Raw genomic sequence first — 129,947 nt, 5'->3', positions numbered from 1 at the left:
TTCCTTCCTTCCTTCCTTCCTTCCTTCCTTCCTTCCTTCCTTCCTTCGTTCCTTCCTTCTTTTCCTTTCTTTCTTTCTTTGTTTCTTTCTCTCTTTCTTTCTTTCCTTTTTATGTACAGAGTACTGCTCTGTCGCCAGAGTACTGTGGCGCCATCTTGGTTCACTGTGACCTCTGTCTCCTGTGACCTCTGCCTCCCGGGTTTAAGTGATTTTCCTGCCTCAGCCTCCTGAGCACCTGGGACTACAGGTGCATGCCACTACACCTCGCTATTTTTTGTGTTTTTTAGTAGAGACGGGGTTTCACCATGTTGACCAGGATAGTCTTGATCTTCTGACTTCAAGATCCGCCCCCTGGTATAAAAGGGTGATACTTTTTTATTATTTAATCCCAAAGTGCTGGGATTATAGGCGTGAGCCACCTTGCCTGGCCCACTCTGACACATTTCTATTGGATTACTCTTTAAGTAACTTCTTCAGAAGAAACATGGGTGGTATGTAATCTTCATCTTTACATGCCCAAACCTGACTCCCTTTTACAATCACACGTCAAACATAGTTTGGCTGGGAAGAGATTTCTAGAATTCCCACAGAATTTGGTCAGTGTTGTTCTCAATACATAGTCCTTTGTTTTTGTTTGGAAGTGTATGGAACTTTCTCTTCATCATCGATTCCGGAATTTGACCATGACATGTTTTGTTGGCTGTCTTCTTCAGTATTCCTACCTAGTGTTTGGTGGGTCCTTTTGATACCAAGATCTAGGTCTTTCTGTAGCAAAAGAAAATTTTATTTTATTATTTTTTCCATTATGGCTTCTCTTCCAAGCGAAATTATTGTCTAATGAAACTCACTGAAGTGGCTGACTCTCTTAGGTGGCGCCTCATGTCTCATATCTTGGTCTTAAAATGTCTATTTCTTTGGTTTACATTTTTGGAGAATTTTTAAAAGTTATTTGTACATTGAGTTTCAGAAGTATTCATTTTGCTATTCAGTGCCCCCATTGAAGTTGCTTTGATGTACTTCAGAATTCTTTTCCTGACAGATATTCTCCATGTGCATAGCAAATTGCATTTTGAATGTAAAATCTTCAGAGAAATAAATAAGGCTGAAAACTAGGAATTTTTGAAAGTTTCCTCATGTTTTCTGCAGTATTCCCAATGTCTTTATGTTTTTCTATTTCCAAAGGTTCTTCAAATGGGTTTACCTGTCCTATTGCAATAGACTTGTTCACTGTAGAATTTTATAGGAGCTCCTGGAGTTGTCTTCAAGTTAGTGCACGTTGCACTATATCTGGACAATATTCATTGACTTTCTAACAAAAGGGTGGTTTTTCTTAGGTCCTGGTGAAAGTAGTTTTCTTCTCTATTGTAGTTTCATTTTGCTTATTTCCTTCTCTACATTTTTTATAAATACATTGAAACTTCATAGTTTTACTTTTACTATGTAGGTATATTAAGTTCACACCTTTTTTTTTTTTTTTAAAGACTGAATCTCACTCTGTTGCCCAGGCTGGAGTGCAGTGGCACAGTCTCGGAAATGAACAAAGCCTCCGAGAAATATGGGATTATGTGAGAAGACCTAATCTACGTTTGATAGGTGTATCTGAATGTGACGGAGAGAATGAATCCAAGCTGGAAAACACTCTTCAGGATATTATCCAGGAGAACGTCCCCAACCTAGCAAGGCAGGCCAACATTCAAGTCCAGGAAATACAGAGACCACCACAACAATATTCCTCAAGAAGAGCAACCCCAAGGCACATAATCATCAGATTCACCAGGGTTGAAATGAAGGAAAAAATGCTAAGCGCAGCCAGAGAGAAAGGTGGGGTTACCCACAAAAGGAAGCCCATCAGACTCACAGCAGATCTCTCAGCAGAAACCCTACAAGCCAGAAGAGAGTGGGGGCCAGTATTCAACATCCTTAAAGAAAAGAACTTTCAACCTAGAATTTCATATACAGCCAAAGTAAGCTTCATAAGTGAAGGAGAAATAAAATCCTTTATGAACAAGCAATTGCCCAGAGATTTCATTACCACCAGGCCTGCTTTACAAGAGCACCTGAAAGAAGCACTAAACATAGAAAGGAACAACCAGTACCAGCCACTCCAAAAACATACCAAATGGTAAAGAGCATCAACACAATGAAGAAACTGCATCAACTAACGGGCAAAACAACCAGCTAGCATCAAAATATCGGGATAAAATTCACACATAACAATATTAACCTTAAATGTAAATGGGCTAAATGACCCAATCAAAAGACACAGACTGGCAAATTGGATATAAAGTAAAACCTCATTGATGTGCTGTATCCAGGAAACCCATCTCACATGCAAGGATACACATAGGCTCAAAATAAAGAGATGGAGTAAGATCTACCAAGAAAATGGAGAGCAAAAAAAAGTAGGAGTTGCAATCCTAGTCTCTGATAAAATAGACTTTAAACCAACAAAGGTCAAAAGAAACAAAGAAGGGCATTACATAATGGTAAAATGATCAATGCAACAAGAAGAGCTAACGATCCTAAATATATACGTGCCCAACACAGGAGCACCCAGATACATAAGGCAAGTTCTTAATGACCTACAAAGAGACTTAGACTCCCACACAATAACAGTGGGAGACTTTAACACTCCACTGTCAATATTAGTCAGATCAATGGGACAGAAAATTAACAAGGATATCCAGGACTTGAACTCAGACCTGGACCAAGCAAACCTAATAGACATTTACAGAACTCTCCACCCCAAATCCACAGAATATACATTCTTCTCAGCACCACATCACACCTACTCTAAAATTGACCACATAATCACAACAGTCTCTCAGAGCACAGTGCAATCAAATTAGAACTCAGAATTCAGAAACTAACTCAGAATCGCACAACTTCACAGAAACTGAACAACTGGCTTTTAAATGTTGACTGGATAAACAATGAAATGAAGGCAGAAATAAAGATGTTCTTCGAAACCAACCAGAGCAAAGACACAACGTACCAGAATCTCTGGGACACATTTAAAGCAGTGTGTAGAGGAAAATTTATAGCAATAAATGCCCACATCAGAAGCAAGGAAAGATCTAAAACAGACACCCTATGGTCAACATTGAAAAAGCCAGAGGAGCAAGATAAAAAAAAAAAACTCAAAAGCTAGCAGAAGACAAGAAATAACTAAGATTAGAGCAGAACTGAAGGAGGCAGACACACACACACACACACACACACACACACACAAAAAAAAAAAAAACCCTTCAAAAAATCAATAAATCCAGGAGCTGGTTTTTTGAAAAGATCAACAAAATAGACCACTAGCAAGATTAATAAAAAAGAAAAGAGAGAAAAATCAAATAGATGCAATAAAAAACGATAAAGGGGATATCACCACAGATTCCACAGAAATACAAACCACCATCAGAGATTACTACAAACAACTCTATGTACAGAAACCAATAAACCTGGAAGAAATGGATAAATTCATGGACACTTCCAGCCTTCCAATCCTAAACCAGGAAAAAGTCAAAACCCTGAATAGACCAATAACAAAGGCTGAAATTGAGGCAGCAATTAATAGCCTACCACCCAAAAAAAGCCCAAGTCCAGATGGGTACACAGCCGAATTCTACCACACATACAAAGAGGAGCTGTTACCACTCCTTCTGAAACTATTCCAAACAATCCAAAAACAGGGAATCCTCCCCAAAGCATTTTATGAGACCAACATCATCCTGATACCAAAACTCAGCAAAGACTCAACAAGAAAAGAAATCTTCAGGCCAATATCCATGATGAACATAGATGCAAAAATCTTCAATAAAATACTGGCAAACCGATGCAACAGCACATCAAAAAGCTTACCCATCACAATCAAGTAGACTTCATCCCAGGGATGCAATGCTGGTTCAACACACGCAAGTCTACAAATGTAATTCACCACATAAACAGAACCAAAGACAAAAACCACATGATTATCTCAATAGATGCAGAGAAGGTCTTTGACAATATTCAACAGTCCTTTATGCTAAAAACTCTCAATAAACTAGGTATCGATGGAACGTATCTCAAAATAATAAAAGCTATTTACAACAAACCCACAGCCAATATCATACTGAATGGGCAAAAACTGGAAGCATTCCCTTTGCAATCTGGCACTAAACACTGATGCCCTCTCTCGCCACTCCTATACAATATAGTATTGGAAGTTCTAGCCAGAGCAACCAGGTAAGAAAAAGCAATAAAGGGTATTCAAATAGGAAAGGAGGAAGTCAAATTGTCTCTATTTGCAGATGACATAATTGTATATTTAGAAGACCCTATCGTCTCAGCCCAAAATCTTCTTAAACGGATAAGCAACTTAAGCAAACTCTCAGGATACAAAATCAATGTGCAAAAATCACAAGCGTTCCTATACACCAATAACAGACTTAAAGAGAGCCAAATCAAGAACGAACTGCCATTCACAATTGCGACAAAGAGAATAAAATGCCTAGGAATACAACTAACAAAGGATGTAAAGGACCTCTTCAAGGAGAACTACAAACCACTGCTCAACAAAATAAGAGAGGACACAAACAGATGAAGAAACATGCCATGCTCAAGGTTAGAAAGAATTAATATCATGAAAATGGCCATACAGCCCAAAGTAATTTATAGATTCAAAGCCATCCCCATCAAGCTACCAATGACCTTCTTCACAGAACTGGAAAAAACCACCTTTAACTTCATATGGAACCAAAAGAGAGCCCGCATAGCCAAGTCAATTCTAAGCAAAAAGAACAACGCAGGAGGCATCATGCTACCTGACTTCAAACTATACTACAAGGCTACAGTAATCAAAACAGCATGGTACTGGTACCAAAACAGAGATATAGACCAATGGAACAGAACAGAGGCCTCAGAGGCAACGCCACACATCTACAGCCATCTGATCTTTGACAAACCTCACAAAAACAAGCAATGGGGAAAAGATTCCCTGTTTAATAAATGGTGTTGGGAAAACTGGCTAGCCATGTGCAGAAAGCTTCCTGACACCTTACACTAAAATTAACTCCAGATGGATTAAAGACTTAAACATAAGACCTAACATCATAAAAACCTTAGAAGAAAACCTAGGCAATACCATTCAGGACATAGGCATAGGCAAGAACTTCACGACTAAAACGCCAAAAGCATTGGCAACAAAAGCCAAAATAGACAAAAGGGCTCTAATTAAACTCCAGAGATTCTGTACAGCAGAAGAACAGTCATTAGAGTGAATTGGCAACCAACAGAATGGGAAAAATTTTTTGCAATCTACCCATCTGACAAAGGGCTGATATCCAAAATCTACAAAGAACTAAAACAGATTTTCAAGAAAAAAAAACAAACAAACTCATTCAAAAGTGGGCAAAGGATATGAACAGACACTTTTCAAAAGAAGACATATATGAGGCCAACAAACATATGAAAAAAATGCTCATTATCACTGGCCATTAGAGAAATGCAAATTAAAACTACATTGAGATACCATTTCAGGCCAGTTAGAATGGCAATCATTAAAAACTCTGGAGACCACAGATGCTAGAGAGGATGTGGAGAAATAGGAACACTTTTACACTGTTGGTGGGAGTGTAAATTAGTTCAACCATTGTGGAAGACAGTGTGGCGATTCCTCAAGGACCTAGAAAAAAAATTCCATTTGACCCAGCAATCCTATTACTGAGTATATATCCAAAAGGATTATAAATCGTTCTATTATAAGGACACATGCACATGTATGTTCATTGCAGCACTGTTTACAATAGCAAAGTCTTGTAACCTACCCAAATGCCCATTGATGATAGACTGGACAGGGAAAATGTGGCACATATACACCATGGAATACTATGCAGCCATAAAAAACGCTGAGTTTGTGTCCTTTGTAGGGACATGGATGAACCTGGAAACCATCATTCTCAGCAAACTGACACAAGAACAGAAAATCAAACACGGCATGTTCTCACTCATAGGCGGGTGTTGAACAATGAGAACACATGGACACAGGGAGGGGAGCATCACACACTGAGGTCTGTTGGGGGGACTAGGGGAGGGACAGTGGGGGGTAGGGAGTTGGGGAGGGATAACATGGGGAGAAATGCCAGATATAGATGATGGGGATGGAGGCAGCAAACCACGTTGCCATGTACATACCTATGCAACAATCCTGCATGCCATTTACATGTACCCCAGAACCTAAAATGCAATGAAATAAATAAATAAATAAATTACTATATAAATTTCAGGAAAAAAAAAAGAAAAAAAAAAAAGAAAAAGGGACAAGACAAGACACTGGGATGGGTCCTTCATAAAACAGTCTATCTAGATGATTAATAAACCTATAAATCAGAGAACTTATAAGTTCAATGAGATTCAACTACGTATCTATCATAATGGAGATTCAACTACGTGTCTATCATAATGGTTACAATTAAAAAGATTAACTGTTAGTGAGGATATAAAGCAAAGGGAATTCTCATACATGGCTGGTAAGAGAATAAATTGCTACAGCCACTTTGAAAAAACAGTTTAGCATTATCTATTAAAGCAGAAGACATGCATATATTATGATCCAACAATTTCACTCCTAGATATACGCCCAATAGAAATGCATGTACATGGGCATGCACCAAGAAACATGTAAAAGAATGGTCAACACAAAGCTGTTCCCAACAGCCTCAAATTGTCCTTTACACAGCCCAATTGTCCTTAACAGTAGGATGGATAAATAAATTGTGGTGTATTAGCTGAATAAAATACAGTAACAATGAAAACAAATGAACCTTGGCTGCATGGAGCAACATGGAGAAATCATGAGAAATCTCCAAAAATAATTTTGAGTGAAAGAAACCAAACGCAAAAGAAGGTGTACTGAAAGATTCCATTTATATGAAATTCAAAAAGCAGCAAAACTAAACTATAATATTAAGAATATAAGTTTTGGTGGTAAAACTATCTTTCAAAAAATCAGGGAGGTGACTTCCATAAAAATCAGGGTAGTGGTTACTTTAATCAGAGAGGAATGGTATGGTGATTGGAATACAGAGGGGGTTTCTGGAATGCTGGTAATAGTTTGTTTCTCTAATAGGTTATATGGATGTTCACTTTGGAATAAACCATTGAGCTATACATTTTTGTTTTTTCCCTGTTCTATATTTCTTTACACACACACACACGCGCACACACACACACACACACAAACATACACAGGAACAAAATTATTTTAAAAAAGAGAACGATTACATATACTAAGTACAGAAAATTATGAAATGCTGTGTAGCAGTCTTCATACATGAAGTAGATTTGTGTAGAGTGACATGGAGAGTTTTTGAAGCTGTACCATTACCATTGAGAAAATAAAACAGTTTGCAGAATGATGCAAACAGTGCAGTGCATATATATCAAAACAATGCTATACATGTTTACATATACAGAACAGTCATTCGTGCATAGAAGTAAAAAGAATTAATTTCAGAGGCATACATCCAACAGTGGTTACTTCTAGAAAGGGAACTGGGTGTTTGTTGAGGGGTCTATATGTATGACTGATATAACTAAAAATAAATAAACAAACAAAAGAAGAAGAAAGGAGGAAGAGAGGAAAGAGGGGAGGGAAGGATGGAGAGATGACCAAACCTAGAATTCTGAACCAAACCACCGAAGATCACAACGGAGATGGTATTGAGCAACTTATCTAGAACGTTCCCTGAACATTTCTTTCCTACTTCCACTTTTGGGGCTGCCATAAGTTTTAAGAATGTGTTTCTTCACTCATTCATTCAACAAATATGTGTATTTTTGTGTTTGCTAAGGCAGAGCTGTTGGAAGTTTTTGCGTTTCAGTCCAGCCACTGAGTGGGCCAACATTTGAAAACCTCACTTGAAGAACATTCAAAATCTTCACCATGAACAGGAGCTGGGTAGATCATGTTTATAAGAATTGTGTGCATTTCTGAGTGTTTAGGATTGTATGTGTTTAGGCTGGAAGCACTGGCTCACAAATGTAATCCTAGCACTTTGGGAGGCTGAGGCAGGTGGATTGCTTGAGTCCAGGAGTTCAAGACCAACCTGGGCAATGTAGCAAAACTCCATCTCTACTAAAAATAAAACAAAAATTAACTGGGCATGGTGGTGCATGCCTGTAGTCTCAGTCACTTGAGGGGGCTGAGGTGGGAGGATCACTTGAGCCCAGGAGGTCAAGGTTGCAGTGAGCCTAGATTGCACCACTGCACTCCAGCCTGAGTGACAAAGTAAGACCCTAGCTAAAAAAAAAAAGAAAAAAAATTGTATGTGTTTTTATTAAGTTAAAGCTTTAAAAGCCTCAAAAATATAACAATGGTTGAGTAGCTTGTAGTACTCTGGGAGACTGCAGGGGAAATACTCATGAGACCTTAAAGAGGAATTTAATAGACTTAGTGGTGAAAATGAAACCCTAAGGAGACAGCCAAGGTGCAGTAAAAAGAGAGACACAGAGTTGCACCAGTCATTTTAGAAGCAGATGTGAATGAGGGCCCAGGTGTGATGATCAAGGTCGAACTTGATGCAAGACATATGTGTGGCAGGAAATATAGGCATGTTTTCATGTATTCCATCAGGCACAGATGTGCTCTTCATATCCAAGAGACTATCTTCTAAACTTGGCCTTTCCAGTGGCACATGTCAATAAATCTCTGACACTTGACTAAATCTGCTTCTAGAAACAGTCAGAAGCTTCATCTTTCTTTGCATCGTCACAGCTTCCTGTGTAGTCTCCCTTTCCCCCTACCCTTGACATTCATTCTCCACCTGCAGTTGGCATGCTCCTTTAAGAGTATAAATTAGAAACCAGGTGCAGTGGCTCACGCTTAGCAGATGGATCTCTTGAGCTCAGGAGTTCAAGGCAGGAGTTTGAGACCAGCCTGAGCAACATGGTGAAACCCTGTCTCTACCAAAAGTAGAAAAAATTAGCCAGGAGTGGTGTCTGTGCCTGTAATTCTAGCTACTCAGGAAGCTAAGGTGGGAGAATCGGGAGGTGGAGGTTGTAGTGAGCTAAGATTGCGCCACTGGACTCCAGCCTGGGTAACAGAGGGAGAATCTGTCTCAAAAAGAAGAATAAGAAGAAGAAAATTAAATCATCTGTCTTTCTTGCTTAAAACCTTGCAATAGATAAGCAACTTCAGCAAGGTCTCAGGATACAAAATCAATGTGCAAAAATCACAAGCGTTCCTATACACCAATAACAGACTTAAAGAGAGCCAAATCAAGAATGAACTGCCATTCACAATTGCTACAAAGAGAAGAAAATACCTAGGAATACAACTAACAAGGAATGTAAAGGACCTCTTCAAGGAGAACTACAAGCCACTGCTCAACAAAATAAGAGGGGACATAACCAGATGGAGAAACATTCCATGTTCATGGTTAGGAAGAATCAATATCGTGAAAACAGCCATACTGCCCAAAGTAATTTACAGATTCAATGCTATCCCCATCAAGCTACCAATGACCTTCTTCACAGAACTGGAAAAAAACACCTTAAACTTCATATGGAACCAAAAGAGAGCCCACATAGCCAAGTCAATTCTAAGCAAAAAGAACAAAGTGGGAGGCATCATGCTACCTGACTTCAAACTATACTACAAGGCTACAGTAATCAAAACAGCATGGTACTGGTACCAAAACAGAGATATAGACCAATGGAACAGAACAGAGGCCTCGGAGGCAACACAACATATCTACAACCATCTTTGACAAACCAGACAAAAACAAGCAATGGGGAAAGGATTCCCTGTTTAATAAATGGTGTTGGGAAAATTGGCTAGCCATGTGCAGGAAACAGAAACTGGACCCCTTCCTGACACCTTACACTAAAATTAACTCCAGATGGATTAAAGACTCAAACATAAGACCTAACACGATAAAAACCCTAGAAGAAAATCTAGGCAAAACCATTCAGGACATAGGCGTAAGCGAGGACTTCGTGACCAAAACACCAAAAGCATTGGCAACGAAAGCCAAAATAGACAAATGGGACCCAATCAAACTCCACAGCTTCTGCACGGCAAAAGAAACAGTCATTAGACTGAATCAGCAACCAACAGAATGGGAAAAAATTTTTGCAGTCTACCCATCTGACAAAGGGCTGATATCCAGAATTTACAAAGAATTAAAACAGATTTACAAGAAAAAAACAAACAAGCCCATTCAAAAGTGGGCGAAGGATATGAACAGACACTTTACAAAAGAAGACATACATGAGGCCAACAAACATATGAAAAAATGCTAATCATCACTGGTCATCAGAGAAATGCAAATCAAAACTACATTGAGATACCATCTCATGCCAGTTAGACTGGTGATCATTAAAAAATCTAGAGACAACAGATGCTGGAGAGGATGTGGAGAAATAGGAACACCTTTACACTGTTGGTAGGAGTGTAAATTAGTTCAACCATTGTGGAAGACAGTGTGGAGATTCCTCAAGGACCTAGAAATAGAAATTCCATTTGACCCAGCAATCCCATTACTGGGTATATATCCAAAGGATTATAAATCATTCTACTATAAGGACACATGCACACGAATGTTCATTGCAGCACAGTTTACAATAGCAAAGACCTGGAACCAACCCAAATGCCCATCAATGATAGACTGGACAGGGAAAATGTGGCACATATACACCATGGAATATTATGCAGCCATCAAAAATGATGAGTTCATGTCCTTCCACCCCAGTCCTTTGTAGGGACATGGATGAACCTGGAAACCATCATTCTCAGCAAACTGACACAACAGCGGAAAATAAAACACCACATGTTCTCATTTGTAGGCGGGTGTTGAACAATGAGAACACATGGACACAGGGAGGGGAGCACTACACACTTGGGTCTGTTGGGGGGAAATAGGGGAGGGACAGTGGGGGGTGGGGAGTTGGGGAGAGAGAGCATGGGGAAAAATGCCAGATATGGGTGAAGGGGAGGAAGGCAGCAAATCACACTGCCATGTGTGTACCTATGCAACAATCTTGCATGTTTTTCACATGTACCCCAAAACCTAAAATGCAATTTAAAAAAACAAAAAAACAAAACAAAAAAAACCCTGCAATAAGGACAATTTTTATTAAGTATCCAGTGCTGTATTCATATTTTTCTCATGTAATCTTCCCAAGTTTCCAAGCACCCCAGTACCATCATCATTCCCAACTCACTGATGGGGAAGTTGGGGTAAAGAGGGGCCTTTCCAGGCCAGGTGGCTCATGCCTGTAATCCCAGCACTTTGGGAGGCCAAAGTGGGCAGATCACTTGAGGTCAGGAATTCAAGATGGGTCCTGCCAACATGATGAAATGCCATTTCTACTAAAAATACAAAAATTAGCAGGGCATGGTGGCAGGCACCTGTAATCCCGGCTATGTGGGAGGCTGAGGCAGTAGAATTGCTTGAACCCAGGAGACGGAGGTTGTGGAGAGCTGGGCTCTTGCCACTGCGCTCCAGCCTTGGTGACAGAGTGAGACTCTGTCTCAAAAGAAAAAAAAGGGGGGGCTTCCCAAATCACCCCAGCTAATGTGGAGGCCACTCTCCCACCTCCAAGAATGCCTCCTCCCATTACGATATTTTCTTGATAGCATTTATCACTCTGAGATTTCCATTTGTTTATGTGTTTACAGCCAGCTTTTTCCCACTAGAATACAAGCCCCATGAGGAGAGGGACTCTAATTTTTCACTGCCACATCCCCTGTGCCAAAATGATGCTTGGCACATAGTAGGCACTCAGTAAAAATCTGTTCAGGAAGCACTAGCCCAATGAACTTCATGCTACTCTCTCAAAAGGTTATTAAATGTATCCAAAGTGACTAAGACATTAACCTGCATTTAAAATGAACTATATAAATAAATGTAGTCAACAAATATTTTATTAACTCAGTAAGAATGATCTGTGTTATCTTCATATGGTTTATTTACCAAATGCAGACCCTACAGCAGTCAATTTTATGCACTGGTGATAAAAAACACCCAGGCTCTTATCTTGAGGCACTCATAAAGGTGTGTGGTGTGTGTGTGTGTGTGTGTGGGTAGGAAGTGGGTGGGAAAGAAAATACAGGCTAGTAAACAATGTCTCTATACTGTGTGGTTGCTACAATTATGGGGGTAAACACAGGTGCTGGTGACATAGGGGAAGGGCAGGTAGATCTGAAGGGGCCTGGGGAAGGGTGTTAGGAAAGCTTTCTCGAGAAGCTGAGACTACAGCTGAGTTAGGAAGAACAAATAGTGATAATCTAAAGAAAGAATGGGGAAGCATGTACAAGGCCGGAGAAGCAACTTGTTCTGGGCAGGGAAGTGCCATGTTTCGGGAGCTGCAAGGTCATAAGTGTAACAGTGGAGAATGCTGGGATGCGGTGAGGGGTCCAACTCGATGTGCATGGGGTAGCCCTTCGTAGATGACCCTGAATATCCGTGGATATCACTTCTCCACGTCTACTCTGTTTTCCAGCAGATTCCCAGTGCTAGTGTGGTGCCTATCTGATGGAAGGCCCTCTAAATATTTCCTGAATGAGTGAATGAATGAATGGATTTGGAATGTTATCTCCAGCACCCCTCATTCCAGGAGGCAGTTAGAGTTTTATGTAAACAGAGAAGGGACCTGATCAACATGCTCTTTGAGAAGGACCACTTTGGGGAGCCCCAGAGTAGAAGAGGGAAGACCTGGGTCAGTGAGGCAGGTAAAAATGTGCATGTGGGAATGCATTTGAGGGGTGACTGATGTGGGTGGCAAGGAGGGAATGGATTTAATTGCTCCTTGGTGGCCTTCTAGATGGAAGTAAGAAGTAAGGTCAACTCTAGGAGGTTTTCCGATTTCTGGCACAAGACTTCGGTGCATGGTTGGGGCCATTCAGGGGACATGGGACTGGAGGTGGTGCAGCCTAAAGGCGAGATACTAGGTTCAGCCAACTCCTGGAACACCAGGAAGAAATGTCTAATGGTCAGTCCAAACCTGGGCCTGAGGCCCAGGAGACAGGTCTGGGCTGGAAGAAGGTCCGGATGTCAGCAGAGTGTGGGCAGTGCCAGAAACCAGACAGTATGAGAGGAATACTCAGAGAGGGAGCCCTGTGGGGTGGGCACAGCAGTGGTCTTGGGGGCAGAGAGAAGGAATCAGCAGAGGTGACCCAAAGGTGGCTAGCTGGTGGCAGTGGAACCAGTTATGGTTTGCAAAAGTCAATAGCAGCTGCAAGAGGACCTTGTCATTTTCACCTTCAATGAATGAATGAAAGAATGCCCAGGTTGGAAGCTGAAAAAATAAAATCCAAGGTAGAATGAGGTGGGAGAATGGGCTGAGGCAGGCAGCCTGGAACGAGGCAGGGAGCGGATGCCTGATCTCTTTCTTTGTTTTTTTTTTTTTTTTGAGATGGAGTCTTGCTCTGTTGCCCAGGCTGGAGTGCAGTGGTGCAATCTTGGCTCACTGCAACCTCCACCTCCTAGATTCAAGTGATTCTCCTGCCTCAGCCTCCCGAGTAGCTGGGACTATAGGCACCCACCACGACACCTGGCTAAGTTTTGCATTTTTAGTAGAGATGGGGTTTCACGACGTTGGGCAGGCCAGTCTCGAACTCTTGACCTTGTGATCCGCCCGCCTTGGCCTCCCAAAGTGCTGGAATTACAGGCATGAGCTACTGTGCCCTGCTGGAACTCCCTTTTTATAGGGTTCCCGGGCGAAGTGCAGGGTGGGGTGGCTTTCAGGAACCATTGGGATGGGGCAGTTTCTGCCTTTGAGTAACTTTCCATGCCACCTCCCAGGAGATTAGAGCTTCTTTTTAAAATATGCCCCGGGGTCCTGGCCTTCACCTATACCTTGCCCGTAATTTTCCACCTCTTGGTCTTTATTGTATAGCACTTGAGCAATCAGCTGTTCAGGGTGGTACAGCTGGAGGCACCATATGCACGTGGGCAATTACATGTCTAGACTCATTACTCATTTTCTTTTGGCACTGATTCCACACGATTCAGACATTTCCAGTCATCCGTAGTTCCTCTTCCTAGATCTAACCTCCTATCCTAGTCCTGGAGAAATCTTATTGCAGTGTTTCAGGTATTGAGAACATAGGATCCTTGCTGTTCTGGTCTCAGTTTTCCCTAGATTTGATTTTTTTTTTTTTTTTTTTTTTTTGAGATGGAGTCTCACTCTGTTGCCCAAGCTGGAGTGCAATGGCATGATCTCGGCTCATTGCAACCTCTGCCTCCCAGGTTCAAGCGATTATCCTGCCTCAGCCTCCTGAGTAGCTGGGACTATAGGCATGCGCCACCACGCCCAGCTAATTTTTCTGTATTTTTAGCATAGTTGGAGGCTTCACCACGTTGGCTAGGTTGGTCTTGAACTTCTGACCTCAGGTGATCCTCCCGCCTGGGCCTTCCAAAGTGCTGGGATTACAGGCGTGAGCCACTGTACCTGGGCCCCTAGCTCTGATTCTAACCTGAGGCTGCTCAGCACTGCTGATGCCCTATTTGGAAAAAAACATTTGGCAATTGTTGAAAATAGATGCTTGGTGCTGCAAAGAAAAATTAGCACTGAGACAAAGGATCTTTCAGTAATGCAATTTTTATTTCCTGGACTGCAGGAAGGGTGCCCTCACTAGCCAATCGTGCCAAAAGTACAATGAATAAAGGAAAACAGACAAATTTATTCCTATGTATTTGGGTTTGTCCTTACTTCTGTGTCTGATCTCCTTTGGCTGGAGCCAGACCTCACAATCTAAACTAAAACCTAACTGGCTAACAACTTAAAACTTTTCCAAACAGGTAAAAGGAATGGAGAGCTGGGGTATGCTTGTGAGCACGTCCGGCACAGGTATCCTGGTTAAAGTACAAGGACACAGAATGTACTACGTGCCTGTAAGCCTGGCATGGCTAATAGCTACATAGGACAGGGCTTAACAAAGTTATTAGCACACTTATTCTTTAACAAGAAAAGAAACTTTAAAAAGGAAATTTTCTACTTCCCACAGCAATGAACCCAAGGAGCCCTCAATGATTCGAGAAATTCCACTTTGGAAGGCAAAACAAAGGCAGCATTCCTAAATGCAGAAAAAGCCAGGGAACAAAGATGTTCATCTAGTGATTTGCGTTATAAATGAAGAGTCAAAAAGTGTCTACTGAAACATTCAAGGGCAAGGAAAGATTAAACGGACACAGATATTTCCTGGAGTAGAGTATAACATAGCAAGTCTAAATAACAGTTATAAATATTAGTTAAAACATGACTTTGGGAGGCCGAGGCGGGTGGATCACAAGGTCAAGAGATCGAGACCATCCTGGTCAACATGGTGAAACCCCGTCTCTTCTAAAAATACAAAAATTAGCTGGGCATGGTGGTGCACACCTGTAGTCCCAGCTACTTGGGAGGCTGAGGCAGGAGAATTGCTTGAACCCACGAGGTGGAGGTTGCGGTGAGCCGAGATCTCGCCATTGCACTGCAGCCTGGGTAACAAGAGTGAAACTCCGTCTCAGAAAAACAAAAAAACAAACAAAAAACATGGACAAGCTCATAATTAGATATCAATGAAAAAATGGCATATAAAATTAGATGTACAGTCTGATTAAATAACACATATCCATAAGAAGTCTAGAAAGAAACCTCTAAAGTGACAACAGTGGTTTAGCTTGGGCTGTGGGATTATCAGCAACTTTTGGTTTCCCAAATTTTCTGTAGTGAGGTTACAGTAATCTTATAATAGAATAACACAAATAACAATCTTTTAAAACCCTGAAGCCTACTTTGAGAGGTAACTCCTCTTCTTGGCTGTCTCTCAAGCATGAGCTCCCCCTGTCCTGTCCCCAGCCTGGCCTCCCCACTCTGTCTGACTGGATTCCTCCTCTTGGCTTATCTATCGATCTGGGGAGGTTTACAGAGGCTAGCCAGAAGCTTGTGTGCAGAACCAGACTCCCTCCCTGGGGTGGAGCAGCCAAGGCTCTGTTTTGTTTTGGTTTTTGAGACAGAGTCTTACTGTGTCACCCAGGTTGAAGTGCAGTGGCAGGATCTCAGTTCACTGCAACCTCCACCTCCCGGGTTCAAGCAATTCTCATACCTCAGCCTCCTGAGTAGCTGGGATTACAGACATGTGCCACCACACCTGGCTAATTTTTGTATTTTTAGTAAGACGGGGTTTTGCCATGTTGGCCAGGCTGGTCTCTAACTCCTGTCTTCAAGTGATCTGTCTGCCTTGGCCTCCCAAAGTGCTGGGATTAGAAGTGTGAGTCACCATGTCCCACCTCAAGGGTGCTGACTTTTAAAATGTGGGAAGATGACAATTAAAATGAGGGCATTAAAGCTTTACATGCAGTGAGCAAGGAAGCTTCTGGAAAGCATTTGAGGCCCATTTCCCACAACTTGTCACTGACACTATCTATAAAAATCCTGGGGTGGGGCACATGGGAGTGAGGCATGCATCCTCTTGTGGAGTGCTCCCGCTGAGCAGGGCAGGCCAAGAGACTTCTAGGCCATAAGGAAATAACGCTGTCAAGGCCAGAGCGATGGCATCACAGGTATCTCCTCAGGGAAACTCAGAGGCTGGTACAGAGGGACATGCTGGCTGAGGCAGGGTAAGCTTCCCAGTACCTGGGAGGTCTGCCAACAAGAGGACAGGAAGAGGGGACTGGATGGCATGGGAAGATAGGGACCTGGGCACAGGGACGGGACACCAGTGTGTGTTGGAGCTGCTCTAGGCAGAATAAGTATTTTCCACATAAGGAGGGAGAAAAACACCAGTGGTGTTGCAGTGTTACTGTTTTGCACAGCTGTGGACCCAGAAAAGAAAGGCATCCTTTCCTGCCCTACTCTAGATTGGAGGGTTCCTGCTGTCTTCTGTTCCTCCTAGGCTGTTTGTGTTTCAGGCCCCCTGATGGGGATCATGCTCAAAGCCACCTCCGGGGGAGAGGATGCAGGAGGAGCAGAAATGGCAGAGACCTATGTCCCAAATGGAACCCATGGCTCCAAGATTGAGGCTCCTCAAGCCTCCAGCTGGGCCCCCAACGTAGCCAAAGTTTATAAGTAAGGTTAGTTATCAAGTAGGATTTACTATTCAAACTTGAGTCAATTCAATGCTAATCAAAGAAAAAATGAAAATGATCAATTTTATTTTTATATAGAAATTACTGGATATCAAAAAGGATAAAATTTGTGAGTTAAACATAAAGACATGAAAAACCTAGGTTTTAAAACACTACAACTTTAATAACTTGAGTATTAATCAAATCAGTAACTGTAAGTGGTCCTCTGCATATAAAAGCCTTCCTCAAGTATTTAAAATCTTGGTGACATGCTTAAGAGCCTGTCTTAGTTTCTGTGCTGCTATAACAGAATATCTGAGACTGGGTATCTTATAAAGAACAGAAATGTATTGTCTCATAGTTCTGGAGGCTGGGAAGTCCAAGATCAAGGTGCTGGAAAGTTCAGTTGTCTGGTGAGGGTTTGGTCTCTGCATTCAAGATGGTGCTTTGAATGCTGCATCCTCTGGCGGGAGGAATGCTGTGTCTTCACATGGTGGAAGGCAGAAGGGCAAGCAAGATGTATTCCCTCTATCAAGCCCTTTTAAAAGGGCACCTAATCCTGTTCAAGATGGAGGAGTCCACATGGGCCTAATCATCTCTTAAAGGCCCCACCCTTTATCATATTGGCAACACTTGAATTTTTCAAAGGACACATTCAAACCATAGCAGAACCTCTGGATGGGTTACTATTACTTATGACCAAAAAAGCCTGAGGAAGACACAGTTTCTCCTCCAACCCCCTTATGTTTCTATATGTCTGTGTCACAGAGCTTACAGCTACATTTCTAAAATTACAACAACTCTCAACATATGCATGAGTGGAGGAGACACCATGATACCCGTTGGGTTGCCTGTTTAGCTTGCTCTTTGCTGCAAACTGTTTCTCCTTACCTATAATTTCCCAAATTTGTAGGGTTCAGAGGTAGTTATTAGCAGCCACAGTAATATGATTTGATCTACTCTTTAGATCTGGCTGATTGGCCCAAGGGTGGACCAATGAACCAGGATAGGCTAATTGAGTGCCCATTAAAGGAGAGCCTCGGATTATCCATTGGTGGTTAGAAGAATTATATGTAGACCACTAAGCTGAGAAAGGCTAACATCTATTGTTCAGTTTGGAGAGCAGAGAAAAAGGTTGCTTTCAGGGAGAGAAGAAAGCTGAAGGGCAGAGAAACAGAAAAAAATGTGGAGAGCATCCTGGTTCTAGTCAGTTCCAGAGACTGTTAGCTACATATTGCCTTGAGTCCTGGAAGACATCTGGTACACTTATAATAATTCATCTAGAGTCAGTTTCTACTATTTGTAACCAAAAGAATTCTACCAAATATGTCTGAAAATATATAATTAAACATTGTGTGAAGCAATCTTGTGAGTTTTGTTTTCAAAAGAGATAGCTACTTGGTTGTCTCAATTAGTGAAAAATTCCAGTGCAGATCTGCACTTTGGGTTAGAGAGTACAGGGACTGATCCAAGGCATGTGCCCTGGTAAGCCCATAAAATCAAACTTACCTAAAACTCAATTCTTTCAGTAACTCTAGCCTGATAATCACCGCAAAATACCCAACAATGACTGAGTGTTAGAAAGTTATGGGCAATTAACCATTTGTGACTTGTATAACACCGTTTACCTCACTGTAAGTTTGCATTTTCTAGAATTGTATCTAAATAGAACCATTCAGTGTGTACTCTTTTTTGTCTGGCTTCTTTCACTCAGCATAATTAGTTTTAGATTCATCCATATTGTTGAATATACCAATAGTTCATTCCTTCTTATTGCTGAGCAGAATTTCATTGTACAGGTATATCACAATTTGTCTTTCCATTCACCTGTTGATGGTTATTTGTGTTGTTTCAATTATTGACTATTACAAACAAAGCTGCTGTGAACATTTGTGTACAAGTCTTTGTGTGGGGACATGCTTTTATTGTTCTTAGGCAAATACCTAGGAGTACAATGGCTGGTCACATGGGAGGTCTGTGTATAACATTGTAAGAAATTACTGAAATGATCACACCATATACTTTCCCATCAGCTGTGCGCATTTCAGTTGCTCCATCTTCCCACCAGCACTTTGGAGTCTTTTTAATTTTAGCCATTTTAATAGGTATGCAGTGGTATCTCATTCTAGTTTTAGTTTGCATCTTCTTAGTAACTAATGATGCTGAAGATCTTTTCATGTGCTTATTGGCCATCTTCTTTGATGAAGTGCTCGTTCATTTAAAATTTTTTAAAAATGGGTTGTTTTCTGTTTTCTTTTACTAGGTCTCTGTTCAACCCTGGCTGATGATCACGAGAGTATTCTCCCACGTGGATCGACAGAACCACGTCCAGTCAGTTCCAGCAACAGGGGGTGGCATGAGCCTCACAGAGGGCTGGGCTTTGAGATGACACCTGCATGCTGATTGTCTTACCAGAAGTGATGCCTGGTGGTGTCATGACACCAGCTATCAATATTCCTTGAGTGGCTGGATCACTTAAGTGGAGATCCAGTGCAGGCTTTGGGACTGTCCCCCGCCTCCTCTTGGTTAAAGCCCCGAATTAAGAGACTATTAGAGAAATAAGAGTTACTACCTCGGCTCATCAGAAGATTAACATGTTGCTATGAAGACTGATGAAAATAAAACATCTGAGAAGAAATGCTAATGAATTGAAGTGTAATAGAAGCCTTACATTAGGAGCTGAGGAAATACCAAAGGTGCGTGTGGCTAGAACAAAGGCTAGTTGGTCAAGGATGTTTCTGGAGAAGAAACCCAAGACCTCAGTTGACACTGGTCCCACAAGCTGCCCTTCCCCCATCCCAGCACTTACCAAGCCCTGTGGATTCTGGTCTCCACTGCTCCTCTCTGTGGCCACCACAAAGCCCTACTCTGTGTTCCAAAGCACGCACACCTGCCCCCTTTGAAGCCATTTAGGCCTCATCTCCTTCTGTCCTTTCATCTCCAGCCTTAAAACTCCTTTGCACTGAGGGGGCCTGGCACACCCAGCTCTTATGGACTGCCCCCATAAGTTGATTTTGTGGGGTCCTCCTGAGGCCCTTTGTTTAGCGCCTGGCCTGGGAGGCCCACCCCCTGGAGACCCCAGCATAGGTGGTCCTCCCTGCCCCCAGCCCTCTCCAGCCCCTGGCCTTTGTTTCCTTTACTAAATCCAAAACACTTCCACGTGTGTTCTTCTGATTTTGCACTCGTGGAGAAAGAACATGAGACTGTTTAATACCTCCAATTTTATTGACATTTAACATTAAGAATACTTGTAGGCCTGTCGGGGGACACTTTACAATCTTGTTACTAGAAAAAACGAACTCAGCAAGTAGTGATGCAAGCAGTATTTTTTGTCTTTTTAAAGTCATAGAATTAAAAAAAATAAGTTCTGTCTTTCCTAAAAAAGATATTGTAGTAAGAAGAATATCTCCCAAAAACAACCCATAATTTTTTTTTTGCAGGGTAAGGTGAGGCGGGACTGGAAATAAGAGAACATGACATTTAGGCAATCTTTCCTTTACTTTTTTTCTTGTAAGTAGAGCCCAAGTTGAACCACGCTACCCTTAGTTGATAAAAGTTAGAAAAATAATCATGAAATTGGTGGATTAAAAGAAAGAAAATGTTCAAAGAGCTCTCCAAATGTCTGCCCTAAGAAGAGAAGTTCCATACAGTATTCCATCATGCAAGGAACATAACCATTAGCACTTGCAAGCTGGTAGAGTTAGACAGGTACAAAGTAGCCTACATAGCACCTGGGGGCTTACAGAAAAGAAAAAGAAGAATTGAAGCAAATGGGCATGACCAAGAAGGTCTGAAAGGGTGAGTGAGGGTGTGTGTTGGGGGATCAGGAAATACCAGTGGGTTCACTGATAAAACAGTTACAAACGAAATACAATTGAAATGCTGTGACTTGCATTTGAGCCATTGGCTGAGGAACACAGATAACATGCAGGGCAGCTAGGCAAAGAAATGGGGTTTTACAGGTCCAGGTCCTCGGAGTTAGCTAGGGAACAATCCCAGGACTTAGTGATCCAAAATTGGGGAGATGGAGTATACTTTGCCATGAATAGAGGCTCACTTTTATTTAGGAGAAGATGATAGACTGATGAGACTGATGATTGACAGCTGAACAGATGATTTGGTGCTACTGTGGGATCACTGTCTCCATTAACTGGAAACAGTCACATTTCTCCAGTTTCTGGGGGCAGTATTTAGAGACACAAGGTTACCTAAGCAGAATGATGATTTCTGTTTATCTTACCTCTTCCCAATGACAGTTAGAACCCACCTTTTAGGGCCAGGTGCAGTCGTTCAGGCCTGTCATCCCAGCATTTTGGGAGGCTGAGGCAGGCAGATCATTTGAGGTCAGGAGTTCAAGACCAGCCTGGCCAACATGGTGAAACCCCGTCTCCATTAAAAATACAAAAATCAGCCGGGCATGGTGGCGGGCACCTATAATCCCAGCTACTAGAGAGACTCTGTCTCAAAAAAAAAAAAAAAAAAAAGAAAGAAAGAAAAGAAAAGAAAAAGAACTCACCTTTTAGAAAACAGGAGTATCACACTCACAGTGGATTAATCCATTAGCAACAGTAAAACTGTCATCATAGTACGAAGTGCCTGGGTAGGAAGGAGAATATGGTAAGCAAAAGGTTTTTCTTTGAATTGTGCCACCCCAGGGCTCTATGGCTTGGGATAAATAATGCATCTTGTTTTCTTATCAGATTCTTTACAGACAAGGAGATCATTCATTTATACACTTTCCATTGCCCACCTGTACTGTTACAGCATACCAGGATTTTGGCAGGAAAGATCAGTTTAAAGCTGTTCAGGGCCAAACTCCAATGCACTTGGATCATGGGAACTCATGTTATGGGCAAGTCTTGCCTTAAATCCTTATTGCTGAGACACCTCCTTGCTTTGCGGAACAGCCACATTTAGGGAAAGGAGGGGAAAAAGTAGCCAGATACGGGGACCAAGGAGGCAAAGGAAAACCCCAAGAGTACAGGATCATGGATGGCTAAAAAGAGACCCTCAGGACTGCAGAGAGGTCCCTGACAATGATGCCAGGGAAACTGCTACTTGGTGGACAAATGGAAGACCCGTGGTGACAGTGTGAGGGAACACAGACCGCAAAGGCTGGGAGATGCAGTGGGTCTGGGGAAATGTGGCTGTGAGAAGAAAAAAAGAATGACAACTGGAGAGGGTAACATGGTTATGGAAAGGCTTTTTTCCCCCCTTGCTAGAAGAGACCTATATGTGCTTCAGGGCAGAAGGAAGAAGTCTGTGAAAGGGGAGAATCTGGGGACTCAAGGGAGGGCGTTATATGAGTACAGGGAGTGGGAGACTGCAGTCACCCAGGGGAGAGGGCAGAGTAGGACTACAATAAAATTTGGCTGATTGACAGACAGTTGCTCAGTTTGTATTGGCTCAGAAACACTATGCTGTGTGGTATTAGGGTAAGCATTGCAGGCTCTTAGTTCTGCATGACTTGCGGCAAGTTGCTGAAGACCTTATGACGTCTCCTTTTCCCTATACGTAAAATGGGGGCAGTTAAAATACGAAGCTTTGTGGTGAGAACTGAGAGTTAACATATGAAAATCATTTAAAATTGGTTCTGGCTCATAGTGAATGCTCAAAATGTTAGACTTGGTAATAAAAGTAACGACCATCTTTGAGGATTAACGATTTAAAGCTCAAGGTCAAGTCTCATTAGGCAGCAATATAAAATAAGAAGGTAAAGGTAATTAAACTGAGCCAGGGTGTATCTTGAGGTTCCCTTTTTAAAAATAGGGCTGGGTTTCAACTTCTGTTCTTATTCTTCTTTCCTGTTCCCCCTCAAAAAATCTTAATTGAAAATTAATCAAACTTGTGGTTAATCAAATCTGAAACTCAGACCATAATGTTTTGGAGAACCTAAGAGGTAGAGTAATTTTAAAATTAATAGATCAAATGCTACAGTATTGTTATACTTCTACTATGCTGACTATACATAGTGTCAAGTTAAAAACTGTTTTGGTGAATTTAAGTTTGTAGTTATAGTAGGAAGGCACTAAATCTGCAACAGCATTCCTCTTGATTTAAAAAATTTTTTTTTTTTTAGATGAAGCCCAAGCATTCTCTTTGGTGCTTTTTATTTTTTATTTATCTATTTTTTTGAGATGGAGTTTTGCTCTTGTTGCCCAGGCTGGAGTGTCATGATGTGATCTTGGCTCACTGCAACTTCTGCCTCCCAGGTTCAAGGGATTTTGCTGCCTCAGCCTCCCGAGTAGCTGGGATTACAGTCATGTCCCACCACTCCTGGCTAATTTTGTATTTTTAGTAGAGATGGAGTTTCTCCATGTTCGTCAGGCTGGTCTCAAACTCCCAACCTCAGGTGATCTGCCTGCCTTGGCCTCCCAAATTACTGGGATCACAGGTAGGAGCCACCGCACTCAGCCGCTTCTGTGCTTTTTAAAAAAAAGTTAAAGGGGAAAATCATGGTAGCTGCCCTCTGCCTTCCTCTAAGAAATGGAAGGAGTCTGTGGGTGGCTACCAGATTGGGAGGGCTTGGGGGTGCTGACTCTGTGGTGAGGCATTATGCAATCAGGCTAATTTCCTTATACCACTTGTCAAGTTAGAAAGAGGAGTAGAGAAGATGCCAGGTCTTCACTCATCCCTGCGCATTAGGGGAAAACTAGAGAGCTTCCAAGAGGAAATGCTCAGAGTTAAAGTGAGCTCGTTGCACTGCCTCCATCTTTGACTTGGCTTATTACTATGGGGTCTATATTTACTCATTCCTAAGCTGGATCATGTAATTGACAACATGAGGAGACAGTCGAGGTGAGACCTTTCTAGAATCTGTAACTGACTTTTTTTTTTTTTAGATGGAGTCTTGCTCTGTCACCCAGGCTGGAGTGCAGTGCAACCTATGCCTCCTGGGTTCAAGCGATTCTTCTGCCTCAGCCTCCCAAGTAGCTGGGATTACAGGTATGTGCCACTGCACCCAGCTGATTTTTGTATTTTTAGTAGAGACGGGGTTTCACGATGTTGCCCAGGCTGGTCTCAAACTCCTGACCTCAAGTAATTCACCTGCCTCAGCCTCCCTAAATGCTGGGATTACAGGTGTGGGCCACTGCGTCTGGCCTGTAACTCACTTCTGAAGGTCCAGAAATTCCTGTTTCCTTCTGTTATTTATTTATAGCATGCAACTTGTTTAAACCAAACATGAAGTTACTTGACACTTAACCAGGCATTTTGGATTACTTGTGTGGCTTCCCTTCCAAAGAACATGGGTTGCAGACAAATCTAAGAATAAAAAATGTGGAAATCCAGCTATCTCAGAAAAACTTGGGTTCATCTTCTACTTGCCATATGCCACAAAAGACACATGGGAGACAGATGTGAAATGGTAACATCTCTGGGTAAGGTGACAGCGGGACTCTGTTCTTCGTTTACATGGACTACATGGTTAATCCACTGAATAACAGCAGCATGTTGATCTGTGTGGCAGGAGAACCAGAGGCCAGAAGGGTAGAGTGGTGGGTAAAAGTACTTCGTTTCTATTACCGTATGACCTTGGACTAGTTACAAAACTTTTTGTTCCCATATTTCTGAAACGCTAAAATGGGGTTAGTAGTGCTTGGCCTCTGCTAAAAAAAAAAAAAAAATACTCAATTATGCTTTCTAAAGCATGGTAAGGAAGACTTTATTCAGGACCAACGCGATGGGTACAGGGATCAGGGCAATCTGGTCTTGCAGTGGGGAGAGAGTGGGCTCAACTCCGAATGCAGCGTGGGCAAGTGGGAATTTATGGCCATGTCAAATCACTAAGCGGAACCATCAGGGGGAAGAGGAATTCTGGCTAAACCGATCTAAAGGACTCTTGTAGAAGACAGGCCAGGGTGAAAAGACATGAGGAACCTCATCTGCTACCAGGGGCTGGGGGTTCCGTGCTAGAATTAGATTTTACAAGGAAGTGCACAGATGGCCCTAGGAGATTCAGGAGCCTGACTAAAGGTTGGCCAAGCAAAGAATCGTTGTCACCTCAGGGCTGTCGAGAGAACTTTAGGAGACACCTTCATCAATCAACCTTGGCAGGAGGCCTGAAGCGTAGTAAGTGTTCACTAAACTTTACCTAGTAACATTAAAGCACTTTAAGTTGACAAACATTTCACTTACAGAGCTTTTAACGGGACAAGCAAGGGGCAGGGGCCTCAGCTGCAGGGGACCTCTAAGAAGAGGCGCCAGAGAAAACTGCTATTTGCCGAGCCGGTGGCTGGAGGGCGGAGAACCCTGTGTGTGCAAAGCGGTGGGGGGAGTGCAGAACGCGCACCACCGCCCACCGCAGACTGTTTGTTGCTAAAGGGTCTCCCATTCAGCCTAGCAGCTGAGCAAACGTTTAAAGAAATGGGAGAGTGTTAAGGTGTTCGCCTGCCCTCGGTTACAACACGTGGGGCAGGTCAGGCGCACACCACAAATGCCCGCGTCGCGCCGTGTGTACCAGGCACCATCCTCGGACGTTTACGTGCATCCACTCACTCAAAGCATCGGGTCCCCACTTTCCGCACAGGCAGCCGGCCCAAGGTCACGCGGCGCAGAGGGATGGAACCAGACCCGAGCCCGCGCCTGGCGGAGCAAGGCCTGTGCCAGCGCGCCCCTCACCGGGTAGGGGGCCGACTCAACCGCGCCAGGCCTGAGGGCTGTGGTTGGGGACGCCAGCGACATCCCTCAGCCTACCAAGGGCGGGAACGTTCCAGAACCCCCGCGAGCAGCCGTGGGCCGCAGTGCCCCCAGGCCGGCCGCGACCCCGCCTTCTGTCGGGAAGGTCCCTAGCGCCCGAGAGTCGCGGGCGAGGGGCGCGCGCACGGACGAGACCGCACCGCAGCGCACGCGCACTGGCGGGCACTCACTAGCCCGCCGCCCGGTAGGAGACGGAAGGCATGGAAAGTTCCAGCCGATTCTACAGCTGTAGGTAGCAGGCACGGCGGGCGGCGGGAGGCGGGGTGGGGAGAGGCAGGGTCGCGAGGGGGCGTGCGGCCGCCGCGAGCCGTTCGGAGCCGAGTCCGCAACGCTGTCCCTAGTCCCTGCCGGCCGGCTGGGCTGGGGTCCCGGCGGGGGCGGTGCGGCGGGGGCGGGGCTGCGGAGGGGGCGCGGCGGCAGCCCACGGGCGGGGAGGGGGCGGGGCGGCGGCAGGGAGCGCGGGTGGGGCGGGGCGCGCCGAGGGGGCGTGGCGCGGCGTCTGCGCAGCTGCCAGCGCCTTTAAGCCCGGGCTCGCGCGGCCGGAGCGTGCTTTCGCCGCCCGGGAGCCTTCCGGCTCAGTAGCTTCTAGGTACCCGTCGTCCCCGCTGTCCCGCCCCTTCGCGTCCCGGGAACCGGCTCGCTTCTGAGCGGCACGCGTCGAGCTTCCAGGCATGCCTCGCTACGAGCTGGCTTTAATCCTGAAAGCCATGCAGCGGGTAAGTGACCTTCCCTCAGAGCCGGTCTTCCCGCGCGGGCACCCCCGCCGTCGCTAGGCCGCCGTCCCCCCGCGCGCCCTGGCCGCGGGACCCCGGGCCTCCCTGCGGTGCCCGGAGGAGGCCGGGGCGGCGGGCGGGCAGCGGGCGGCAGGCGTCCGCGGGGTGGGGGCGCGCGTGGGCCGGCCGGGCCCGGCCGCGTGCGCGCGGGAGGCGGGGGTGTGCCTGCGCTTGTGCGCGGCCTGGGAGGGTGTGCCTTGCTAGCCGCCGGCCGGGCGGGGGGCGGGGCGGCCCGAGCTGGCCCCGACCCCGACCCTGATCCCCGCGCCTGCCCGCGGGAGTCCAGTGGAAGGTCCGCGGGAGGACACGCGCGAGCGTTCAGCCCGGCTCCGGCCAGTCCCCGCCCGTCGTGAAGCTGCCTCGTCGCCGGCCCCGTCGCTGCCGCCTGCTCCGTCCCGCTCCGCCGCCCGCCTGCCGCCTGGAACGTCCGCGCCCAATAAAGCGTTCCTTCAAAGCGTGTTTGTGCCGTTATCTGTATCCCGGTCGCTTGCAATCGCTGTCATGTTAAAAAATCTTTGACTTTTCTTTTTCTGACTTTAGCGAAAATCCCGCTCCGGGTGTCCTTAGCCCAGTTTCATTCATCCAAGTTGTGGCCTTTCTTGCGCCTCCAGAAGACGCTTTCTCCCCCCTGCTTTTGATTGATCTTGAGGTAGGGGATTACAGGTTTGGAGGGATGCTAAAGGAAGCAGCAGCCCACTCCCTTCAGGTGACGGCGTGGCCAAGGACAGGGGCCCGCGGCCCGGAGGCAGCTCTCTTCGTCCTCTGTTCTGGGTCAGGTACTCCTCAAGTCGTCGCCGAAATCCCCATTCTCCCGTGAATTTGGAATTCGGTAACGTAGTGTGGTGTATTTTTTTTTTCTCCACCAGGTGTAATAAAAATCAGTGTACCACGTCTGAAGTTTGGAAGCGCAGCTTCCCACACACAGCGCTAGCGGAGTGGACGAATTTTTACGTTTGAATCAGGCTCCGGGTCAGTTGCAAGGAGTATTACCAAGTTTGGTTGAACTTAAGCTCAGTTGATAAACCAGCAATCACGGAGTGTCGGGAGATTGTTTGGAAGTGTGCTTTGCACAGTTAACTGGGAAAGGACGCCAGTGCCTCTTTATCAGGTCCAGACAGCCTGGCCCGGCTTTCCATTGTGCCCCCAGCTTGTTCTTCATGGATTTGGGAGAAGTTAAGTTTGTATTGTTCACCCCCTGAGTATCCCTCTTGGTCCTCCTCCTCCCTTACCAGGATATACAACTCAAAAAGGATAGAAGCAGTGAAAAGGAAACATTATTAAAAGAGAAGATTTTTAGTTATGTGGAAGTTGTTTAAGCCCTCCATTTAACCTCTTTTTTAGGAAATGTGGAACCTGTGAAATTTGTTACTGAAATTTCTTTTGTTTACTTTCCTTGTGTTGGGGAAGTAGCAGGTGATACTGAAAGAGGCAACCTGGAGGCATAATATTTGCTCATTCCATAAACCTTTGAAATGAAGACTTGAGCTCCTCTCCTTTGTTTTGGCTGTAGTTGCCAAGTATCTTGGTTAACATGGCTGCAAATATTAGTTAAATGTATTTCTTTTACCATGTGGCTTATTTTTTTATGTTCTCTGATAACCGGGACTCCTGGCCTTTGGATGTGGAGCACACATTTTTTACTCTAGTTCACATAAACGGAGTGCAGTTTAGTTAAAATAGTAAATAACCTTCCTTAAATGTTTACATGACGGCAAGGGGCAAAAAAACAAAAACAAAAAATCCCCTAGAAAGTAGGGTGAATTGCGTCTTGGAGAAAGAGGCCCCATGGCAGGAGACAAGGTTGTAACAATGGTGAAGCTCTGTTGAGATCCTTGACCTAAATAAAGTAAGCTTAAAAAAAAAAACCTTCTCACTTATTTGTTCAAAAACGTTATCTGTAGCTTGTAAATGTGTAACAAACACAAAGACTTCCAGGTTTTATGCCAGTTTTCTTGCTTTCGGTTTAGGAAAATAGGATTCTAAAATAGGATGAGTATTTGGGGGAAACGAATTTAAAAAGTTAACTCTAGGCTTATGAAATGAAAAATGTGACTAAGCTTGCACACCTGTAGCAGGCCCTGGAGAAACCACAGTTCTAACCTGAGGCATTTTGTGCTTGTGTTGCAAGAAGGGGGAATTATTGAAGCTCCTCAATTCTGAGTTGCGCATCTTTCACGTTTTTAGATTCTGAAATGTGTGTATATCTTTACCCCTTTAATACGATGTATTTTCCTTTCTTCCCCCAAATCATTTTTACATCTTGGAATTGAGGAAAATGCTGTCTTAGGCAACTTTAACAGTGGATATGGAAGTTAAGAACTATAGTTTTTCCAGCCTTTTCTTGGACTCCCAGAGCTATTCTGTTTCTTCTCTGTGCTTCTCATAGCCTGGAGAGCATTCTTAGTCTCTTTGGAGAGTGTTAACTCCTCCCCTGTTCATTACTTTTTTTTGACCCTAGTTTGATTCCTTTAGATTGAGCTTAAAAATTTTTTAAATTAAAATACAGGTCCTATGCGGGTTCTCACAGTATCTGCATTGTAGCAGAGTCACTTGTGGAAACTCCCATTGAAAGATTTCAGAGTGTATTATGTAGAATAAGTTCTATTGAACTGTACCATTGTACAATTAGTCACTCAGAAATTCCAATACTATGTTTTTCTCAGTTTCCAAGTGGGAGTTGATTATAATGAGTATCTACTTTTGTACTTCCAAGTTTGGGCATTTATGAATGTAGATGTTAGCCTTCCTAAGAAGAAATGTATTTGCAGGTATTATTCAGCTTGATTTTTTTTTTTTTAAATGTGTGTATATAACATTATTTCCATTTTCTCCCTACTTTAACATGAGAAGTAGGTAAAAGTGTGGTTAAATTCTGAGCTATGACGGTAAAGTAATGGATGTTGTGACACTAGGCTTTTAAGGGTGACAAGCAATTTGAAAACGTAGCTGCTTAGACCAGTCTTAGACCATGTTTATAGAAGAGTCTCCAGAATAAAAAGATTTTAAAAGTCCTGTTACACCCATATCAGATAGCATCAAGGGAGTTTTATTCACTTCTGGAAAACACAGTATTCAAAGGCTGTAATGTGAAAGGACGTAGCCACAAAGGAGACCAAGGCTGCAGTCCCAGGTAGTCTCATTTCAGTATGAGGAAGGCCTGTGACAATGGAAAAAGAAATGAATTTCCTGTGAGATGGTGAGGTCTCTATCCACCTCCACCCTGCCCTCCTGCAGAGAGAACTTTGAGGTAGATGAGGAGAAGGGGGTCATGCATTTGGTGAGTGCCCTCTCTTGAGAGTGGGAAAATGGTTGAAGCCCTTTGGTTTCACTTGATAATTAGACTTTAAAGATTGGTATTTCAGTTAGTTTAGTAAAAGACTGAAGTGCCAATACATGAATAGTAGAGCCACATACTGTGTAACTTAGAGGAGCTTAGGAAAAAACTTTGTAGACACTTTTTATGCCTTGATGTACAGGAAGAAGAAACCTGAGGAAAGAAATCTACGCAGTACTTACTGCTTGGTTACTTATTTTAGGGACACTAATTACATCTCATGCCCATTACCCAGAAGGTGTTCACAGTTAGCATATTTAGATTTATGAAAGCCCTGGGATAATACTTTTCCTGAAATCTCACTGCTGTTCAGGAATTTTTACATGAATTAAAGGTTAATGGCTTAATAACTAGTTCACTTGTTAAATGATCTTATGTACAATAAAATAGCATATATATCCTCTTGTATGTATTTTTCTAATAGGAATAGAGTAAATGGCTGTTTTGGAAATCTTAAGTTCTTATTAAACAGATTAGTAATTTTTATGTTCAATACTCAAAGCAGATTGTATTTTACATTAACTCATTGAAATAGTACTTTGTAGCGTAAGGAATTTTATTATGTATTCTGAGCTTAAGTTGTGACTTGGTTTAATTTAAATGTAGCAAAGTGTAAAGATAATCATCTCCTAAAATGTAGAAAGCAATTGGTTTTCTGGTAGAATGGTGAAGAGTTTTTCTCTAAACTTGAGCCTTTTTTGATTAGAACACCTGGCAAAAGGTTTTGTATTTGTTCTAGAGTTCTGTTCATGTTAGGATGTTCTGAAAGTAATTCCTATAAAGTGCCTGTATTTCAGATACCTTTTGAAGATGGAGGGTGCTGTTAAACTCATGTATGGGTCAGGTCAACCCTAGGTCCTTGCAGCATGCTTGGCAACCATTTGATAACTAGGAAATAGTGAATTTTCTGCTGTGTGTTGATGGGAGACCTGAGTTCAGAGTCATAAGTTCAAACGGAAACATCCTGCTGTCAGGTGGTCGTCTGGTTTTCTTTTTTTTTCTTCCCATGGGCCCTCCGTAAACAGCTTAGCCTTGTGTCTTTAATAATCTCTGTTTATGTTTTATCTGCTTAAAACCAGGCAACTTAAAATAGTTACCCAATAATAGAAGACTTGACCCTGTGGACAATATTATACTTTCATTTGGTATTAAATTTTCTTGGGTTACAGCTTATTGCCGCAGCAAGCTATTGAAGAAGGAAGGAGTCCTGTTCCTGCCCCTGAGCTACAGCTAAAGTACAAGGAATGGCTTGGGGGTAAGGAGTCCTTCCTCACCAGATAATGGTTTGTATCTATGGAGACTGCTTGTCAGAAGTTGACATTCTGCACTAATTTTTCTTTCTTAATTCATACATTCAATACTGATGTTTCTAGATTTTAAAGACCTAGGTTATATCTAGTATTATATACAGACTGCTATTGAAGCTTCTAACCTTTTAGATTATAAAACCACCTTAAAGAAAATTAAGAGTTCAAAAGCAATGATGGGGGAATTCTGAAGTAATATTTTTCGTCTAGTGCCTTTGCTGTGTTTGTCCTACTACATGTTTAACTCATTTGAAAGAAACCTGGAATACCGGAATGGGGTTTAACATCAAGGTGGAAAGAAGGGTAGAGAGCGGATGATAAAAATACGGTGTGATTACTCATTTTATAAAGAGCTGTTGCAATTATCAAACTTTTCCTAATTCGTGTTCTTAGCTTTGTGTTAGAATTTCCAATATTTTCATGAGTTTGTTTTTAGTGGAAGGCAGTAGTTTTAAGACAAGTGTTGTTAACACATGCAGTTACCTCTTATTTAGGGGAGTCCTTTTTTAAGGAATTAGTCAAACGAATGTCTGGTAAGTTATCAACTTATCTAAAGGAAGAACTACCCTTGGGTTTGGAAAAGGCCGGTTAATTCAACTGCTTATCCTTTTTGTTGCTCTTAGAGCAGGGGTTGGCAGCCTGTGGCTCCCGGGCCATATCTGACCTGTCACCTATATTTTTATGGCTTGTGAACTAGGAAAAGATTTTACAGTTCAATAGGTGGGGGAAAAAACAAGTTTTATGACAGTAGAATTTCATAAAACTTTCAAATTTCAGAGTCCGTAAGTAAAGTTACATTGGAACATCACCCTATTCTTTTTACATTTATTATCTGGTCCTTTACAGAAGAAATTTGCCAGCCCCTGATTTAAAGTATATAGACACAATTTGCTAGGTGCAACATTTTTCTTGGCTTCCTACGGTGCTGTTTTCTGATGTTTGTCCCTTGATTTCTTCCTCCTCTTTTTTTTTTTTTTTTTTTTTTTTTTTTAGACAGACTCTTGCTCTGTCAACCAGGCTGGAGTGCAGTGGTGCAATCTCGGTTCACTGCAACCTCTGCCTCCTGGGTTCAAGTGATTCTCGTGCCTAAGCCTTCCAAGTAGCTGAGATTATAGGCATGCGCCACTAGACCCAGCTAATTTTTGTATTTTTATTATTTATTTATTTTTTTTAGTAGAGATGGGGTTTCACTGTGTTGGTTAGGGTACTCTCGATCTCCTGACCTTGTGATCTGCCCACCTTGACCTCCCAAAGTGCTGGGATTACAGGCTCTCTTCCCTTTATGTACAATTTATTTGACCTTCGTATGGATGATTTCCTGTCTTTTTTTTAACAGGCTGACAATTCTGGCTTTTCCTGCTGTCTTCTGTGCTGGCTATAGCCTCCTGAAGGTCCCCTTGGCATTGCAGACTCAGTGTCATTAAATACTTAACGTGTTGCCTATTCCAAAAGTTGCCTCTGTTACTGCTTATTTCTGTTCATTGCTTCTTTGTCTTCTGTCATCTGGTGCTGAACAAATCCAGTTCTTTCTATTCCTGCATTCTCAATCCCATATAGTCGTCTCTGCCCTAGTTGAACTGATCTTGTTTGTTTCTGCCTTGGAGTCTTGCAGTTGCTTAGCTGGTGTCTTCTGACGTGCTACCTAGAAATATGCTTGTAGTGCAAATATACGTCCTTGAGATACTTTAAAACAACTAAATAGGTGCACTTTTAACAAGGAAATAGTAGAAAGCATTGTTAAGTGATAGCTTTCTGATTCCCATGCTAATTGATTGTATCAACAACACTGTTGCCCAATTACTGCATACTTTTCAAATACATGAAGCATGAGGACTCATCCAAGGCTGCCTCTGATATGACTCCCAACTTGTTTTTTTTTTAACCTCATCTTTCAGGTTTTTTCCACCCTATTTTATATAACCAGTAAACAGAGTTGTGCAGATCCTTATAAATACCATTACCTTTTATTTTGTTTGGTGCTGGCATCATGCTGCTTTTCTGTTTGGAGTGCCCTCCCTTTCCACATTACCCCACCACCTCCATGGAAAACTAGTCTCATGTTCTTCCAAGTTCATTTTAACCCATTTGGCACATTAAACAAATATCAAGGACCTGCATCATTAGGAGCATAGACTAATCATTCCTTGGTTGCAAGGATCTTATCACATGTCTCCCATCACACGGATCACTTTCTACTTTATATTACAATTAATTGGTGAATGTGTTTTACCTCCTTTGCTAGATGACAAATTCTTGAGAGTTGTCTTTCATTTCTGTCCTGCCATGCTTTGCACATATGGTAGATACTAAGCTGCCTTGAGTTAATACTGTCATCTCTCTAAAACGGTGCTTGCTATGATACAGCGTGTTGACCTCATGTGCTAGTTGTTTGCTTTCAAGTCAGTGCACTTCACTCACGCTGGGCGAGTTGTATGCTTACCAGAAGTTGTGTTGATTTCCAAGACTATTTTATGACAGGTAATCTTCTGTAAAATACTTTAAATATCATGTGAGCTGATGAAATGAGTGCAAACCTTTATTTCCTGAAAACCAAGTTGGATTCTTTGGGAAGACTTGATAAAAGGTGAGTCATTAAAATAATGGCCTTAGAATTAGATATGGCTGAAGTAACTCAAAGTTTGAGAGGAAAAATAACAATAGAAGAATTCTGTATATGGAGTGTTCTACTAGGATCTCTTAAAACTTCCCACTTTCATGAAGCTGAAACTGGAAATTGTAGATTATGCCATTTGTAGATGTTGCTTAGATCAAGCAGAAGGAACTCAAATCATCATTGATCCCATTCTGCAAATGCTTTGACGCCCATATTGAGGTTTGCAAATAAATGTATGTTTGTGTGTTAAATAAAATTCTTAAGGTACGTATATATGGTTTTATGACTGGATATGGCTTTGGGTATGAAGGCTTCCGTTTTAGAAAAGTGCTCTGATTTTTTTGTTTTCTATTATAAATGAGTTGAAAAACCTTTTAAGATCTGAAATGAAGATACTGCATGTGTTACCATAGAATAAAAAAAGACTGGCACTGAGAGACTAGAAGGAGCTTTAGAGGAGATGGAGTGGGTTTTGGATTCTAGCACGTACTTCCTAAGGATGTTAATCTTTTTGGATCCTCAGTTCCTCCTTTGTAAAATGGAAGTAATTAATTTGGGAGGGCGTTTGAAGATGAAGTGGTTAAGTGTAGTTCTGACATTAAAGTAGCTGTGATCTCAGGCAAGTTGCTGTGAACTCCATTGCCTAGTTTTTCATTCCCGGTTTATTGATGAAGAAACTCCAAAAGAGGAAACATACCTAAGTTTATTTCCTCAGAATCCCAAACTAAGTCACACCTGAAATACTGTTCTTGTTCAGTAAATGTTTGAATTAGTGGTGTTGATGTTTCTACTCTGCTCCCATCTATTATTGCCATGATGGGTGTGGGCCTGGTTTTGCTAGCTTTTTTTCTGTCATCTTATTAACATCCAGAAATCCAGATTTTATAGGAAATCTGTTAGTTTTTTTTTTTTTTTTTTTAAAGATGTTGCCAATTAATTGAAGAATACTTAGGTACCATGGATCGAATGTAATGTGTCTATAGGTTGGGTTGGTGCTCATTTCATAATCTAGATATTCAGATAATTAGCTGTAGGTGGCCTGTAAACCTCTTAGCATTTATGTTGACAAAGCCCACCTTGTTAATTGGTCACTGGTTTACAATAGGACTAATTTCAGTGATGGCAGTTCTTTAAAAGTAGTATCTATAGTTTTGGATTGTTGGGTTGTATGTGTCCATTTACGCTAAACTGTGGATGTAGGCTTCAGAATTACACAGTGTAAACTGTCAGGGAGTGATATTCATAGTCCAGTTTTTCTTTCAGTGTCTGCGTGATTGCTTATTTTAAACATGTATTGGTACTATTTAGTTTGTACCTATTGTATTAACCTCTTAGGTGTTTGAAATACTACTGGCATGCAAAGATTGCTTTGTTTAGAAAATATTGTTTTTGCTCAGTGTGTATCTGTGGAATTAAAAGTAGCTTACCCATGATCCTGGAAAATAGTATTACCACAAAAAAAAGTTGAGGTGCTGTCTTAGTAAAGAGTATAGAGCCAGGGGGGTGATGACATTTTTATTTTTGACCAGGCTTTGTGTTTCCATAAAATAGAAGCCAAGTTATTAACTTGACTAACCCTTTTTTTCTTTTGTTTTTTGCACTCCCACTCCAGATAGATAACATCAAATTGCAAATAAAACTAACTCAGATCCCAGGTTGTTCTTATCTAAACCTTTTGATCCATGGTACAATTAACTTGTTTTGCTTCCCCTTCCAATCATTTTTACTATGATTACAGTCAAAGGTAAGGGAATTTCTATCCACTTTGGGCATACTTCAGTAGAGGTTGGTGTAGATGAAAGCTTAAAAATGAAATTGCAAGTGAAAGCCCAAACTTAGCAAAACTTTGTTGGAACCCTCAATCCTCATAAACTGGCATTTATCTGCTTCTGCCCCAGAATCGAGAATTACTGGTTTTGCTTTTGTTTAAACTTCAGTTTTTAAAAGTTTCTTCTACCCTACCCTGGTGGTTAACTGCTTTGTCAGATGAAGAATCCAGGTGCAAGTTGCTGTGGATATATAATCCAGTTTGAGAAAATTCTCATTGTGGTGTTCAGAAGTACAGTGTTGTGGTTGCATTTCGGCTGCTGGGAGGATGCTCCTGTGAATCCATGTGTAGTCTTTGCTTCTGTTAGAAAGGTGCCAAATCAGTATTAAGTTCCAGATATCTGCTCCCTTTTCAGTTTGTGCTCAGATGTCCTGTGTATGAATTCTGAATGTAAAACATCTGTTCAGTTTGGTTTTGATTCCGATTTAAGGTGAATTTCTGTTGCTCAGTTGAAAAGCTAAATTTGAGAGCAGGCTCTTTGTCAGGCATGTCATAGGAAAAGTGTATGGTACTGAAGAGTGTGAGTTTTTCTGGAGTGCAGTGGTGTGATCTCGGCTCACTGCAACCTCTGCCTTCTAGATTCAAGCAATTCTCCTGTCTCAGCCTCCCAAGTAGATGGGATTACAGGCGCCTGCCACTATGTCTGGCTGATTTTTTGTATTTTTTTGAGAGACTGGGTTTCACCATGTTGGTCAGGCTAGTCTCAAACCCCTGACCTCAGGTGATCTGCCCGCCTCAGCCTCCCCAAGTGCTGGGATTATAGGTGTGAGCCTCCATACTCTGTGTGGTTTTGTTTTTTAACGCTGTTAAGTAAGCAAATGGACCCAGTCATGGGTTGTTTTGATTGCCATTCTTCTGTTGGTGTACTGCTTGCCTTCTGTTTTGTGTACAGTCATATGAGAAAACAATTGTATAAAGTATAATATCTTGAAGCTTTAAGACACTAAGTTTCCATTAGGGAGTATAAGTCTGGCAGACTTTGGTAGCACTGTTGGTTTCATGGGAATGCCATTCTCATGTGTGGGCTAAGTAGGGGCCAGGAGTTTTTGCAAATTCTGTGTGTGTAAAAAGATTGAAGAAAACATTTTTCCTAATGTCATTTTCTTAAGTATTTTATCTGATTAGGATGGACTCATTGCAAACTATTGATAATTTCAAGATTTCCTATCATCTGGCATCCAAAGAAAACAGATGTGATACTATTTCTCTGGATTTCTGTATCCCTCTACTTGTCCTATGTTTGCAATACAAGAGGAAAAAATCCAGCTGCTTTTATAATCTGGAATACCATGCTTCTGTTTTTGTTTCTTAGGTTTAATTCAGGACATAATTTCTACAAGTCCCGCCAAATACTGTTAAAGTTAACCCTATTTGTGCTTTTACTTCTTGAGCGTTATATTCTCCAAACCTAGGGGAAAATTAGAAGGTTTCAAAGTTTTCCAACTTAAAGTGTCTTTCAGAGGAAATACCCCAATTTCTGAATCTTCTAATTATAACTTGGCCTGGAGAATTAGAATATGATCTAACAGGAAGATGCTTGTGCCTAGGTTTTCTACCTTAGTCACATGGAAAAGTAGAAACTGTTAGTATCTGTTCTTTCTAGACACAGTTTTTTTCTAGGAACATAAAATTGGAACCAAGTAGGCTGAGAACAAAAAAAAACACCACCACAAAGTTGTGACCTGGTTGGATGTTTTACCTCTACAGCAACTATAAACTTTATAGTTGCTAGCCTTTGAGGGAGGATAGATGAGTTGGTTAATAATGCCTAACCTTAGCGATTGATTGAAGTAGGGGTGCAGGGGTAGGTGTATATATGTATTTAAGATATATATATACACACACACATACATATTACACACATACATAGATATATAATTCTCTTGAATCCTCAGCCATCTTAAGGTTAGGTAGAGTGATTTCCATTTTACAAATGAAAACTGAAGAATTAAAACACAGACTTGGGCATATGTAATGGTAAATACAGTAGTTTAATGAAACTTCGTATTGTACCCATCACTCAGCTTCATCTGTTAATTTCCAGTCTCCTCGCTTCTATTTTCTTAAAATTTTTTCCTTTAATTTCCCTTGGCTACCATGACTAAAAAAAATTCAAACTGTAAGAGCAGTTCATTTAACACATGTATGATTTTAGGCTAGATCGCTAATTGTTAGAATATGCCATATTTTCTTTTTGATAATCTGCATTATTTTGAGAGTTGCAGACATCTTGACATATTTTTCTTAGGAATGAGGGAGGGCCTTCTTCCTAACCACAGCATAGCCATCACATTCAAAATTGACATTGATACAATGCTACCACCAAATGTTCAATTCATATTGAAATTTACCCTGTTCTCCAGTAATACATTTTAGTGTTTTAATTCAGTATTCAGTCAAGGATCATATATTTACTTGTTTAGTCTCCTTGAACAGTTCCAAAGACTTTGTCATTAATATCAGTGGCACTTTGAAGAGCTTTGGAGTCCAGGCCCGCTGTTTTGCATAATCCTTCACTTTGGAGTTGTCTGTAGTTACATTTTCATGATTAGAGTTAGACATTGTTGACAAATGAATATTCCATAGGGATGTCAGTCCATCACATCGGCAGGCTTGCCACTTTGTTAAGCAATCATTTGGTTATGTGGCATTCACCAGAATGCACCACTGTAAATGTACCCTATTTCCCTTTTGTATTAAGTGATCTATGGAGTAACAAACCTGAAACTGAATATTTTGTTCTCCAACAATCATTAGTTTTAGCATCTGTTAGTGACTGAATTGTTTATTGCAGGAGTATTTTAAAGCAAACGTAGATATATCATTTCATCTCTTAAGTAATTAGTATGTAAGAAATAAGGACTTTTAAAAAACAACTGAAGTGACTTTATCACACCTAACTACAGTTCCATAACATCTAATGTTGATGTTCAAATTCCCTGAATTGTCTAAAGTGTCTCTTAGAGTTTTGGTTGACTGTGAATCTAAATAAGGTCCACAAGTTTTGTTTACTTAATGACCTTAAGTCTCTTATTCTGTAACAACTTCCCCCACTCTTTCCCTTTCTGGATTTGGCTGATCCCTTCTGCTGTTTTTATATGTTCTATTCCAGGCAATTTCTGTAGACCCATAGGTAGAAATTTAATTAGATTTAGGTTTTGTTTTGTAAGAGTACTTAAGTGGTCTTAGGAGGGATAGATCACATCAAGAGGGCACATGTCTGCTTTTTAGAGATAAAATTAATTGTTGGTGTGGGTACAGATGTTGTCAGTGTCATCCATCCATTTTGAAGCCCTCCAGCAGCCATTCTCCTGATGGTTTTAGCATCCCTGTACTCATAGCCCAGGTGCATCACTTCAGGTCTTACCAATGGTGATTTTTCTCTTGCATTATTCCGTCTGCATCAGCTGGATTTTATCTGACGTGTGTTTATTTCTAGTTTGTGTGTGTGTGTGTGTGTGTGTGTGCCTCTCCTGAAAAGTGTTGTAAAAGGATGCATTCTTCTTTATTTCAGAGAGGGTGTTCATGAACTCCCTTAGTGATCCTCTCAAATGTCCTCAGTTTTCTCATTTGTAAGTTGGGGATCATTATGTCTGCCTCTTGGGGTTTTTGTGAGGATTAGATGAACTCAAACATATAGTGCGAAAATAGTGCTTGGTGCATGGTGTTTGATAAATGCTAGTTACTAAGTTAACTTATTTAGTTTTGTGGGAACTCTGAATGCAAGTGTAATGGAGAGGTGAAAGGAGGAGTTCTTCATGAGTTGACATCAGGGTGCTTGGGCTTGTGTCGAGTGAGCTGAAGGGAACTGTCGTTTGCAGGCACTGACCTGCTCTTTCAGCTGTGTGGAAACAGTTGCCAGACAAACACACACAGGGATGGTCTACACATACCACTGCACACTAGGTGGTGGGTGTCGACAATTGCAATGGTAAAACCTGGAACACATTCCACAATGGAGTTAGCACAGTGAAGGGAAGTGGGCCATTCTTGTGGTAGGTTGAGAGAGAGATGGTGGCTCCAGATACAGGTTTTTACTATGTCATGGTCCACTGAGTTTTTTTTTTTTTTTTTTTTTTTTTTTGGACTGGAGTGTTGCTCTGTTGCCAGGCTAGAGTGCAGTGGCACAATCTCAGCTCACTGCAACCTCTGCCTTCTGGGTTCACGTGATTCTCCTGCCCCAGCCTCCCTAGTAGCTGTGACTGCAGACGCTCGCCACCACACCCAGCTAGGTTTTGTATTTTTAGTAGAGACGGGGTTTCACCATGTTGGCCAGGATGGTTTCTATCTCTTGACCTCGTGATCTGCCCGTCTCCGCCTCCCAAAGTGCTGGGATTACAGGCGTGAGCCACAGCTCTCGGCCCCACTGAGATTTTTATCTGAATGAACATAATTGTCTAGCTCAGTTTGCCTTGTCATTCCACACACCCTCAACTGGAGCTATTCAAGATTGCAGATCACTGGCAGGGGAGGGAGGAGGCTCTTTTTCTCTTTAGGCCCCTTTAATCTGCGTCTCTTGTTGCTTAAAAAACCCAATGTTGATGGTAATGTAGGATATTGGAAGTTTAGCAGTCCTGATGGTGAAGAACTTAGTTGTTAATATTTGACTTGTTTATTTAACAAACATTTGGGCACCTGTAGTGTGTAAGATGATGTTCTGAACACTAGGACACATCAGAACAACACAGACAAGATTCTGTCCTCTTGGAGTTAACATACATGGTAGTGAGGAGACAGAAAACACATAAGTTTTATAGCATATTAGGTGTTGAGTTCAATGGATAAATAACAAGGCTGGAGAGGAGGCATTGAGATGGTTAGGGAAGTTACTTTTGTGCAAAGACACAGAGGAGGGCAAGTTTTATGGAAATCTGGGGGTATAAAGTTGCGGAATGGCCAGTCCCAGAGGCAGGTTTGGTCCATTGCGATGAAAGGGGTGACTCCTTGCTGTGTTAGTTTCCTATAGTGGGCCAAGGGCAGAAGCATGGAGACAAGGGTCCAGGACAGTGATCGGTATGAGATGGGATGGTGATTGGAACCAAGGTGCTAGTAGTTGTCTTTGATTCTGGATGTATTTTAAATAGAACCAACAGGCTTTGCTGATGGATTGATTGCATATGGGTTGAGGGGGAAAGTGAGCAGTCAGAATGACTAAAATTTTTGGACTGAGCAATAGTGAGGATGAAGTTACTATTCTGAGATGGCGAGGATTGGGAATAGAACAGGTTTTATGAGCAAAGGCAAATTATTCATAACCCTGAACAACAGGATAGGCAACTACAACACTTCGTCCATTAAGAGCAGTGGTCTGTAGATTTTACTGTGAGAACCCTTGCATCTGTAGATTGTACAGCTAATTCTTTTAATGTTTTAAAGTTGTGGGAGTTGTTAAAGATTGGCTCAGATAGAATCATATAGCCCGTGGTAACCGGGTCAAGTATAGAATAGACCTTAAGACTTACTATTTTTCCCCCTTTGGTGGAATGACTAATTAACACTGTTAGGAAGAATGAAGGCAGAAAGCCTTGAACTTGGATGGTGAGAACATCGTAAATTCTGGTCTTAACAGCTGGCTCATCAGGGCTTTGCTGCTGTATGTGAAGTCTATGCCTGGGACTACTTTTTGCTTTTAGTCTCTTCATTTTCTCCATACACATCCATTCACATGATCACACAAAGAATTTCAACTGGTTTTTATCTTATGTGCTGTTTGCAGTCTTATTTTGTTAACAATTGCTACATAACCATCTTGGGTTTTCTCTTCAAGCACAACTTTTTAACATGCATGATCTTGAATGATGAATGATCTTTTATCAGTATCATTAGTGTTTCTGTCTGTCAGTAAAGAAATGTCCTTTTCATCAAAGGTAGTATTGCATAGTGATTAAGGGCAGAAGCTCTTCAGACACATAGATGTGAGTGCATGTCCTTGCTTTAACACAGACAGCTGTGGCCTGGGGTGAGTTATGTTACCTACCTCCTTGGCTTCAGTTTTCTCATTTGTAAAATAGTCATAATAATTGTACTTATCTCATGGTTATGAGCATTAAGTAATGCAAGTAAAACTAGACACAGTCCCTAGATAGTGTTAGGACTTAGGTTAGTGTCAGATTTTTTTTTTTTTTAATTTCCATTATTTATAACTCATTTATCTTTGATAAACAATCTTTTACAAGCAGATAGTGTTAAGCCTCTTGAATTCTCATTGAGTTACACAAATGTTTGGTTGCGATTACATGGTAATAGGCACTACTGCTCTGTTATTTCATATTTTCTTTTCGAGTTAGTCTCACTCTGTCACCCAGGCTGGAGTGCAGTGGCGTGATCTCGGCTCACTGCTGTCTCCGCCTCTCTGGGTTCAAGCAATCCTCTCACCACAGCCTCCTGTGTAGCTGCGATTTCAGGTGCATGCTACCACACCCGGCTGATTGTTGTGGGTTTTTGTTGTTGTTGTTGAGATGGGGTTTTGCCATGTTAGACAGGCTGGTCTGAAACTCCGGGCCTCAAGTGATCCACCTGCTTTGGCCTCCCAAAGTGCTGGGATTACAGGTGTGAGCCACCCTGCCCAGCCTGTTGTTTCACGTTTTCATTTATCTTTAAGAAAGTGGGTTGTTGGAGTTTGCTTCAAATGTGATCTAGTATTCACATAAATGTTAAAACCAGTAGTAGTTTAATAGTTGTTCTTTCCTCCCCAACTGCCATATCTAGGTCTTATTTCTCTGAAATTTCTTTAAAAAAAATTCATGATGAGCCAAACTTATTGATAGTATCAGGTTAAAATGAATAAAATGAATATATCTTGGCGGAGTGTATATGGATGAAGTAAATCTGGTGGTTTATGAGCTTTTCTAGGTGAATAAGATTTTGAGGAAATGGTTTACTTGGGAAATTCCAAATCCATTCTTAACCCCTCCTGCTCCTGCCCCAGGAGAAACTGATAAAAGTAGAGCTGTTCTGGTGGTAGAGGGTTGGGAGGAGAGCCACAATCCCTCTCTATTCTGCCTCCACTTCACTGTCAGAATACAGCTTGAGCACTATTTGAGTCCAATCAGGGCTTCATATAATAACTTTTAAAAACTTGAAGGGTGCAAGTTTAATAGAAATGTTTTGTCAAAAGATTTAAGGGCAAATTCTTTATATTTGAGGGACAATTAAAACAATATGGTACAGGTTGAATATCCCTTATCTGAAATGCTTGGGACCATAAGTGTTTTGGATTGTGAGATATTGCATAGTACTTAGTGGCTGAGCATCCCAAATCTGAAAATCCCAAATCCAAAATGAGCATTTCCCTTGAGCACCATGTCAGTACTCAAAAAGTGTAGGATTTGGGAGGAGCATTTCAGACTTCAGATTTTTGGATTAGGGATACTTAATCCATAGTGTTGCCCTTACCTCCACTTACATTTTAAAACTGGCTGGAGTTCATGTCAGTTATATTAGAGAAACCTGCTTTGCTGTTTGTGTCATTGATGAACCATTTCAGACTTCAGATTTTTGGATTAGGGATACTTAATCCATAGTGTTGTCCTTAGCTCCACTTACATTTTAAAACTGGCTGGAGTTCATGTCAGTTATATTAGAGAAACCTGCTTTGCTGTTTGTGTCATTGATGAACCACTGCAGTATCCTTGCTCCACATTTTTAAGGTCAGCAGGGGTTGAGGACAGTCCTGTGTGAGTATACATACACTTTGCTCTAAGTACTGGTAGTCTGTCCACCACTGGGATTTGCTTTCCTAGACCGTGAGTCAAGGTGACAAAAGAAGCATGTAGGAAAAGTCTTAAGAATTTTATGTAAATTTTTTCATTTTGTATTTTACTTTAAGTAGGAGGTAATAGTTGATGAGATAGTTGGGAGTCTAAAATGTTGGAAAGAACTGCATCTTTAATGCATCATTTTATCTAATTCTTCTGTATAAATAACTTGTGAAGATTCTAGTATGCCTTCCACATAGTTGACAGTTTCAAAGGAACCAGTATCACTTCTAGTATATTCAGTTTGTAGGGAGTAAACTGATGTTTACTGAACCACCTTCGGATTGTACTAGGCCATACTAGCTTTCTTTGTGTTACTTATTCCTTATTAAACCATAAGGAGCGAGTTGGTTTCATTTTAAAAGCCAGACAGTTGAGACTTGTTGAGGCTCTTTGGAATGAAGTTGTTGCCTGAGATCCTGCAGTTAAAAAGTGACAGAGCATGGAATCCAGCCCTTCAAAGCTGTGCTGTTTTCTTCTGTACCGTGATCTTACAGATTATGAAATCTGTCTGCTGGGGTGGGAAGAAAACAAGCTTAGGTATGCCCTTTTTTTTTTGGGTAGGTTACACAAACGTGTTGTAATTCAGGTAATTAGGTTTTCAGAGGTGTCTGTGTGTTCTGTAACTTTTAAATTATTAGCTAGTTAAGTGAAGATTATTCATTTGGATCAGAGGATAAGCTGGGCTCATCAAGCCTACCATTGACAGAGTGCTGGGCTAGACCTCTCATACTGTACCTTGAGTGGGTGGTTTGTAAATTGACTCCAAAGCTAAAGAGGTGATTGGTCACATTTAAGGTTATTGTATACCACCCTTTGCAGGCCTGCGTGTGTCATTGAACTTATGACTTGACTGAGTTTAGGAGATCATTTTCCTTGTTCCTTGTTTGGTTTTTATGGCATATGGCAGGTGGTGGTGGTGTTTTTTTTTTTTTTTTTTTTTTTTTTGATAGAGTGCCCGTATATCCTGCAGTTTACAGAATTATTGTTCCAGAATAATTTTCTGGTTTGGAAAGTAAATTATGTGGTTATCCAGATAGTACAAGAGAAATCTGGTCATTATAACTAATTACATTTTGGTCAACATGGTTATATTACCTTAAGGAGTGCTTATTTAAATTTGGTCTTACCTTTTTTCTCTTGTTTGGTCAGATGCAGCAAATATTTATATTTACATTTCTCTATTTGGATTAATTCTTCAATTGCAGTTTAATTTATCCATATAAATGGAATAGAACCAAAATTGCATTCTAATTCTGTGCAAAACAATAAAATACTTTCCGAGAAGGATGCCTTTTCTTTTGGGAAGAGGGGGAATCTGCTCTGTTTCAAAGCACCTTTGTGTTTGAGGTTTGGCTAAATACGTCCATCACCACTAGAGGACTGCTGCTTTTGCATTCTACCAGTATTACTCCCATTACAAAAGTTTTTTAAGGAAAAAAAAGTAGTACCAAGGAACCCGTCTACATGCTTTTCATAACTATACCTATTTTATTGTCTCAAAATTTTTACTTGAGAGGTTTTCCTGAATGGTGAACTGTGTGTGACAAAAGGCATATATAAATATAAAAATAACAAGTTAAAAAACCTCATGTTAGCTGAAGATTCTTCCATGTATATTATTGTAAAAATAAGGGAACCCTGGAACCCAGTGCTCATTGTATTTTATTGAAGAAATGTTCACTTCTTTAAAAGGAAGGAAAACATATGCATAACTTACTGTATATTTTATTTGGAACCATTTTTAAGGCATGTATAGTTTATCTCTTGAAGACTGAAATTCAAGGCTTATGACTATGACTAGAGTATAAAATTTAGCTGTATTGCATTATAGTATTTTATATATTTCTGCAAACTAAATTGACCTGTTTTTGGTTTTGTTTTTCCTTTCCCAGTCTTTACCAGGTGCTGGTCTATGGATGTATTTTCTTTAAATAGGAAAAAATCTAAAAACCTACCCACAGACTGGTATGGTATCCAGTGAGAAGGGAACTGTCCACAGTGGCTTTGAAGGATCTAAGGAAACCTAGTCAGAGAGTTGAGAATTCAGCCTTGAGCTAGTGTTTGGCCATTCTGCTGCTTCTCCTGTGGGCAGAGCGACTTTACTAAGAGAATTTAAGAGTTAGGGCTAGCATGAGAGCTTGATGCAGTTTGAGCATTCAACAGCCAGCAGAATATAGCTTCTGTATCTACCTTGCATAAATCAGAATTGACAGTGAAAAAGTGTTACTGATAGTAACAGTGCTTCCCAGTGATTGAGGAAGTGCTTGTTTTCTTTTTGAGCACTTCGTTTTCTGAACATATAAGCTGCAGCAGCTACTCTGACATATACCCCATTCTATTCCCCCCTGCCCCCAGATAAAACCAGAAATACCCACTGTGTTTTTCTCTCCCTTCTTTGGAAAGCACATGGTTGCTGCTGCCATTGGGAAGAGTGATACTCCATCAGCCAGCTAGCCTCCTGAAAATTGAAACAAGTGGCCAGAGGATGACTTGGATGGATGTTGGGTAGCAGAGAGAGCCCTGGAGGCAGGGTTTCGTAACTGCAAACAGCAGTTTTCATTGTAATTGATGAGCTTCCCTTATGCAGAAACATTTAAAGGTACCCTTTTAAATAATGTTTACTAATCATCTGATTAAATTTTATTAAAAATTTAGATTCTTCATAATGTCACAGTGTTTAAAAACTTGAAAGTGTTTGGGGGTGGGGAAGGTGGTCATAGAAATATGATCAGCTTCAGGATTTGACATGTATGAAATGATAATACATTTCAACTTTTAAGTTTTTTTTTTTTTTTTTGCTTTTCTCTGACAATTTTATTTATGCCAGCCATTGAGACTTAGAAAGGATTTATTTAAATCACTTTTCATAGCACAATTATTGTAGTGCTTAATGCTTTAAAAAGGCATACAGATGGCATTGAGACATTCCTATCTAGGCAGTTTTTTCTGCATTAGACCTAAGAACCTAATTTTGTAGGGCAGTAGTCTCCAGGTATTATATCTAGCTTCTTTTGACAGTGAGAAGTGTGTTTTAAAGTTTTTAATACTGTGGTCTGTTTTGAACAGTTTTGAGAAGAGGTGGCTTTAGTATCATTTATAGGACTCAAAAAGAAAATGCCTTGGAGAAAGTATGGAAAAGCATTCTGCTCTGAGGTTGCCTTATTGCAAAAGGAGAAATCATTTAGAAGTTCATATTTGGAGGGCATTAGGTTGAATAAAAATGTTTTTTCGTGTTGATCTATCAGCTACAATTACAATTAACTTCGAATATTCAGAATTTGTCTCTTTTTTCAGGAGAAAAGCCATCAAATTAATAAATTTAATTTTAGGTAAATTTAAATGTCTGTTTTGCAGAGTGGTTGTCTTAATCCAGAACTGAAAAATTCCTGATGGTCTTACTGAAGATTTATCTAATGGTCAACAAATATCTGTTTTGTTGAGGTTTGGTGGACATAATAATCATTTTTTAGTCTTCAGAAAACTTTTCTCCTCCTCCATCTTTTCTCTGCTTTCTATACCCTTCAACAAAAAGCATTAAAAGGAAAACATAGTCAATAAAGTCAAACCTTTAGTCAGTGCCTTTATCTTCTCAGAGATTCTCTTGGAAATACTGCCTGACGAAAAGGAAGAGAAGGAAATTACCTCTTCTAAAATTTTCTTTTTATCTTCTTGCAGCATCTTCTAACTAGCAGAAATAATACAATTTTCAAGTTGTTTTGTAAGTTGGATGTTTCTGGTTTTGTGTGGAATGTCTTGTTTCCCATTAGGGCAGTGGATGTCTCACAAGTTCTAGGTTACTGTATGACAACTATATCCATTTACAGACATTTAAGAAGCGTTATAACAATGTATTTCCAGAGAGTAGGCAGGACTTGATTTTCTGTATTTAAATTTTCTGAGGCAGATAACATCTAGTAAACACCACCTGCCTATTCCATCCAGGACCCTAACTAGCCATAAGGTTAGCCCCAAACTCTGTTAGGATTCACAGTATTTTAAGGTTCATTTTTGTGTCCTTTATTATGAATATAATTAGTATTTTCTCCCCTTTCGGGTGCTTTAAGATCTTAATACCTGTTCCAATATGAGACTACCACAGTAAGACAAGAAAGGGCAATGCTGTAGTAGGCAGTCAGTTAAGCGCTTAAGTTAGGCCACTTTATTATGAGGTTGATGAGTTTTTGTCCTTAGTTTGAAATGATTAATATTCTCACTGACAGAAGTATCAGCTGTGATCACATAGATTGCTCTTTCCTGTGGAACTGAAGTGTATTTTAAAAGTTTTTTTTTTCTTTTTATAAAGAATGTCTTGTTGCGCCGTGATTGCTAGACTGAAAGTTTCCTCATCACGTGGTGAGACCCTCCTCTAATTCAATCTTTGTCTTTTGTCTTTGCTGCCTTGCAGGGTTGGTACAGTAGGCTTCACTAGACTTAGCTGCAACTCAGAATTTCTCCTCCAGCACCTGAGTAAATGCTGATGGTCTTGTGGAGAGTGGATTAAGAGTACGAGCTAAGTTCTCAATCCCAATTAAGAAGCGGAAAATTTAAACTGTCTTCTTCAAAGTTTATCACAACCACCACCATCAAGACAGCAAACCAAAGGACAAAGACTTTGACCTGCTGTGTTGCTCTGTATAGTCCAGTTCACGTATGGTTTACAGACTTGGCTGGGGTTACTAAAAATAAAAAAAGTTGGACACTTCTGTCATTGGACGCTATTATTCACAAGTTACCAGAATGAGAGCTGTACTGGACACAGCAGACATTGCCATAGTGGCCCTGTATTTTATCCTGGTCATGTGCATTGGTTTTTTTGCCATGTGGAAATCTAATAGAAGCACCGTGAGTGGATACTTCTTGGCGGGGCGCTCTATGACCTGGGTAGCAATCGGTGCCTCTCTGTTTGTGAGCAATATTGGGAGTGAGCACTTCATTGGGCTGGCAGGATCTGGAGCTGCAAGTGGATTTGCAGTGGGCGCATGGGAATTCAATGCCTTACTGCTTTTACAACTTCTGGGATGGGTTTTCATCCCAATTTACATCCGGTCAGGGGTATATACCATGCCTGAATACTTGTCCAAGCGATTTGGTGGTCATAGGATTCAGGTCTATTTTGCAGCCTTGTCTCTGATTCTCTATATTTTCACCAAGCTCTCAGTGGATCTGTATTCAGGTGCCCTCTTTATCCAGGAGTCTTTGGGTTGGAATCTTTATGTGTCTGTCATCCTGCTCATTGGCATGACTGCTTTGCTGACTGTCACCGGAGGCCTTGTTGCAGTGATCTACACAGACACTCTACAGGCTCTGCTCATGATCGTTGGGGCACTTACGCTTATGATTATTAGCATAATGGAGATTGGCGGGTTTGAGGAAGTTAAGAGAAGGTACATGTTGGCCTCACCCAATGTCACTTCCATCTTGTTGACATACAACCTTTCCAACACAAATTCTTGTAATGTCCACCCTAAGAAAGAAGCCCTGAAAATGCTGCGAGATCCAACAGATGAAGATGTTCCTTGGCCTGGATTCATTCTGGGGCAGACCCCAGCCTCGGTATGGTACTGGTGTGCTGACCAAGTCATCGTGCAGAGGGTCCTTGCAGCCAAAAACATTGCTCATGCCAAAGGCTCTACTCTTATGGCTGGCTTCTTAAAGCTTCTGCCAATGTTTATCATAGTTGTTCCAGGAATGATTTCCAGGATACTGTTTGCTGATGATATAGCTTGCATCAATCCAGAGCACTGCATGCTAGTGTGTGGAAGCAGAGCTGGTTGCTCCAATATTGCTTACCCACGCCTGGTAATGAAGCTGGTTCCTGTGGGCCTTCGGGGCTTAATGATGGCAGTGATGATTGCAGCTCTGATGAGTGACTTGGACTCTATCTTTAACAGTGCCAGTACCATATTCACCCTCGATGTGTACAAACTTATCCGCAAGAGCGCAAGCTCCCGGGAGTTAATGATTGTGGGGAGGGTATTTGTGGCATTTATGGTGGTGATCAGCATAGCATGGGTGCCAATCATCGTGGAGATGCAAGGAGGCCAGATGTACCTTTATATTCAGGAGGTAGCAGATTACCTGACACCCCCAGTGGCAGCCCTGTTCCTTCTGGCAATTTTCTGGAAGCGCTGCAATGAACAAGGGGCTTTCTATGGTGGAATGGCTGGCTTTGTTCTTGGAGCAATCCGTTTGATACTGGCCTTTGCCTACCGTGCCCCAGAGTGTGACCAACCTGATAACAGGCCAGGTTTCATCAAAGACATCCATTATATGTATGTGGCCACAGTATTGTTTTGGGTCACGGGACTCATTACTGTAATTGTGAGCCTTCTCACACCACCTCCCACAAAGGAACAGATTCGTACCACCACCTTTTGGTCTAAGAAGAACCTTGTGGTGAAGGAGAGCTGCTCCCCGAAAGAGGAACCATACAAAATGCAAGAAAAGAACATTCTGAGATGCAGTGAGAATAATGAGGCCATCAACAACATTATTCCCAACGGGAAATCTGAAGACAGCATTAAGGGCCTTCAGCCTGAAGATGTTAATCTTTTGGTAACCTGCAGAGAGGAGGGCAACCCAGTGGCTTCCTTAGGTCATTCAGAGGCAGAAACACCAGTTGACGCTTACTCCAATGGGCAAGCAGCTCTCATGGGTGAGAAAGAGAGAAAGAAGGAAACGGAGGATGGAGGTCAGTACTGGAAGTTCATAGACTGGTTTTGTGGCTTTAAAAGTAAAAACCTCAGCAAGCGGAGTCTCAGAGACCTGATGGAGGAGGAGGCTGTTTGTTTACAGATGCTGGAAGAGACTCGGCAAGTTAAACTAATACTAAATATTGGACTTTTTGCTGTGTGTTCACTTGGAATTTTCATGTTTGTTTATTTCTCCTTATGAACTTATGGATATGGTGAGACACTAACTTAAGACAATACTGACTGGTCTTTGGGGAAAAAAAGTTATGTAACTGTTGCATCTCTCAGGCATTGTTTACGCTGTAGGTTTTAGCCAAATTTTACTTAGCAGAAAATCATCTATTTACAGGACTTTATTTTCCCAGAGATGGATGAAAGTAAATCTTCAACTTAAATGAAGCAAAACCTAACAGACTGAATTGTGCAAATGTGGTTTTAAATTTTACATACCAAAGTAAGGAGAGACCAATTATTCTCACAGAGCACTTAGAGCAGAGTATATGTTAAGTTACCATGAATTAAGGTATACTGTCTGCACTGCCAAGTCTTGGCAGACCTTCTTACCCTGAAGTGTAGAAGATTTGCTCATTTCTAAAAAATTTTTTCTGCCTCTGTAATCCCTACCATTTAAAAAACCTGATTTTTTAGACATTGTACAATCAGTTATGTACTGAAAATCTAATGTGCTTGTGTGATACTTGTTTCAGGACAAGTTTGTTTGCCAGGTTCATTTTGTTAGCATGAGCCTAGGGATTCAGATTGCCAAAAGAAAGACTGTTTTCCTCTAGGTATTTTTGTACCACAAGTATATGGAATGTTAGGGAAAAACATTGTTCCAGTTCCTTTTTTTTTTTTTTTTTTCTACTTGAAGTTGAAGTGAACCATACTGAAATGAGCAACAAGTCTGCCTGTAAAGTTACATGTCATGATTGTATTGTTAAATAATTATGGGGGAGAAAATGAAGTAAATGTTGCTGATGATCCCCATATTTATTGATCAGATTAAGGTCGTTCATATAGTTTGGAAATGACCAGCCCCCAAGTAGTGTTTTACTAACTTATGCTAAACGGATGATTCCTCATATATTCTGCTAATGTTCTAGCTTTGTTCTTGTTATTTGGAAAAATTATTAGCCATATGCCTTCCTTGGTGGATCCAGTTGGAAGATATGTCCAGAAACCTGAAGAAAAATTGACGCTGCCTTTGTGTGCTGGATTGCTCTACTTGATATATCAAGGTTGAATTTTTAGAGGGAAAATTTAATTCTGTTATCTTATTTCATCCTTGATACATTTTTCCCTGATTTTTTTTCCTCAAAAGACTTGCCATCTGTACACAGCCTCTTCATTTTTGTTATAGTAACTTGGAGTATGAGGATGTTTCAATGCAAGCTGGCCATCAGTCACAGAAAACTCAGTGCATACTTTACTGTTGATAGGTTGTCAGTATAGTCTTTCTGTAGGATGGATAGCATGTTTGAGAGGTGCCAAACAAGAACTTTTGGGGTTAGTAGTGTATCTTGTGGAGGGTATTATAGGACTGTGTAATTATAGAATTCTAACTTGACGTGGCTTGGCACCCAGTTGCAACATCTGTGGGTGGGAATCTTTTTCACAGGCTATTTCTCCTTAGTGGGTACAGGGTACAAAAGATGTTAGAGAAAAGCTCTACAGATTATGTACTTCTGTGTCTTTGTGTGCTCAACACTGTCCTTTGTCCTCCATGAAAGATGAAAGAAGCAAATTATGTATGTACTTTCTTTGACTTTCTTTAATCTCTGATACTTTTTAGATTGCATGATTTTACTAGGCTTGTATTTAGGGAAGTTACTTTTATAAATACTTTTGTAGATTTTGAATCAAAACTCAGTCTTGATTTTAATTTTTTTGTAGTCTGTAAGCTAGTTTCATTATGATGGACTTGATTAGTCCACAGTTAATTTTAGAAATTATCAGGTAGTGTAGTGTCTTCCCATGATCAGGAGGGTTTCTGATGGACTGAGTTTATAAATGAAAAAATAATTTATGTACGAATAGCATGTATTTCTGAAGAGCTTAGAGTGCCTTGTAGAGTTTTTTTCTCGATTTTATTCTTGAGGTTTATAATTTGGGGGCCAAATAGAGACCATCCTTTCCTTGTTTGGAGGTTGAGGCTGTGACATGTCCAAGGTTATAAAGTCTTATTTGGGAAGAACAGAAATCAGGTCTCCAAATCTGGACTCATGGTTTGTTCAGATGTGTCTGGACAAATGATTGTCAGTGTTTTGTTCTGTTTTCTCAAAGGAACTGATCTTTCCTTGAGACAACCTTTTGGTGTTTGGATTTTTCAAATTGCCATTAAGTTATAAGAATTAAAATTTTCTTTGAACCACACTGCTGTGTAATTTGGCAGTGATAATTGACATATTAGCCGGGCAGCCTTTCTATCTCTTCCATATCCAGCATAAATGCCTAGGAAGTGTTTGTGATTTTTTTTTTTCCTCCTTTTATTTAACATTGAGTCCTAGTAGTTTGGAGAATTAGGGTCCCTCTACCTTCTCTCTGCTCTTGTCTTAGTAAGATACATAAGGTACGTCATCTTGTGTCTGTGTGTATATAGCAGTAGGTCAAGTTTAGAGTACTAAAGTCTGTAAATAAGGAATGACTATTAGCATATTCATTAGAATTGTTTATTCTTGCCAGTATAAACATCACTTTATTTAGACGAAAGTCCCTGAAGCTTGTCTTTCTTATTGCTTCCCAGTAATAGATAATGTGCTCGAATAAGTATGTGAATTGCTGATTGCAACTTCATTCAGGGACCAGTCTTCAGTCTATATTTCATTAGAATGATTGTTGCTGGAATGAAACATGGACTGTCTTAAGCTAGCAAAATGTTCATACTTTACACTGACTAAATGGGTTCTAAATGACATTGGTTTTTAGACATTAACGTGCATATTTTTATATTAGCTCAAGCTAAGGTTCAGAATTGAAGATTGATACTGACTAGAATAGCTAAAAGTCAAAATGAGATGAGGACGCTGGTCTTGGAAGGTAGAGAAAAATACATGTCTTACCAGGTGTTAATGGTATCCCCGGTTCTTAGACTTTTTTGTCTTCTCAGGCAATTAAAATTAGTCTCATGATCTGATGAGAAGAGCGTATTACATTTGGTATGCTGATTGATTATTGTGTATTTTGTGGGACCTCCAATTTCCCTGGTCATCTTTCAGAATATTCTGTTCTGCCACCCCCAGAGAGTAAACAGTTGAGTCAATTTCTTCCCCAGCTACTCTTTCCTGGGGTTAATTATGTTTTGTCTTTAGGTTAGAGAAGCATCAAGCAGTAGCAGTGGTGCTGTGTCCTTTGGCCTAAATTCAATAGATGTGATCTCCTAGGGCTTCCTTTTCACTTAGCTCAAAGGATCCATTGTCTTTTGGCACAAAGAGGCTGGCCAGGGTCATGTAGCCATAGCTCTTAGGGATAGTACCTCAAGAAATTAGCTGGGACCCATCAGTTTTTGAAACTTCACATTTTAAGAACTGAGTTGATGCCTGGTATGGTGGCTCACACCTGTAATCCCAGCACTTTGGGAGGTTGAGGCGGGCAGATCACCTGAGATCAGGAGTTTGAGACCAGCCTGATCAACATAGTGAAACCCCATCTCTAGTAAAAATACAAAAATTAGCCAGGTGTGGTAACATGCGCCTGTAATCCCAGCTACTCGGGAGGCTGAGGCAGAATTGCTTGAATCTGGGAGGCAGAGGTTGCAGTGAGCTAAGATTGTACATCACTGCACTTCAGGCTGGGTGACAGAGCAAGACTCCATCTCAAAAAAAAAAAAAACCAAAAACAAAACAAAACAAAAAAAAATGAGAGGGTGGTTATGCACCTCTGTAACCTGAGGCTAAGCAAGGGGTTAAGTCTTGTCAGGGCAATTCCAGTGTGTCTGTATTCACAGCCCATGGCTTATTTTCTCTATCATGGGCACATGATCTTCCCCTCTGACCTTGAATATCATTTGGTGTAGCCTATGGGTTATTTTCATTCTTTACCACCAAATATTTCGGCTTATTAGCTCCCCAATTATTTGCTACTCAAAGGTTTGGTCTTCCCTGTTCCTACTTGACAGTGTTAAAGCTTATGGGGTTGCCTTATGTTGACTCCTCTGGCTCGTTTTCATCAGAGGCATGATGACTGGAAAGGGATCACATGGCTCGCTGATGGGGACACCTCACTATTTCCTAGGTTTGGGTAGAGAGAGTATACAAGACCTTTCCTGTTCAGTGATGTGACTACAGAGACTTGCTAGGACAAAATTTTCCTAAGAAATCAGAAAAATGATTAAGTGAGGTAAGTACCTGGGTGACACAGACATTAGCACGTTGGTAAAAGACAACAAATATCTTTAGCTTAAAATCTGCAGAAGTAGAATGGTTTTCATTGGATTCTAGAACTTTGTAGCACCTTGGGTCTCAGCTACTTTAAACTCCTCCCCATATAAATTAGGGCACTAATAAGTAAGTGTCAGCTTGTTAAACCTGGTTTGATGTTAAGCATTGTAAAGTACAAAATTTATTAACACATTAGGGATAATTTAGTAGAAAAATGTTTTGAGGCTTCAGTATTTATAAAATTTTGCATTAGCCAGGTGCTAGGTTGCTGAAGCCATTGCAGTGTTTGTAATAGTCTGAGGAGACTTCTTTACCAGTAGGATATATTTCTATGTGTGCATATGCTTGCTTCCCATTTAGAGAGACTGGTTTTTCTCTTTGTCTTCCTTCACATTGCTGTGTCAGTTCTACACCTAGTCTTTTCAACACTTAGCAAGTTCAAATTTTGATTTTGTCAGCTTAGTTCACTTTCAGGCATAGTGCCCTTTTGCCCCAGTATTGAGGACTTTTAGATCCAAATAATAATTCATTAAATACAGTTATGTTTTAAGTATACCGAATTTCTGTTAGCCTAAAATGTTAATTTTCAAGAATGATATTCTCACACTTTGTGTTGGCTAATAATAAAAGCACTAATAGTTCATCAGTATTTTATTCCCAAAACTCCTTTTTCAAAAATTAGGAAGAGAGCAGTAGTGAACGTTTATGTGAGCCCCTTTGAAATGATGGCGATAGAGTGCAGAGAAACAGTGGAGCTTTTATGCCAAAAGGCGTATTTTTTGCTGTAAAAATTTGGAATTAGTTGACATATAGAGGAACCCTTTTGTACTGGAAGATATGAGGCTGGATTGTGAAAAAGTAATCTTTTGATTGCTAGACTTGGTTAACTTGGGGCTGCAAATCTTTTTCTTCCATTAAGGTTGCTTAACGTGGAATGTTTTTGTCAGACTCTGTCCTCTGTTGGAATACTTTAGCTGTTCAGCTACTTTGACTCCTAGGAGAGAATTTAGTTAAGGTTCGAAGTAATTAACTGGCTTTGCCAGTGATGAGTCCCACACCATTATTCACTTAGTAGTCATATAAATGTTATTTAAACTCCTCTCTCTCCAGTGCTGGAAATAAGGTTTTAAATTACTGATTCACCTTTGAAGGAATGTTGTGAGAATTGATGTAATTGGTGTTTGTTTCCATTTAAACTTCTTTGTAAAAAGAGGGATTAGTTTTTTTGTTTTGGGGTAAGCACCTAATTTATCTGGTAACCAACAACCCTAACCTTTGGCATATAGTCTTTCACTCAGAAGTAAACAAAACAATTTGATATATCTGTATCATTGCCGATCTTGTACATTTCACTTTTTAGGGCAGTACCATACATAATCTGAGGCTGTTGACTTAAACCAATAATCTTACTTTATGTAACAACTTTATGTAAAGTAAGCAGCTGAAGAGCAAAACAAGACAAAGCACAGTGGTCTCAGATTCTTCATAGTGTAGGAACAGTGGTTTTGCTCTATACCATTGAAAATGAAGATTTCTCCCTCACTTCTAGGTGGTTTAGGTTCAGAGCTCTATTAGTAAGGGAAATACATACATATTACAGTGAATTCAGCAATAGCACAAGTTGGCAGTAGGTATCCCCAGCCTAATTTATCTTGGTAAATTCACCTTGTTCCCTAGTGCTGCTGGATAAGGGAGTGTTTACTTTTTATTGCGCTTTAACAGAGTAGTCAATTTATCAATGTAGCCTCGACTTCTGTTAAGTGGAATGTTTGTTAGTAACTCATCTTTTTGTTGTTATAATTGGAAATAGAAATGAGGCTTATTGCTATTGTAGAAATCCCGAACTGGCAAAGGCCAGTTTATATGGTATTCCATAATATGACCAGCTTTTGAAATTTATGTGTTTGGATGAGTGCCTTCTGGTTACCAGTATTGACTCTGCTAGTTTGCACCTTTCCGTTCTTAACAGAGAGATTTGCTACTCCTCTTAAATTTTGTCATAGCTAGTGAAGGAAGTAAAAAACCATACCCATTATACTTACATACTTTATGTGCAGCCTTTATTTATGTTCAGTGAAACCAGGTAGTTCTTTGTGTTGCAGCCTGAATGTTATTTCTTTTATATCCATAATTAAAAATTTCAAGTTACTTATGTTCTGTGATCTTAATTTTGTTGTTTTTCCGTTGTAGGTTTGATAGGTATACCTGAGAACAGGTATGTGACAGCAGATTATATTCCATGATAGAGAAAAAGCTAAAGTCCATAGAAAGCACAAAATCGTGTTCACACATCAGTGTATCCACATGTAGAAAGCACAAGACTAATAGAATTCTGAGTATCCCACAAGTGCCAGTCATAAAGGCCACCAGGTATTTGTCTCAGAGTTGCTATGAGGACTACAGTATTGATAAGCCCAAGACAATGTAGTATCTAAGTTACTGGTCCTAAGTGGTAATGGATCCAAGAGAATAATCTCAGTAAGCTTGTGCCACTTTGATGGAGGAAGAGAATATAAATGTCAAGAATGCCAAAATTACATTTGAGGGGTACTAGCTAAAATGGGGTTGGAGGGCTTTTTACTGTAACTTGGAACTAGAGAAACAGGGATGGATGTCTAGGTTTTTGGTGTGTAAGGCAGGTGACAAATTTTTGCTTTAAGCTGTAGTGTCATTGGAGTTTAAAAAAAAATCTTAAATCTTCTAAGAAATATTACTGCTCATCAACAGTGCCCCCCCCAAAAAAACATGCAGAAAGTCATACTTTAAAAGGGCAAATACTCCTTGTCTTTGATTTTTTTGTGTAGGTTTGTATGTGAGCTAGGAAGTTACCTTTATTTTTTTCATATACTTGGCTGTGCTTCATTTTAATAAAGGAGAATTTAATCTGAGTGTTCTGAACATGAGACTAATTCTGAAGCACATTTGCCAGAGGAGCTACTTTGCTTTTCACAATGGGATGGAGAAGATTGTTTTACCTGTCCCATGAACCCTCTTCTAGTCTAAATGAGATGAAATCTGTGAATGTGTGTGCAGAAGAAAATGTGTGGTGTTCTACTCAGTATTGCCCTTTTCAGCTCCTCACTTCATCTCTGAGTAGCTTATCAAGAATGAATGAATGTGTTTGTCTTAAATATTGCCCATGTGTCAAAAGATGTAATTCTCAGAATGGGAGAGAAATGACTACCTTTGTTTCTACTCTTTTCTATTTTATATAATTATCTTTTTAGGGAAAGACCTGGTCAACTCTAATATATTTAGAAGGAAGACTATATCTAGTGTAGACTAATATGAGATGTTTTAGAAGAGTTAACCTGAACACTTTGAGGGAGAGATTATTCCTGCCAGCAAAAAGCTAGCCAGGTGTGAGCCTGCAACATTATTTGAGAATATCGAACCTCAGGCCTGGGGGATGAGGGCAAGAAGAGTACCAGAAATGCAGGGAAGAGAAGTTTGAGGAACATCCTTGGCTTAGCAACATGTGATAATGCAAAGCTGTGTTATAACCTGTTAATCCTACAAATTATGTGTTCTGCACCTTTACATGTTTTTAAATTTAAAATCATTTGTAAGAACTGTACAAAAGAATGCTTTTGGAGATTTCTTTGGCAGAAATGCCTTTCATTTATAATTTCATGGAAAACTGCTTTAATTAGCCTAGGTAAAAAGTAGTCCTAGCAGTGTAAATATGTATAATTAGAGTTTTCTAATTTCACTGTGAGATCTCTAACTTTTGAGTGGCAAACAGATCAAGTCTTTTGCTCATAGACTTTTCTGTGGGGTTATTAAAATGCAAAAGCTTTATTTTTTTTAATAATGCCATACTCCATTAGTGTCAGATGATGGTATGGAATTTGTTCCCTGCTTTTCCCCACTGTTAACTGCTTCAGTTTATAGATTGCCAGCAGAGTTCAGAAATAGAGCAGGGATTTACCCATTCTTTGCTTGGACATACCGTTTTCTTTTGTCCAGACCCATGTTGGCAATCATGTATGAACTGTGTTATACTTCTCAGTGCTTTTTTTTTCTTTTTGATAAGATGGTTATCAAAAATAGTTGCTGTGCAAAAGTTAGTAGTCTTCTTCAAGAAGAAAATCAATTCTTTTTCTAATAGTATCCTGTGAAATTGCTTCATTCATTCATTTATTTTTAAGCCAAATGTCAGCAGAGTGCTGCTGCTTTTATCTAGTAATTTTGATATGTAAGTATTAATGGATTTTTAAAAGATGTCTACATTGAAAAATGTTCTTCCCAGTGTCCTGCTTTTGTTGCTTTGTTCAGGCTTTTTTTTGTAACAGACCAGTTAATACACTGGGAGTGTGTATTGTGTACATGTGTCATTTTAGTCAGGCATTGTAGACCAAATGTGCTTATAAATGAAGTTGATGAACATTAATTTTATCAGTGAGTTTTTGAATTGTTAATGGATTTCCAGTTTTTACCCTCTGTGGTCCACAGCTTTTCTAACTTTAAGGTTTGACTAATTGGATCCATCTCATTGTACAATGTTTTAGTTGCAAGCAGAAAGTAGAATTTGGTATAAAGCAGGTTATTTCTATATGGAAAGGAGTACAGTTGAAATCGTAGATTTAAGAGTGTTAAAATCATTCATTACAATTCTAACTTGTTTATTCTAACCTCCTGTACAATCTGATTTTTTAAAATTGTAAACATGTATGATCTTGGTTTCATGTGTTTTTGAAAGTGTTATTGTTTAAAAAAATGAAAAAAAATGAAGCATATCTGCTAAAGAGCTGTCAGTTTTCATTACTGACTCTGTAAAATACACTGTTCTTTGTGTACTGTGTGTTATTTTGCCAGCTGCTGCATTAGCCTTCAAAAGTATTTGGAAACTTAAGGTGAACTACATTTCTTGCAAAGTACATTCCTTTCTGTGGTATTTTGTCCTGTAACTGAAGTATAGTAATTATTTTATGGAAATGTTAGCAATTCTGTACCAACTTTGAATAAAATGAAAAATTTATATTTCTGTGACTAAGTATTTTCAGTATGAACACCTCCACAATTTAGTGTTCTGGGCCTCAGAGTTGAAGGATTTGTACCTCAGTTTCCTTTGCTCTTGGCCCATGAATGGTTTCCAGTGAGTTTCCCCTACCAAGTTTGGTCACTTTTAATGTTTGTAAACACTGACTCCCAGGTATTGACTGAGAATAGGATTGTATTTAAAACATTGAGTAAATTAAAATACTCTTAGTTTTTTCACTTCTAATTTTGAAATTTCAAGTTACAGGAATGTCGTGAGAATGGAATGAGAAATTTAGGACCTGACTTCATCCAGGCTCACCAGTGGTTAACATACTCTGCCTGTCATATTGGCTTTGCCCTTCTTCTGAAGCATAAATATTTTTTTCGGAACCATTTGAGATACTATTTGCAGACATCATTCCCCTTTACTCCCCGAGTACTTTCCGGGTATATTTCTTAAGGACAATCACTCATAATTATCAAACTCTGGACAGAAACTGGTTTTAAATCGGGAGACTATTCAAATATTGCTGGTTCCAGCAATGTCTTTTTAGCAGCTTCCCCCCCACCCCCCTTGAGAAGCCAGTCCATTGCATTTAGCTTTCTTGTCTTTTGCCCCCTTTAATCTGGATCATTTCTTAGCCTTGTCTTTCATGGTATTGATGCAGCTTGCTCTGTCTGGAGTGCAGTGGTGTGATCTTGGCTCACTGCAGCCTCCGCCTCCCGAGTTAAAGTGATTTTTGTGCCTTAGCTCCTCGAGTAGCTGAGAACAGGTACATGCCAGCACGCCAGCTAATTTTTGTATTCTTAGTAGAGACAGGGGTTTTGCCATGTTGGCCAGGCTGGTCTTGAACTCCTGACTTCAGGTGATCCACCCACCTTTGCCTCCCAAAGTGCTGAGATTACAGGCATGAGCCACTACGCCCAGCCAGTACATTTTTAAAGTAATAGAGGCCAGTCACTTTGTGACTGTCCCTTTTCAGTTTAGGTTTATCTCTTCTCTCATTATTAGATTCACACTGTGCATTTTTGGCAGCAATACAGAAGCGATGCTGCATCTGTAAAGCTTCACATTTTAAGAGGCATTTGATGTATTGTCCCATTATCATTTACATTAACTTTGATAGTTAAGGTGGTGTCCACCAGGTTTCTCCACTGCTGCTATTTTTTCCCTTTGGTAACATGTAATTTGTCAGGGCAGGGGCAGGGGGGATACATAAAGACCATGTAAATAACCTATTTCTCATCAAACTGGAACTCCTGATTTTAGCATTCATTTGTCTATGAATCTTGCCTAAATTGTTACTGTGCTGGTTATTTTCCAACTTTTTTTGGGTGGGGAGGATACTGAACTCAAGAACTTCCCCTTTTCCCGTTAATTTGTCAGTATGAACTCTTGGATGATTTTGTTCAGTGAGTTATTAGCCATTACTGTCATTATTTTGCTCAGATGTTTCCAGATTTAGCTGGTAAGACCCCTTTCAATAGTTTCTTTGTCCTTTGTGATGTTTCCATCAGTTCTCGAGTGCTTTGCATTTTCTGGCACACTAAGGTGTTATGGGTGCACTGTGTCATTTCCCTGCCTCAGTCTGGGGATCAGGCATTTAGTAGAGTGGCTTGGAGTACCCGTTGCTGCAGGAGTATCATGACTTCTGGGCCCTTTCAGCTTACAGAACTAAGAAATACACATAGAGTCACATGTTTTATAATGGTGTTTCAGTCAACAATGGATGACGCCAACAATGTGATGGTCGTCCTATAAGGTAATGGAGCTGAAAAATTTCTATAGCCTAGGGACCTTGTACCGCACTGTAACGCATTACTCCTGTTTGTGGTGGTACTGGTGTAAACCCTGCTGCCAGGCATATAAAAGTGGACAGGAATGTCATAGGCTTTCACATTTACTAACCACTCACTCACCCAAAGCAACTTCAGTCTTGCCAGCTCCATTATGGTAAGTGCCCTTTATGGGTATACCATTTTTTATCTTTTATACCATATTTTGACTAAGTTTAGATGCTCAAGTATCGTGCGGTTGCCTACAGTATTTGCTGCAGTAACTGTGCACGTTTGTAGTCTAAGAACGGTAGGCTATACCAAATAGCCTAGGTGTGTAGTAGGGCATGCCATCTAGGTGTATGGAGGTACACTTTATGATTGTACACAACAAAACTGCCTAACGAGACATTTCTCAGAACATGTCTCTGTTGCTAACTGTGCACATCTATGGATGCCTCCAGTTTTAAACCAGCACCAGAGGTCTCTTTTTAGCCTTACCTCAGTGTTTGTATTTCTCTTCTCCAGCTGTAAGAAACCTGATAATACTGATGAAACTTTTTTTTTCCCAGATGATAAAATATGACATAACCATAAAGGACACATATACCATAAATGGAGCTGGCGCGGTTGCCCAGGCTGAAGTGCAGTGGCATGATCTCAGCTCACTGCAACCTCTGCCTCCTGGTTTCTAGCGATTCTCCTGCCTCAGCCTCCTGAGTAGCTGGTATTACAGGTGCCCGCCACCACGCCCTGGAGCTGGAGTTTCATCAAGTTGGCCAGGCTGGTCTTGAACTCCTGAGTGATGTGCCTGGCCACAACTCATTTTTTTGAATACTATAACTCCTTAAAATTAATGTTTGCATGGATAGAGTCTTTATTCTACCTCATTTGTTTGCAAGTTTGGCTGAATGTAGAATTCTAGGTTAGAAAGCACTTTCCTTCAGAAATTTGAAAGCATAAGACCATAGGAATTTTCTAGCCTCTAGCCCCTGTGCTCTGAAATTATAGTTAGGCAACTTGACAAAACTTTTTCTTGGACAGTACTGGCCCTTCGTGGGTTCTTTGAATGTGGCAGCTCCTCTTGGGACTGTGGTTCTCCCTGCTGTCCTGCTTAGAGCCCCTTTGGACTTCCTGGACTGGTACACTTGGTTTCATGTCCTTGCTCTTAATTTTCATCTCTTTGCTCTTTCTAGGGCAGTTTCTAGACTTTATCTTCCAACCCTTCTGTTGAAAAAGAATAAAATTTCTGTCAAGTTTTTCAATTTTAAGAGCTCTTTTGTTCCCCAAGTCTTTTTTATAGCCTCTTATTCTTGTCTTATGGATGCTGTATTTTCTCATCTCTGAAGGTACTGTTGTCTTCTACTCCTGCATTATTTACTTCAAGATAGTTTTTTTCTGTGTTAATCTTCCATGTTAAAGGCTTTTCTCCGACATATGCTGATCTGCTTATTTTTAATAGGGTGGAGCATGCTGGCATCACAATTGGGCCTGCACGGCCTGGCCGTATGTTGGGTTAAGTCCTGCAGTATCTTTAGAACAAGTCAGGTTTTCCTAAGAAAGTCCTTTCAGTTTTAAACTGAAGGGTAAAAGGCCTTTTGCCATGATTGTGAGAGCCAAGTGGGGAGAGAGCACATTCACAGCCTACAGTTTTTCCTTACTCTCTTTTGGTATAGTACTACCATTTAACATTGGGTGTCCCCCAATGCAGAGATGTCTCTCTTTTTTATTTGAAGTATAAACCTTCAAATATGCATCTCAGGATCTTAAACTTTTGACCAACTGTGTGTATTTTAGTGTCACTTCACCCTCACTTCAGAGGTGCCCAGTGTTGGTATGGTTGATTCTTGGTTTTTCCATTGTTGGTTATCTACATCTACTTCCTTTCTTCCAAAATTTTATTGCTGCTGTTTCTTCTCATATTCTTGTAAGGTTGTACCTGTAAAAAAAAATCCTGCACAATATGTGAATCAAAACATCACGTTGTATATACCTTGAATATATGTCATTTTTATTTGACAATCATACCTCCATAAAGCTGAAAAAAATAATCTCTTTACAGTAGTTCTAGTAGGTTTTCAGGTGGGAGCATAATTAGGTGCTTGTGTTGAATCCCCTGGCTTGCCTGGAAACTCTGGTACCCACTCTTAAACCTTCTGAAGGTTGAAATTTTCAGAGCCTATTGCCCATTTCTGTCTTTCCCTCAGATAACAGGTTGACTACCAGAAGCAGAGTTGGAGTTTTAAAGTTCTGCTTATTTCTAAGAGCACAACTATGAAGATTGTTCACATTTCTCAAAGAGGCCTTAAAAGCTGTGTAGATGGCTGGGCATGGTGACTCATGCCTGTGATCCCAGCACATTTGGGAGGCTGAGGCAAATGGATCACTTGAGCCCGGGAGGGAGTTCGAGACCAGCTTGGGCAACATAGTGAAACCCCGTATCTACAAAATATACAAAAATGAGCCACCTGTGCTGATGCACACCTGTAGTCACAGCTACTCAGGAGGCCAAGGCAGGAGGATTGCTTGAGCCTGGGAGGTCGAGGCTACAGTGAGCTACTGTGTGCCACTGTACTCCAGCCCAGGCAACAGAGTGAGATCTTGTCTCATTTAAAAAAAAAAAAAAAAATAGGCTGCATAGGTGATTCGTTTACACAATGTGTGAATACCACCGATTAGAGCTGTTTTATTGTGAGTTTTACCATATTCTGTAAAATGACACGAATGTACAGTGTAGTAAACAGTTATTTGTGGTAGCTGTGTTCTGTAAATTTACCTCAAATGCTGCATGAGTGAATTCTGAATCATTGCCCATTGCGTTAGATTCCTACCAGTGTATGATCATGTCATTTTTGTCAATACATGACCTTATGTGTGTTTCTCTTTAAAGACACCATACTTACTAATTGTTGATAACATTGATAACAGTGATAATGTTGCACTCAAGACCAAAAGCACTAGAACTCATGCCTGCATGAAGCTTATCTAGCACAAATTTTCTCCCTAAGGCACATCACATCCTTGTGCTTAGGAACACTAGGTAGCCCTTCAGCACAACACTTGGGAGCCATTTTAAACAACGAATGACCACCAGAAAACACACATGCAAAAAACTTGGTACTAAACAGATGGCAAAAGGACACTTGATTATGATATGTGAGCTGAAACGAGGGCAGAACATTACCTTTTTCCACCTCAGCTGGGAATGTGTACAATAGGCAACTCAAATTTTCCACCACACTCTACATGTGTGCATATCTACACGTGTGCATATCTACACATGACTGCAGTATTGCTGGGAGTATTGATTTGGGGGTTACAAATAAATTTTAGCAAGTAGGCAAAGGGGCATGTATGGATTCCATGAGTAATGGGAATCACTTATAATTAGCGAATACCAATGTAACCACCACCCATAAGAAATAGAACATTACCAGCACCACCACCGTCTTCTTGCCAAGGAGGCTCATTCCACTTTCAGAAAGTTCTTAACTTTAAGGGATTTTCTCACTGACCTTAAATCTGTCCCTGACTTTTACTCCTAAGTTCTGCCTCTGAAGTGTTATTCCCTCCCCGACTTTTTTTTGAGATGGAGTCTTGCTCTGTCGCCAGGCTGGAGTGCAATGGCGCCATCTCGGCTCACTGCAACCTCCACCTCCTGGGTTCAAGCAATTCTCCTGCCTCAGCCTCCCAAATAGCTGGGACTACAGGTTTGTGCCACCACCCCCAGGTAATTTTTGTATTTTCAGTAAGGATGGGGTTTCACCATTTTGGCCAGGATCGTCTCGATCTCTGTATCTCGTGATCCGCCCACCTTGGCCTCCCAAAGTGCTGGGATTACAGGTGTGAGCCATTGTGCCCAGCCCCCTCGCCACTTTTATTTGAAGAGAAATGTTGAAGATAAATGTACTCCAAAGTCTCAAAATCAGATAGAATGTTCATCACTCCCTGGGTTTATAGCACAGGGCATAGATTTCAGACCCTTCACCGTCTTAGTCTTCTGTTTTTTCTCTGGATAACTTTGAGGCAGTTGAGGTTCCTTTTCATATGTGGCCTCCATGTTTCAGTAATTGAGGATAGACACTGCTAATAATGCAACAAAATGAGAGCCACTGTTCCCTCAGGCTTGCCCCCCTTCCAAGTCTAATTTGCAGTCTTACTGTCACACCCGAAGGGAGGTCCCTGTAAAGTCCTTTTGTCTCTTCATAGGGCTTGCTGACCATTTCTAGAAGTTTTCCATGGCTTTTCAGAGTCGAGGTTTTTTTTGTTGCTGTATTCCCATATGCTTCAGGAGTTGAACATCCATTGGGTTTTGTATTTTATCCCAAGAATTTTTAGAAGTTTAGATACACTGTTAAGTGTTTCTACCTGTGCCTTTGCCTTTGTTTCTGTCTTTTGTCTTATATCTAGTTCTTTTACTCTGTATCTCTCCTTTTGACTAGTGGAATGTTCATTAACTTCATTATGCATCTCTGTCTTTCAAAAAATAATGTGTTTTCCTCTTCGCAGTGAAGATCCTACTCATAAATTTTATGACTCAGTTTAATCCTTTCTTCCTTTGTGGTTGGATTAAGTACAGTTAGCAACTTTTATTTCTCAACTCTCCATTTATTCTTTGACTTACATAGTCATCAAACATTTATTGAAAGTGTATTGTGAGTCAGGTTCTTTGGACCTTCAGCATCTAATAACCATGAGTAAGAGGGAACCTAGAAGGGGTTTAAGGAAGGGGACAGACTCCTAAATAATTACACTTGCAAGATGTATGTGGAATGAGAGAGATACCTATGGGATTACAGAAGAAAGGCATATTTATAGAAAGTAGCTGGATCTTTTTTGAAAAAATAGTTTCATTGAGATAAACTTCATATATCATACAATTCACTGATTTGAAGTGTACAGTCCAGTGGTTTTTACTTTGTTCAGGGTTGTACAACCATCACCACAGTCAATTTTAGAACATTTTTTGTCACCCCAGAAAGAACCTTTATAATCATTAGTCGTCACTCCCCAATTCTCCCTCCCCACACCTGTCCTCTCCCCACTACCCCCTAGCCTAGACAATTATCCACTTTCTATATTTGTGTATTCTGGACACTTTGAAAAATATTTCTCCATCTATGATTATGTATCATTTATCTGACAGCTCCCAATCCCCCCTCTCCATAACCACCTAAGCCTCTGATAACCACCATTCTACTCTCTACTTCTATGAGATCAACTTTTTAAAATGTCTTGAGTAAGATCATACAGTATTTGTCTTTCTTTGCCTGGCTTATTTCATTTAACATAATTCACAGAAACACAAAACCACATTGAGGCCTGGCATGGTGGCTCACACCTATAATCCCAGCACTTTGGGAGGCCAAGGTGGGTGGATCGCTTGAGGTCAGAAGTTTGAAACCAGCCTGGCCAACATGGTGAAACCCCCATCTCTATCAAAACAAACAAATGCAAAACAAGACACGTTGAGAGATCACCTTATACCTGTCAGGATAGCTATTATGAAAAAGACAAAATATAAATTTTGACAAGGATATGGAGAAAAGGAACTCTTGTACACCATTGGTGGGAATAAATGAGTACAGCCGTTGTGGAAAACAGTATGGAGATTTCTCAAAATATTAAAAATAGAACGACCATATGATCCAGTGGTCTTACTACTGGATAAACAGATCAAAATCAGCATCGAAGAGGTATCTGTATTCCTGTGTGTGTTGCAATACTGTTCACAATAGCTGAGATGTGAATCAATCTAAGTATTCATCAGTGGATGAATGGATAAAGAAAGTATGGTATACACAGCAGAATACTCTTCCACAGGATTAAAAAAGGAAATCCTATGCAACAGCATGCATGAGCCTAGAGGACATGCTGTGAAGTGAAATAAGCCAGAGACAGAAAGGTAACACATGATCTCCGTCATATGTGGCATCTGAAAAAGTAGCTGAATCTTGATGCATGTTTTTAATCCTATAATTCCTTTAGTTTGTACCCTTTCTCTGCTCTGCAGAGTAGAGCAATCCATTACGGTGCCTTCTTCCCACCACTTGAATGTAAGCATCACTGCAGTGGCCTACTTGGTGGACATGCTTTTAGTCTGTTGTTTAGCAAATTATGCAAATCTGACTTTCTTGTCAAAGGCCATGTTTGTCATTCTATTAATGCATGATTTTAAGAGCTTTTCTTAACCCAGTCCACCAGGTAATATTTTTGCTAAACCTTACATGGGTATGTAGAAGATTCATTTTCTTAAAAACCTTTTGTCTCTACCATCTGAATCTTTGGTTGACTGTTCCTTCCCCTGGTTTTCCTGTCATTCCAGTGTGTCTCCCATCTACCCTGTGAAGAGGTTGAAATATAAGGCGAAGGCAGGGAACTGAATTGTGTATGAAGGCAAGCAGTCAACAAGGCAGGTGGCTCAGTGATGTCTACCTGATTCCTGCTCCCACTATCCATTTCACAAGCTTAGGCATTTCCTTTATTTGCTGTCATAGTAACCAGGACTCCTGCCAATCTTCCCGTTTATCTTTGATCTGTGAGTGCATCTGAAGGGGGATGGGGAGGTTAGAAATGAAAACCTCTCAGCAAGAGGATCATGGACTTCAAAATGTCCTCAGAGTAGCAAACAGAGTACCTTCATTTCGGCGTTGTTTCTAGCTTATGCAGTAGTATTTACCACAAATAGTCACCCACTGGGGTTTTCATTTCTCCATTCATGTTCAGACAAGACTCCAACATTATTGTGAGAAAGAGTTAAACTTTTATGTTCCTTAAATTAGAGTTGGAGAAGATCATTGCTTAAAATCTTTTACCAACTGCAGTTTAGCCAGAGTCATTCATCTTTGGGAGAACGAGAAGTCAGCTAGCTTCCTACTAGAGTGCGGTTCTCACCATTGTCTGCACCTGGGGAGCTTTTAAAAAAAAGTCTTAGTGTCCAGGAGTTTTGAATCACTAAGCCAATTGAATTGAAATATCTGAGGGTAAGATGCAGGAATCTTTATTTTTAAAGCTCCCAGATGATTCCAGTGCTGAAGAATTCCTTGGTGATTTCTGCCCTTTTCCTTTGACTTAAATCATGAAAGGAATGATTGATTATATGTAAGTGAGCCCCCAAATTTGTCCTTAAATGAATGATATCTGAATGGTATTCTTTGATTTGAAAACTTGGAAATTAGTTAATTAAGAAACAAAAGGTACAATATCACTCAACTACAGAGATTAATGTAGTTAATAGTGGTTAGTTAATAGTGTGGTTAGGCACATGACTAACACATAACTAATAAATACACAGCTGACAACTGATCAGTTCACATAGTTTGGATCTCCTATAATTATGTTTTCCCCCTTGCTCAGTGGGTTCCTTTTTTAAATTTATTTGCTCATTTTGATGAGCCTTTTGATTCCAATGCCTGATATTGATGGCTCAGCCTGCACTTGGTTCAGGGGTCCCTGGATGAGTAAGCCTTGTTTATAACTTAAAGACATTTTGCCTACCTTGCAGCTCAAGTTGCGTGGTCAGTCATCCTACTGCTTTTTACATTTGCAGATTCAGCCATGCACTGAGAAGATGACAATGCCCCTGCTTTGTTCTTGGTCCTTTGTTTTGGCTCATATCAGTTGCTAGACCAGTCATTGTCCTCTTGATCCTGTTTTCTTTTTTTAACCTCCATTCTTCCCTGAGTTATTTTCATTTTCATCACATAGCCCAAAGAATACTTTTTAATGTTGGATTTCTCAGGCCTCAAGAGTCTTCTTCCTGGCTGCATGGCCATAGAATGGGCAAGCTCCTGTTCCCGCATCTCTTGGCTTCATTGGCCACTGTGGTGTCAGGGACAGACTTGGTCTTCTCCTGTCATGTCTTTTTGGTGTGCTCTGGTTCTGGGACCAGTATTTCTGGATTCCAATTTTTTCTCTCATTCCCCAAGAGACAAAATAACCAGTTGTAAAAATTAATGATGCTCGTGGAAGTACCAGCTTGCAAGGCTCTTTCAGTAACCCCTAGAAGCCACCTGTTTGTACCTCTCTGATTATGATATTATTAAAAGCCTGGATGGACATGGAGTCAGTGAATGAGTTTTCAGTGTTCAAGTTTGGATCTGGGACTTCAAGACAGAATTTACAAACTATGGCATTCGTGGCAAGATAGCGGTTGAGACAGACTTAGGAGAAGAAATTCTTTTAAGAAAAAATTGAATTTGTCACCAGAGAAGTTTGTCTCTGAAACACCTTTTAATTGCTCATCATAAAAGAAATCAGAGCGTAAAAGAAAAAAAAAATGGAATACTCCACTTGTTTTACTGCCTAGGGAAGACTAATGTCTTGCATAGTCATCCATACTTTTTTCCATGTTTGTCTACATAGTCCTTTTTTCTTTTTGAAAAAATGTAGATGCACTCTCCATGCTGATTTTATTTTATTTTATTATTAAAATGTTTTTATTATTAAAATCATTCTCCCCCTGCCCCTGACAGGGTTTCACTCTGTTACCCAGGATGGAGTGTGGTGCCGCAGTCATGGCCCTCTGCAGCCTCATCTTCCCTGGGCTCAAGCAGTCCTTCTATTTCAGCTTTTCTCAGTAGCTGGGACTACTGTTGTGTGCCACCATGCGCAGCTAATTTTTTTTTTTTTTTTTTTTTGGTATTTTGTAGAGATGGGATTTAACCGTATTGCTCAGGCTAGTCTCAAACTCCTAGGCTCAGGCGATATGCCCGCTGCAGCCTCTCAATCATCCATGTTTTTTTTTTTTTTTTTTTTTTAATTTCTATAGGTGTTTTTTGGAAACAGGTGGTGTTTGGTTACATTAATAAGTTCTTGAGTGGTGATTTCTGAGATCTTGGTTATTTAAATGGTTGTATAGTACTTAGTGGAGATCATTTATTGAACCAGTCTCCTGTTGGACAATTAATTTCCATTTATTCACTATCCTAATAACTTTATGATGAGCATTTTTCATAGCTAAGTCTGGTACATGGGTATGGTAGATTGCATAAATTCCTAGAATGCCGGGTCTGTCCCGCAGACCCTGGCCAACGGATGACATGAGTACTCAGACATAGGTATGCAGTGTAAGAGCAGCTGGGTGACTGTCTGGCTCTAGTGGCCAGAGTGCATCCGCCAGAAGCTGGAGCTGCTTGCTTTTATCCAGTGCAGGCACAATGGCGAAAACCTGGAGCAAACACAACCTATAGGTAATTAACATTCATTGCTCCCCTTTCAGGAAACATCACTGCATGATGATCAAAGGTGAGTTCCTGGCTGACATAAGTAAGCAAGCCTGTTTAAGATAAATTCCCCTACACTCCCTTGTACCTGCTCCTTGTCCTCCGCCTCAGGGGTATAGAACAGATGCCTTCAGCTGTTCTTCCCCGGGGCTCGGTAGAACTTTCTAACCTATCAGAAGATTTGCATCCTTTCCCTGTAGTTACTCCTACCACTCTGAACAATCCCCCACACTAGAAGTGGCTGTGAGGTTGAAGGTATGCACATTTTAAATTAATATACTTGGCCAAATTGCCTTGCAGAAAGTTTACGTTTTTACCAACAGTGTAGTTGAGTGTTTGAAGAAGCTGAAATCTTAATGTTCTAGGCAAAATAGTGCCATGGGTGGAAGAAAACAATGGCTTCTACATATACCAAATACAGTACCCATGTTGATTCTACCCCAAATATAAATTTTATCAGAATTTTCTCCCTGCCTTTCTTTTGTCTGCTGTTAGTTCAGATCCACTCTGAGAGCACCGGAAGTGGCCCCCTTTCCCCTCCCGACAGAGTATTCATTTTTCGGGGTCTGGCTGAAATCTGCCTTCTCTAACCAACCAGTTAGTAGTAGTAATTCCTTTTTCTGAGTGTTTTTGACATCATTGCTTTCCACATCAGTGCTGTCTATATTTCAATCTGCCTTTCATTAGTAACTTAAAAGGGTCTGTCTTCCTATCTGTATCACAGACTTTTTAGGGACAGAGACTTGGTGTTCCCGAGTCAACATAAGTAAGCAAGCCTGTTTTAGATAAAAGCCTGTGACCACCCTTTTGAAGATGGACTTCACAGCGAGCAGCTTGGACATACTTGTCTTAAGGAAGACACTTTGGGAAGAATATTTCCAGATAAATGTTAAGTTGAACCAAAATGGCAATTTCTTAAGTTTCAAACTACATTGCTGATGCCTGCACAATTTGGTCTGCCCACAAGAGGTCGTTCAGTTTGCCCTCTCACTCCACATGCAGGTGTTGGAATGTGTGTATCTTCTCTCTACACCTAACTTGTGCCATTTAAGTTATTTTAAAATGGCTTCCCCATAAAGATGCTTAATGTTTTTCCCCTGTAACTATTTCTCAGAAAGATGATTATACAAATACCATATTCATGCGTGCTTCTCAGTTAATAAATGCTTAAGCAATTCTTAACATTCTGTACTATAGCCTAACAGATGACCACTTGAAAAGTCTGACTTATGAATCTGCAGTATTCTTTTTCAACATTATTTTAAAAATTTTTAAATTTGGGTATTTTTGTTTTTGCACAGCATTGATTTATTAAAAAGAGTTTTTCTCCATATTACACTGTTATTTTCTTCTTACACTTTATGTACAGGTAGACTCTTGAACAGTATAGGGGTATGCATAGTCGAAAATCTGTTTGTAACCTTTGACTCCCCAGAAACTTTTCCAATAGCCTTCTGTTGACCTGGACGCCTTACCAGTGTTATTTTGTATGTTATGTATATCATATGCTATATTGCAATAAAATAAGCTAGAGAAAAAGCAAGGTTTTTTCCCAGAATTTTGGGACTCTTCAAAAAATTTTCCAATGTATTTATTGAATAAAATTCACTGTGAGTGGACCTGCACAGTTTCAACCTGTATTGCTCAAGGGTCACTGTATATTGGTTCCTGTCTTTTTTTTCTACTCCCATTTACCTACTTTTTAAAGCCTGTTGTGTCTTTATTCAGTAGTTACTCCATTTTTTTTTTTTTTTTTGAGACAGAGTCTGAGCTCACTGCAACGTCCTTCCGGCTCAAGCGATTCTTGAGCCTCAGCTACCCAAGTAGCTGGGATTACAGGCATGCACCACCATGCCTGGCTAATTTTTGTATTTTTGGTAGAGATGGGGTTTTGCTTGGCCAGGCTGGTCTCGAACTCCTGGCCTCAAGTGGTCTACCTGCCTTGGCATCCCAAAGTGCTGGGATTAGAGGCAAGAGCCGCTGTGCCCAGCCTACTCCATATTTCTTACATGTGGCCTATTAAATATGATTCATAAGTAAAGTAGTATAGCATTTAAATTTTCATAAGTATTTTCTATCTTTGACCTTTACAACGCCTATAAAGGTTACTTTTCTAGTCACTTCAAGTTATAACTTCAAGTTCAGGCTTGTAGAGGTAAGTAGTCAATCACATTTGAACATGTACTTAGGCATCTTTACGTTTCTTAGTGTTCTAGGCTTGTCCTTACTGAATTTTATTCTAATTTTAAAAATAGTTTTTGTTTGATAATTTTAATTTCTTAATTACCTAGAGGACTGCAACTCCTGATTCAACAAATTGTTATGCAAAAGGGGTTCTCTCCATTGAAGATTGTTTGATCAAACAGTTCCTGTGGAATCAATTTCATAGTTGGGCTTTGTATATATCATTAGGCAAGGCTGGCACTTTACATATTTTTACGTAGATGTTTAAGCCATCTAATTCTCCTAAGGTCTGCTAGAGCTTCAGCCACTTTCCATGAAACCCATTTGACTGTTGAAAAGTTAGGGCTCACAGATTTTCAAATTGTTGTGAGAATGTCAATGCAGAATTCACAGGGACAATCTATTTGAAAATTTAAATTGCAAGGAAATTTTTTAAAGGAGGCAGGATTTGAAATGAAGATTCAGCAAAGAAAGATTGGAATTAAGATCCAGCAAAGACTTTTATATGCAAAGAAAGATTCGAATTAAGATTCAGCAAAGATTCAGCAAAGACTTTTATGTGTACATTTTCACAGGTTTTGACAGTTGTCTGTCTTGGCTCTTCCTTCCCTGAGTCCTGCTGTTGGGTATTGCATAACTCTTTGTAACATGAGGAGGGCAGACTGTAGGTAGATGCTGCATGGCATTGAATGTTGTGGATTCTGTGTATGTTTTATTTTCTGGGAAACTAGGGTGTAGTAGTGCTAACTGGGTACATTGGAGGCCACTGGCTTAAAACTGTCTTTCCTGTGGAGTCTAATTTGCAAGATAATTTTGTTGAAAAGTTTCTCTTCTAGGATGAAAATAGGTTTAATTAGGTTAAACGTTGGTCGTTGACCCATGATGGTGGTTATGATATTTCCATGAATTCTTTGCTTTAACAGCCCTCCTGAGTAGGGATTTTATTGGGGGGACAAGGAGAGACGCCTTTCTTCCTTTCATTCGTCTCATCTTTTTGCTCTCCTCTTTTACTACAGCACCTTTTCTCATTGGCATTTCTAGAACTGTGATTTTCAAAATATGGTTTGAGGACTCTTGGGCCTTACCAGGACCCTTTCAGGAGACCATTGTGAAAACAGTAGTGAGTAGAATAGCTGGGACATTAGCATGAATCTAGTCAGCAGCATTAACTTTTACTAGTCATGTATTCTTCACCACTCTGCAATTGCAGCTTTCAAAACTAGCTTCACTGCAGAACGTCCTTCAGAATGATAGTGGTAATGAAGTAGTATTTAGCCTTGGTAGGGACTTTAAAAAGTTGTTGAGTTCAGCCTCTCACCCATGCAGTTATTAATCCGACAGCCATCCTGTATCTCTTTGTTTACTTCAAGTGATGAGAAGGTCACTACTTCACAAGGCAGCCTACTTCATTTTCATACAGCTATATTTTTTGGAAATGTGTTCTTTTTTGCAAAATACAGCTTGGTTTCTCTCATTTTTACCCTTTGATTCTAGTCCACCCTTGGGATCCAATCAAAATAAAACAAATCTACCTTTTGCATAGTAGCCCTGCAAATATTTGAAATTAACTGTTGAGTTTTCCCTAAATCTTCTTTTGTAGGCTAAACATGAGTTTTAGTAATTAATAATATCAAAAATTAGCTTTAATTTTTTTTCCAGAATTAATGATTTTTCTTTTTTTAAGTATAGTATTTAGTTAAATTTTTGGATAGTGCTTTATGTTACTTTATCAGCAAATAATTATATGAGTGTAATTTTAACATTTATATTTATATGTGTATTGGAATTTGATATTTGAAATGTATAAAATATTTAATTTCACTTCTAGATAAATGTAGATCTTTTTGAAATACAATATTGGTATGAACAGCATTTTGCTCTTATGCGTAAAGGGGAAAACAATAGTATTGTAATTTTGCTTCAGTGTTACAGTCACCACCCTGGCAGTGAACTTTGTTGTATATGAAAAGTGGCTTTAAGTTATACTAGAGATAGAAGGAAATTTAGAATTCCTTGAGAAAAGATAGGAGTAAGTAAGCAAGAGACCCTTTTACGGAGGTACAGTTGGCGCAGCTATTTGTAGCACGTGTTCCATGACATGTGGGTCATTTTAGACTTTGGGAATACAGTTATGTAAAAGATAGACAAAGGTCCCTGCTTTTCTGTCGCTTACATTGTAGTTAGTGAAAGAATATTTGTAGATTGCTGAAGTGCTGTTAGAAGTAAACATTAGGAGAACTGGGGGACGGGGTTGTATTTTGTGTGATGAAGATAGCAGAATGGGGGGCATGAAAAGAAAGACTTGCATCAAACTTTGTATGCCTCCAGCAGATGTTGAGAATTGCAATACAAATGTTGTTTATTCATGTGAAACTTGTAGCAACAGGAAAATTGAGAACTACCAATTTAGCAGATAAGGAAACTGAGGTACAAGTTTAAAATTGACAGGTTTTAATAACGTGTGCAGGTTTGCATAACTCATTAGTGAATGAGCGAGGACTAGAATCTTAGTTTTCCTACTTCCCATTCCCATTCATTCTTTTCTGTATTGTTTTTTCAAATGAATGTTTTCAACCCTTCAGTCCATGCCTTGCCAAAAGTGTGTTTCACTGATGCATTTGGTAGGTTGAAGGAAAGTCTTGGGGAGTTGCTTTCATGTGGGGTAAGAGAAGCCCATCAGAAACCTGCAAAACTTCTCTTAGAGTAATTGGAATTAAATGGTTCAGAGATCATTTGCTTCCTGTAAACTACATGCTTTTCTAAGGTTAACGTTGTACTGGATTGAGCAGAACTTTTTCTCCCCTAGGTGTAAGAATTTTATTTTCGTAGATATATAGGTTTCATCAATTGAGGAACATTGAAGTTGGCAGCCCAGGTTGGTAAAGACATTAGGAGCTTGGTGGATGGAATAGTGGGTTTGTGGAATCATTTCTGAGCCCTGCAGTGAGTTGAACAGCCAGGCTGATGGTGTTCATTAGGTGGTACCCTGTGTGTCTACCTGATGACACATCCCATGAGGAATACACCCTCTACACTTCAGTAGCCCAGGCTCATGGTTTTATTTGTGGTGCATTTTAGGGTGACTGGATTAAGGCCCTGCCAGCTTCTCTCCGCCCAGGGGCTGGCCAGATAGTAAATAGTTTAGGCTCTGGGGCCACGTGGTCTCTGTTATAATTACAGATCTACCTTTAGCACAGAAGCAGCCATAGACATTGTGCAAATGTATGAGTTGGCTGTGTTCCAGTGTAACTTTATTTGCAAATACAGGTAGCAGGCCGGATTTGGCCCACTAGCCCTGGTTTGCCAACCCTGCTTTCTTGTGAGGTAAAGTATATGGGGCGTTATTTTTGCTCCTCCTTCTACCTTTGTTTTTAAAACTTCTGGATGTTTTGAAATTAAAGTGAGATGAATGTGGCCATTCCAGTAGTTACAGTTTGACCTTGACATACCAAAGTCAAATAAAATGTATTTTTATATTTTCCTAAGTTACATTCTTGTTAGGTAGCCTTTCCCCTTTTTGAGACAGATGTAATAAGAAAATGTGTTTTACTTGAAGAGCTCTTACTTCAGAAGAGGGTAATGAGTTTTATACTGTAAACACTTCAGTTGGAACTTAAACAAAAGATACTGAGATAAATTCTTTTTAATCAGGCAAAACTGGAATTAAAATTTATTTGGGTAGCTAATCAGAAAACTAATCAATCAAAGGATTTTTTCCTTTTCTTTTTTTTAGTGTAGGTAACAAAGCTGAGAATCCCAGTCTTTATTTGGATAGACTGTTCCTTTACCTTATCATAAGTTAATTGATGTAATGCCAGGTCAAGAAACAGTATTTTCAGTGAAATGAAATAGTGCGCTGCTGTTAATAATGAGTCCTCTGCAGATGTATGGCAATGTCTTTGTAAAGTATAATGAAATGTGGGAAGAATGTAGTCTTCATGTGATTAGAACTGTCTAGGAATGTGTTTGATGCAGTCATAAGGATCAATTGCCATGGACTTTTTACCTAGTGTTAATGGGAAGAGATTTTGGCTCCCAATTTTTACTGTCTTCAGGAAATTTCTATTTTATCTTAAGGTTGGTTAAATATATAAACAATGATTCAGTAGGAATTTTTTAAATCCCTGATGGGCTTCAATATGAAAAGAAAGTAAAGAATGTTTTTTCGAAGCCTTAAGCCAATACTTAACACATTTCATACCATTTTAGCAGTACTTGTAAGGAAGAAAAATAAAATAAAATATAGCAGATTTTGTTTGGTTACCAGAAAGCATATTTGTTCTGCAATTTTCTCTTCATTTGACCCCCAAATGAAACACTGGGAGGTAGCCTTAAGTTTCCTCTTGCACCTTAAAATCTCCCTGCACCCCTTCACGTAGGTCTTTGAGAAGTGCTCCTTGTCTTTGCCAAGGTGTGGCTCTGGCCCCCTCCCTCACCATTTCCAAGCTTTCCTTTTCCTTGCAGCAGGCATTTCCACTTACTAGCTGCCCTGTTGGCATTTCTCAGAAGCCTAGTCCCAAATCTGTAAACCTTCTTGGCTTTTTTTTTTTTTTTTTTTTTGGTGAAGACAAAATATGTAACAACACGAGGCCAGTTTTGGACCTGTAGCAGTTATCCAGTAAATCATAGCTGTCATCGTTGTTGTTACTTTAGAACTCCTAAATTTTATCCTCTTACCTGGTCCACTCCCTTTTGACTACCAACTTGCTAATGCGTTTTCTCCGGAAACACCACCGTTGCTCAAATTGCCTGTCCCTGGAGCCCTGGCATTTTTTCCTTCACCCTGTAAGTGGAGATCCTGTAAGGAAGCTGTCGCTCACACAGGTTTTCCAAGTCCCTCACTATTGCTACTCTGTCCATCAGGGCCTCTATCTTAGGCTTCAGAGCAAGCAGGGAGATTTTAAAGCGCAGGAGGAAATAGAATGATAAAGGTTCCATTGGAACATTTGCAGTCTGCCTTCTGGCCCCATCTTGCTAAATGCCCATGCAGCTACCACACTGTGGCTTTTTCTTTATCTCTGTCCTCTACCCCATGGTCATTCTGGACAAGACAGTCTCCCGATTTTCCTTGTCCTGTTTGACCGTACATTTTCTATTGCTTCTCTGACTTTGAGTCCTCTCGTTAGCCCCTAAATGTTTGTTCTCCCCAAGGTTCTGCTGGTGATCTCCTTTCCTGTTCCCCACCACCCTTTCTAATGATCTCACCTCCTTCTCAGGCTTCAGATAGCTGGCTGTGCAGGTAACTATGAAATGTGTATTTCTGATCCACCTGTTTTGAGCTTAAGATTTACATCTGGAGAGGTCAACCTAGGAGAGCCATGGCATCTCAGACTCCACATGTCCTAAACCAGATGCGTCTCTGACTGTCCTCACCAGCTTCTCCAGCTCTTATCTTAGCTGTAATGACAGTTCCACTCTTGCAGTTACCAGATTGTAGTGCCCTTCTTTGCCACATTTTGCCCTCATTCTCCACATTGTATTCGTTGCAGTTTTCAAGCTTATCCTTATAAAGTATCTTTTCTTCCAAAAATTGCTCATGTATACATATGCATGGAGAGCTATCTGGAAAGAAATTCACCAAAAAGTTTTAATTCACCATCCAGTCTATCTCTGGATGATGGGATTCTGTATTGTTCAAGCTTTGTTTTTTATAACAGGCCTTAGTTACTTACAGACTTGTGGCCAGCCTATATCCAGTCTGTCTTCTTAGCTCTCCCTTGCCCTGAACCTCACCTCTGGGGCTCCTTGCTGTTTCCTCAGTGCACTCATGCTTTCTTGCCCTTGCTCCTTTACTCAGTTGATGGTTCATTCATTCTTTGTATCTCTGCTCATCGTTTTCCAGGCTCCTTTCAAGTAAACTTTCTTTAGTGAAACCCTTCTCCGAGCTGAACGTTTCTACCTTCCATGAGCCCTCTGGTCTCTATGCCGCTTCCTGTGTTCTGCCCTCTGCTCTCCAGACGTGTATTTTGTGTTCTGTCCTTTATTAGATTGTAAGCTCCATGAGGGCAGAGATCGGGTCTTACTCATCCTTTCCCCCTTTTGGTTACAATCTCCCAATTTTTATTTGGGGGACAACACCTTTTCCCCCTGGTTACAGTTTGGGTGGGATGGGCAGTTCAGGTGTCCTGACAACAGGATGCTCTTCCCCTGGAATTTGAATTTTGAGTCATGGGATACAAGGACTGACAGTGATTGGCACCGATTCAGCCTGGCTGAGGTGCTTTGAAGAAGCCACTCATTAGTTCCTGCCTCCCAGATGCCTGGAGCTGCCCTGGTTTCTGAACTCTACGAGGCCTAGTTCTTCAGGTATTCCTTCGTATCTGTGAGCTATCTCATATCCTTACAATAAATTCTCTCTCTCTTATTTTAAGTTAACCAAAACCAGCTTCTATTGCTTTTACCCAAAGATCCCTACCAGTAGAGCTGTTATGATTGGAACTGACCAGACTTAATCATTCTAGTTATTATATTGATACTGATGCTTTTTTTCTTTTCTTTAAAAATACAAACAAAAACAGCCAGAGACTGCTGCTGCTTTGAAACGTACGATAGAGGCCCTGATGGACAGAGGAGCAATAGTGAGGGACTTGGAAAACCTGGGTGAGCGAGCACTTCCGTACAGGATCTCCGCCCACAATCAGCAGTACAACAGTGGCGGGTAAGTTTCTTCATGAAGTGCTTGGAAAACATTTTTGATAGGCTCAGTGAAGAGCCCTGAGCCCTGTTCAGTTAACGTTAGAAGTTCTTACAGTTTCACAGTCAGACCCCCATTGCGCCTGGGTGTCCTTTGGGTACACACGCTGGCAGTATTGTGTTGCACGTGGGATATGGTATGCTGGCCCTTAATGGACTATGATCTGAGTTCAAAAATAGGCCCTCCTAGGAGCAGCGGGCTTGTAAAGTCTAGCTTGTGGGAAACTTTTCTTCCCAACCTTAGTACTGTTTTCCCTGGCATTTGTTTAACTTTTGCCTTGAAAATACCTTAGTGAAGGGTGCCGTCCATATATATAGTATATCTGTTTTAAACATATGGGTTGCAGATAACAGAATGTGCTGCTTTTGACTAACGTGTATGTAACCCGAGCCTAATCCACAAGAGAAAAATGGTTATACCTACTCCAAGTAGTGATCACAGTTTGGAATTTTGTCTCTTACTGTGTACAGCAACTTCCTCAAATACACGCCACAGATTTGATTCTGTAGTAATAACTGTCTGTGTAGAAGTTCTTTGAGAACAATTTGTAGAGTAGGTTTGAATCTTCCTATGTTGTGGGGTTTCCTAGGAGTGGGTGTTAGAGAAGATGGGAATCAGGTTTTAGCACAGTGGGGAGAGAGTAGAAGAGTTGTCTCCCTCTGGCACTCAGGAACTCTGTGACCTTGAGGAGGTCCCTTCTCTGCTTCCGGCCTCTTTGGGCACTGAACTCAGGTAATGGGTCTCCCATCTGCATTGCCACAAGGACCCAGCAAGACAGTCTCTGCAGATGTGCTCTGTGGTGAGAGTGCTGCTTTTAGTCATGTGGATTCAGCTGTCTTGTGCAGGTACACTACGTGTGATAGGGCCTGAGTGGAGTCGCGTCTCACATCGAGGCTTTCTTACTGCATTTATTATACCTTCTACCGTGCTGCAAATTTCATCTTTTGATTGCTTCACCTTGTTTTGTGCTAGTGTTCAGCTTCTTGAGAACACCTCTGAAGAGAGTGCCTGAGGTGTTGCTAGGCAACAGGAAATGCACAGTGGCTAGGCTTCTTCCACAATCATAACAGTGAGGGATGGAGACCTTGCACGTGTCTGTCTGTCTCTTTTAAACTTAATCACAAATGGGTGTGGTTTCAGCAGCACAGTTATGAATCCTTTTGCCTTTTTATTTAAAGAGAAGCATATAAAATCTGTCCAGGAATTATTAGCACAGTTCTTGGATGGAAGGCAGTGAATGGAGAGAGAAGTCAGTTTCTTCACTCATGTAGTACTTCCAGGCGTTTCTGCCCTTTTTCCAAGTAGAGGATTTTACTTGGTTTAAGGTTGGCATGGCCAGCATCCTAGGATCTGCACTAACACATAGACTTGGTAATGCTGATGTCGTTGTCTGAGGACCACGCTCAAGAACCGTTGTGTTAAGTCAGTTCATTTTCAGACCTCTGTGTGCAGTGCTGGGGGTTGGGGGTGGGTGGCTGTTTTTCTCTTTATGGGTGGAATAAATTCAGGTCCTGGAACAGCCCGTCTGGGACCAAGCCACACTGCTGAGAATACTAGCCCTGCTTCTGGGTTCCCCCTGACAAAGGTGCATGTACCTCACTGAGGAATACATTGCAGTCACTTAGTTCATTGACACTTAAAGATTTTATTTCTGTTCTTTTACTTTCGGACTCCTCAGTAAAGGAGAAGCAGAATTCTGTATTCATATGTTTATTATATATAGACAAAGAAAGGTGGTACCCAGCTGCAGTGGAGGAGGTTCATGGTTTAAGCCTGTTTTCTGGGATAAGTCATTGTTTGGTTTTTATTTGTTTAAGGTAATGTATTTTAAAGTGTGGTCTCTGAAATACTAATTCTATAGAGATGTTCCATGAAAAAAAGAAAAGTAGGGTGTGTGTGATCAGTGAGATGCGGGAAGCCTCAAGTGGTCTAATTCCTTCTAGAGATTCATAGTGCACATTGGCACATAAAGGATGAGAAGCCCTTCAGTAAGATCCCTTCATTGATTCACTGTATTTGATAATGTTACCTTTTATTTCTAGAACACTCATTATTCTCCACAGTGACTTTTGGGAAATGAGGATATGAGAGGCAAGGGTAGTTTGGAGCTACCTGGGTGAAGATTTGGAATTGGGTGGTGTGTTTACATGTCCGCACTGTGGAGCTTAAGGTTAGTATGATACTCTCTTGGCTTCAGACAGTGCCCCCATGATCGCTAACCCTAACCACATCAGTACCAGGCATTTTGTTCGTAATTCTTCATGTGCATTAATAATGGCCACAGAAAGTGTTAGAAACATGTAGTAAGGATTATGTGCTGGGAGGCTTGCTTTTCTCAAGTGGTTGAGAAGAAACAGTGGTCTTACTGGTTACATGTTTAGCAGTCAAAGTTTTGGGTCTTTTTGAACAGCCCTGGAGGCCATGACACATACTGAAATTATGGTGAGGCACTGATTTGAATCCTGTCAGTGGTGTGCGCGAGCCAGCTTTTGGCTGGCTAATGGAGTAAGCATAGATATTTCTGAGAATTCACATTTTCTCATGGTACTATTGGTATCGTGTGTTTGTTGCTTTTACGTTTTGTGGGGAGAAATGGGATGTCCTAGTGGTGTCCACAGGTCTCAGGTTGATTCTCATGATTGTCGTGGTTCCTGGTCTCAAGGAGTTTTCAGTCTAATCAGAGAGTTGGCTGCATAGTGCTAAACTAGGCACCAGCTAAGGAAGTGTGTGTGAAAGTGCCCAGCACAGCAGGGAGTAACCTAGGCCTGGGGCTGACAGGTAGGCATCTCTCTTCTAATGACTTCACTACATATTGGGCAGTTGCCTCTACTCTTGTCCCATGCCCATCCCCCAAGTCAATCCCCCTACCCGCAAAATCAACCGCATTATCACATACGTGTCCAATAGGCTGGAAGAAAAGAGGAGGTAAGAGAGAGCCTGTTACTTTAGGATTATCTGGGAAATCTGCCCAGAGGAGGAGGAGGGTATACTTTGGAAATGGTACCTGATGTTTATTATTATATCAAGACTATTTCCAGCTTATGCCAAAAAGAAAAATATAGTCATTATATTTCAAATATTAGTTTGGTCAGACCCCACTTTAGAAACAGGTTATGTTCCAGAAATTTGTCTGTAAGTCTGTTGTTTATAACTGAGAACTTATTTTCCCAATGGAACAACTTGATGGTTAAGTTCCCAGACTAGTCCACAGAAATTTTCTTAATTCATAATCTCCGAAGGTCCTTAGAACTGGGGGAGTCAGTCAGTCATTCGTGTTCCCCTGAGGACCATTTTAAACTTGTTTTTGAAAATGCGATTCAGTGTTCCCCCTGGCAGCAGAGTGGGGCCTGGATTGGGTCACCCTTATCAGGGATTGGGACAATATCTCAGCCATCTAACATATTAAATAAATCATTGGCACACGACCTGGAGCTGGGCTGCTCAGAGGCCTGGGAGTCACTCCCAGCTCTGGATTTGCTGGGGTCTTTTTCAGGACCCCAAGATTACCTCCCCTTTGTGCCTGCACATGCTCACCCTGACAGCCTAACCTGCTCTGTGGGACAGACAGGGTGTTGGTGTGGAAAATTCTTACCGTATGCCTGGGCATCTGAAAGGGGAAGATGTCATTTACGCTCGAGGGAGCAGTGGTAGGAGAGGCTCATTTAGACCCGTGCTAAAAAGGGGCAGGCATCTTACTGAATCATAGTAACAGTCACCCTTTGCCAGGACCACGTCACTCACTCCAGGGCTGCACGGAGTTTACGGTTTTCTTTCCACTAGATGGGGCTGAACTGAGACTGAGAGGAAGCTATACAAGATAAAGTGTGGTCTGTATTTCAGTGTTGGGCTTGCGCTGCTTTGTAAAAGGTTGCCTCTGCCCTTTCTACCAGGTCTGATTTGATGGCAATGAGATTGGGCTGGCTTCCAAATGCCTGCACATAAGAACTCTTTAAGTAGAAGGTGTTTTTCATGCCCGTTTTGCCCCTTCTTTGCCTATTCTCATCTGCTTTAAAATTTGGATAGGTGCTTATAGCAGAGATCTGCTGGCCTACATATAAGATGCCCTTCTATTTACGGGTAAGCAGAATGATAAAAATAACCAGCTCCATGGTGAATCATAGGAATTTTACTGACTTGCTTCCCAAATGTGTCTGCAGCTTACTCCAGGAGCGCTGGCACCCTCTCTAGAGGAGATTGATTCTCCTCTGTAGTTTTCCCGTTAGCTAACATTTCCATATTCTCGTGCCTTCCTGCCAGCATCCTGACCCTGTTCTTGTGTGTAGGTACTCCACACCAGGTTTTCAGACAGGGCTGCTATAGCCTTGGAGGTTTCTTTTTAGTGGCACTGCCCCAAGATATGTAAGGATTCTGCAGCAGGTTTAATGTTAGTGGTTTTGAGAATGTATGAGACCCAACAGATATAAAAGGAAATGGGGCTTTTCCATGCACAAGATACCTCAATTTGAAGGTGAATAATTCACTGCCGCAGTGAAGCCTGAATCCAACAAGGTTTAACTGAGACAGTCTAGGAACTGGCATTCAGACAGATCTGTTTCCTATCTTCAAAAAGGCTCAAGGATGCTTCAGGGCTGCAAAGCCCTCCCTTCCCCCTCCCCCTCCCCCCACCCACTGTGTGAGCCACTGAGTGCTTCAGTGGAAATTTCCACTTGTCTGCTAGGGAGAAGGGAAGGGTGAGAGAGACAGAGACAAAGAATGTTACTCAAATTCAAGTAAGCTCTTTTTATGGAAAACTTGTAAATACAGGGTTAAGACAAAAGTGAATAAAGAATATATAACCTTTACATTTAAGGACACTGTAAGAAAATACGTATTTCCCTTTGGACAACTAGGGGAGTGGGGGAAGGCCTGGCAGCACCAAACAGTCTGTCTGCATGAGTGACTGAGTGGTGGAGGGGCAGAAAGGACATGAGAGCTGCTGGCTCTCTTATGACCATGCTGCTGTGAATGGAGTGTTTCTGGTGGCATTGTTTTATAGTATTGGGCACAGTCTGTCTTGGGGAAGCCATTTCTCTGAGTGTTTTCAGATCTCTAGAGGGTTTGGGCCTTGTAGTAGAGAGTTCTGTGGCATGTGGATGTCTTAAGAAATACAAAGAGGGCACATTATCATCTTGAAGACCATGTGGACAAGTTCTACCTAGGAAGAAGTTCACCGTTGCTCCAGCTTTCGAACGTTGGTATCTGCCATGAGAAACGCATTTGTGTACTAAAACTTTCTTGGTTCCTTGTCGCCTGGAATCACTCATCTCCTCATTTCCACTTCTGCAGAGTTAGTGTGCATAAGTTACGTGCTTTTCTATAGAAAAGAGAGATGCTTTTGTGAAGCTAATACCAACTTTATAGATGAAGTGATTTCATAATTAGCACCACACATGGGAAAACAAACTTTTAAAATGTAAACACTGCTTGGCTTTGTGTTCAAGGCAATGCAATGCTGGTGTTTGCATCGACCCTGGCTACCTGGTATGTGGAATTGGGTCATTTGTGCCATGTAGCACATGGCTGAAGGTGCTGGGAATGTGTAATTAGATTTTAGACTGTTTTCCTAAAATGATCTGTCTACTTATTATTGATTCAGTCACCAAGAGTAAAAGTGGAAAATGGAAAACTAGCTGTTTGGGGAGCTTTTGTTTGATAAGAACGTCAGCTTTGGGGCATGTCTGCGCAGTTGTGATGTAGTCAGATCCACACTTTTGTACCTGGAGTGGAGTTGATCGTGAGTTCACATGCATTGGGACTTCTGGCCTTGTGTTTTGGCTCTGCCTGTTTGGCTAGGGGAAGAAGCAGGGACTGACAGCTCATTGTGGCTGCAGAGTCCTCTCGATTCTCCCTTTTCCCAGGGTCAGAACGAAGGTGGGGCAGAGGGCTCTCAGACTCCCCTGGAGACACTGAGCCCCCTTTCTGGCCACCTTCCCTTGAACAGCAGCTCCTCTGAGTGTTAGAATGGTTTCTCCATGGCAACCTTCATGAGGATGTAAGGAGCAGGTACCAAGGGAGTTCCAAGGCCATTTTTTTCAGCCTAACTCCCATTTTTGTAGGTCTCTTGTGGACCTTTGCTGTCATGAGAAAGTTCTGGGTCCTCACAGGCATCAAAAACTGCCCAGCCCACCACTCCACACAGGTTGTTTCTAGGCCTTACTTTCTTCATGTGTAAAAATAGAACTGTGGGACTGTACTTGGCGCTGTCATAGTGTAAAAAGTCTCATTCTTAGTCCTCAGGTCTGTCTGGTTAGCAAAGCCCAGCGGGGAGTCAGGAGTCCGTGACCGCCATGTCATTGCCTAGTCTCCCACAGGACTGCAGGGGAAGGCTGGGTTTCTGCTCACGCAGCAGCTCTTACAGCCTCTCTGCCCAGTTGGGCTGCATATTCCAGGAGGATGAGACCACGTGTGCCTCATCCTTTTAGCCTCCTGAGGTTTGCCTATAGTAAATGCTCATTAACAAGTTAAGTTTGCCCAGATAAATAGTTAAGAAGAAAAGGATATATACTGGAAGCAACCAGGAAATGGTCAAGGTCCTTCCTGTGTGGGAAAGCCATAATGGACCACTTATCTGTGTACTTGGGCCTTGGAAGCAGACAGAGATTGACTTTGTCCTGGACTTCTGGTCAGTTCTCTCATGGCCTGGGAGGGACAACTTGGTTTCCTGGGAGAAGAAGTCGGGAGGGGGGTGGTAAGAGGTTCAACTTTGAATGGAGAGTGGCGAATACAGTACGGCCTGTCCATCTCGGAGTCACTTCTCACCTTTGCTGTTTTGGTGGGGTTTCCTTTCTGTGGAACCTTCCACGGTATAATGAGGAGTGGTGGGAGCGGAAGCAGTCTTTGGCCACATCAGCCCCAGGCCAGCAGTAGGAAGACAAGCATTAGATGCCGGTCACCAGCTGTGCCTGCTGGCTTGTGCTCTTGTTTGATTGGTTGCTGAAGGAGTGTTGTCATGCCTAGTGGCAGGAAATCAGAGCAGTTAAGAGGGTGAAGGCAAGAGGGGTTTTGGTAGCAACAGAGAGCCTCCTGAAGCTAGGAAAGCCCAGTCTTAGGATTTCCAGGTCTTTATCTACTATTTGTTTTTATCCTTGAGAATCCTCCATCCAATATGCGGGTGCTAGGTAGCAAGAGATACAGTATAAAGAGTGGGAAGCTGTGGGGTCTGGAGTCCAGAGCTTGACTCTCACTTTGTGACCGGGGGCCTATCAGTTCCCTTCTGGGCTTCAGTTTGCTCCTGTTAAAGGTTTGGGCTGGGTTGTCTTTATGGTCCTTTCCAGCACTTCCATTCTGTGATTCTGTAACCCATTTGGTCCTAGAGCTATCTGTGGTTTCTTGTGTCCTGGAGTCAAAAGACCTGCTCTGTTTGAATCCTGGCAGTGACCACTTCATAGCTGAGTGACCTTGGGCTAATGACTTAACCTTTTTGAGCCTCTCTTCTTAACTCCATTAAATTGTAAGACTCAAAGGAGGCAACATGTGGGAAAGCACTTTGAAGACTCCTAGAGGAGTATTGTTGCTGGGGAGAGGGCTGCTGGACCCCAACCAGTACTCGGCACCACTTCCCCTTCTTCCATTTCCTCAATTGCTGCACGGAGTGGAGCTGACACTTCTCTTTCATCCTCTTCCTCAAAAGCTGTCTGAAAGCTGTGAAAGCACTTTGAAAATTAGAGAGTCCTAAAGACACTTCTAAGTTCTGAAATAAAAGGTTTCTGATATATCTGGCTTCCAGTTCCCATCCTTGGGTATTCTTTTTACCCTTATCACAAAATAGAATCCAAAAGCTTTGGGTGTATTTCTTAGGATTATTTAGTGAGTGCTAAGTATACAGAGAACACTTTCAGGAGGGCTGGATGAGAATTGATTTGTGGGCAGCTGAGTTGGTTGTTGGCATCTGTAAACACACTTTCTCTTAGAACATATTTAGACTCCTAGGCTAGCCCACAAGCCTTTAACCCTGTGCAGCAGTTGAATGGAAAATGGAAGAAAGCAGTACTTGCTGTGAACAATATTGTAAGTAAAACCAACACAGCCCCAGAGGTGCTATTTGAATAAATTGAATACTTGACTGTAAGGAAGGGCAGGCTTAACCTGTGGACTTTCTGGAGGGAGGGGCATGGAGCACTCAGCAGTGGTGGTGTCTGGGTTACTTGATGCCCAGAGCATGTCAGGCCCTTGCTAGGCACCTCCCTCCGGATGCACGGCATTTCAGCAGCCGTGCATCTACCCTAAGCACAGGGCTTCAAGTGGAATGAATCAGGAGAGGAAGCCTTCTAGGGAAAGCGGACAAGGCCAAGGAAGAGGAGGGGACTCAGAGAAAAACTATCTGCTATAGACTTTGGTATGGTGGGAATGTTGGCAAGCAGGGTGAGGTTATAACTTATCTGTGGTAGGTTGGAAGGACATTTCGATGAATACCGAGTGAAAGAGCAAATGGATAAATGGGAAGGAAAAAAATGTTGGGGCTCTGTTGGGTCAGAGTTCTGTGTCCTGGCCACCAGGTGGCCAAATGGAATTATTGTGGAGCAGGGGGAGTGACTGGGTAAAAGGCTGAGGTTTGCAAGGAGGTGGTGATGTGAGGTTGATCACACTGTTTTAAACTCTGTTCCAGCACCCAACTCCAAAGTAATCAGTAATTAAATCTTGAACAAATGAATTCATATGTTGGGTCATTGCAACCCTATTACCTGCTATATGGAGTAGAAATAAGCCAGTGGAGTTAAACCTTGGAAAATGTGGCCAGGATTATGTGTAGTTTCAGAGTGAGCCCAAGTGGCAGTCTTATTCGTGAGCAAATATGCAAGTCACTGCTTCAGGAAGTTGTGAGATAGTGGATTAGTTTGTACCATTTTTATTTCGTTGCTTGAAGAACCCTGGGAGTCTTCATCAGCTGTAATTGCTCCCCTATGGTCCCTGTCCCACATCAGCTCATTCCTCACTCCTGCCCATTCAGCTTCTGAACTGCCATTTTAAAATCAACAGCTTTATAGAGATAATTAGCATACAATAAACTACATGTATTTAAAATGTGTAATTTAATAAGGTTAGACATGTGTATACCCACAAAATCACCACAATCAAGATAATAAACATATTTCTTACCCCTAAATTTTCCTCCTGCCCCTTTGATTCCTTCCTCTGCTTGTCCTTCATCCCAGGCAACCACTCATCTGCTTTCTTTCACTGTAGATTTTCTTCGACTTTATGATGGTGCGAAAGTGATGCCGATGCAGTAGAAGGCATACCTGAGTACCCAAACAACCGTTCTGTTTTCACTTTCAGTACGGTATTACTGAGCTATTCAGGACTTCATGTAAAATAAGCTTTGTGTTAGATGATTTTGCACAACTGTGGGCTAATGTAAGTGTTCTGGACATTTGTCTAAGTGATGTTATGGTAGTTGTATTAAATGTGTTTTCAACATAAAATGTTTTCAACCTACAATTGGTTTATCAAGATGCATATATTGTAAGTTGAGGAACATCTTTATTTTTTAGGCTTACGTAGAATTGGATGGTGTGGACACCTTTTACTGTAGTTTCTTTCACTCAGCATAATTATTTTGAGCTCAATAGTGTGTATCAATAGTTCACTCCTTTTCATTGCTGAACAGTAGGGCATTGTGTATTTATCATTTTACATGTTGATGAATATTTGTGTTTTTTCTACTTTGGGGTTGTTATAGGTACAGCTGCTGTGAACATTTGTATACAGGTTGTTGTGTGGACATACGCTTTAATTTCTTTTGGGTAAATACCTAGGAGTGGAATGGCTACGTCATAATGGTAGGTGTATGTTAATTTGGGAAAATGCCAAACTGTTTTTTCAAAATCACTGTCATTTGCATTCCCACTAGCAATGTATACGAGAGCCAGTTTTTCTTTTTTTTGTGTAGTGAGGTGGGGCTGCCCCAAAGGGCAGCCTGGTTTATTGCCAGCAGCTGGGAAAATCAGCGGTTGGACTTGGCCACACACTCCAGCTTGTCCTTCTTCTTGATGCCATAGGAGTTGGAGGAGCTCTTGGTGGCACTGATGAGCTCTTCTGCCAGGCACTCAGCAGTGGTCTTGATCTTCTGGAAGGTGGCCTCAAGGAGCGCCTGTGTGCAGCAGCCAGATGGCCTGATTCACACGGTGCAGTGGGGACATGTCCACAGCCTGTCATCTCACAGCCCCTGCTCCCCCGATGCGGTGGATCCCTCCCAGGGACCACCGTTGATGATGGCGTTCACCAGGACCTGCAGAGTTCTCGCCTGTGAGCAGGTGGATGAAATCGAAGGCATGCTTGGTGATGCGCACAGTCACGAGCTTCTTGCCGTTGCTTTGGCCATGCATCATTGTGGAGTTAGTGAGGCGCTACAAATGGGGCACTGAGCTTTGCGGAATCGTTTGGCGACATACCACACAGCACTGTGAGCCAGGTACTTGGCATATTTCTTCTACACTGCAGTGTAATCCTGCGGGGAAATGTCATTGATTTGCACATCATCAGTGTTCCACTTCCCAAAGGGCTTAATGTCAGGGTTCTCTGCCATTGCTGGTGCTGCTGTCTCCCGCTCGGTCATCCTGAGGGCACAGCTCGAGTGTCTGTCCCTTGGCATGGACCATGTGCTGCCTTGGAGTGCCAGTTTTTCTACATCCCTGCCAACATTTGGTGTGGTCAGTCTTTGTAATTTTACTGCATTCTAGTAGGTATCTCTTTATGGTTTTAATTTGCACTTCTGTCACAACTAATGATTTTAGGTGTCTTTTCATGTGCTGCTTTGCTATTGTATGTCTTCTGTGAAATGTCTGTTCAAATCTTATGACCATTGTTCAAATTTTTTTTTAATTAAGTTTTGAGAGTTCTTTTTATTCTAGATGCAAATCCTTTATCAGACTTGTAATTCACAAGTCTTTGTGGCTTATCTTTTATTCAAAGGGCAGTTTTTAATTTTGGTGAAGTTTAGTTCATCTAGTTTTTCTATTATGGATTTTGGTTTTGGTGTTGTGTCTAAGTAAATTTTGCTTAATGCAAATTTACATATGCTTATAAGTTTTATAGCTTTATATTTTACATTTAAATCTGTGTCCCATTTAGAGTTAGTTTTTTAAATGGTACAAGTAGGGAGTAAAGTTCCCTTTTTTTGCATGTGGATACTGGATTATTCCAGCACCATTTGTTGTAAATCTGTATTTGGGTACACTCTGTACTAGTCTTTCGATCTCTTTATTTGTGAATGAATATCATACTGTATTGATGGCCATAGCTTTATAATAAAGTCTTGAAAATCAGGTAGTATTAGTCCTTCAACTTACATTCTCTATCAGAGTTGTTTTGGCTGTTTTAGGACCATTACGAACTTTATAATCAATTTTCTAGGGTTTTGATTGAGGTTCTACTGAATCTCAATAGATTTTATTTCAGTAAAATAAATAATAGATCTCAATTTATGTTTAACTTGGAGAGAGTTGACATCTAAATTTTGAGTCTTCTTACCCATGAACAAAGATATACCTGATAGGTTTTGTTTCTTTCAGCAACATGTTCTAGTTTTGCATACCTTTTGTCTGATTTCTCTGTAAGTATTGAATGTTTAATTTCAAGATCTGATAATTTGTTGCTAGTATATAGGAATAACATTGACTTTTGTATCTTGCAATCCTGCTAAACTCATTAGTTCTACTTTTTAAATAGATTTCTTAATATTTTCTCAACACAATCATGTCATATGCAAATAAGACAGTCTAACTTTTTCCTTATCAGTCTGGATACCTATTCTTTTTCTTGCCTTATTGCACTGGCTAGAACCTCCAGTTCAGTGTTGAATAAAAGTGACAGTGGACTTTCTGGTTTGTTCCCAGTCTTAAGGGAAGAGCATTTAGGTGTTCACCAGTTGGTGAAAAGTCAGCTGTAGATTTTTCAAAGATGCCTTTTATAAGTTTGAGGGAGGTCACTTCTATCTCTAGTTTAATGAGATTTTTTTTTTTTTTTAATCACGAATGGCTGTGGATTTTGTTAAATGCTCTGTTTTTCTTTTTTCTACTTTAGGAATTTCTCCTCCCTCCCTCTCTTCCATCATCTTCCTGGATTTAATTTGCTCTTTTCCTAGTTTCTTAAAGTAGAAGCTGAGACTATTGATTTGAGGCCTTTTTTCTTTTCTTACCTAGGCATTTAGCAGATACAAGTTTGCTGACAAGTACTGTTTAATGGTGTCCCCTAAATTTTGATTTGTGGCATTTTCTTTTTCAGTCAATTCAAAGTACTTTGTAATTTCCCTTTTGATTTTTCCTTCTGCCTGTTTGTCCAGGTTATTTAGATATGTGTTTAGTTTTCAAGTATTTAGCAATTTTTCCAAGATCTTTATGTATAACTTGAATCCCTTTATGTTATATGGCCCAGAATATGGTGGACTTTGGTAAATTTTCTGTGTCTACTTAGGAGGAATGTCTATTATGCTGTTGTTGGATAAAGGGTTCTATAAATATCAGTTAATTCTAGTTGGTTAATATTGGTGTTCACTTTTACTACATCCTTGCTGATTTTCTGTACAGTAGTTCTATCGATTACTGAAAGAAGAATGTTAAAAGGCTTCAGTTGTGATTGTGGATTTGTCCTTTTCTCTGTTCAGTTCTGTTGTTCTTATATGTTGAAGCTCTGTTATCTGGTGCATGTATATTTAAGATTTATATCTTCTTGGTGAGCCCATCATTATGTATGTCTTTTGTATCTTGTAATCTTGCTAAACTCGTTATGTATTGTCTCTTTGTGTCCCTGGTAATTTTCTTTTCTCTGAAGTCTGCTTTGCCTGATGTTACGATAATCACTTGAGCTTTCTTTCAGTTAATGTTTTTGGTTGGCATATATTTTTGTCGTTGTATTTAATTATATGTTTACTTGAATAATTATTCCACTAGGCTTGGCCAAGAGCAAATGGTCCCTTGGTAAATTTTCTTACACGTTTTGAACCTCTTTGCCCTTTGTCTGGAATTACACAAGATGCCATCCCTTTTCTCATAAGCTTCTTCCTTGGTGAATTTTTTCCTTTTCAGTTTGGTCTTTCAGCTTCCTGTGAGAGTTCCACATTTCATGCTAACACCACCATGTTAGTACAGTAAGCAAATGCACACTGTGCCAGAGGTGAGAAAGTGCTCTGCTGAGCAAAACAAAGCCTTGAGTGAGGGTGATGGAGAGTGAGGGACCTTGGTGGGGCTAGGAGTCTGCTGCTTTAGGAGAGTAGGCACAGAAGGCCTCTCTAGGAGGGTCACATTTGGACAGAGACATAGAAGCAAGGGATGAGCTGTGTGGAATTTGGGCAGAGAACATTTCCAACAGAAGGATCAGTGAGTGCAAGGCCTGAGAGGAGAATATGCTTGGGAGTTCTGAGAACCGTATGTATGGCTAGAACAAGGCAAGTGATGGCGAAAAGATCATCTTAACCAGCTAGAACATTGCAGGATTTTGAAATACTCTGCTGAAAACCAACCTTTAGTCACATAATGGTCCAAACCAAACAGTACAAGGGAGGCTTAGCCTTTTAGTTCTGAGAGGAGGGGAAGTGGGTAGGGGAGGGCTCTTTCCTTGCACTGTCATCTAGCAGGCTGCTGAGGACCTGTTGATCTTTGAAGACCTGTGAGCCGCGTGGGATGCCTGTGGACCTTAGTCTGGTTTGAGTGATGAGTGATAAATTATTTTTCTTACCTAAGGTTCAAGTAATTTTCTTGTTCCTTGTGTGTATTGAAAATATTTGTAGAGCAGTCCCATGCCTTTCTTAATCTTTTCTCATGTTTGTGAGTTCATGGTTCTCTTAGGTGTGTTAGTTCACAGGAAAAATCCTTTGGAAAGTTAGAAGAATATCTAATAGATGTTTACACACACACACACACACACAGCATGAATTAATAGTTTGGAAAATTCAGTCTTGTCAATGGGTTAGGAGTTACCCATGCTTTCTAGTACTTGATGCTGTCTGTAATGTCACAGTGTGTTTTTGTTGCCATAAAGTTGGCTTGGATCCATTTTTCCCAAGAGTGTAATGGGAAAGGCCATAGAAAAAGGGAGATTGGGCATCATACTGCAATTCTGTTAGCAGGTCAGCTTACCAGCTGTTTGTATTTTGACAAGGATATGTATGTGTATGTGTGTGTGTGTGTAGTTGATGTCTGTCTGGGAAGAGTAAAGTGGAAACCTTGACCAAAATAGTAGAATTGTTACAGTTCAAATGCAGGCACTCACAAGTTTTTATTTTATTGCAGGTATTTCTTGGTGGATTTTTATTCACCCACCACAACTGTTGAAAGCATGCTGAATCACTTGTCTCGAGACACAGATGTCATTAGAGGGAATATCGTCAAACACCCTCTGACCCAGGAACTAAAAGAATGTGAAGGGATTGTCCCAGTCCCACTTGAAGAAAAATTATATTCCACAAAGAGGAGGAAGAAGTGAGAAGATTTGCCAGATTTTAGCTTTATGTGTAATCCCTTCACATTTGAGCAGCGTGGACGAGAAGGAATAGTTTGCAGGCTTGGCCTTTATGTAAGCGTGTGTTGCAGGTGCTGTTTGATTTTTCTAAGGTATTTTTAGCCCTTGATCCCCTTTGCCGTGAGAGGTGGGGAACTGCTCACTGACAGCTTCTCTGTAATCTGAAGTACCAGTGGGTCATTCTTGATTGTGTTTTCATTATTGTCATTTCTTTGTCAGTTAGGATTTTTCCCCTTAAAACAGTACCATCATTTTGAAGAGCAGAACTTATAATACCTCCTGGGATTGTGAGCTAGTCATTCAGCCTGTATGACCATGCAGAAATAAAAATTGGAGACCAGTGTATTCTATGGGCAACTTTTGCTTTGAATAATAAACTTGATTGTAGAAATGCTGGTGTTTTGTCCCTTCGCTTACGCCAGTGCAGTGTTCTTCCCAGGGCCTTGCAGTTCCGGTCTAGCTGGCAGTGCCTGGCAGTGTCGGGGACGCACCACCCAGTACCCACTGAGGTCTAGAGCCTAGGTGGGGCGGGGGAGGAGGGGTGTGTCTGTCTTTTCCTTACTGGCCAGGCAATAAAATCAGTGACTTTTCCCTGCACGCCTCGCTTGTCATTGTGGTGAGTGCTGCTCTTTGTGGAGGGATGTGTGCTCTGGCGCAGTTAAGCTCTGATGCTGCTCCCTGTCATTGCTTTGCCACTTGTACCTGCCTCTTCTACTGTCCCTCAGCCCAAGGCAAGGCTCTTGTAGGAAGTAGACTCCTGGCAGTGGCATGGCTTCCAGGATGGGTGAGGATGAGGCTGTTTCCCAAAATAGTCACCTGCATCTCATCCTCGGTCTCCTCGGGGCTGGTTGGAAAGATTTGACCCCCCCGTCCTCCTTCCCAGGTGGTGGGAAGGAGGTTCCCTGCACAAGGTGTCTGTCACCATCCTAGATGACAGAACTTCTGCACATAAAGTGTTGGGGAAGTGCCAGTTCTAGGAATGTCTGAAAAGCAGGAGGGATCTGAGAGTTCTGGCCTCTTGGCTGATTTTTAACCATGGCAAGACCAGACGACGGAGAGATGTGCAGGAGATCCCCAGAGCACCAGGAGGGCGCAGTCTCCCAGCTCCGGCCCAGCGCCGCCTCCCTCTGTAGCAGCTGCCTGTGTCTGCACTGGGGCATCAGTGCTGTCATCTTGCTTATTAAGAGCTTGGGCAGTATCCAGCTTGACTTCCTCCAGAGGCAAAAAGCTATTAAAAAGTCTTTTTGAAGAGCAATAATTCAGTGAAGAGGCTCATTAACAGCTGTATACTAGAAATAAAAGGGGTAGAGTGAAGATTATCTGGGAAAATACGCTATTTCCTGTTTTATTCGGAATTTCCTGAAAGCGTAGGCTCTCGGCCAGGGCTTGCGAGAGCACCAGCTCTCTAGCAGACACATTGCGTCATGATGTTCTTTGACCTGGTGCTATCTGAGGTCTGTTTTGCTTGGAGTTTATTAAGCGCACACCATGTGCCATGCTGCACACTTTTGCCATTCCCTCAGTTAACTCAGCAGCCCCAGGAAGGCAGCATTGTCAGACCCGTTGTTTGAATGAGGAAACCACTCAGATTTGCCCTTGATCCCACAACTGCCAGTGAGAGCTGGAATCTTGAACTGGGGACCCTGATGCCATCTGGTTTTTCCCTCCTGTAATAGTAAGGTTGTCTTTGCCCTCTCAGGTTAAACAAGGCACTTGGGTGTCTGGGGTGAATTGTCACCACTCAGGTAGTGACATTTGGCCTCGTGGCCCGAGGGTAGCACTGCTACTTTATTTTCCTGCACTTGCCAGTCCCTGACAAGACGATTGACGACATTGGGTATTCCAGGTCATGCAAGTGTTCAGAATCCCACGGCACAATTTAGAGAGCATTAGGAAGGAGGCTGGCAAAGTAGGGCAGCCGGGCAGTGTGCCAGTTCCCTCCTTGGAAGCTCCAAAACGAAGCCACTATCTTTCCCCTGTGAGTGACCGGCACATAGCTGGATCCTCAGCAGCTGAGGGGTCCTCACCTCCTGGCAGCCGGTGGTCTGTCAGGATATCTAGTGTTTGAGCAGGGCGTGCCAGTGGGTGGTTTCGGGGCCTATTGTTTGTCAGAGTAGAGCATCAAGTCTCACTGCCCAGGCTGGTGGTGGCCCGAGGCTCTGTGGTCTACTTCAGAGGATGATGATGAACAAAGTGCTGGCAGTAGAGCAATGGACAAAGACATTTGTCCTGGCCTCATGGAGCTGAGCACTGGCATGGAAGCAGTAAAGTGTGTATGGTGCAGTTAGCTGGACAGGAGCTGCTGGGGGAAGTACAGAGGATGGAGTGGGGAGGGGATGAGCAAGCTGAGCTCTGAAGGGTGAGGAGCCGTCATGTGATGTGACAAGGAACTGAGGGGTCACATCTGGGAGACCCGTGAGGAGTAAGTGCAGAGGGATAGGAGGTTGCCAATGGGAAATGAGGCCCCAGAGGTGAAAGGCAGGGTTGGGTGAGGCACCAGCTCCAGGATGTTCCCTGGGGGCTCGTGTCCTGGGAAAGGGCATCTTCCTGCAATTCTCAGCCTTGACTATTTGTGGTCCTCTTTGGACAGGCCCAGTCTTCCAGAAGTACTTGGTTTGATCTCACTGATACTCTCGGCTTGACCGGCTGCATTTTAGGACACCAAACTTGGACTTCTAAGAGGAATTTAAGAGGAACATCAGCATTTAAGATAAGTGCTCAAGGTGGATGACACAGGTGATACTTATCCTCATGATCCTGTCAGCACTTTGAGTCACCCCTTCCGTCTTCCATCGTTTCCAGAAAGGCTTATTTTTGCCAGTGGGCCCTGCCCCCTGGCTGGAGGAAAGTGTGACGGCTCCAGTCTACCCGAGTGGAGGTCCTGAGAGGCGGCCACGTGTTTTCTGTGACTGTAGTGCCTCCAGGAGGCTGCACTCCCAAGTCCAAAGGTAGTGGCCACAGTTCAGGCCTGTGACAAGCAAGGATTGTTTTTTGAAGTTGGGCCCAGGGAGGTGGAAAATGAGATGGAGGCTGGGGGCCCAAGAAGCTAATCTCTGAGGTGTACCTTAGAAGCTGCTGCCATGACATTCACGGTGGTGGGCGCCGTGGGTTGCTGACCAAGCGTTTGAACAGAGACAGGTGCTTGTCAGCAAAGGACGATGGAACCCAATAGATGTTTGCTGAAAGACCAAATGTATTTTGATTGAGATGAAGTATTTGGTTCAAAGATTGGAGGAGTATGGAAAACATGAGCCGCTCTAACAAGCTGTTAGTTGAGTCTGGAAGAGCCCTGGTGTACCCCTACCCACCTGAGGGATCCCACAGTGCTTTCAGCAGGAGCTCAATATGGATATTCCTTTACCCTCCCGACAGCCTCCCGAGCCAAATATTCTACCAGTTTATGAATAAGACACCTGAGGCTTCGAGGACAATAGGTAACTTCCCTAAGGCTGCAAAAGGAGGAGTTGGGGTTGGAAGTCAAATTTCTATCTCTTTCCAAAGCCCATTTGGGCCTGCTACAGGCTCTTGGGTCAACGTAGCCAATCCCTGCGGTCCTGGTCATGCTGCGAGGGGCTAGCTCTGGATGACCTGCTCCCCTGGGCCCTTCCAGCCTTGCACCTAGAGCAGGCCCAGGCTTCCTCCCTGCCAGAGGAGGGGTGCATGTGGAGCTGGGGTTCCTTGGGAGTGTTTTAAATCAGGTCTTCCAGTGGAAACCCTGAGAACATCAGGAGAAGATGTTGGTGTCTCCTGGACAAGAGGCATTCTTTTCTCCTGATTCTCCCTGCCCTGGAATTCCCACCACTTGTTTCTCTCCACATTGCTCCAGGGGTGTCTCTCAAGAGACACACAGCGGGTAATGCACTGGGCAGGATACAGAGATCAGAGGCATGGTGTTCCTGGCCTCAGGGCTCTCCCAGACATGGGGGCTGAACTGTTAAGCTGTCTAAAACACAACCCATAATACAAATAATAATAGATGTTTAAACCAAGGGCTAGGAAACTGGGGTTGAGGGAGAACTAGGTTCACTGGTGTCTGGAATGAGAGTAGGGCCAGGTGGGGAGGTGGTGAGACTGCATGATGGGCTTTGGGAGCCCCTGGAGGGTACAAGTACAGTGCAATGGTGGGAAGGATGGTGGAATGTCGGAGCTTAGGGGCTTGTGGCTGGAAGTGAGACTGGGAAGGCAGGTTGCTCAGGGTTTCTTGAAAATAAAGAGACAAGACTTCAGGGCTCTCTGTACTACATCAGGGCTCTTCCAGACTCAATTAAAAGCTTGGAAGCGCGGCTCATGTTTTCCATACTTCTCTAATCTTTCAACCAAATACTTCATCTCAATCAATAATGAGTCTTGTGCATGTTGACTTGCTATAAAATATGGCTCCTAATTGAGCAACCCCATGCTGCCTGCATAGTTGTGAGGAAGGAAATAACTCCACTGATTTGCCATGGAGAAGTACAGAGGGCTGAGGCAAGGCCTGCAGGTGTTTACAAGAAGGTGGGCAGTGTTGACTAGAGTGCTTGCTAGGCGACCCCTTCCTGAACAGCGAGTGCTTTGGAATGTGCGTAGGAGCCTGTGAAAACTGCAAATTATTCTCTCTCTGCCGTGGTCTGGGCTACTGCCATTTGTGTTAGGAGGTCTCAGCAGAGAGATGACTGTACCTGTAATGGCCTTGTGATGCTACCTGCCAGCCCCTGGCCTGTTTTCTGCACCTGGGAACAGACAAGTATGGTGTGGATGGTGGGAAGTTTCCAAGGCAATTTGTGGGCTTCTTGGTCACCTTGAAAAAAAATTCAGTTAGAATGATCATCGGACTTTGGGTTGGAGACGTGCTCAGAGAACTCTCCTCCCACCAGCCTTGACCATGTTCAGTTTCTTCTCCTGTCCTAAGTGCCCTCACATGGAAAATGTGGCCAGTGGACCAGATGGTCTCAAAGAGCCTGCCGAAGTCTCTAATGCCCTGGACCAAATTACTACCTAGTTTGCTAAGGAGTTTTCCATCGATGATTTAGGAAGTTGGTAGTTGGTAGGATATGGAGGTGGTGAAGGGTTAAAATAATTTCTTAGAGGCTTAGTCTCTGCATATTTCTTTTCATCTTCTGATAAGCATAGCTGTTGTTTTCATAACCTGCCAGTGGATTCTGTGGGGCCGACTATTACTCTAATTCTAAACAGAATAGGCACTGTCTTTAATCACAAGAAAACAGCAAAGGAGTCCCAGAGGTCAGCACAGTCATTCGCTGGGCTCAAATTGCCAGCATTCTTTTTGTTCTCTGAAAATGAAGCTTTAAGGGACATGGGCTTAGTGCCAAATACAGGCAAGACACATTCTGTTAGTCGCAGGAGGAAAACCATGTTGAAACTGAAAGTCCATACTGGTAGTGAAGTAGTTTTTGGAGAGCTACCCTGCAACCCCAGAAATTGACCTCTAAGTTTAAAGCGACAGCAGTCACACCTGGGGAATCCTACACATTCCTAGCACCACCACAACCCAGTGAGATTTACAAAAGTCAGACTCATGGAACCGAACTTTATCTCCAAGATATTCAAGTCCGTTGGGCTTCTAAAGGGGAGCAGCATTAGTGTCTGAGCATTGCATCTGAACCCTTGCTTCTAGAACACCAGCATCATCACATTTCTCAGAGAAAGCAATTTGCCTTGAGACAATTCCATTGTGAGTGGAAGAGACAAGGATGCATTGTTCAGCAGACAATGCCTGAAGGAAGGATTATGCACAACAGACTCTTGACCCCCCATTCCAAATAAGTAGGAGACTCTATGTGGAGCTAAATGATGTGACTTGGATGTAGCATCCTTTGTCCAGTCTGATCCCAAAATGTAAACACCTCTTTGTGGAAGACCAGATGTTACACTTTGGCAGAAGTGTCAGGCTCTGTTAATCGGTATCATCGATGCTCATTATTGGAAGATTCTGTATTTGTGAATCTGCTTACTTGCTAAAATTTATTAGTATCCCCAAAATGAATACCCATTGGTGTTTCTGCAGTCACTCACAGGTATGTGTAGAGTAGCAAATAATTTGAGTTGCTTGACAAATCTGTTCCCAGTCGAACAAAGCAACAGTCTGCCTTCTTGTTCTAGTTCTTATACTGTAAACAAGTGTCTTTTTCACTATTTAGTGTCATGTTTTTTGCATTTGTGTGCTTTTTCCTTGTGCTTTTGCTGTTTAAAATGGCCCCCAACTGTAGTGCTGCAGGACTGTGTTCTAAGCGCAGGAAGGCTGTGATGTGCCTAATGGAGAAGACATGTGTTAGTTAAGCTTCATTCAGCCATGAGTTCTAGTGCCGTTGGCCTTGAGTTCAGTGTTAATCAACAATATGTAGTAAATGTCTTTAAAACAAAACACACATAAAACAAGCTCATGTATTGATGGGTTGACATAAGTGTTGTGACCAGAGGCTAACCTAACCCTGTATTTCCCCTAGGAGTGATGTTTCAGGGTTTTCTAAGTCAGTGTTGATAGCAACTTTAAAGAACATAACTAGTGCAGACAACAAGAATTGGCTGTATTTGATACTGGAATTTTGCTTTGTTTTCTGCTAAGGATCCCTGTGACATCTTTCTGTAAATCTCCAATTTTTATGTGCAATCAAGGGGAGTGTGATTCCCACCGTTTTTCTTATTCTGCTTGTCTTGTCTCCCACCATGCTGCCTCCTCCTCTCATGCACACACACTTTCATTCTCCACCAGCTCCTGTCCACTAGGCAACTACGACATCTGCATGAGCCAGGGGCCTTCTCTTTGAAAGGAGCCCTTAGAAAAGTACCTTGGCAGAGAGTTTGGTGATGTGGCCAGAAAGAACCAGACTGTACTAGAAGAGCCTGGATGCAGTGCTCCTATTACCTTCCAGCCTTAGGAGCAGGCAGATTGGTTGGGGTTCAGTGAAGCCATGGAGAGGGATAATTAGGTAAGTATAGCAACTCCCTTCTGCAGGCACCATGACAGCTCAGGAGTTTTCGAATATTCTCCAAATAAAATAGGTTTTAGTTACTTTTAAAACACCAGCAAAGGGTCATTTACACAGCAAAATCACAAGGAAGTTTAAAGGCGCTGATTTTATGAAGTTAGCAGTTACAACAAAGGTTTTAAAAGTTTGGTCCTCTTCCATATACCTTACCAGATCTAAAAATAATATGAAGATGTTATTTAATGTGGCTGAGTGAAATGTTCATACTGTTTACCTCCTGCTCATAAAGCAATGGGTTTGTGGTTAAATCTCTATTCTGGCGAACACAATGCTGTAACAGCGTCCGCACCTTGTAGCTCTGATCCTACTTTCCTGAAACTTCCACATGGCTTGAGAAACAAGAAACGTATGTTTGTAAAAATCCAAACATACCTAAAAATAACAAGTCAATGTAACAAATCTGAGGAACTTACCACTCAGATTTAATAGATACTGTATTTTTGCTATACATCTTTCAGAGCTTTTATTTAAAGAAATAAAATATTAGGTATAGTTGAAATTCTCTGTATCCCCTCTTATGCTATTCCTTCCTTCTCAAGAAGTAGCCATGTCTAAAGTCAGTCTAATAGTCCGTTCTTGCACTGCTGTGAAGGGTAGTTTATAAAGAAAAGAGTTTTAATTGGCTCATGGTTCTGCAGGCCGGATGGGAATGCTGGTGCCAGCATTTGCTCAGCTTTTGGGCGAGGCCTCAGGAGACTTCCAATCATGGCAGAAGGTGAAGTAGAAGGAGGAATGTCTTACATGATTGGAGCAGAAGGAAGAGAGAAAGTGGGGAAGGGCTATACACTTGTTTAAACAACAAGATCTCTTGGTAACACTATTGCTATGACAATGCTTAGGGGGATGGTGTTAAACCGTGAGAACCTGCCCCCATGATCCAGCCACCCCTTCCAGGCCCCTCCTCCAACACTGGGGATTATACAATTCAACCTTAGATTTGGGCGATGACACAGATCCAAACCATATCAGTCAATGTGTATCATATCCATATTTTATATTTTTGCTACATATATATGTCGCTACAAGTCACTTGTTTTGTGGATTTTTAATTAACCAAATAGATTCATGGTAGGCAAGCTTCAGTGATAATGCTTTTTTTTCATTCATTCAGCACTCATTTTGAGATCTATCAGGTGGATACTTGTAGACCTAGTTCACTGATTTCTCCTGTCATGTAGTATGCCATGTGTGACTATATCCAATTTGTTCACTTGCCTATTCAAGGGCATTTCCAATTTGACAGTTTCAAGCCATGCTGCCGTGGAGTTACTGGTAGTTAGCTGTCTCCTGGGGCATATATGTGCATGTGCATACCTGAGAAGAACTGCTGGCTAGAGAATGGAAGAACTGGTTCATTGGGTATTTTCATTTTCATCTCCGTTATAAACAAATTTCTTTCCAAAGTTATTGCATCAATTTACACACCCATCAGCAAGATTTTGTTTTCAAGTACCTCCCAATATGTGGTATTATGTTTTTTAAAGTCTTGCCAGTCTAATAAGTGTCAAGAAGTGTCTCTTTAAAGTTATATCTTCTCGTTTTTTTTTTTTTTAGACGGAGTCTTACTCTGTCACCCAGACTGGAGTGCAGTGGCACCACCTCTGCTCACTGAGGTCTCCGCCTCCCAGGTTCAAGCAATTCTGCTGCCTCAGCCTCCTGAGTAGGTGGGATGACAGGTGGCTGCCGCCACGCCCAGCCAATTTTTTTTTTGTATTTTTAGTAAAGATGGGGTTTCACCATGTTGGTCAGACTGGTCTTGAACTCCTGACCTCAGGTGATCCGCTCACCTCAGCCTCCCAAAGTGCTGGGATTGCAGGTGTGAGCACCACGCCTGGCCTATTTTCTCTATTATTAATAAGCATGAACTTTCATGGGAACGGCCATTCTGAGTTTTTCTCCTGTTAATTGCCTGTTTATAATGTTTTATAAACATAATAATTTGCTGATTTCCTTCCTGGATTGTTTGTCATTTTTCCAACCTAAGAAAACAGAAAACCAGTGCTTACTATGCAAGTGCAGTTCGGAGAGGGTTTAAGACCACCACCATGAATTCTCTGTGCTGCCCCTTGCACTTCTGTTTTCCCCAATAGGCCCTTGCTTCCCACCTCCTGACCCCCAGAGCCTGGCTCTATCACCTTCCTTGAGACCTTTGGGACTAATATTATGACACCCTTTATTCTTGGCTATTTTCACAGTCACCATGCGAATCCCAGGGCCTCCCGGAAACTCCTCACCCTTAGTGACCCAGTCTCCACTCAGCTCCATCCATTCCTTCCTTTGACTCAACTTCCTCTCCAATCCTGAAACCTCTGAAACTCACAGTCATCAGCAGTCTGATCAGCTCCACCTCTTCTGTGAACATTTCCTGCTTGTTGCTCCAGTGGAAACTGGGGCCCCTTGAATCCCCTGCTTCCCCTGTACCCCTCTCTGGAGTGGCTCTTTTCTCTCCTGCGAGGCCTAGAGGTAGAGCAGGTGTCTTCAGTCCCCTCTGTCCCATCCAGACCATTGCCCCCTTGCCCGTCTGAACCCCTAGCCATGAATTTCATGCTATGGGGCTAAACAAGCCATCGTCAAGTCTCAGTTATCTGTGGTCCCCAGGCCACCTCCTGTGTTCCTTCAAGCTCAGCTCCTGGCCACTGTTACTCTCTCCAATCCAATCTCACGTGACTCTGGGTGACCTAGGTGCTTCTTTCCAAAAGCCTGGCCTCCTGGCTACTCAGTCTCCTCCCCTCCACCCTGCCATTCATCACTAGTCACCCACTCCCGGGTCACACCTCAGGCCCTGTCATTGCCGAAAACGACATTATCCAGAGTCCTAATTTCAAACACCCCGCGCTTCCCTCCCAGCTCACTCCCTCTTATACCCTGGCTCCCACCCCATTCCCTCAACCCCACAGGGCCCCACCTATCCTGCTGGCTGTCCATCATCTCTCCTCATGTCCTCACTGCCCTCCCCACCCTTCTTAAATTTCAAGTCTACCTCTGCAGGCAACTCTCCAGAGCCTCTCTTGATGATAATTCAGACTCAACCACAGCCTGCACCTGTGAGCTGAATGTGGCTGGGAAAAAATGCATCTCTGCTGACTGGTCTCATGTTCACAACCACACAGGGGCCTGTGGTGCTCCCCGAGGCAGCACGGCTCATCAAACCTCTACCTTTCCAGGTAACTAGGTCCTCCTTTCCTTTCTCAGTCTTCCAATACCTTTTACCTCTGCTGATGGCCTTGTTCCCTATTTTACTGAAAAAAATAAATGGGGAAATCAGAAGAAATGTTCCACAAATGTTTGAATCACTTGTGCTGTCCTGTGTCTGTGACTGGACCCTCCAGCCCTGCTCCAGCGAATGTTCCTGATGCTGTGTCTCATTGCAGGGGGAAAGGAGGGCTCCTATCTCCTGTACCCAAGGTCTGGTTTCATCAGACCTGCTGAGGGTGTCACTCCACAAACTTACCCCGACCCTGTTGCATCATCAAACTGTCCCTGTCTTCTGGTCATTCCCACCAGCAAAAGCCTGTATTGATTTTTCCTGGAAAAAAACTCAGAAGAGGCCAGGAACAGTGGCTCATGCTTGTAATCCCAACACTTTGGGAGGCCGAGGCAGGTGGATTACTTGAGGTCAAGAGTTGGAGACCAGCCTGGGCAACATGTTGAAACCCCTCTCTACTAAAAATACAAAAATTAGCCAGGTGTGGTAGCAGGTGCCTGTAATCCCAGCTACTTGGGAGGCTGAGGCAGGAGAATCTCTTGAACCCAGGAGGTGGAGGAGGTTGAAGTGAGTCAAGATCGCACCATTGCAATCCAGTCTGGGTGACAGAGCGAGACTGTTTCAAACAAAGAAAACAAAAAAACGCAAAAGAGCTGCAATTCTTGTGATTTCCTCTCAGTCTCTTTAATGAAGTAATGGTGAAGGAAGAGAAGCCAAGCTTTGTCCCAAAAGCGCCCCCCAAGCCTCTGGGACTCCCCCGCCTCCTGCACTGCCCCGAAAAGGGACCTTCCTTGGGGTGCTGTGTGCCCCACAGTGGGTTTTCTGAACTGCCTACGGGAGGGCCCTAATGTGAGCACCAGTGTTGTAACTGAAGGAGTGTTTTTGTGGTCCAGAATGGTGTGCATAAGGCCAACCCAGCCCTTCCTTTCAGATGACCCTCATGCTGGCTGGTTTTCTTCCAAATTGGTGCCAATCTAATGAGGTTTCCATGCTCAAAATTATGTCAGTGGGACGAATGGGGAGATATTGGTCAAAGTCCACAAAACTTCAGTTAGACGGGAGGAGGACGCTCAAGAGATCCATCTTACATCACATAACTAGGGTCAACAACGATATATAATATATTGAAAGTTGCTAAGAGAGTACATGTTAAGTGTTTTCATCATAAAAAAGAATGGGAAGTTATATGTGTGTTAAATAGCTTGATTCAGCCATTCCATGATATACATGTGTATCAAACATCAATCTGTACACCATACAGATATACAATTTGTACTTGTCAATTGAGAAATTAAAATATGGCCGGGCACGGTGGCTCATGCCTGTAATCCCAGCACTTTGGGAGGCTGAGGCAGGCGGATCACAAGGTTAGGAATTCAAGATCAGCCTGACCAACATGGTGAAACCCTGTCTCTATTTAAAAAAAAAAAAAAAAAAAAGAGAGAGAAATTAAAATGTATATATACATCTCAACTCAAGCCTTCCTGTCTGAGCACTGTTGCGTGCCTGTGGCTGTTGTGTTCTCCCACCTGCTGAGCTGGTTTCTCTCCAAGGTAAATGAATCAGTGTAGGTAGATCCATTTCATTTTGCCTCCTAGGCCTATCTGAACCTCTGTGAGGAATGGTTCTGACTTAGGAGTTGCTTTTGTGTTGAATTGGGTTTGTGGCAATGGTGACAGTCCAGTGCTATTGGAGGTGAGGCCACCCTGAGCTGGTAAGGGGTGTGGGGCACTGATTGTCCACCCATGTTCCGTGTTACCATGTGAAAAAAATGTAGCTTACAGCACATGTCAGTACGGCCTGATCTCTTCTTAAAGGAAAACTGGCCGCCCACGGTGGCTCACGCCTCTGAGGTGGATCACCTGAGATCAGGAGTTTGAGACCAGCCTGGCCAACATGGTGAAACTCTGTCTCTATTAAAAATACAAAAATTAGCTGGGCGTAGTGGCACATGCCTGTAATCCCAGCTACCCCGGAGGCTGAAGCATGAGAATTGCTTGAACCCAGAGAGGTGGAGGTTGCAGTGAGCCAAGACCATGCCACTGCACTCCAGCCTGGGCAACAAGAGTGAAACTCTTGTCTCAAAAAAAAAAAAAAAAAAAGAAAAGAAAAGAAAAAAGAAAATTATCTGGAAAAAACAGACCTAAATGCTGAGCACCAACATGTGAGCTGTTATTATCTCTGAGTGTGATGATAAGGACTTTATTTTCTTCTTTTTAACTACAATTCCTAATTTTTTAAACCAAGGACCCTGTGTTAAAAAGCCCATTAGAAAAATTTCCAGTAATGATCAAGAAAGAACTAGCAAAATAATATAAGAAACAGCCTAAAGGGTGATCACAGCAAACTTCCCTGGGTTGTAAACATGTGAGAAATGCCAGGCTTTTATTTAGAGAAAGCTAATTTGATTTGCAAGATCGTCGACCTGGTTTGTGAAGTCATCGTCCCTGGGGCCTTATTATGTTCTTTCTGTTCTTAAGAGAGACCTGACCTGAGAGGCACAACTAATAATAGAATTAAGATGATAACAGTTTGGATTATTTAGCCTAACAGAAAATTATGGCTTAAAAATGGTCTTTATATTAGTCAGGAGGTTTTAGATGAAGACACTGATTAATTGTTAGCCATTTTCATCGAGACAGAACAAGAAGAAATGGCCCTAAATTCATAAAGGGAGAGTTTAAGAGATCCCTGCCAGGGAGGCTCATGAAACACTGGCTATTGATGAACACTGGGCTCTCTCAGTCTACAAGCACTCAAAAGAGGAAACACCATCTGTCATAGAAGATCTAGGGGACATTTTCCTGAGCCAGGCTGGCCAGAAGCTTCCTTCAAGCTCTAGCCCTGTGATGTCTTGATGAAGGTGTAAACTCACCTAATCCATTCCTGAATGACCTGTCCTGGAACTCAGTGTCTCTATTTTTGGCCAGGCCCAGTCCTGGGAGAGCTGGTGGCCATCTGTGTGATTGGTGGGCTGCCAAAATACCATTCCTGCTGCTGGGTCATGTCTGAGATTCTACCAGGCACCTGTCGCATTTTGGTCATCGAGAACTCGATGGAGTGTGAGTGATGAACTTAGGGGTTCTTTTTTTTTTCTTTCTTATGTTCAGCAAGGAATGTTTGGGGATGTTGAGATAAGTAGTTCAGAATTTTCTGTCTTAAGGAATTGTTAAGAAAAAGTATGCAAAACTTGGAACTAAGGCAAAGCAGAAAGGGGCGTGTCCTCTCAGTGTTATGCTGGGACATTGTTTGACAGGCTGACCCAGGAGTTATTTTATTTTGAGGGAGAATATACCTCTGTTTAACTTTACTATTTACTAGATGATAAGCCCAAACACAGTGAAGTCATACATTAACTTGTTAATTTCCGTTTCCTAGAAAAGATAACCAGAAAGGTTGTGGTCTTATTCCTGCAAAGGACATTAACAAGTGTGTGTGTGTGTGTGTGTGTGTGTGTGTGAGAGAGAGAGAGAGAGAGAGAGAGAGAGAGTGTGTCATGCTCTTGCTCTGTCACCAGGCTGGAGTGCAGTGGGACAGTTCACAGTTCACTGCAGCCTCGGACTCCCAGGCTCAAGTGATTGTCCCCGCTCAGCTTTCCCCGCTCAGCATCCCAAGTAGCTACGATCCAAGGCTGCTCGCCACCTACACCCAATTTTTTTCTTTTTTTTTTTGTAGAGACAGGGTTTTGCCATGCTGCCAGGCTGGTCTTGAATTCCTAGGCTCAAGTGATCCACCCATCTCAGCCTCCCAAGCTGGGATTACAGGTGTGCGCCACTGTGCCTGGCCCGGTTTTGTATCTAACCTAGCAGGTCTTCTTACATTCTGTTTTGTTCTTAAATGCTGATGAATTCCACAAATGCTCTTTGATTCCTCTTTACTATCCTACTGGCTTGCTCATTAATGAGTTCAATGTTCATTTTATATTTGTGTGAAAGTCATGTGTTTAGATTTTGGTAACTTAATACTTTGACAGGAAGGAGAGGAGACATTAGGGCAATAGCTTAAGAGTGTGACATTGATTCTCCTCTGCCTAAGATAAATATAAGGTCATTCCTTGAAGCAGGAAGATGCATTAGTTCTCAGGTGACCCATCAATAGTCAACCCCTTGGTGAGTAAGAGTTTATTGGATTTTTTCTAACCTTAACAGCTAGCCAAGCAAGGTCTGCCTGGTAGGTTGTGAGTGAAGCCACCCTGGGAAGCCAGGGTGGGAAGGAAGGAATTTTTTTGAGACGGAGTCTCGCTCTGCTGCCCAGGTTGGAGTGCAGTGGTATGATCTCAGCTCACTACAGTCTCAACCTCCTGAGTTCAAGCCACTCTTACGTCTCAGCCTCCTCCCAAGTAGCTGGGCACGTGCCAGCACGCCTGGCAAAATTTTGTATTTTTAGTGGAGATGGGATCCGCCCAGCTCTGCCTCCCAAAGTGCTGGGATTACAGGTGTGAGCCACTGCACTCGGCCTGGAAGGAGGGAATTCTGACTGCTGTGTGACTGAGGTTCTAACAAGAGCTCTGGTGGATAGGGCAAACAATAAAGAGCCCAGGGTCAAAGTGCAGAATCAGATTTCAGCAGGGAAGGAATTCAGGGAGAGACAAGTCCTGGTGCGGTTGCTGGAGAAGGTGGCTGAAGTGGGGTGGGAAGCTCATTGGAGCAGACCAGTTAAGGCAGAGTGGCTGGAAGCCTAAGGAGCCACCTGTGGGGATGCCGAGCTCCTCCCTGATGGTGACAGACCCTGGGGTGGCAACAGGAGCACCTGCCCTGGGCTGCCCGGAGGGAAGTGGAGTGCTTGGGGGAGAGCCGGGCCTCAGGCATGGCCAGAGGGTGGAGGGGACCCAGGAGGGCAAAAGGTGGCAGTGGCAGGGAGTCTCTTTTAAATGGAATGGGGGTGGGAGTTGCAGGGGGGCGTGTTGCAGATCTCTACAGGGAACCAGGGTCTAGGAGAGAGTGGCAACCAGAGGAAACTTTTTTTTTTTTTTTTAAATGAGACAAGGTCTCACTTTGTTGCCCAGCCTGGAGTGCAGTGGCATGTTCATGGCTCACTGCAGCCTCAACCTCCCAGGTTCAAGTGATCCTCCCACCTCAGCCTCCCAAGGAGCTGGGACTATAGGCACCTGTCATCACGCTTGGTTAATTTTTAATATTTTTTATAGAGACGGGGTTTTACCACGTTACCCAGGCTGGCCTTGAACTTGTGGGCTCAAGCCATCCCCCCCACCTCGGCATTCCAAAGTGCTGGGAGTACAGGTGTGAGCCACTGTCCCAGGCCAGAGCCAACATTTTGGACCAAGCCAAACGATCTCCAGGATGACAGGCGTGAATGGAGGAGGCTGTGAGAGACGCATCCACCTTGAAATTACCTGGTGACATCACCAGAGGGTCTGAGTGCCTGAGTGAGGTTGCAGCCTATGCTGCCCAAGCCCAAAGGCAACAGGGGAGAGCACCCTCAGACACCTGCTTGTAGGGCAGTGACGTTTCCTGCTAAGCCTTTTTTTTTTATACTTTAATTTCTAGGGTACATGTGCAGATCTTGCAGGATTGTTACATAGGTGTACACACGCCATGGTGGTTTGCTGCCTCCATCCCCCCATCACCTACATTAGGTATTTCTCCTAATGTTATCCCTCCCCAATCCCCCAACCCCCTGCGATTCCTTCCCTAGCCCCCCACCCCCAACAGACCCCAGTGTGTGATGTTCCCCTCCCTGTGTCCATGTGTTCTCATTGTTCAACACCCACTTATGAGTGAGAACATGTGGTGTCTGGTTTTCTGTTCTTGCGTCAGTTTGCTGAGAATGATGGTTTACAGATTCATCTATGTCCTTGCAAAGGACATGAACTCATCCTTTTTTATGGCTGCATAGTATTCGATGGTATATTATGTGCCACATTTTCTTTATCCAGTCTATCACTGATGGACATTTGGGTTGGTTCCAGGTCTTTGCTATTGTAAACAGTGCCACAATGAACATACGTGTGCATGTGTCTTTATAATAGAATGATTTATAATCCTTTGGGTATATACCCAGTAATGGGATTGCTGGGTCAAATGGGATTTCTATTTCTAGATCCTTGAGGAATTGCCACACTGTCTTCCACAATGGTTGAACTAATTTACACTCCCACTAACAGTGTAAAAGTGTTCCTATTTCTTCACATCCTCTCCAGCATCTGTTGTCTCTAGATTTTTTAATGATCGCCATTCTAACTGGCGTGAGATGGTATCTCAATGTGGTTTTGATTTGCATTTCTCTAATGACCAGTGATGATGAGCATTTTTTCATGTTTGTTCGTTGGCTGCATAAATGTCTTCTTTTGATAAGTGTCTGTTCATATTCTTCGCCCACTTTTTGATGAAATTGTTTTTTTCTTGTAAATTTGTTTTAGTTCTGGATTTAAATTTAAATTTGTAGATTCTGAATATTAGCCCTTTGTCAGACGGATAGATTGCAAAAATTTTTTCCCATTCTGTTGGTTGCAGGTTTACTCTAACAATTGTTTCTTTTGCTGTGCAGAGGCTTTTTAGTTTAATTAGATCCCATTTGTCTATTTTGGCTTTTGTGTCCATTGCTTTTGGTGTTTTAGTCATGAAGTCCTTGCCTATGCCTATGTCCTGAATGGTATTGCCTAGTTTTTCTTCTAGGATTTTTATGGTGTTAGGTCTTATGTTTAAATCTTTAATCCTTCGCTAAGCTTTTCTCTGGAAAAAAAAAAACAAAAGGGAGGAAGCAGCTTCCCCTGCCTCGCTAGCCGGCCACGGGAAAAGCCGAAGGCAACTGACTCACCTGCCCCAGCCAGAGAACGCAACTGCGGTGCCTGCAGCCTCTGTGCCCGAGGGGCTTATTTTGCTGGTGGCGGAGGATCTGCAGATGGTTTATCTCCATTCCTGCATCCCACCCTGGGGCTGCTAATCTGTCCAAAACTCAGCTGCCTGCTGGTCTCCTCTGCGGAGGGCTTGAGGCCCCCACTCAAGGGGCCTGAGCTTCTCAGAGGCTTCTCCTGAACGAAACAAAACGCCGTGTGCTGTGCGCTGTGTGTGGGCTGCTTCACTCCGTGTCTCTCCATCACAGCTGCAAATTCCAGTTTTATCTCTGTTGTGTTTTTGAGCCTGTTTGCCTTTGATTACAGTTTGGTTTTGAAAGGGAAGAGGCACACACTCTCCAGCTCCCTGTCTTCTCTCTCAGATGGAGCAATAAAGCTTATTTAGAGTGGAATTGGTTTTTTCCATGATGGCGCATTTAATTTTATTATTCCACCGCCTTGCATGTTGAATTGCATAGGGAAAGGAACACATAAAAGAATACTCCCCCGCCCTGCCCTCTTAGTTGATGGTGGAAAACAAGCTGTGGCATGATGATTTTTTGCCTGTGACCAACAGAATTACATTTAACGTTCCAAGGAACTCTCCGTTTGAACGCTGTCAACGCAACAGAAGTGGATACAAGATTCAAAGTACCGCCAGCCCCAGCGTCACACCCGAAGTCCATTTCCTCCATTGCTGATGGTTCTCTCCAAGGCTGCGATATGCCGCAGAGCACGGGCGCTCCAGCTTCCGAAAAGAAGCTGAGTACACTATTCATTTTGTGCTTCTGCCTTTCTATTAAAACAACTGAAAACATCGTTTAATTCTAGGTACTTCGGTCTAGCTTTGGTTACAGCCACGGTGGCTCTCAGGTTGCCTCTTCATTGCCCTGGTGTTTGCTTTCTTGCTCTGGAAAGAGGACAAGGAAAACCTCCGTCTTTGGAATCAAGTGGGTTCCTTACTTGCTCAAACAGACTTGCAAAAGATCTGGTTGTATTTCACACGAAGCCTTGTTACATGTTGTCAGGTTTTCATTCTTAGATCTGAATCCCCATGGTAAGCATTTTCTTTTTCTTTTCTTTTTTTTTTTTTTTTTTTTTTGAGATGGAGTCTTGCTCTGCTGCCTAGGCTGGAGTACAGTGGTGCGATATCAGCTCATTGCAATCTCCGCCTGCTGGGTTCAAGCAATTCTCCTGCCTCAGCCTCCCAAATAGCTGGGATTACAAGCACCCACCACCATGCCCAGCTAATTTTTGTATTTTTAGTAGAGATGGGGTTTCGCCATGTTGGTCAGGCTGGTCTCGAACTCCTGACCTCAGGTGATCCACCTACTTTAGCCTCCCAAAGTGCTGGGATTTCAGGCGTGAGCCACCTCATCCAGCCACCATTTTCTACTCTGTGTTATTATGATTATTTTTTACCACAGTGCTGGGTTAAGTAGGTATTTAAATAAGGGGGTGATCCCTCTATCATCATTTCTAGTCAGGAAGATGGAATCCCAAGGGAGGACATGTGCCTTGCCGGAAATCCCTGCAATTTAAGGGAAGGGCTTTGATAACACCTTACTGCTTCTATTTCAATTTGTACAAATAAAAGGGAAGCAGCCATATCTAATCTGTAAGATAGTTTTGTTTTAAAAGGGAAGCAGATTTTCATCAACTTGTAATGCTCTCCAGAAAAGAGTTGGGGATACTGAATATTCTATTTTTTTTTTTTTTTTTTTTTTGTATTACCATTGCTCATCAGTTGCTTTAAAGAGCATCCTAGCAAAGTGGAGAAATCAGACCCCTCATACACTGCTAGTGCGAATGTCAGATGGTGCAGCTGCTCTGGAAAGCAGTCTGGCAGTTCCTCAAAAAGTTAGACGTACAGTTACCATATAACCCACTGATAAATATATCACTGCTACATATATACCCTGGAGAATTGAAAAACATGTGTCCACACAGACTTGTGCACAAATCTTCCCAACAGCATTATTTGAAATCACCCAGAAGTGGAAACAACCCAAATGCCCATCCACCGGTAAACAGGTAAATAACGTATGGTCTCTCCATGCAATGGAATATTATTTGGCAATAAAGAGGAGTGCAGTTCTGATCTGCAAATAAACTGCATGCGGAGTGGAGGAAGCCAGTCTCAGAGGGCCACGTATTGTATGATTCTGTTCTGATGAAAAGTGCCAAAGATGAATCTAGAGACAGAAAGTAGATTCTTGGGACATTGAGGGGAGATGGGGAGTGACAGCTAGTGGGTAAGGGGTTCCTCTATGGGGTGACAGAACTGCTCTAAATAGATTGTGGGGATGGTTGCACACCTCTGTGACTATGCTAAAAGTCACTGCATTGTTTGCTTTAAATGGGTGATTGCCTGGCCTGTGAATTATATGTCAATAGAGCTGTTACTTAAAAAAGAGTCTAAGCTCATGTGGGAGAGACAGAGGATGTGGACACCATCTCGGCTCGTCGAGACTTCTGAATTTTAGCTTTCCCAGGGGGTCAAGACCTCTGGGATCTTGGGGAGAAGACACGGACACTCTGGATGTCCTCGTAAGATGTGTGATACGGTTTGGATCTGTGTCCCATCCAAATCTCATGTTCAAATGTAATCCCCAGTGTTGGAGGTGGGGCCTGGTGCGAGGTGATTGGATCACAGAGGCAGTTTCTCGTCAACACCCTCCTCCCTTGGTGCTGTCATCGAGATAGTTCCCATGAGATCTGGTAGTTTAAACGTGTGTGGAACCTCCTCCTTCTCTCCCTCTCTGCCCTGCCCCTTCCAGGTAAGACACCTGCTCCTGCTTTGCCTTCTTCCATGAGTCAGATCTCCCTGAGGCCTCCCCAGAAGCAGATGCTGCCGCGATTCCTATACAGCCTGCAGGACCTGGGCCAATTCAACCTCCTTTCTTTAGAAATTATCCAGTCTCAGGTATTTCTTTCTAGTAGTGTGAGAACTAATATAATGTGTCTCGAACCACAACCTGGTGGCCTCTGCAGGTTCTCAGCCCCAGGCAGGGTGGAGTGGGCCTGCACATTTGTAGCCACTTGGCCATAGCATTGAAGGCCAGCAGGGACACTTCAGGCAGGCATGATTGTTGCTGGATTTTTCCTTAGTTCAGCTAAAGGCGAGATTCTTTGTCCCATGGCCATGAAAATTCAGGTTCACAGACAATTTGAATAGTGAGTGAGACAGGATTTTATCAAGTGAAAAGGAAGCAAAGGGGGAAACAGGACTGTGGCTAGGCTGGAGTTCCTGCTAGAGCACTTCCTGCCCACAGCTCGAATTCCAGGTTCCACACAGGAAGAGGAGGGGCCAGGTTCAGGCTCTCCCTGCTGCTAACGTCGTGAACTTTCTGAGGCTCCACGTCAGTGGGGAAGCTGGTTGGAGTTTCTCCAGGACTCCATTCCACCTGGCTGTCTCATTCCCCCCTCTAAAGAATTACATCTACCTGAGGTCAGGAGTTCGAGACCAGCCTGACCAACATGGTGAAACCCCATCTCTACTAAAAATACAAAAGTTAGCTGGGCATGGTTGTGGGTGACTGTAATCCCAGCTATTCAGGAGTCTGAGGTAGGAGAATCTCTTGAACCTGGGTGGGGGAGGGTGCAGTGAGCAGAGACCACATCATTGCACTCCAGTCTAGGCGACAGAGTGAGACTCATCTTGGGGGTGGGGGGGAAGAAAGTACATCTAATTGCTGTTAGATTTAGGATAAGGACAAAGACCAATCTGCTTCCTGCTGGCAGGGGGTGCTGTTTTGGGGAAATGGCAGTCAGACTGCCCTTAGAGGCCCATCTAAGGGTCCCCTGGAGAACGGGCTATTGTCAGAGGCTCTGGGTGCATGACCCTTTGGAGTTTGATAGCCTGAAGGCAAGAACAGACAAATGGTGCTATTAGAAAACATGAATCAATACGAAACAAGGGGAAGGGTAAGGACACCTCAAAAATTCCGAGGCCTTTTACCAGTTTGCACAGGGAGAGGAAGGCCAAAAGCCCAACTGGTTAAAAAAACTTTAACTTTTTGCCAGAATGTCAGGCTTCTGGGTTTCCTTCCCCAGCCCAATCCTAAGCCAAACAGTTTAAGGTTTGGGAAATTAACCCTTTCATGTTTGGAGGATGCATCTGAGGGCAGTGTCCTGTAGTACAGAGACACCATTACCTATCAGTGAAGAGAGGACAGAGGAGAAGAAAGGAAAAAAAGAAGGCATTTTTTTCAAAGGAGTCCCAGGGTTCAGGATGTGTTCTAAAGGGGTACAGACTGAAGATGAATGGCTACCCATCTAGAAAGAGGGGAGCAGGTATCACTGGTTCCCTTCTCTTCTAACAGATACCCGGGGTACTTGAGGGAGAGGGGGAAGAGCGTCTTCTTTCCCTTTTCCATCCTGGAGTCCTGGTGACCTTGGCGGGTCCCACCAAGAGTGCCAAGGTGGCTGGCATCCATGAAGCAGGGAGGGCCTAGAGAGTAGGAATTATCCACTCTTACCTATGTCTCTTTCCCACCTATTGCCAGTAGCTTTGGAGTTCCCTGGACCTCATTTATGCCATGGATATTAACGTGGCCTTTATCCATGAAACAGGAAGCTTGGGCTTGACTTAATAGGCAGGAATCAGCCACACTTACCTGGGCTGTATCTTTTAACTTCTGTTATCTTTTGCATCTGGATCCCTTAGATCGAGTTTTCTTTCGTAGGGCTTTGACCCAAAGTTTGGAATTGAGTTTGGGATAAAAATGTGCCTAGGCTGGATGTGGTGGCTCATGCTTGTAATTCCAGCACTTTGGGAGGCCAAGGCGGGTGGATCATCTGAGGCCAGAAGTTGGAGACCAGCCTGGCCAACATGGTGAAACCCCATCTCTACTAAAAACACAAAAATTAGCCAGGCATGATGGCGTGCACCTATAATCCCAGCTACTCAGGAGACTGAGGCAGGAGAATTGCTTGTGCCTGGGAGGCAGAGTTTGCAGTGAGACAAGACGGCATCATTGCACTCCAGCCTGGGCAACAAGGGCGAAACTCCTTCTCAAAAAAAAAAAAAATTGTCTTGGGGGGGGTTGCATGGACTCCTTATCATAAGCTGAATGTTAAGCTGAAGCTGTGGAACTGAGAAGAGAGATAAAGGCTGTCTTGAGACACACCCAGATAACTGGTAGCTATAGTTATGCTTTCTGGAATTTGGGTGCATGGCACTTGGGTTTGGTTACCTCCTTTGGTTTTATTTTCCCCCCAAAAAACCTCTGGGTGATGGGCATCCTATTTATTCCCATCACCTGGCAGGATTTGCAGGACAATTGCTCAGAACTAGAATATTGATCTGGATGTTTACATTACCCATCCTGCTTATTTTTTCTGAGCTGCAGCTGGAGATTGCTGGTTGGTTAACAGGAACAAGCAGGGCTAGTCTAAAATGTAAGCAAAAACTTGAAAACAACTAGTGAGTTTAGAATTTAATGACAGATTTTGAAACATGATTTCTCTCTCTTCAGTCCTCATGTTTGCTAAAAAAAAAAAAATCATCATAGGACTGAATGGTTTGCAAAATAAACTTCAGTCTTACTCTTGGCCTGATTATTTGCAAGAATAATTATTTCTACATAGGCCTTTTGGATTGATTTTGATGGAAGTTTGCTCCACAAGGAGTCTCAGATAAGACCTTTTAAAGCCAAGCCCAAAGATGGGTTTGTATCCCCAAACACCTGTGAGTTCGGTGATTCTCTCCTCTTAAGGTCCCAAGATAAACTTGGAGCTCCTAGACTTGTTAGAAAGTGACATTCTTTACTGACCATAGGTCAGGAACCCTGTACAGGGACTGCACAGATGAGGGTATGAGGCCAGTTTCTCCCATGGGGCTTTTATTGCCTCTGCAAGTCGAGCTTGACTCTTTAAAGGGAAGCATACCCTTCCAGTCAAAACCTTGGTAAGATAACCACTTTCTCCAATTGTGTCCTGTTGCAAAAGAAAAATAGATTCCAATTGCACTGATGCAAACAACTATATTGCCATAAGAATACTCACAGATAGTTTCCAAATTCTAGAGAAACCAGGCAGAGAGAAACAAACAAACTCCACATTTTTGTTCATAGGACTATACCTTACTCAATCTAAAGGCCATAAATAGTTCAAAATAAGTTTCCTTGACTATGAAAAACAAAACAAGGATCAACAATAGTTCAACAAAAAGTCAAAAAGGTTGCTTCAGCTTCCTGAGTTCAGCTCATTTTGTTAACTCCGGTTTTGCTTGATATTTGTGAAGGTTTCAGCTTTTTATGAGTCCTATACATTTTCCTTTATTCCAATGCCACAATCTCCAAAGTTATAAGAAACCTGATTGTCTCAAATACAACCAGAAATTGTATCTGAGAGCATCTATTAGAGTCTTATAGCCTATTATAAACCATCTTTTAAAAAGGATTAAAGCAAGACAACAATTGTCTATGATTAGCAAAATGTCCAGAGTAGTTACAGTTAGAAACACAACTGACAAAGAAGTTTGGTTATCTCTATGGTTTACAATAACTTAACATAAAAAACTTAATTATGGTTGAGAGTATATACTCAGACATTAGAATTTTGGAAATCCCATACAGTTTTGGAGCATATATTAGCATTATTCACCAAGATATAACCTAAAAAAGATCGAGCATCATTTTGGCAATCCCATATACCCAAACATGTCAAATAATCCTGTTTACCTCTCTTTTCTGGACACTTCAGGGGCCCTCTGAAGTATTCAGAAAGTCAAGGGTCAGGAAAGACAGTTTTGAAACTGAAGTGTGATTTTGGGAAGGCTACTAAATGTTCAAGGTTTAAAACACTTGATATTATGAAATAGAGTTCCAGATTACTGTAAGTTATTTATTTTGCCAAAATGATGATTTAGAAATTTAAAAATGCAAAAACCTTTTATAACCCTTTATAAATTTTGCCAAAGAGCAGGTTCGCATTTTAAGAATTCCTCGTTGTGTTTTTATTTTAATGCTCAATTTAAAGAAAAACCATATAATACTCTTTTGAATTCAGCTAATATGTTTGCATAGAGACCCTCTTCTGCAAGATTAATTTCCACAATTCTTCCACCACTTCTTTGAACCTTCAGCTTTTTCCTAATTTAACTCAAAATAATCTTTAAACTCTAGGCAAAGGTTGACATTTCCATGCCTTCTTATAACCTTGTACTAAAAAAACACATTTTACGTTTCTTACACGCCTTGCATGTAAATCTGTTTCTAGTAGCTTCACTTAACTCCTACCAATTTTTAACTTTAAGGTAAAACTTGGTAAGTTGCTTTATTTAAGTTTGTGCTAGGTGCGGCTGATGTTTGACTCCAGCATAATTAAGGGCGTGGTTAGTTCCATATGTCCCCAGGCCCTACCAATTGTGAAGCTGACAAGTCAAACAGTTTATCAAAACCCCAAAAGCAGTTTGTAACTTCAAAATACTTAGCAAAGCTTGCATCTGACCTGCATTTTACCAATAGTCTTTAAGGCTGTTTTTATTTCTTTTACGTGAACTGAAAGGTACTACAGCTTTTAACTTCCCTTTAAAAAATATTAGATCCAAGTGGTTGTCTTTTTTTTTTTTTTTTTTTTTTTAATTTGACAAAGGACTCTGTTTATTTGTTTTTTAGATGCATTGCTTTTATTGAGCTTATAGTTCAGAGGACAAGTAGGGATCAAGTCAGTGAGTAGGATAATCAATAAAAAAGCTTTCAGAAACTTTCACAGATAAACTTCCCGAAAACCTTGGGCCCAAACCTAGAGCAGTGTTGAGTTGAGCAGGTAATGAGGAGCACCTCCTCAATCTACAATGGCTTCAACAAGTGAGGAGCACTACTTCCTCACATTCCTATTTTTTTTAATTAAACTTTAAGTTCTGGAGTACTTGTACAGTCTGTGAAGGATTGTTACATAGGTATACACATGCCATGGTGGTTTGCTGCATCCACCTCCCAGTCATCTACATTAGGTATTTCTCCTAATGTTATCCTGCCCCAATTTCCCCACCACCTGCTATCCTTGTAGCTCCCACACCCCGACAGGCCCCAGTGTGTGATATCCCCCTACCTGTGTCCATGTGTTCCAATTGTTCAGCACCCACATATGAGTGAGAACATGCAGTGTTTGGTTTTCTGTTATTATGTCAGTTTGCTGAGAATGATGGTTTCCAGATTCATCCATGTCCCTGCAAAGGACATGAACTCATCCTTTTTTATGGCTGCATAGTATTCTATGGTGTATATGTGCCACATTTTCTTTATCCAGTCTATCATTGATGGGCATTTGGTTGGTTCCAAGTCTTTGCTATTGTAAACAGTGCTGCAGTGAACATACATGTGCATGTGTCTTTAGAATAGAATGATTTATAATCCTTTGGGTGTGCTTGTCTTTCTTTAGACTAAATTAATTAGAGCTCTTTTTACAGACATCACACACAGTACACACACAGACATGCAGAAGAGAATCGTCTCTGGGTGGGGCCCTTTAAGAGACAGGGCTAGGAAAACATTGCAGGTATGGAACCTGAGAGGGCTGATCCCCGCAGGCAGGATTGCAAAACAAGGCCTTGCCAAGCAATTACCAGCCATGCCCCCAGGATGTAAAGCAAGATGGAGGCTTGCAACATAAACCATACAGACAGGCAAAGCACACCAAATTGGCCACAGCCCAAGACTAGCCCCACAAATCCTTTTTCACAATTAAAACTTTACTGAAAATACAAACAGTTATAGTTGGTGGGAATCTGGGTTAGTAAAATGTTTTCTAAAAGAAAAAACCTTTAAAAGTAAACTGCTGACTGGGTAGATAAGGGGAAAGAGAAAAAACAACAGTTTTAAAATGCCTGTGGAAAAACCTGTTACTCTTACACAAATGGTTGCTCCACCAGGGAGACAAGTGTAAGCTTCAGTAGAGTTAAACCCCTTGCCATGGAAGGGTAAGGCTGCAGTAGCAGCCTGTGGCTGGGAACCAGGGAACCAGCCAGCCAGCTGTGCAAGACCCTTGGGCCAAGTGTCCCAGCCCTGGCAGGGCAGGGAGCTGCTGCTCTGTGGTGGGTCCTTAAAAAGAAAAGAAAAGACCATGAAAAGGCCCTGGAGTGACGGGGAGGATGGAGTTCCGGGGGTGGGGGAGCAGAGGTGTGGAAAAGGCTTAGAAGCAACAATGAGAGGTTTTGAGTCCCTATTTCACTCACAGCTTCACGAGCACCATATTAGGTGCCAAAAATGTTTCAGGACTTTTCCTTAGTTCAGGTAAAGGTGGGGTTCTTTGAAAATTCAGGCTTGCATACAATTTGAATGGTGAGTGAGACAGGGTTTTATTGAGTGAAAAGGAAGCAAAAGGGCAAACAGGGACTCTCACTAGGCCAGGGTTCCTGCTAGAGCGCTACCCGCCACCCACAGCTCAAATTCCAGGCTCCACACAGGAAGAAGAGGGGCTAGGCTCAGGCTCTCCCTGCTGCAAACATCATGAGGCTGGTTGGAGTTTCTCCAGGGACCCCCCCTCCCACCTGGCTGTCTCATCATCATCAGGTGACTGCTCTTCTCATCCAAAAGCACTGACCTTTGTCTATAAATTACAAATTTTGTCAGGAATTTCAGCAACATATTGAAACCAAAAGTAAAAACAAACCACTGGACACATTTTTTAAACTTCAAATCAAGGAACCTATTTATACCTAAATTTGTTTGTTATAGTTATTATTCTATCTACTGCATGATAACCTTCAAAGGTAGTTGCAATCACTCCCGTTTTCCGATGTGGAAACTGAGGTTCCAAGAAGCACAATCCTTTTTGAAAAACCCCCCAGCTCTTTTGTCCCCAGAGCCTGACCTTCCTCACTATCTTACAATCTGCCTTCTGATGGTTTCTGAAATGTGCAAGGCCCACCATGTAGCTGGTACCACAGTGGCATTTTCAGAAGGGCACTGCCTCCTACAGAATGCACTTGATCTCGGGCAACAGAGCAGGGTGCGGTAATGGTGACAAGAATCAGTTGCAGTGTGGTTTTGTTGTTTTCCAACAAACATTTCTCCGAGTGTGGCAGCAGGGAGCACAGGCCATGCCACTGTCTGCAGTTCTGGTGGGTGCAGTTCTACTTGATAATTAGGTAAAAGATTTGGGCAGACCCAGTTTTGCATCTGCAACCCATAATGAATGTGGGGGCAGTTCTGAATTCAGGGACAGGAGGAAACCATAATATATTCATTCATTCTAATTACTTGTGGGTAGTTCTTGCAGGTAGTTCTTTTGCCATCCCCCAGGGTTCAGGCTGGGTCTGAGGCAAGCATCCTGGGCCTGTGGGTAGAGTTCTAGCTTGGTTTCAGAAGGAAAGTCACTCTGGGTAACTCCTATTTTTGTGCTGGAGGCTCCTTCCAGTTCCCAGTCTGGGATGCTCTTCCTGTGTGGACCCAGAACCCCAGCTCAGCTGGCTAGACCAATATTTGACTTTACTGGGCCTTGGACTGTTTATGAGACTTTAGCTACAGCTCACTGCTCTGTATTATCCCTTTATTTGTGGGCTTTCTGTTTGGTTTTGAGCTCAGTTATGGAATAGTTTTTTTTCTTTTTTTTTTTTTAAGACAAGGTCTTGCACTGTTGCCCAGGCTGGAGTACACTGGCACAATCATGGCTTATTGCAGCCTTGACCTCCTGGACTCAGGTGATCCTCCCACCTCAGCCTCCTGAGTAGCTGGGACTACAGGCACCAGCCACCATGCCTGACTAATTTTTCTTTATTTTTTGGTAGAGGTGAGGTCTCACTATATTGCCCAGGCTGGTCTCTTAACTCCTGGACTCGGGTGATCCTCTGCCTCCCAAAGTGCTGGGATTGCAGTCATGAGCCATCACACCTGGCCTGAAACAGAATTCTTGTGTTTCCTTTCTTTCTCTGGTGGCTGGATTTTGGGAATTTGACCAGATTATGTCCAAGTGGGATTCTCTTTTATGCTTTTCAAATTATTATTATTACTCTTGCTTGGTACTTACTGGATTACATTCCGGTCCCCAAATTGGTTTTTATTCAGTGAAGGAGCATTTTCTTCTATTTGTTTGTTAAGTTTGTTTCTCCATATCTCCCCTACCCCCACCTTTTTTTTCCTTTTTTTGGAACTCCTAATATTCAATACTCAATAGGCAATATTCTCTCAGTAGCCAATATTCTTGAACCTGTATTCCTGCTTCTTATATTTTTATTTATGATTTTCACTTCACTGCATTTTTGCTCCATGTTCTGAGACAGTTTTTTTAAAAAAATTTTATTTTATTGCATTTTAGGTTTTGGGGTACATGTGAAGAACATGCAAGATTGTTGCATAGGTACACACGTGGAAGTGTGATTTGCTGCCTTCCTCCCCATCACCTATATCTGGCATTTCTCCCCATGCTATCTCTCCCCAACTCCCCACCCCCCACTGACCCTCCCCTATTTCCCCCCAACAGACCCCAGTGTATAGTGCTCCCCTCCCTGTGTCCATGTGTTCTCATTGTTCAACACCCACCTATGAGTGAGAACATGTGGTGTTTGATCTTCTCCTCTTCTGTCAGTTCGCTGAGAATGATAGTTTCCAGGTTCATCCATGTCCCTACAAAGGACAAGAACTCATTATTTTTGATGGCTGCATAATATTCCATGGTGTATATGTGCCACATTTTCCCTGTCCAGTCTATCATCGATGGGCATTTGGGTTGGTTCCAGGTCTTTGGCATTGTAAACAGTGCTGCAATGAACATTCGTGTGCACCTGTCCTTATAGTAGAACGATTTATAATCCTTTGGATATATACCCAGTAATGGGATTGCTGGGTCAAATGGAATTTCTATTTCTAGGTCCTTGAGGAATCGCCACACTGTCTTCCACAATGGTTGAACTAATTTACACTCCCACCAACAGTGTAAAAGTGTTCCTATTTCTCCACATCCTCTCCAGCATCTGTTGTCTCTAGATTTTTTAGTGATTGCCATTCTAACTGGCGTGAGTTGGTATCTCAATGTAGTTTTGATTTGCATTTCTCTGATGACCAGTGTTGATGAGCATTTTTTCATATGTTTGTTGGCCTCATGTATGTCTTCTTTTGTAAAGTATCTGTTCATATCCTTTGCCCACTTTTGAATGGGCTTGTTTTTTTCTTGTACATCTGTTTTAGTTCTTTGTAAATTCTGGATATCAGCCCTTTGTCAGATGGGTAAACTGCAAAAATTTTTTCCAATTCTGTTGGTTGCCGATTCACTCTAATGACTGTTTCTTTTGCCGTGCAGAAGCTGTGGAGTTTGATTAGGTCCCATTTGTCTATTTTGGCTTTCGTTGCCAATGCTTTTGGTGTTTTGGTCACGAAGTCCTTGCTTACGCCTAAGTCCTGAATGATTTTGCCTAGATTTTCTTCTAGGGTTTTTATGGTGTTAGGTCTTGTGTTTAAGTCTTTAATCCATCTGGAGTTAATTTTAGTGTAAGGTGTCAGAAAGGGGTCCAGTTTCTGCTTTCTGCACATGGCTAGCCAGTTTTCCCAACACCATTTATTAAACAGGGAGTCCTTTCCCCATTGCTTGTTTTTGGCAGGTTTGTCAAAGATCAGATGGCTGTAGATATGTTGTGTTGTCTCCAAGGCCTCTGTTCTGTTCCATTGGTCTATATCTCTGTTTTGGTACCAGTACCATGCTGTTTTGATTACTGTAGCCTTGTAGTATAGTTTGAAGTCCGGTAGTGTGATGCCTCCTGCTTTGTTCTTTTTGCTTAGAATTGACTTGGCTATGCGGGCTCTCTTTTGGTTCCATATGAAGTTTAAGGTGTTTTTTTCCAGTTCTGTGAAGAAAGTCATTGGTAGCTTGATGGGGATAGCATTGAATCTGTAAATTACTTTGGGCAGTATGGCCATTTTCACGATATTGATTCTTCCTAACCATGAACATGAAATGTTTCTCCATCTGTGTCCTCTCTTATTTCGTTGAGCAGTGCCTTGTAGTTCTCCTTGAAGAGGTCCTTTACATTCCTTGTTAGTTGTATTCCTAGCTATTTTATTCTCTTTGTGGCGGTTGTGAATGGCAATTCGTTCGTGATTTGCCTGTCTTTAAGTCTGTTATTGGCGTATAGGAATGTTTGTGATTTTTGCACATTGATTTTGTATCCTGCGACTATGCTGAAGTTGCTTATCAGTTTCAGGAGATTTTGGGCTGAGATGATGGGGTCTTCTAGATATACAATCATGTCGTCTGCAAATAGAGACAATTTGACTTCCTCCTTTCCTATTTGAATACCCTTTATTTCTTTTTCTTGCCTGATTGCTCTGGCTAGAACTTCCGGTACTATACTGAATAGGAGTGATGAGAGAGGGCATCCTTGTCTAGTGCCAGATTTCAAAGGGAATGCTTCCATTTTTTGACCATTCAGTATGATATTGGCTGTTGGTTTGTTGTAAATAGCTTTTATTATTTTGAGATACGTTCCATCAATACCTAGCTTATTGAGGGTTTTTAGCATAAAGGGCTGTTGAATTTTGTCAAAGACCTTCTCTGCATCAATGTGGTTTTTGTCTTTGGTTCTGTTTATGTGGTGAATTACATTTATAGACTTGCGTATGTTGAACCAGCCTTGCATCCCTGGGATGAAGCCTACTTGATCATGGAGGATAAGCTTTTTGATGTGCTGTTGCAATTGGCTTGCCAGTATTTTATTGAAGATTTTTGCGTCTATGTTCATCATGGATATTGGCCTGAAGTTTTCTTTTCTTGTTGAGTCTCTGCTGGGCTTTGGTATCAGGATGATGTTTGTCTCATAAAATGATTTGGGAAGGATTCCCTCTTTTTGGATTGTTTGGAATAGTTTCAGAAGGAATGGTACCAGCTCCTCTTTGTATGTCTGGTAGAATTTGGCTGTGAACCCATCTGGACCTGGGCTTTTTTTGGGTGGTAGGCTCTTAATTGCTGCCTCAACTTCAGACCTTGTTATGGGTCTGTTCAGGGTTTTGGCTTCTTCCTGGTTTAGGCTTGGGAGGAGGCAAGTGTCCAGGAATTTATCCATTTCTTCCAGGTTTACTAGTTTATGTGCATAGAGTTGTTTGTAATAATCTCTGATGATGGTTTGAATTTCTGTGGAATCTGTGGTGATATCCCCTTTATTGTTTTTTATTGCATCAATTTGGTTATTCTCTCTTTTCTTTTTTATTAATCTGGTTAGTGGTCTATTTTGTTGATCTTTTAAAAAAACCAGCTGCTGGATTTATTGATTTTTTGAAGGGTTTTTTGTGTCTTTATCTCCTTCAGTTCCACTCTGATCTTAGCTATTTCTTGTCTTCTGCTAGGTTTTGAGTTTTTTTTTAATCTTGCTCCACTAGCTCTTTCAATTTTGACGATAGGGTGTCAATTTTAGATCTCTCCTTGCTTCTCATGTGGGCACTTATTGCTATATATTTTCCTCTAGAGACTGCTTTAAATGTGTCCCAGAGATTCTGGTATGTTGTGTCTTCATTCTCATTGGTTTCAAAGAACATCTTTATTTCTGCCTTCATTTCATTGTTTATCCAGTCAACATTCAAGAGCAAGTTGTTCAGTTTCCATGAAGCTGTGCAGCTGATTTAGTTTTTGAATTCTGAGTTCTAACTTGATTTCACTGTGGTCTGAGAGACTGTTTGTTATGATTTCCGTTCTTTTGCATTTGCTGAGGCGTGATTTACTCCCAATTATGTGTTCAATTTTAGAGTAGGTGTGATGTGGTGTTGAGAAGAATGTATATTCTGTGGATTTGGGGTGGAGAGTTCTGTAAATGTCTATTAGGTTTGCTTGGTCCAGGTCTGAGTTCAAGTCCTGGATATCCTTGTTAATTTTCTCTCTGGTTGATCTGTCTAATATTGACAATGGGGTGTTAAAGTCTTCCACTATAATTGTGTGGGAGTCTAAGTCTCTTTGTAAGTCTAAGTCTCTTTGTAAGTCTCTTATGTATCCACGTGCTCCTGTATTGGGTGTGTAGGTATTTAGGATCGTTAGCTCTTCTTGTTGCATTGATCCTTTTACCATTATGTAATGTCCTTCTTTGTCTCTTTTGATCTTTTTGCTTTAAAGTCTATTTTATCAGAGATGAGAATTGCAACTCCTCCTTTTTTTTGCTCTCCATTTTCTTGGTACATCTTACTCCATCTCTTTATTTTGAGCCTTTGTGTATCCTTGCATGTGAGATGGGTTTCCTGGATACAGCACACTGATGGGTTTTGGCTTTTTATCCAATTTGCCAGTCTGTGTTTTTTGATTGGGGCATTTAGTCTATTTACATTTAGAGTTAATATTGTTATGTGTGAATTTGATACTGCCATTTTGGTGCTAGCTGGCTGTTTTGCCCATTAGTTGATGCAGATTCTTCATTGTGTTGATTCTCTTTACCATTTGGCATGTTTTGGGAGTGGCTGGTACTGGTTGTTCCTTTATATTTGTAGAGCCTCTTTCAGGGGCTCTTATAAAGCAGGCTTGGTGGTAATGAAATCTCAGACTACTTGCTTGTTTGCAAAGGATTTTATTTTTCCTTCACTTATGAAGCTTAGTTTGGCTGGATATGAGATTCTGGGTTGAAAGTTCTTTTCTTTAAGGATGTTGAATATCGGCCCCCACTCTCTTCTGGCTTGTAGGGTTTCTGCTGAGAGAGCTGCTGTGAGTCTGATGGGTTTCCCTTTGTGGGTAACCTGACCTTTCTCTCTGGCTACCCTTAGTATTTTCTCCTTCATTTCAGCCCTGGTGAATCTGACGATTATGTGCCTTGGGGTTGCTCTTCATGAGGAATATCTTTGTGGTGTTCCCTGTATTTCCTGGACTTAAATATTGGCCTGCCTTGCTAGGTTGGGGAAGTTTTCCTGGATAACATCCTGAAGAGTATTTTCCAGCTTGGATTCATTCTCTTCGTTGCATTCAGGTACACCTATCAAACGTAGATTAGGTCTTTTCACATAGTCCCACATTTCTTGGAGACTTTGTTCATTCCTTTTTACCCTTGTTTCTCTATTCTTGCCTTCTTGTTTTATTTCATTGAGTTGATCTTCGACCTCTGATATCCTTTCTTTTGCTTGGTCAATTCAGCTGTTGAAACTTGTGCATGCTTCGTGAAGTTCTTGTGTTGTGTTTTTCAGCTCCATCAATTGACTTATATTCCTTTCTAATTTGTCCATTCTCATTAGCATTTCGTCAAATCTTTTTTCAAGGTTCTTAGTTTCTTTGCATTGGGTTAGAACATGTTCTTTTAGTTTACAGAAGTTTCTTACTACCCACCTTCTGAAGTCTGATTCTGTCATTTCATCACACTCGTTCTCCATCCAACCTTGTTCCCTTGCTGGTGAGGAGTTGTGATCCCTTGTAGGAGGAGAGGTGTTCTGGTTTTGAGTGTTTTCATCCTTTTTGCACTGGTTTCTTCCCATATTTATGGATTTATCCACCTGTCATCTTTGTAGTTGCTGGCTTTCAGATTGGGTCTCTGAGTGGACGTTCTGTTTGTTGATGATGAAGTTATTTCTGTTTCTTAGTTTTCCTTCTAACAGTCTGGCCCCTCTGCTGTAGGACTGCTGAAGTCCACTCCAGGCCCTGCTTGCCTGGGGATTGCCTGCAGCAGCTGCAGAACAGTAAGGGTTGCTACCAGTTTCTTCTTCTGCTATCTTTGTCCCAGGAGGATACCCACCAAATGTTAAGTCTGATCTCTCCTTTACGAGGTGACTCTTTGGGTATACAGGTGTCAGGGAGCTGCTTGAGGAGACAGTCTGTCCTTTATAGGAGATCAAGTGCTGAGCTGTGAGCTCTGTTGTTCATTCAGAGCTGCTGGGCAGGTACATTTAGGTCTGCTGCAGCAGAACTCATAAACCACTTTTTGTTCCCAGATGCTCTGTCCCAGGAAGTTAGGGCTTTATTTATGAGTTTCCATTGTGCTGCTGCCTTTTTTTTTTTTTTTTTTCAGGGCTGCCCTGCCCAGCAAGGAGGCAGCCTGGTCACTGTCTGCCTGCAGAGGCTTTGCTGAGCTGCTGTGGTCTCCGCCCAGCTGCCGTGTGAACTTCCCTGTAGTCTTGTTTATATGGGTGTAGTTAGAACTGCCTCAGCAATGGTGGCCTGCCTCTGTATTGGCGGACTCTCTCTGTAATGGCAGGTTGCCCTGGCAACGATGGGTTGCCTTGGCAATGGCAGGCAGCCTCAGCAATGGCAGGTTGCCTTGGCAATGGCAGGCTGACTCAGCAATGGCGGACTACCTTCGTAGTGGTGAAGTGCGTTGGTAATGGCGGATGTCCCTCCCCCACAGAGCTGGACTGTCCCGGGTTCAGCTGCGCTTGCTGTGAGACTCTCAATCTAGAGAGTTTCTGTTTGCTGTTCTTTTGTGGGGGTGGGTCCAGCCAAGGCTGATCACCTGGTTCCCTGCCTCAGAGCCTTTTTTTCTTTTTTAGTTGAACAATCGCCTCTATCCCATTTGCCTGTTAAAAGGGCACCAGGATCTGTGTGATTTCCCATGCCGCGACTCACTGTGCTGGCTTAAACAGCAGTGCTGAGATTCGTGGTGCTTTTTTTGCCCAGGAATCTCCTGGCCTGGCTCCCTGTTCAGTCCCCTCTTTAATCAGATGAATGGGCGACTTCCCCGGTCTCCAATCGCCAGCCAGAAGGTCACCCAGACCAGTGTATTTTGTATGGAGAACCGCCGGCCGGGCCGCCGACAAAGCAGCCGCGCGGGGCAAAGCAGCCAAGCCGACCAAAAGAACTGTGCTGGCCCAAACAGCCGTGCTGGTGACCTGTGGAGCTCCTCCGCCTGGGAATCTCCTGGTCCGTGGGCAATAAAAATGCCGCATCCACTCACCCTCTGCGCTTTCACTGGGAGCTGCAACTCCAAGCTGTTCCTAAACGGCCATCTTGGATCTTCTCCTCTGAGACAATTTCTCTCTGCCATTCAGATCAGCTTGTTTATAGGTACCATCAGGAGATGGGTTAAGGCTGAAGGATGGATGGAACTCTGCATGTTTTGTACTCATTGCTCTGGGATGGTTTACACCTGGATGCCAACAGGATCCCAGATCCCTTGTTGGGGATACTACCTTGGTAAGGGTGCAGCTTCAGACTCTGAGGCTGGCCCCAGATGGAGTTTCTGCTCTCATTTAGCTTCCCAGAATAAATAAATAAATTTAGCTGCGTCTTCATGTGGTCTTTCCTCTGAGTGCTACGCTCCTGATGTCTCTTTCTGCTGTGTTCAAGTTTCTTCTTCTTTTTTTTTTTTTTTTTTGAGACAGAGTCTCACTCTGTCACCCAGGCTGGAGTGCATTGGCACAGTCTTGGCTCACTGGAACCTCTGTCTCCCATGTTCAAGTGATTCTCTTGCCTCAGCCTTCCAAGTAGCTGGGACTACAGTTGTGTGCCACCATGCCTGGCCAAGTTTTTTGTATTTTTTGTAGAGACGGGGTTCCACCATGTTGATCAGGCAAGTGATCCACCCACCTCAGCCTTCCAAAGTGCCAGAACTATAGGTGTGAGCCACTGCACCCAGCCAAGTATCCTCTTCTTGTAAAACACCAGTCAGATTGGATTAGGGCCCACTAGAATGACCTCATTTAACCATAATTACCTTTTTAGAGACCTTATCTCGAAATACAGCCACAATCTTAGGTACCAGGGGTTACGACTGCAACATATGAATTTTAGGGGGGCACAAGTCAGTCTGTAACACACTCCTAGAGCTTAGTGTAGGCTTGGCTTATAGTAAGTGCCTGAATGAAGCTTTTCTAAATGTATTCTCTTTCCTCATTTTGATTTTCAAGCAAATTATGATGCCTGGGATGGCATCACATTTTTTTCTTTTTCTTTTATTTATTTTTGCATAGGTTCTCATTCTGTTGCCCAGGCTGGAGTACAGTGGCATAATCTCAGCTTACTGCAACCTCTGTCTCTCAGGCTCAAGCGATTCTCCCATCTCTGCCTCCTGAGTAGCTGGGACTACAAGTGCATAACCCCTACACCCAGCTAATTTTTAAACTTTTTGTAGAAACAGGGTTTCACTATGTTGTCCAGGCTGGTCTCGAACTTCTGCACTCAAGATATACATTTACCTTGGCCTCCCAAAATGTTGGGATTACAGGTGTAAGCCATTGCGCCCAGCCCCAATTTTGTCTTATGCTAAATTAAGAACTATTACTATCTTATTGCCTATTTTCAGTTTATCCTTAGTCATCTTTTGTAAGCAGTTCTATAGTGGTGTGGATACATGGTCTTTTTTTTTCCTTCTATTTCATGGAAAGGAGATGAGCTCTATGCCTGTGGTCAGTTTCAG

At 42.0% G+C, this 129,947-nt stretch overlaps 2 protein-coding genes and 1 pseudogene across 4 annotated transcripts; 2 read left to right on the top strand and 1 right to left on the bottom strand.

Moving 5' to 3' along the window:
- The first annotated feature begins 25,776 nt into the window (after positions 1 to 25,776).
- SLC5A3 (solute carrier family 5 member 3) lies at positions 25,777 to 53,524 on the top strand. Of its 2 annotated transcripts, none has more exons than XM_032276964.1 (2): positions 25,777 to 25,946; positions 47,740 to 53,524. In XM_032276964.1, the coding sequence occupies exon 2, from the start codon at positions 48,072 to 48,074 to the stop codon at positions 50,226 to 50,228; it is 2,157 nt and encodes a 718-aa protein (XP_032132855.1). In that variant the 5' UTR covers positions 25,777 to 25,946; positions 47,740 to 48,071; the 3' UTR covers positions 50,229 to 53,524. The 2 variants fall into 2 exon arrangements, with proteins under 2 accessions (XP_032132855.1, XP_032132854.1); XM_032276963.1 differs by lacking the exon at positions 25,777 to 25,946 and adding an exon at positions 26,306 to 26,434.
- On the top strand, positions 26,217 to 94,110 carry MRPS6 (mitochondrial ribosomal protein S6). Of its 2 annotated transcripts, none has more exons than XM_032276965.1 (3): positions 26,217 to 26,434; positions 79,088 to 79,227; positions 93,489 to 94,110. In XM_032276965.1, the coding sequence occupies exons 1-3, from the start codon at positions 26,390 to 26,392 to the stop codon at positions 93,679 to 93,681; spliced, it is 378 nt and encodes a 125-aa protein (XP_032132856.1). In that variant the 5' UTR covers positions 26,217 to 26,389; the 3' UTR covers positions 93,682 to 94,110. The 2 variants fall into 2 exon arrangements, with proteins under 2 accessions (XP_032132856.1, XP_032132857.1); XM_032276966.1 differs by lacking the exon at positions 26,217 to 26,434 and adding an exon at positions 31,090 to 31,108 and having other exon boundaries at positions 93,489 to 94,108.
- Positions 89,146 to 89,818, bottom strand: LOC116550859 (annotated as a pseudogene).
- Positions 94,111 to 129,947: the final 35,837 nt, after the last annotated feature.

The sequence above is a fragment of the Sapajus apella genome, unplaced genomic scaffold (assembly GCF_009761245.1).
Source record: "Sapajus apella isolate SASKATOON/1434 unplaced genomic scaffold, GSC_monkey_1.0 scaffold8, whole genome shotgun sequence".
Taxonomy (NCBI): Eukaryota; Metazoa; Chordata; class Mammalia; order Primates; family Cebidae; genus Sapajus; species Sapajus apella.
Note: the sequence above shows the minus strand (reverse complement) of the source record. Positions and strands in the feature narration are given on the sequence as shown.

Bases quoted from the DNA above. Each gene is read 5' to 3' on its own strand.
- MRPS6 (XM_032276965.1), top strand. From the start codon at position 26,390: ATGCCTCGCTACGAGCTGGCTTTAATCCTGAAAGCCATGCAGCGG. The intron at 26,435-79,087 runs GTAAGTGACCTT...AAACAAAAACAG, and splicing joins TCCTGAAAGCCATGCAGCGG to CCAGAGACTGCTGCTGCTTT. The intron at 79,228-93,488 runs GTAAGTTTCTTC...ATTTTATTGCAG, and splicing joins CAGCAGTACAACAGTGGCGG to GTATTTCTTGGTGGATTTTT.
- SLC5A3 (XM_032276964.1), top strand. From the start codon at position 48,072: ATGAGAGCTGTACTGGACACAGCAGACATTGCCATAGTGGCCCTGTAT.